Here is a 108,865-nt window from a genome sequence, read left to right as displayed (position 1 = left end):
CAGACAGCCATCCAGCTTTTTTCCCTGCTAAGTGCCCACTCCTCCAAGCCAAGCCATGAGCTGCTATGAGGTTTCATTGGTACTTCTCCTTGAGAGTTTATTCTACTTATGCCTCCACAGGCTGGCCTGGTTGGTTTTTAACCTTTTGTGCTGATTCAGCATATCAAAACCTGTCTTGTGAAAAAGCTTTGCAGCCTGAATGGTGTTTAAACCACAGAGGGTGCACCTGAAGTCACTGCTCTGTTTGATGTCATAGAATCATTGAATAATTACGTTTGGGAAAGACCTCTAAGATTACCAAGTCCAACCATCAACCCAACTCCACCATGCCCACTAAACCATGTCCCAAAGTGTCATGTCTACATAGTTTTTGAACACCTCCAGGGATGATGACTCCACCACCTCCCTGCACAGTCTGACCAATGGTCAAGGGAGTGCATCTTCACTCCTTAACCACTGCTGTCCAGTTTCTCCCTTCTCCCTTTTGAAGTTAAAACCACGTAAGAAGATCATTCTCTTAGCAAAGGTTTGCATCTTTGGGGCTTTTTTCATCCAAGCTGTAACATTTCTTCTTATTTCACCCAAGCTATGACTTTACATGTGCAACAACAGTGAGAGCACAAGCTTTCAGCAGGGGATCCAATGTGCCCACAGAAGCATGATTTGAGGAAGTTTAAGGCTCTCAGTCCTAAACTAGTCCTGTAATTGCTTCATGAAATCCCCTGCATTGCCAGAAGTGCTGAAGGTTCACTGTCATCACTAAGAACACAGAGGGCCAGGCCATGTCATCTCATCCTAGAGTCTGAGAACTGCCATGCAGGACAGAACATCACTCCCATCCTTCACCAGTTGCTACAACTTCAGTAAGATGGGTTCAAAGTGTGGCTGCTAACCCATGTCTAGTCTTGTACATATTCCCAAAGGATCTATCTTGGTGACAATAATGTAAGAGATATGAATACTCTTGGTGGAAGTTTAGAGTTTTTCCAGTAATTTCCTATTTAATCTTAGGAATCTTCACTACATAAAGAAAGAAACACATAATGGCTTGAGTTGGAAGGACCTTAAAGATCATCTGGTTCTAACCCCCCTACCATGGGCAGGGACACCTCCTGCTGGATCAGGTTGCTCAGAGCCTCATCTGCCCTGGCCTTAAACACTTCCAAAGATGAGGTGTTCATAACTTCTCTGGACAACCTGTTCCAGTGCCTCACCTCTGTCATAGCAAATAACTTGTTCCTAATGTCAAATCTAATTCTAATCTACTCTTGCTTAAAACCGTTGCCACTGTTGGAGCGAGTCCAGAGGAGGGCCACAAAGGTGATCAGAGGGCTGCAGCACCTCTCCTGTGAGGACAGGCTATGAGAGTTGGGGCTCTTCAGCCTGCAGAAGAGAAGGCTTCAAGGACACCTTGTAGTGGTCTTCCAGTATCTGAAGAGGGCCTACAGGAAGGCTGGGGAGGGACTATTTACAAGGTCTTGTAATGACAGGACAAGGGGTAATGTGTTTAAACTGGAAGAGGGGAGATTTAAACTGGATGTTAGAAAGAAATTCTTTCCAGTAAGGATGGTGAGACACTGGAACAGGTTGCCCAGGGAGGCTGTGGATGCTCCCTCCCTGGAGGTGTTCAAGGCCAGGTTGGATGAGAGCTTGAGTGACCTGTTTTAGTGGGAGGTGTCTCTGCCTATGGTGGGGGATTGGAACTGGATGAACTTTGAGGTCTTTTCCAGCCTAAACCATTCTATGATTCTATAATTGCCACTACTAGCCCATATAAAAAGTTCCTCCCCAGCTTTCCTGTAGGCCACCTTCAGATACAGGAAGAAGGCCACTATAAGGTGTCCCCAGAGCCTTCTCTTCTTCAGGCTGAGCATACTCCCTCAGCCTGTCTTCATAGGAGAAGTGCTCCAGCTCTCTGATCATCTTTGTGCCCCTCCTCTGTACCCTATCTGACAGATCCATGTCCCTGTGTTGGGGACTCCAGGGATGCCTGTGGCACAGTCCTTGCCTGGTGTGTCTCCTGCAGCACTCATGACTGGTCACCAGTTTCACTTGTCGCTGGGTCTATAGCAGCCTCAGAGCCAGCAGAGGCACATGAGCCCTGGCTGAGGACACAGTCAGTCACTGCCAGCAAACAGTGGCCCGTTGTGTAGATGTTTTCCTTTCCTCTAGGAAGTGGCTCTGTCCTGTCCCTGTTGAACTGTTCACTGCTCTCTTTGCTACAGCTCATTCATTTTTACAGCAAAGCTGCTCTTTCCTTCCAAACTGGCTGTAGGGCCCAGCCTCAACTCCAGCTGCCTAAATGTAAACAATTGATACTGGGAGGCTGTTAATACTTCGTTATGGTTGAAAAGTAGCAGGACAGAACAAGAGCCCAGATCTGAACAAGTCTGAGATCCCTTTGTTCCAGCCAGTAGTTCCCAGTGGCCTGATGGGCACCACTGTTACTTACAGTCCTGTGAAAACAAAGGAGACACACAACAGTGAGGTGTTTCTGAAGACCAGTCTTTAAGAACCACATGTTCTAGGAGAAGCTAAAGGTGGTGTGGACAACTGCTTTGCAGCACCTGGTGGCAGTGTACCCTGATTTCCATAATGATGCTCCTCCCCACATGTTATGCAAGCTAGGTAGCCAGTGGAGAGTGGTTGCACTTTTGCCTTTGAGGTTGGAGAGAGGTAGGTGTTGATCTCTTCTGCCGAGCAACAAGTGATAGGACAAGAGGAAATGGCCTCAGCTTGCACCGCGGGAGGTTTATATTGGCTACTAGAAGCCCAGTGGAAGGGCTCTCAAACACTGGCACAGACTGCCCAAGGAGGTGGCTGAATCCCCATGTGTGGAGGTGTTTAAAAGAGGCAGAGATGTGGTGCTGTGGGACATGGCTTAGCTCCAGACTTGGTCAAGTTAGAGAATAATTGAACTCAATGATCTTAAAGGCCTTTTTCAGGCAGAACAAGTCTCTTATTCTATAGCCTCTAGCTAGCAGCACTACTGTCTGTAATTTTTGAGGTAGGAGACAAGAACCAAAGGTTTCTCTCCACTGCACTTTGTTGTGATAAATACTGTTTGTTGTATAGGGGAGATAAAAGCATGGGTGAAGTGCTGTTGCTATTCAGCCTGCTGAGCGAGGTTGTGGAACTGTCCTTCCTTCACAGCATTCACAGAATGTTAGGGGTTGGGAGGGACCTCCAAAGATCATCCACTCCAAGCCCCCTGCCGGAGCAGCATCACCTGGGGCAGGTCACACAAGAACATATCCAGGTGGGTTTGGAATGTCTCCAGAGAAAGAATCTCCACAACCTCTCTGGGCATCCTGCTCCAGGGCTCTGCCACCCTCACAGTGAAGTTTTCTTCTTATGTTCCCATGGAAGCTCCTCTGCTCCAGCCTGCACCCATTGCCCCTTGTCCTGTCACTAGACATCCTGAGCAGAGCCTGGCTCTGTCCTCCTCACACTGCCCTGCACATCTTGATAAACATGAATGAGGTCACCCCTCAGTTGAAAGAAAGGAAGAGAGAAAGGGAAAGGGGGAAAGGGAAAGGCTGAAAAAGAAAGGGAGAAACAGAAAGGGAGAAAGAGGGAAAGAAAGTGAAAAGGAAAGAAAGAGGGAAGGAAGGAAAGAAGGAAGGAAGGAAGGAAGGAAGGAAGGAAGGAAGGAAGGAAGGAAGGAAGGAAGGAAGGAAGGAAGGAAGGAAGGAAGGAAGGAAGGAAGGAAGGAAGGAAGGAAGGAAGGAAGGAAGGAAGGAAGGAAGGAAAAGAAAGAAAGATAGATTTGATGCAAAGGGGAAAATGAAGACTTTTTAAACTTCCCTTTTTATTGCAGATCTTAGGGGGGAAGGGCAATAAAAAAGTGGTGTGATTCTGGTCGCCAGTTGTGTAAATGCTGTGTTGCTGCTTTGCCAGGCAGGCTTGGTGCTCTGTGGAGCAGGGCTGCCATCTCCTGTCCGACGCTTGCGCAGCTCAGGCGCCGCAGGCAGGCAGGGGCAGGGGGGTGGCCGCGGAACGGCGTGTTCCCTGGAAACGACCGGGAAGTCTTCCAGGAGGTTTCTGGGCTTGCTAGTGCTCGACGCATGTTCCAGGATCTCTGCTTGCTTCAGACCTTTGCCGTGGAGTAAACAAGAGCCTTCCAGGAAATGTTCTGCAGCTTGGTGAAGAATGGAGGCCAGAATGTGACTTTGCAGAGCAGCTGATGTGGCTCCAGGAGGTGTTCCACAAGCAGTTGTGGCTGTAATTTCAGGAGTGCAGCACAGCAAAGAGCCCTAACCTTCTATGTCTGTTTTTTATTGGTTCCATTCCATTTTCTCACTCATGAATGGTAGAGATAGGTAATGACTGGGCAGTTGAGAAGTCTGTAACCTAGGAAATCAATATATTTTGGATACAAAATTCTTGTAGCTGGACATCATTAAAGATGTTTTGGTTGTTCAGTTCAGCTTTATGCCATCCCTGAAGCTGTCTTATCAACCTTCTCTAGAATTCTCCATGACTGTAATCTCAGCAGCAGTTAGGCTCCTTAGCATATCTAGGGACCTGGTCCTTGTCCTCTTTATCTACGAGGGAAAAACATTCCCTGTATTTCACAGGGAAGCAGTTCAGAATTTTGAGGACAGTGAGACTTGGGGTACTCAGTAAGAAAAGCTACTTCAGAAAGGTGTTGATGTGTTCCCTGTGTATTCATATCAGTGAGAACATGTACATGCAGTTCATTCAGGGCTGCTGATTTCACTACAGAATCACAAAATGGTAGGGGTTGGAAGAGATCTCTTCTGATGCCTACCATTCTGTCATCCTGTGACCCCCAGGAACTTGAGCTGAGGGCAAACAGAGAAGACAGCATCTGCAGTCTCCCTGCAGGTCACTGGTCTGCAAAGTGGCTCAGCACCTGGAAACTGCTGCCTGGTTATGCCTGCAGAGGGTGATAGTAGTGGGGGGATGTGTGTGCAGGGGAAGCAGTGTGGATTATCTAAAGGAGGTATCAGAAGGAGCCACAGGATTATACTGGATCTGAAAGGATTTTAGTCCCTTTCTCATTAGACTACAGAGGTTAATCTAAAATTCCTAACCCTGCTCAGAGTAATTAGTTTCTGCATGTAACTCCTGGCTATTATTTGCCCTTCAGTAAGAGGCACTAGTGCCCAGCGGGGGCTGGTTGGACGTCCTTGCCCTCAGCAGACACCTGCGGCTTCTCCTCTGGCACTGGCTCCAGGTCTGGCACTTTCTGTCCTGTCTTCACCACGGTGAATCTGCTCATGTGCAGAGCTTCTTCATAGACCGGAGGGGTGTCTGCTGCTGAGAGGGGTGGTGCTCCCTGGACAGCATTGTGGGAATGTGCCACTGCTAATATCGTCCTGGCAGCAGGCCCAAGCACGGAATGGAGAGCTGGAAGGGAGGAAACCAAAGTCCTTCTTCTCATCCTGACAGCACCACCCGATCAGAGGAGCCCAAGTGTATCTGTAGTGCACAGGCTTTGCTATCCCCACAGCCTGAATGGTTTTCTTTTCCTGTCCCTTCTTCCCTGAAAGGAGCACACCTCCCCCACCCCCCAGCAGCAGCCCACAGTTACTCCTCAGAACTTCTCAGAGGCCTGTAGCTGCTCCCTTGCCACTCAAACATCTCACAGCTGATTCACCATCTGGCTGCATCTGCTGCAAGAAGCCTTAGTTCGTACAGATGCCCCTTTCTCTGCATCCTGCCAGGAACCCTGGGGTGCTGCAGTCTGGCCCTTCTCCGAGTGCACAGCACCACATGCCAGGCTGTGCTGTAGCACCAGGGTTCTGGTAAAGCCTACTTACAGGTAATGGTGTTCTGGAGGGTGCTGTCATGGTCAAAAGCAATGACGGTGACCTCATAGGGCTGAGGACCCGATTCCTCTCCTGTCTGATGGCAGTGCAAACAGCATCTCACACAGATGGAAACCAGACCACAAAGGAGCAGCAGCCCACCAATTCCCATCAGAAGCCTGGAAATTGAGGAGACTCAGAATTAGGACAGAAAGACTTTGTTTGCAGGTGGCCTTTTAAGGTCTCTTTGTCCCTGAGGTAGAGCTAACCTCAGAGGTATACATAGTCATGTAGAGCCTTGTCCAGCAGATTTTGGACAGATGGAAATCCTGTGTCCCCTCTGGACAGCTGTTCCAGTGCTGTATCACCCTTTGGGGCAGCACTTTTCCTTCTGTCTAATCAGAATTGCCCTGGGTGCAGGTTGGTTGGCCACCTCAGGTCCTTCTTCTGGGGACCTCTAAAAAGCCTGACTTTGTCTTCTCTCCAGATCCACTTTAGCTAGTGGAAAACTCTAACTAGGTTGCCCCCTTAGCCTCCTTCAGGCTGGACAAATCTGACCTTTCAGCCCCTCCTTGTACATCGTGTCCTGTGAACCTCTAACCATTTTATTGGTTCTGCTGTGGACTTGCTCCAGTTTGCCAGCATCTCTCTTGTTCTGAGGCACCAAGACTGGACTCAGACTGAAGTATATATTTCATAGGTGTCTTCAGGAATGATGAACAGAGAGGAAAAATAAAGTTTCTCAATCTATTGCTTGGACATCTACAAGGCTAATGCAGCCTTGTAGGTGTCCAACAACTTCTATCCTCTTTGATCTCATCCTGTTGAGGATGACAAAAGAATCAGACTGACTGAAATGACTTTTTAAATAGACCTTTTAAGAGGCATGTTGTGCTAGGAATGCTGTGGCAGTGTTAGCCTGGCTAAATCCATATGTGAAATACAAAAGGAGGCTGGCAAGTCAGCAGTTGTTACAGATGATGCAGTAGCTGTAGGGTTGCCTGGCTGCTGTAGTGCATGGGCATCCCAGAGGAAAGCAAGAGCTCCATCAGACTTGAGCAAGTCACATGTGATGCTACCTTTTGCTACTAGGGTTGTTTGGTGGTGCAGCTGTTTGAAGCAAATGTAGACCATCTTACCAGATATACCACAACCGGTCCCACTCCGTGCCTGAACAGCTGAGGACAAGAGGGTACAACACACAGTTAGCCACAGAATGCCAAATAGAGCCATAGAATCACAGAATCAGGGGATGGTTTGGGTTGGAAGGGACCTCCAAACATCATCCAGTCCAACCTCCCTGTAGTCAGCAGGGACATCCTCCACTAGATCACCTTGCTTACAGCCCAGTCCAGCCTCACCTTGAAGATCTCCACCTCTCTAGGCAGCCTGTTGCAGTGTTCCAACAACCCTCATGGTGCAGAACATGTTCCTAACAGCCAATCTAAATCTGCTCTTCTCTCATTTCAAAGCACTGCCCCTCAAAGATCACTGCCCCTCAAAGATCTCTACTATATTCTTCTCCAGCTTCCCTCACACTCCTTGATTACGCTTCGGCTCAACGATGACTCAACAATGAGAAACTAAGCATGCCTCGTGGAGAAGACAGTTGTCCCACCTTCATCCATCATCATTAGGTGAGTTTGACTTCTCTTTGCCTTTATCTCTTTGTTGTTACCCTGGTAGTTCACAGACTCATACAATCATTTCATCTGGAATAGCCTTCTGAGATCATTGAGTCCAACCATTCTCCAACTCAGCCAAGTCTGGTGCTAAATCATGTCCCTGAGAACCACATCTCTGACTCTTCTATGCACCTCCACTCACAGGGATTCAACAACCTCCCTGCAGAGCCTCTTACAGTGTTTCAGAACCCTTTCAATAAAAAGCTTTCTTCTAAAAGCCAAGCTAAACTTTCCCTGCTGCATCTTGAGACCATTTCCTCCAGAGAAGAAACCAACCCCACATGACTCCAACCTCCTTTCAGTGAGTTGTAGAGAGCAATGAGGTCTCCCCTCAGCCTCCTTTTGTCCAGACTAAACAACCCAAATTCCCTCTGCTCATTCTCGCCAGACCTGTCCTCCAGACCCTTCACCAGCTTCCTCACCTTTCTCTGGACCTACTCCAGCACTTTCATGTCATTCTTGGAGCGAAGGCCTACTCAGTTGTTTGCAAACCCTCCTTCCTTCCTAATCTCCAGTCTCAGTCTGCCCTACTCAAGCTTCAATCCATTCCTTCCATCCTATCACTCCAAGCTCTTGGAAAATGTCCCTTCCTGGCTTTCCTGTAGCCCCCTTCAGGTACTGGAAGGCTGCTCTAAGGTCTCCCTACAGCCTTCTCCTCTCCAGGCTGAAGGGCCCCAACTCTCAGCCTGTCCCCACAGGGCAAGTTGTTCAGGCCTATGATTGTATTTGTGGCCTCCTCTGGACCCTCTCCAGCAGCTCCATGTCCCTCTTATGCTGGGGGCACCAGAACTGGAGGCAGTGCTGCAGGTGGGGTCTCAGCAGAGCAGAGCAGAGTGGCAGAATCCCCTCCCTGTGCTGCTGCTCTCCCTGCTTTGGATGCAGCCCAGCACTCAGCTGCCTTCTGGGCTGCCAGTGACCATTGCTGGCTCCTGGTGAGTTTGTCACCAGCTGACACCCCCAAGTCCTTCTCCTCCAGACTTTTTGGATGCTGTTCTGTATGTTCCTTTATTTTTCATTAGTAGCTCTGCCCATGCATTTTTAAATGCTTCTTTTTTAGTAAAAAATAATTCTCCTCAGCAATTTTTCACTCTTGCTTTGTCTTGATTTCTGTTATTCTCACAAATGACATCACCAAGAAGAATATTCACTGAAATTATATTACATCAAATACATTTTCAAGGACAGGTCAATTCCAAATGTGTCATTACAATTACACCAGCAAGCTTTTCAGTGTTACAGGCACCCAGATAGGTAGCAGGGGCAGTATCACAGGGTCATGATGCTGAAAAAAATAGTAAATAATCTACTTCCCAATCAAAGAAACAGGAATTTTGTGGGAGTTTCATCAGTTGGAATTAAAGTAACTTTGTCTGGAAAATGTCAGGCACCATACCAGGACACTGTTGTCCTCTACAGCCTTTGTCCTTCATTGTCTTCTCAAAAGAGTGAGAGATCAACAAGTACTCACAGTTCGGTGTTGAGGCAGCCTTCCTCCCCTCTCACTTGAGGGAGCTACAGGGAGAAAGACAAGATACAGCTGGAGCAAGTTAAGTCTTTGTCATACACAACTTTTGTTTCTGTCACCTGGACTATTATCTGAATCTCCTACAGTGAGGACCAACTCTTACCAACTTTCCATTGTTTCCATCACATATTCTGCTGTAGGTTAGAAGTTATGGTGATATCAACTATCAACTGCATTGTTTCATACCTTAACTTCCCATACTCGTTCAAATCCCTCTTAGCACTGTTCCCAGCCCAGATACTGACTTAACCTTCTCTCTCACCACAAGTTTCTCTTCCCCCTCCACAAGCTGTGTCATGCTACAGATGTAGACCTTATTCCATGCTCAGATATTAATAACCCATATTCCTAATATACCCACAAGGACTTCAGTTCTGCTCTGTCCCTCCAGCACTCCTACCCTTCTCATCTCCTTTTTCTTGGGTACCTTAAGCTCTCTGTTACCATCCCTATGATAACAGCAAACATTCTTCTGCATGATTGCCTTTGGTATACCCAGGGAAATTATTGTGACTCCATCTTTCCAAGGAAACTCCAGAACTAAGCAGAGACCCCATAAAAAGGGATTTGAGATGTGACTTACCCATAAGGAACATCCTAAAACAAAGCAGATCATGACTGGGCTGTGCATCCCCCTAGGGTGGTTCTGTAGCCTCTTGGTGTCTCAAGCTGTTCTGTGTCTTCTTTCTAGCTTCAGTTCATCCTCACCCATCCACTGACCAGGAGAAAGGTGTGTTCAATCCAGTATCTTCTTCCTGCTCTACCTCTTTTGGTCCTCTTCTAGGTCTGTCCTTCTTTTCTGGACTTCAGAGTTTTGCTTTCTCTCTTTTCCTCTTTGTCTATAGAAATTCCTATTTGTTTCTGCCTGTCTCCTTTTGTTGTTTTCTTGACCTGCTTCTCTCCCTCTTTTGAAGAGATCCTAAAAGCCTTCCAGTTAGATCAGGACAAAAGCGGTGGCTACAAGTTCTTACTTTAGATGTTGAACTAGTTCAGTGAAGGGCATCATGAGATCTCTGCAGACCTGACCCTTTCCTTCAGTCAGCAGAAAGGGTCCAAGGTGGTTCATTCCAAATTATTCCTCTCCCCGCCCCTGCCCTGAGGGGAGTGGGTTGAAGGTCGTGTTATTGACCTGTTCAAATGCAATTCAGATTCCTCTCCCTCCTCCAGTACCTTTTCTGTCCCTGCACTCACATTGTCCTGCCTTGTGGATCCAATCTACTGGCTTTAGCTGTAAGATCAACATCCAGAATATGCTCCAAGTGTGGCACTGCTGCTGCAGTGAAAGGGATAGCAGTAGGATATAGAACAATTTATATGGCTGGTCATGTGCAGAGGTGTGTGGATGTTAGAGCAATATGTGTGTGTATAGAGATATGCATGTGCAACACAGCCACACAGTGTTAGGGGTTGGAAGGCACCTCCAAAGATCATCCAGCCCAAGCCCCCTGCCAGAGCAGCATCACCTAAGGCAGGTCATACAGATGCACATCCAGGTGGGTTTGGAATGTCTGCAGAGAAAGAATCCCCACAACCTCTCTGGGCAGCCTGCTCCAGGCCTCTGCCACCCTCACGGTGAAAAGTTTTCCTTATGGTCCTGTGGAACCTCCGCTGTTCCAGCCTGCACCCATTGCCCCTTGTCCTATCATTGTCAATCTCTGAGCAGAGCCTGGCTCTGTTCTCCTCACACTGCCCTGCACATCTTGATAACCATGACTGAGGTCACCCCTCAGGCTGCTCTGCTCCCAGCTCAAGAGCCCCAGCTCCCTCAGCCTGTCCTCAGCAGGAATATGTTCCTCTGCCTTCAGCATCTTTGTGGCTCTGTGCTGGATTCTTTCAAGCAGTTCCCTCACATCATTCTTGAATTGAGGGACCCAGAACTGGACACAATATTCCAGATGTGGCCTCACCAGGGCAGAGTAGGAGGGGATGAGAACCTCTCAATCTACTCACCAGAGCCCTTCTAATGCGCCCCAGGATGCCCTTGGCCTTCTTGGCCATAAGGGCACATTGCTGACTCATGGGCATCCTTCTGTCCTCCAGGATTCCCACCTCTTCAGTCTCCTATTTTAAGGCTGTGCCACCACTCCTCCTACCTGATAATCACTTTCTATGACAGTCTGCTCACTCCCAGTTCCCACTCCTGAGCTTCCTGCACAGCCAGCCATGTCCTCCCAAATACTTTGCATCACAGAAAGATCTGTTCGTTCTGCTATCCCAATTATCTCTTAGTCCTGCAACAGGTTACATTAGGAGGTTCCCTTCAACAGCCTCTTACTTTTTTTTCCTCTTGTAGAACTGCTTTAGACTTCTGTTACTGCTTGTGGCTATTCAGAATGTTATTACATGCATAAAACTGTTTTCACCTTTCTCTTTGGTAGAGCTGGGCTAAAATACACTCTTCAGTAATGTGTTACTGATTGTGTTTGGGAACTGTCTAAGACTGGTGACTAAATATATGTTAAGGGCAGGCTAGCAACTAGAGAAACTTGTTAGCCCATGTTGCAATCACTGCATCCACATCACACTGGTGAATGATTAGCCTTGGTCATGTGTATCAGAGTTGCAGAGCAGAACCAATGGATTCATGAACATTATGTATTCCTTCAAGGCAGGCTAAAAACCACTGACCAGTCTAATTGTGGAAGTAGTGGGGCAGGGTAATCATGCCTTAGCATGAGTTTAGCTATCTATCTATCTGCCTCTCTCTCTGTCTATCTGCCTGTCTGTCTGTTTGTCTATCTGTCTATCTATTTATCTATCCATCTATCTATCTATCTATCTTCTAGCTATCCATCTGTCATCTATCTGCCTATCTGTCTATCTATCTGTCTGTCTCTGTCTATCATCTGTCTATCTATCTCTCTGCCTGTCTATTTATCTATCCATCCATCTATCTTCTATCTATCCATCTATCCATCTTCTTCTATCTATCTATCTATCTATCTATCTATCTATCTATCTATCTATCTATCTACCTACCTACCTGCCTATCTGTCTGGCTATCATCTATCTATCTGTCTTCTATCTACCCATCTTCTATCTATCTATCTGCCTGTCTGTCTGCCTATCTATCTGTCTGGCTATCATCTATCTATCTACCTATTTATCTATCTATCTATCTTCTATCTATCCATCTATCTATCTTCTGTCTATCTATCTGCCTGTCTGTCTGCCTGTCTATCTGTCTGGCTATCATCTATCTATCTATCTATCTATCTATCTATCTATCTATCTATCTATCTATCTATCTATCTCCTATCTATCCATCTATCTGTCTTCTATCTATCTATCTGCCTGTTTATCTTCTATCTATCCATCTATCTATCTATCTATCCATCTTCTATCTATCTGCCTGTCTATCCATCCATCTATCCATCTTCTATCTATCCATCTATCCATCTTCTACCTATCTGTTTATCTGTCTGTCTATCTGTCTGTCTGTCTATCCACTCATACATACACACATGCATACATAAAATCATAGAATCACAGAAGTGTTTGGGTTGAAAAAGACCTTTAAGGTCATCAGATTCAGCCATTCTCTAACTTGACTAAGGCTGGTGCTAAAACTGTGGCCCTCAGCACCATATCTCTGCCTCTTTTAAACACCTCCAAATATGGAGATCCAACCAGCTCCCTGGGGAGCCACTTCCAGTATTTCAGAACCCTTTCACTGAAGAAGTTTATTCTAAGAACTAACCTAAACCTCCCCTGCTACAACCTAAGGACATTTCCTCTTGTTCTATCACTTGATACCAGGGAGAAGAGGCCAGCCCCCATCTGGCTCCAACCTCCTTTCAGGGAGTTGTAGAGAGCCAGAAGGTCTCCCCTCAGCCTCCTTTTCTCCAGATGAAACTACCCCAGCTCCCCTAGCTGCTCCTCACCAGACCTGTTCTCCAGACAATTCACCTCCACTGTTGGCCTTCTCTGGACCCACTCCAGCACCTCAGTGTCCAAAACTGAACCCAGTCTTCAAGATGTGACCTCCCCAGTGCTGAGTGCAGGGGGACATCCCTGCTCTTCTCCTGCTGGTCACACCATTGCTGATCCAGGCCAGGACTCCATTGGCTTTCTTGGCCACCTGGGCACACCCTGCCTCATCTTCAGCTGGATGTTGACCAACACCCCCAGGTCCTTCTCTGCTGGGCAGCTTTCCAGCCACTCTGCCCCAGGCCTGGAGCATTAGCGGGATTGTTGTGAGCCACGTACAGGACTCAGCAGTTGTCACTTAGTCTTGTTGAAAAGCTGCACAAGTAGCTAATTTCTCAACAAAGCTCAGAGGTGAAACCTTGCACAGAGTGCCACAGCTTTACATTTTCATTTTCTCTCTCTGCATTTTTGTGCTCTTTGTCCTTGGTGGCAGCCAGGCAGTTAACCACCTGCATCAGAAAAGCTTAAACAAATCCAAGTGGGACAAATACTCTTGCAACAACATTCTAATATTAATAATGAGTAGAGAAAGTAGATGAAGCCCTGATCTCATGTGCAAACAGTAGGTGCTGTCTTTACACTTCAGACCTTGCTCTGCTGTCATATCAGCACACACAAAATGCATTCTGATCACCTCTGCTAAGCACTGCTGAGGGGCAAAGGCAGCTCAAAAGGCAGCACAGTTCTTTGCTGAATGTATCACAGTAGATGCAGCTGCATGTTGAGTGCATGTAGTGAAATACCAAAGTCTTCTGAGCTTTTCAGTCTTGTATAAAATGAGTGTTCATGTCCTAGACCTAAAATCAAAGTCAAAGCCATGAATCACAGAATCATAGAATCAAGCAGGTTGGAAGAGACCTCCAAGATCATCCAGTCCAACCCAGCACCCAGCCCTAGCCAGTCAACCAGACCATGGCACTAAGTGCCCCATCCAGGCTTTTCTTGAACACCGCCAGGGACGGTGACTCCACCACCTCCCTGGGCAGCCCATTCCAATGCCAATCACTCTCTCTGGCAAGAACTTCCTCCTAACATCCAGCCTAGACCTCCTCTGGCACAACTTGAGACTGTGTCCCCTTGTTCTGTTGCTGGTTGGCCTGGGAGAAGAGACCAACCCCCACCTGGCTACAGCCTCCCTTCAGGTAGTTGTAGACAGCAATGAGGTCTCTCCTGAGCCTCCTCCAGGCTGCACACCCCCAGCTCCCTCAGCCTCTCCTCACAGGGCTGTGCTCCAGGCCCCTCACCAGCTTCATTGCCCTTCTCTGGACACCTTCCAGCACCTCAACATCTCTCTTGAATTGAGGAGCCCAGAACTGGACACAGCACTCAAGGTGTGGCCTGACCAGTGCTGAGTACAGGGGCAGAATAACCTCCCTAGTCCTACTGGCCACACTGTTCCTGATGCAGGCCAGGATGCCATTGGCTCTCTTGGCCACCTGGGCACACTGCTGGCTCATCTTCAGCTACTATCTACCAGTACCTCCAGGTCCCTTTCCTCCTGGTTGCTCTCCAGCCACTCTATCCCCAGCCTGTAGTGCTGCTTGGGGTTGTTGTAGCCAAAGTGCAGAATCCTGCACTTGGCCTTGTTAAATCTCATCCCATTGGCCTCTGCCCACCCATCCAGCCTGTCTAGGTCCTTCTGCAGGGCTCTCCTACATCCAGCAGATTGACACCTACTCCTAACTTGGTGTCTGTCATCTGCAAACTTACTGATGCTGGACTCAATCCCCTCATCCAGATAAATAAAGACACTGAACAGGACTGGGCCCAGCACTGATCCCTGGGGGACACCACTAGTGACAGCTGCCAACTGGATGTGGCACCATTCACCACCACTCTCTGGTCCCACCCCTCCAGACAGTTCTTGACCCATATCAGAGTGTATCTGTCCAAGCCATGAGCTGCCAGCTTTGCCAGGAGCTTGTTGTGGCAGACAATGTCAAAGGCTTTGCTGAAGTCCAGGCAGACTACATCCACAGCCTGCCCCACATTCACCAGGCAGGTAACCTGATCATGAGAGATGGTAAAGAGAGTTTTTATAGAATCATAGAATTGTTCTGTTTGGAAAAGACCTCCAAGATCATTGAGTCCAACCATTGACCCAACACCACCATGGCTATTAGTCCACAGCCTTTCCCTCGTGCACTGAGCACATCACCTTGTTCAAGCCTGGGCCTGATGCCCTGGCAGCCCTGCACATGCTGTGAAATGGCACTCATGATGACCTGCTCCATGACCTGCCCCAGCACCAAGGTCTGACTGCCTGGCCCTCCCCAGGTCCTACTCCTTGAGCATCACAGTTGCCAATCTCCAGTCAGCTGGGACCTCCTCTGTTTGCCAGGACCACTGGTAAATAATGGACAGTGGCTTCCAGCTGCTCCCTCAGTATCCTTGGGTGTTTGCCATCAGACCCCTATAGACTTGTGTGTGTCTAAGTGGTGCAACAGGTCACTGACCATCTCCTCTTGGACTGTGGGGGCTTCATTCTGTCCCCATCTCTGCCTTCCAGCTAAGGCAGTTGAGTATCCAGTGAACAATTGGTCTGACTTCTAACGACTGAAGCAAAGTGGGGATTGAGTCCCTCAGCCTTCTCCTCATCCCTGCCCATTCTGTTCCCCCTGCATCAAGCAAAGGACAGAGACTCTCCTCAGTACTCCTTTGGTTGCCAGTGTTATTTATAGAAGCATTTCCTGTTCTCTTTAACAGCTGAAGACAAATTCATTTCCACTTGGGCTTTGGCCCTTCTCATTTTCTGATTATCTGTGCAGAGTCATGATTCTGGAAGCCTGCTTTTAAACCTGTGCATTCAAGCTTGTTTAGTCTAATCTTTTGCCCACTCTCCAATCTTTCATTCTCTTTCCACCACCATCTCACCCCTAACACTCTCAGAGAAAAGATCAGTTTTAATACTAAAAACTAGTAAAAATGGAAATGTTGCTCAGCTTCCAGTCAGAATTCACTGAATTAAGTTTCCATTCTGGAAATATGGTTAAAAACAGCTTGTGATTTTACATTTGCCAACTAAAATCCAGATCTTGTCTAAAGGCTTTCAGAGAAACCTCTTTCTGCTTCAGAAATTCAGAAGCAGTGAGTTGCAGCTACGCTGTCCTGAAAACTTAGCTACCTTCCCTGCTCCCTTCTGGAGGCCCAGTTCTGAACTAGGAGACTAATATCTCATCAATGAGACTAATCTCAACAGTGAGACTAACATCTCATCTCTGGTTTGGAGATATTTACCAGGTTCCCAGAATGGTGGGGTTGCAAAGCACCCCCAGAGATCATCTAGACCAGCCCCCATGCTAAAGCAGGTCCTCCCAGATGAGGTTGCACATGAATATGTCCAGGGAGTTTTGAAAGTCTTCAGAGAAGGAGACAAACACTCTGAGCATCCTGGTCCAGTGCTCTGACACCAAAAAAAACCTAAAAAAAGCTTTCCCTTATGTAAGAGGAACCTCCTGTGTCTAGTCTGTGCCTGTTGCATTGGGTAACATTGAAAAGAGCCCAGCCCCATCCTCCTGACCTCCACCCTTTAGATATTTACATGCCTATGTAGGATCCCCTCTCTCCTCCATGCTAAACAGCCTCAGGCCTCCCAGCCTCTCCTCATAAGAGGTACTCCAGTCCTCTCAGCATCTTTGTGGGTTGTCATTGGATTCTTTCTCTTGAATTGGTGAGCCCAGAATTGGACACAATACCCCAGGTGTGGCTTCACCAGAGAAGAGTAGAGTGAGAGAAGAACCTCCCTCAACCTGTTGGACACTCTTCTTAATGCACCCCAAATACCATTGGTCTTCTTGGCCACAAGAGCACATTTTTCAGCCCTCACTGCAAGAAGGACATGGACCTGATGGAGTGGATCCAGAAGAGACCATGACAATAATCAGGAGTCTGTGTCACCTCTGCTATGAGGACAGGCTGAAGGAGCTGGGGTTGTTCAGCCTGAAGAAGAGAAGGCTCCAGGCAGACCTAATAGCAGCCTGCCAGGAGCTGAAGTGGGCTATAAGAAGACTGCAGAGGGACTGTTTGCAAAGGCCTGCAGAGACAGGACAAGGGGCAATGGTTTGAAATGAGAGAAGAGCAGATTTAGATTGGATGTTAGAAACAAGTTCTGCACCACAAGGGTGCTGCAACACTGCAAGAGGTTGCCTAGGGAGTAGTTGAGGCCTCATCCCTGGAGATATTCAGGGTCAGACTTGACAAGACTCAGCCCCTTGCTGACTGCAAGGGGTGGACTGGATGACCTTTGAAGGTCCCTTCCAACCCAAACCATTCTATGATTCCTGGTTCGACATTTGTTACTGCTGTTCCTTTTCATCCACAAAGGGTTTCTCTCTCTTTTCCATGTTTGCATTTGTGTGACTGTGTCAGGAAGAAAGGACAGGCTTTGCTCTGAGTTTGCATTAAACATTATTATCCACTTCTTTGAAAGGTCTGACAACAAAATCTTCTTCATACTCTTCAGATTCTTTTCCTGCTGATGCAGTTTCTAAGTTAGCTGAACTGCTGCCTTCTCACAGATCCAGGGATATTTCTCCAAACAATCCCCACTGTAAACCCTTGCCTTATGATAGTGCAGGTATGCACAGTTTTGCTTGGAGGACAAAGTGATCCTAGGGGGAAAAAACAAAACAAACGAAAAAACAACCAACCAAACAACAGAAAACAAAGAGCATCTGGTTAACAACTTTAATGTAGAAACTTCAAACCGAACCCAGGAAGTCTTCCTAGTCTATCATGCATCACTGCAAAATTGCAGGGCAGAGTCATTTTAAGGTTTATAAAGATTTAGATAAAATGTTGGAAGAACATTCACAGCTCTCAGAATTCAAGGCTGAAGGATCATTCTCTGACCCTGAGCCAGCCAGCCTGGGTGGCCAAGAAACCCACTAGACCATGTTGATCAAGGCTTCATCCAACCTGGCCTTATTGCTGTCTACAACTACCTGAGGGGTGGTTGTGGCCAGGAGGAGGTTGCTCTCTTCTCTCAGGTGGCCAGCACCAGAACAAGAGGACACAGCCTCAGGCTGCACCAGGGGAGATTTAGGCTGGAGGTGAGGAGAAAGTTCTTCACTGAGAGAGTCATTGGACACTGGAATGGGCTGCCCGGGGAGGTGGTGGAGTCGCCGTCCCTGGGGCAGTTCAAGGCAGGATTGGATGTGGCACTTGGTGCCATGGTCTGGCCTTGAGCTCTGTGGTAAAGGGTTGGACTTGATGATCTGTGAGGTCTCTTCCAACCCTGATGATACTGTGATACTGTGAATACCTCCAGGGAGGGGGCTTCCTGTAGAGTCAAGAGATCAGGGGGCTGGAGCACCTCTGCTATGAGGACAGGCTGAGGAAGCTGGGCTTGTTGAGCCTGGAGAAGAGAACACTTCAGGCAGACCTAACAGCAGCCTGCCAGTACCTGAAGGAGGTACAAGGAGGCTGCAGAGGGATTGTTTGCAAAGACCTGCAGGGACAGGATCAGGGACAATGGTTGGAAATGAGAGAAGAGCAGATTTAGATTGGATGTTAGGAACAAGTTTGGCACCATGAGGGTGCTGCAACACTGCAACAGGTTGCCCAGGGAAGTGGTTGTGGCCCCATCCCTGGAGATCTTCAAGGTCAGGCAGGAGAAGGCTGTAAGCAAGCTGCTCTAGCAGAGGATGCCCCTGCTGACTGCAGGGGGATTGGAGTAGATAACCTTTGGAGGTCCCTTTCAACCCAGAGCATTCCATGATTCTATGTTTCATAAAGTAAATGGTTTTAAACAGTGAGTCACCAGCAGCCACTGGTTGCGTTTGTTTGTTGATTCCATCTCCTCACCTTTCAGAGCCTTTTTAACTTTTGAGGATTCCACACCTAAAGGAGGGCTTTAACTCCAAATTCATCTGTGCCTTGGTTCTACCTTGAAACTTTGCCATTAATGGGATTTTGATTTCCTCCTCCTTCAGTGCACAGAGAGGATATTGTGCAAGAAATGACTAAAACCCACCAAGTGCTTAAGGTCAGGAAACTTACCAGTCCATTCTCTTCGTAGAAAGTTTGGTACCATCTGTCCAAGACCAGCCATCATCTCCATAGGATAATCCAATCCAGTAAGAGAACTTGGCTAACATTTGAGCTATGCTAGCCTATAAAAACAAATGCACAACATTTATCATCAAGAACTTTGTGGGCTGTTGGGTTTTTTTCTGTACCTAAAGAACTACTGCTGAGAGAGGAGCTGATCAAGAAAGAACCAAAGGAGTTAATTTGACTCTCTGGATTTTTCATCACACTTTCCAAGAGGAAACATCTTTGTTAAGAGTTAGATGATGTTTGGACTCAATGACCTTAAGTGTCTTTTCCAACCAAAACAGTTTTATGATCCTAAGGAAACAGACATAGTTTGTGTCTGGCATCTCTACTACAGGTAAGACCAAGGCAATATTTTATTGTTTAGAGGCCTGCCTCTGAATATTCAAAGAGACTTCCTGATTGAAAGACTCCATGCTTCTAGTTTCCACCGGATCCAGGACACTCATGTCCAGTGTTTGGCTGAGCAATATCCTGTGTTGCTGGTTACCTCACAATTGCACATTTGTGGTTGAGTGTTCTGCAGTCTGCATTGCCTCAGGCCCTGGAGTCAGTGTCTCTTTTACTATGTAACATCAAGAAGTACTGGTTGCCTGGTGAGGAGCTCTGAAGAGTTGATACCCGTGCAAAAGAACATTAGTATGAGAAGAACCATACCAACTTGGTTTTCTTCTTCAGCATAAGAAGGGTGGCATTCTGGGAGAAGCAATAGTATTCACTTTCCTGCCATGTAGCCACCTCTTTTGAAAAGTAGAAACAGGTGTCACCTCCAACCCATTTCCAGTTTACAGGGCAGAGTAAACATCTGGGGCCTGGAAGAGAAAGAACCCATCAGTCCCTTGCAAACAGCCAAAGGAAGGGTAGAGGATTTCTATGCCCTCCATAGGCCTGGCAAGTCAAAGTTATTCAGAGCTGAAACCTGTCACACTTCATGGGGCACATCTACACTCACTTTGTTAAAAGATTCATTCTTTAACTGGTACAGCACGTAACAGCCTAGTTCAGTCTGGAATAAGACTTCTGTGTGAACAGAAGTTCTACTTACTGTTTGCATCACCCATCAAGCACAGCCTCTCTTTCAGTCCTTGCAAGTTTTCACTCTGTCCCACAGGTGCCTTTGAACCTCTGAGACCTGAAGTTTAGAGAGATATTCCTAATAAGACAACAAAGCTGTGATGCTGCTGCTGCATGATACTTGCTTCATCATGTCTTGCATATTCCCTCTGAGTAACACATGCCTTGTATTGTGAGAAGATGACAAAATGATGGACAAAGAGATTTCCAAATTTTCAGTGCAGTTTAATCACAAGGCCATTGCAGGTAACCTGAAAAAAGACTAAAATAATGCCAAAAAACCTTGCTTAAGAAGGGCTATCTTGACCTAATCATGTTGATCTTGCCATCCAGAGGGCCTTGGACAGGATGGAGAGGTAAGCCCAAGCCAACCTCATCAAGTTCAACAAGGCCAAGTGCAAGGTCCTGCACCTGTGTCAGGGCAATCCCAAGCACACATCCAGGCTGGCCAAAGATTGGATCAAGAGCAGCCTTGTGGAGAAGGGCTTCAGGGTGTCAGCTGGTGACAAGCTCACCAGGAGCCAGCAATGGTCACTGTCAGCCCAAAAGGCAGCTGTGTGCTGGGCTGCATCCAAAGCAGGGAGAGCAGCAGCACAGGGAGGGGATTCTGCCCCTCTGCTCTGCTGAGACCCCACCTGCAGCACTGCCCCCAGCATAAGAGGGACATGGAGCTGCTGGAGCAAGTCCAGAGGAGGCCACCAAGATGATCAGGGGTCTGGAGAATCTCCCCTATGGGGACAGGCTGAGAGAATTGGGGCTGTTCAGCCTGGAGAAGAGAATGCTCTGGGGAGACCTTAGAGCAGCCTTCCAGTACCTGAAGGGAGCTACAGGAGAGCTGGGAAGGGACTTTTTCCCAGGTTTTGTTGTGACAGGATGAGAGGGAATGGTTTGAAGCTTGAGGAGGGCAGATTGAGACTGGAGATCAGGAAGAAATTCTTTGCAGCGAGGGTGGTGACACTGGCACAGGTTGCCCAGGGAGGTTGTTGCCCCTTCCCTGGACATGTTCATGGCCTCGTGGGATGAGGCCTTGAGCAACCTGTTCTAATGGGAGGAGGCAGGAGGCCTCCCATGGCAGGAGGGTTGGATCTGGATGATGTTTAAGGTCCCTTCAGGAGTTAGTATTAAGGAATTAAGATGACCAAAGCAACAGAGCACACTTCAGCACTTACCTAGGACTGTCATTCCTACAGTGAGGGCCAGGCAGAGCAGAAACAAAGTGAAGACAACTGGACACCATGCAGCAAAGGGAAGGGAGTACCCTGGGAGAAACCAGCAATTGATCTGAGGCAGGCACCCTGTTCAGCAGCACTCCCAACCCTCCAATGAGATCCAGCTGGTGACTCTCAAAAGAGTTCCCATTCCAGGCTGTATTATAAGAATCAACTCAAAGGCAACTTGAGAAGAAGCTGTGGAACCTCTGTTAAAGACATCTGCTTGAAAAGAGACAGTGGATGTGGGTCAAATTGAACTTACCTGTGGTAAATGATAAAACTCTGAAACATTGTAGTGATCCTCTGACCTAGAAGGATCTAAGGAGGTTTTTGGCAGCACTTGTCCTCTGCTCTATCAGAGTGCAGTAAGGAAGGATTTGCATACCATACAAATCTTTCCTGCACAAGCTGCATGCCAGCCCAGCTCCAGCCTGAAGCCCAGTTCAGGAAAATTCTGGAGTCCAAAATATCCACAGAGATTTCCCTGGTTCAAAAGCTACAGGGAGTTACCATGCTCATGGCAGTGCAGTATGATGGACCTTTCAGATGAAGAAATATTGAACTCAGGACTGGATCACAGGATCATAGAATCACAGAATCAGGAAGGTTGAAAAAGACCCCTGAGTTCATCAAGTCCAACTCTCAGCCCACCACCACCATACTCACTAAAGCTGTGCTCTCTTAAAATACATAGTTTAGCCCAAGCAGAGCTTTGGGACTTGAAGAAGGGAAATTACATGATCTGTGCATTTAGGTCCAGTGCTGTCTTATCCCTTCTGGCCTTAAAGGTCATGAAACTTCAGCATTGTCTTTAAAATGTAGATCCAGAGGGCAAACCATGAAGTTTTTTCTTCTAAAGCCAGATTTTCCTGTCTCTACAGTCACTTCTTGTAAGAATAAGTAAAACTACCCACATCAAAGATGATTCCTCAATCCCATAGCTTGATCCTAAAGCCACCTGCCACCTTTTACTGAGAATTAGGGCAAGTAATGGCAATAGCTCCACTCTCAGCATTTCCACAGTCATGCATGCTGGGCTTTGTCAGACAGAACAACACAAACAGTGCATTGAACCTGAACATCAAACACTTAAGGACATCTTTCTCTTATTTCCTGAGCTGGGCTAGACTCTTTCTATTACTGTCTGCCACAGCACAGAAAGTTCAAAGGACAAGTGTCAGCCATACCTCGGTTGATGTTCAGAGACACGTAGCTCCTGGCTGGATGAGGTGGCAGGTGATTTAAACTAGAGTATCCATCCTCTTCCTCTGTATTCCTGTACATTGTCATTGCTCAGTGACAATCCTCTTAAAAGACAGTCAAGGATTACGGAAGAAGCAAAAAGAAAAGCAGAAGAGAGAGGGAAGAGGAGAATGAGTCACACTTCAAACACCCTAAGGCAAGATGTGTGTTCATGTGTCACTAGGACTCCTCCTTTTCTTTCCTGGAGGAGTCACAGAATCAGAATCCTTTCAGCTGGAAAAGTACTTGAAGACCATCTTTAAGAGTCAAATCATCCTCTAACCCTACCAAGGGTGGTGCTAAACCACATTCCTCAGCTCCATATCTCTGCCTCTTTTTAATACCTCCAGGCACGGAGATTCAGCCACATCCCTGGGCAACCTGTGGCAATGTTTGAGAACCCTTTCAGTCACAAAGTGTATTCTAATTTCCAATCTAGACCTCTGCTGGTGTAACTTGAGGCCATTTCTTCTTGCTTCCTTCTCATTTCCTTCAAGCTAAAGATCCTCAGCTCCCTCAGCCCATCCTCAGCTCCCTCAGCCCATCCTCAGCAGGGAGATGTTCCACTGCCTTCAGCATCTTTGTGCCTCTTTCAATCTGTTTCCTGAAGTCATTTTGCACTCTTTGTGCTGGACTCTGTGCTCTTTGTGCAGGAGTCTTTCAAGCAGTTTCCTGAAGTCTTCTTTAACTGAGGGGCCCAGAACTGGACTCAGTATTCCAGATGTGGCCTCACCAGGGCAGAGTAGGAGAACCTACTCAGAGGGACAAGAACCTCTCTCAGTCTACTCACCACAGCCCTCCTAATCCACCTCAGGATGCCCTTGGCCTTCTTGGCCACCAAAGCACATTGCTGGCTCATGGGCATCTTTCTGCCCACCAGGACACCCATGTCCCTCTCCCCACAGCTGCTCTCCAACAGGTCAGTCCCCAGCCTATCCCTATCCATGGGGTTGAGCTTTCTGGATTTAACTATTGTTGCTCTTCAACCCAGAGGCCAACATTTGTTTTCTCAATGCAGCCACATCAAAGGTCTGTAGCAGATGGCTGGGGAAAATAAATTAGTAAAATCAGGTGTGAAATTATGGGAAGAAAAGAGGATAAAATGAGAACTAAGTGGAGTTATTCAGTTCACAGATTTCAGCACATCAGAAACAGGGGTTCAGGGGGTTTAGCCAAGAAGCTGCTTCAGTCTTTGCTAAAGAAATAATGGATATTAAAGACACATTGTTGTTGTCACAGTTTTCATTTATTTTAAGGGAAGTGTTCAAATGTCCAAGCAAACAACACACAGATAAAATATGTGGATGCACAAAGGATGTATGAGTGTGGAAGACAAAACAGAGGCTGACATAAAAATTGCATAGAACTCCAGAGAAGTGGAACCATCATTTTCTTTCAAGAAGTATTCCCCCTGCACTCAGCACTGATGAGGCCACACCTTGAAGACCAGGCTCAGTTTTGGGTCCCTCTGAGAAGGACATTGAGGGGCTGGAGCAGGTAGAGAGAAGGCCAACAAAGCTGATGAAGGGTCTGGAGAACAGGTCTGGTGAGGAGCAGCTGAGGGAGTTGGAGTTGTGTAGTCGGGAGAAAAGGAGGTTGAGGGGAGACCTCATTGTTCTCTAGAACTACCTGCAAGGAGATTGGAGGCATATGGGGGTTGTTCTCTTCTCCCTAGGATCAGGTGATAGAACAAAACATTGTGGCCCAAAATGGTGCCTGGGAAGGTTTAGGTTGGAAATTAGGAAAAGTTTCTTTCCTGGTGATAGAACAAAACATTGTGGCCCAAAAGTATGCCAGGGGAGGATATTTTGGATTATGGCTATTAGGCAATTATGGATATTAGGAAAAGTTTCTTTTCTGCAGGAGTGGTCAGGTGCTGGAACAGTCTGCCCAGAGAGGTGGTGGGGGTCACCATCCCAAAAGGTGTTCAGTAAACAAGGGGACATGGCACTTGGAGACAAAGCTAATGGCCATGGGTGTTGGGTTGACAGTTGGACTTGAGAGGTCTTTTCCAACCAAAACAATCCTATGATTCTATGTTTCTATGAGAAGAACTGTGTGGCTAGAGCCTGGGATTATTTCTGTATCCTGTACCTCAGTGTAACAGCTGGGCAAACAGATCTAGGAAAGAAGGGCTGCTGAGGCAAGCTGCTTTAGAAGAGGATTATGGGTGGCTGGTCTGGGAGGGAAAACACAGACAAAAGAAGATTTAGCCTCCAGAGGTCTGTCCATTTGAATCACCATTCTGACAAAACTGCATGATAAACAAACAGAAAGAAAAACTTTTGCTCCCAAAAGCTGGTATCTGGCAGTGGCAGCTCCCACACCTCTTCCTTGCAGGGCTTCTTCAGGGGAACTCAACAGCCACTTTCTCACAGATCCACAACTGCTTTGTCAAGCAGGAGTTGCTGCCATAGATAATTTGGCCATAAATGGAGGCACAGAAGATGTTGTCATAGAGAACAACCCTAGGAAATTAAAAGATATGGCTTAGTGATGTCCTGGTGGCATCATATCATCAGTATTTGGAACGTGAGTAAATCCTTCTGAATTGCCATTGGAAGGTAGAGTTATTGTCCCCTTGGAGCTGTGTGATCCTTTTGGATCTGGTGTATGTGATCAAGCTGTACTTTGCCAACCACTGTTCCTTGTACAGGATCTGAATTACAGATGACATGAATGAGCAGGAGTGTTGACCTGCTTGAGAATAGGAAGGCTCTGCAGAGGGACCTGAAGAGCCTGGATCAATGGTCTGAGACCAACTGTATGAGATTCATCAAGGCCCAGTGCTGGGTCCTGCATTTGAGTCGTAACAGCCCCATGCAAAGCTCCCAGCTTGGGGAAGAGTGGCTGGCAACTGTCCAGCAGAGACAGCCCTGAGAGTGTTGATCAACAGGTGACTGAAGATAAGCCAGCGTGTGCCCAGGTGGCCATGAAGACTGGCAGCACCCTGGCTAGGACTGGCAATAGTGTGACCAGCAGGACCGGGGCAGTGATTGTCCCTCCGTACTCATCACTGGGGAGGCCACACCTTGAGGACTGGGTGCAGTTGTGGGGCCCTCACTCCCAGGACAACATTGATGTGCTGGGGCAGGTGCAGAGAAAGGCAACCAAAGCGATTCCACGATTCTACAATTCCATGACTTTGGAGTTCCATAGCAGATACAGTGGTCTCCACGATCCTTCATCATTGCACAGGTGACACACAGGGGAAGCAAGAGGAAGCAGAAATCCCACAGGATTTGCTGGAGCCCACTGGGTGTAACCACAATGCTCCTAAGCCACAAGGCCTTACCAGTTTGTCTCTTGTTTGGAAAATGCTGTTCCATCTTCCCAGTACCAGCCATTCTTTTCAGACATGTGTGACAATCCAACCCAGTAGAACTGGGAATCCTTTGGCAGAGAAACCTGCAAGTGTGAGACAATCATCACAACAGTGTTTGAAATCTAAGACCTAAGCTCCTGTGTCCTCCAGCTCTGAAGGTTCAGCACCCAATGAAGGTAATGCTTAATAAGGGAGCAACCTCTCATCCATGCTTGTTTGCCATGAGGCACTGCTGTCTGCTCATTCAGATACCAGTGTTTATTGAACTGCCACCAGATGAGTGTCCCCTGGGTCTGCACAAAGGGCCTTCTTAAAAGAAAGAAAAACAAACCAAAAAACCTCAAGCAAACCAAGAGCAGCTTTATTCAGTCTGCCTTTAGGGTATCTACGCTGCCTTTAGGTGTCTGCAGTTTAGATGTAGATATGGTAACGCTGTTTATGCTCCAATGAAGAGTCAGCAGAGATCTAGCCAAGAGATCTAATGGAGCCTGGGAAGTGATTCATCTCACTGGGGTTGCTACTGAATAATGACTGTGTTGGCCAGATCCCCCAGCAGCTGTGATGGAGCTTGAGGAAAGAGCTCTAAAATTGCAGGCTGCTTGCATTGTAGAAGCCTGAAGTTAGGGGAGAAGAGCCTCAAGCCCGAGCAGAGCCTGTTGCCCTGAATATAGACCTCTAGCACCTTTGGAGTCCTCCAGCTTGTCTGACAGACACAACTCAGAACCTGTGGGAGAACTGTGCCTTGCTGAGGCATTATCTGGAGATCAGAGAGAATAGACCCAGTGTCTCATACTGCCCTAGAAACCTATGCTTATACTCTTGGAATTGTTTCCAAAGTGCTAAGAGATTCCTCAGCACCATAGCCTGTCCAGATCACCCAGACACTCTTTTTCTGCTTACTAACATCTTTATGGACTCATCCATCTAAAATCCACAGCTGGCTTAAACTGGTCCAGCCTCAATTTGCCTGCAGCTGTGTGGCAAATGTGGAAGGAGAAGCAAATGCTCAGACGTCTGGAACTGAAATAGATTTACAGAGCACACCAAAATCATCTCTCACTTTCAGGTGTTGTCCACAGGTGTCTCCCAACATTGTGAATCACAGTTCTGACCCTTGGATCCTGCTAAACTCAATAATAAACAATTTTCCACTTTCCATTTTGTCTCTTCCCATCTGATTTTCACTTTAAACAAATAAAATCCAATCAGATTGAGCTGAGAACCCCATCTGAAACCAAGTCCAGCTGGAGAAAGGAGAGAGATTTCCAGCGAAGCTTCTTTGATGTAGCAAAAGGAAAGGAAGAATGTTTGGGGTTTGGGTAAGCTTCCTATTTCACAGTGTCACAGTATTATCAGGGTTGGAAGAGACCTCATAGATCATCAAGTCCAACCCTTTACCACAGAGCTCAAGGCCAGACCATGGCACCAAGTGCCATGTCCAATCCTGCCTTGAACAGCTCCAGGGACGGCGACTCCACCACCTCCCCAGGTTGTTGGGAAAGAGGCTCCCAGATGTGTTTGCCCATAAGTTTGGTGGCAGTCAAAACCTGTGATAGAAAGGAATGCATGAGATTCCATCCCTACCATCTTTGCTCTGTCTTTGAGCACAAGAAGAGTGGCGTTTCTTGAGGAACAGAATTCCTGGCTTTCCTTCCATGTTTTCTTCTGCTTTGAAATGTAGAAGCAGTTGTCACCTCCATCACTTTGCCAGCTCACTGGGCAGACAACACATTTTGTTTCTAGAAATCAGAGAGAGTATTATAGAATTGTTTTGGTTGGCAAAACCCTCTAAGACCATTTCGTCCAACCACTGTCTGACTCGACCAGCTCTGGAGCTAAACCATGTCCCTCAGCATCACATCTCTGCTCTTTTAAACACCTCCAGGCATGGGGATCCAACCACCTCCTTGAGAAGCCTGTTCCAGTCTTTGAGAACCTTTTCAGTCAAGAAGTTTCTTCTAATGACCAACCTAAACCTCCCCTGGTGCAACTTGAGGCCATTTGCTTTTGTCCTGTCACTTGTTACTAGAGAGAAGAGGCCGACCCCCACCTGGCTCCAACCTCCTTTCAGGGAGTTGTGGAGAGCAGTGAGGTCTCTTCTCAGCCTCCTTTTCTCTACACTAAACAACCCCTGTCCCACTCATCAGCCCTGTTCTCCAGACCTTGCTCCAGCTTTGTTGCCCTCCTCTGGGCCTGCTCCAGCCCCTCAATGTCCTCATAGAGAATGGCCCCAAAACATATCCCAGCCCTCAAGGTGTGGCCTCCCCAGTGCTGAGTGCAGGGTGACAGTCCCTACCCTGGTCCTGCTGATAACACTTTTGCTGATCCAGGCCAGGATGCTGTTGGCTTTCTTGGCCACCTGGGCACAAGCTAGCCAGCTGTTGACCAGCACCCTCAGGTCTCTCTCTGCTGGGCAGCTTTCCAGCCACTCTTCCCCATGCCTGGAGCATTATGCAGACTGGGAGCAGCAGAGGGGCTTTAGCTATGGCTTGGCTGAGAAGATATTAAGAGTAGCCCTGAATCAGCTGAGCTCTTGAGGGCCCAGAGACAATTTGTTTTGCAAGCTGGTGGACATGTAGCCACATCTCAAATCCCACCACAGTTCAAAGCAGATCCTGCCCCAGCAGCCAGGTGTTTTTTACTGTGATTTTGCTTTCTCAGTCCATGGGGGGCTCTGAAAAAGGGTTGAGTGTGTTTATTTACATAACAACCACATTTACCATGTTTCTCCTTCACTTCAAAACACAAGGCTTTTCTCATCTCCTGCAGCTTCTTCCCTTCCTCAGGATCCTTGGAAGCCTGAAAAACTAAATGGCAAGAAAGTGCTTATCAAAGATTGGTTTGAGGATCTGTGGCTTCAAATGTAGCTTTAATTTGTAGGGGTTTGTGTGTCCACCATCATGTGTAATTCCTGTGCATTTTTTCTTCACCAGGAGGGTTGTGCAGCACTAAAAGTGACCTAGGAAGGTGGGAGCATCTTTGTCCTTGAAGATTTTCAGATGTCATCTGGACAAAGCTACAGATGGAGCTAGAGGAGATTTAGATTGGATGCTAGGAAAATGTTTGGCACCATGAAGGTGCTGGAACACTGCAACAGGTTGCCCAGGCTCTGTCCCTGGAGATATTTAAAGTCAGACTGGAGAAGGCTGTGAGCAAGCTGATCTGGAGGAGGATGTCCTTGCTGACTACAGAGGGGTTTGACTGGAGGACCTTTAGAGGTTCCTTCCAACTCAAACCATTTTATGACTCTATGAGCTTGTCTGAGCTTAGGGGGAAGGAATGGGTTGCCTCTGACCTAACACTGTTGTGATGCCATGGCCCCATCAAATATTAGGTCTGGGCACTTAAAACTGCTTTCCTCCTGCCAGAGAGAAGGTGGTGGCTCTCTGTCTCTTTTTCCAGCTGTAATGTGACATCACCTTTGGGTGTGAGCTGAATTAGTTCTGTGGAAAATCTGCTGCAATCATTGGGCAAATGCAGCAGTCACAATGCTGTGATGATGCCCAGTCACAATGCTGTGATGCCAGGATTGCCTTCCCTGCTAGGAGGTTAGGATTAGGTTTAGAGTCATTTTGATTATAAAGTTCATGGTTAGGGGTGAGGGGTTAGAGTTAGGTTTAGGGTTAGTTGGTGGTTAGGATAGGGCCAGAGTTAGATTTTAGGCTAAGGGTTGGAGTTAGGGTTATGTTTGGTTTATGGTTTAGGAGGAGGGTTGGGGTTATGCTTAGGGGTATAGGTTAGGATTAGGTTTAGATGTTAATGGTTAGGGTTATGTTTGGTTTATGGTTTAGGAGGAGGATTGGGGTTATGCTTAGGGGTATAGGTTAGGATTAGGTTTAGATGTTAATGGTTAGGGTTATGTTTGGTTTATGGTTTAGGAGGAGGGTTTGGGTTATGCTTAGGGCTATAGGTTAGGATTAGGTTTAGATGTTAGTGGTTAGGGTTATGTTTGGTTTATGGTTTAGGAGGAGGGTTGGGGTTATGCTTAGGGCTCTAGGTTAGGATTAGGTTTAGATGTTAATGGTTAGGGTTATGTTTGGTTTATGGTTTAGGAGGAGGATTGGGGTTATGCTTAGGGCTATAGGTTAGGATTAGGTTTAGATGTTAGTGGTTAGGGTTATGTTTGGTTTATGGTTTAGGAGGGTTGGGGTTATGCTTAGGGGTATAGGTTAGGGTTAGAATTAGGTTTAGATGTTAATGGTTAGGGTTATGTTTGGTTTATGGTTTAGGAGGAGGGTTGGGGTTATGCTTAGGGGTATAGGTTAGGATTAGGTTTAGATGTTAATGGTTAGGGTTATGTTTGGTTTATGGTTTAGGAGGAGGGTTTGGGTTATGCTTAGGGGTATAGGTTAGGATTAGAATTAGGTTTAGATATTAGTGGTTAGGGTTATGTTTGGTTTATTGTTTAGGAGGAGAGTTGGAGTTATGCTTAGGGCTATAGGTTAGGGTGAGGATTAAGTTTAGATGTTAGTGGTTAGGGTTATGTTTAGTTTATGGTTTAGGAGGAGGGTTGGGGTTAGGTTTAGGTGTTAGATTTAAGCTTGGGGATTGGTTTAGATTTATGAATAGAGATAGGTTAGATTTATGCTTAGGGGTTAATTTTAATGTTAGGTTCATTAAGGTTAGGATTAAGATTAAGGGTTTAGGGTTAATTAAGTTTAGCTCTTGAATTATGATTAGTGTCACATAAGGTAAGTGCAGATGTTAGTATTCACAAGTGACCTGTGCCAGCTATGGGGATACTTCTGTGGCAGAGTTCTGCTGGCACTCTCCTTGCCATACTATTTCCACTAGGGGAGCAGGGTCACCAGGGACAGCCTGCAGGGGCAGAAGAAGCAGATGTACATCAGGAGTTCACTCCCACAGCAGCAGCTCAGGACACCCCAGTACTTACACAGGGCTAGCAGGGCTACTAGCCCCAGCAGCAGCACCAGGCACAGAGCAAGGAAAACGAAAGCCACTAGCTTCCAGATGGAAGAGGAGGCAGAGGTTCCTGGAACAGAAAGAAACCCAGTCAGCAACAAACATCAGCAGCTCTGCTATTATGAGAGCTTACATTCACTACTGAAGCTAATAAGCAGGGCACCTTTCTGTTCCTCATAGCTGGGGAAATTTACAAGGCACTATCTGAAAAAGCTACTGTGCCTTCCTCTCTTGTAGTGCTCTGCTCTAAGAAATGTGTCCTTCCAAAAAGGAAAAAAAAAAGAATCCATGGAAAGGTGGAAATTGTATTCTGTGTTGAAGTAAGTGGAAAAGACAATTGGAGTAAAGATAAGTGTCAGGAAAAAAAATATTGTCTGTGATCATGACCACACAAGATTCACAGAATCACAGAATGTCAGAGGTTGGAGGGGACCTTTAGTCAAACCCCCCTGCCAAAGTAGGATCACCTAGGGCAGGAAGGCATCCAGGTGGGTTTTGAAGCTCTCCAGAGAGGAGACTCCACAGCCTCTCTGGGCAGCCTGCTACAGGGCTCTGTCACCTTCACCACACTGAAGTGTCTCCTCATGCTGAGGTGGAACCTCCTGTGTTCCACCTTGTACCTGTTGTTCCTTGTCCTATCATTGGGCACCACCAAAAAGAGCCTGGCCCCTTCATCTTGACACCCACCCCTCATATTTATAGACATTGATAAGGCACTCTCTCAGCCTTCTCTTCTCCAGACTAAACAGCCCCAGGGCTCAGTCTTTCTTCAAAACAGAGATGTCCAAGTCATTCTCCTAGCCTCTGCTGGACTCTCCCAGCAGATCTCTGTCTCTCTCAAACTGGGGAGCTCAAGAGAGGAAGGCACAGTAGTTTTGCAGATGTGGTCTCACCAGGGCAGAGTAGAGGGGGAGGAGAACCTCCCTAGACCTGCTAGGCACAGTTGCCTTGATGCCCTCCAGGATGCCAATATTCTTCTTTTGCTGTTACTGGGAACATTTATCTTAGACTGTAAGTTTAGAAGGACCCAAAGCGAGCAATGTGAACATGCAAATTGTAGGTGGATTTAGGTGGGGAAGTTAATTCCCATCTGTACTTACTGTCTACTGTAACACATCTGGCTGGAGCCTCAAATCCAGAATATTTGTTGCTGCTTGAATATCTGGGAGTAAGGACTGAAGCTGGGGGTCGTAAATTTAAAGTGGTGTAGCCTTCCTCATCCTCCATCTCCAGCTCATCCCACTTCTTTCCTTCAGCAGCAGTTCTTTGGGATTAGGGGCACGGTTGCAGCAAGACTGATGGCCAGGATATGAGAAGGGTCCAAGTTCCAGCATTGCAGTGAAACCACAGAGGAAGCTGGCTCTGTCCTGATTACTGTGCCACAGTGAAGTGTAACAAACAGAAAACACATCAGGGAGCTAAAGTGGCACTGTCAGAGATGGGTATTTCTTTGCTGAATGTGAAGATGGGGAGTTTTGGTTCCTGGCTGGAACCTAGGAATGTCCATTTAACTACCTACCTAATCTGACTCTGTAAATGCAGCACACACCAGGGGTTTCCACCTCCTTGAAATAAGATGCTCCAGATAGAGTAGCTCTTTTGAGTACGAGAGCTGTCTGGTCAGGTGGCAAGGCAGAAGTGCACCAGCGGTGTGGAACGCAGTGGGCTGTGTTTCCTTGCACTACTGGAAAATAAACAACACCCAACTTATTTTACAAACATTCACTGATGTAAATGCTAGAAGGGGAAAAGTTGAGCTGAAAGGATGGTGAGGCCAGGAGCTTGGCAGGAGTCATGCAACTGCTCAGCAGAGAAAACCAGACTACACTGAGGATGTCTCTGCTGTTGCACTGTATGCCAAAGTCACTGTGCAGAAGAGGCTCATCCATCCTCATTCTCCATCTCTAGCTCCCTGCAGTGTCTTGGTCCAGTGCTGAGCTGGAGATCCTGAATATCTTCAGAAACCAACTCTTAGCAGAGCACTTGCCTGGACATGATGAGTCACATCATGGTGACAGAAGAAAACTGCAAAAGAGGAATTTCTGTGGTAGCTGTTCCTGCTCTTTTATTGAAAGTCCAGCCCCACTGTTCCTGCTCTTTTATTGAAATCCAGCATCTCCCATCTACAAAATAATGCCAACAGACTGGAAGTACTCTACAATGACTGGGCTGTTCTTCTTTTCTTGCTGTGCAGGTGATAGAATTTTTGCAGCAGAAATACCTTGTAGCAGAGGTGCTCCAGCCCTTGGATCATCTTCATGGCTCTCCTCTGGACCAGCTCCACCAGGTCCATGTCCTTCCTGTGTTGAGGGCTTCAGAGCTGGATGCTGTACTCTAGGTGAGGTCTTACCAGAGCAGAATTAAGTGGCAGAATCAGCTCTCTGAACTTGCTGGCCACAAAAATGACTGGGGAGCTGGAGCACCTCTGTTCTGAGGACAGGCTGAGGCAGATGGGGTTGTTCAGCCTGGAGAAAAGGCTGCTCCAGGGAGACCTAATAGCAGCCTTGCAGTACCTGAAAGGGACCACAAGAAGGCTGCAGAGAAACTGCGAAGGCCTGCAGTGATAGAACAAGGGGCAGTGTTTTGAAATGAGAGAAGAGTAGATTTAGATTAGAGGATAGGAACAAATTCAAGTACCATGAGGGTGCTGGAACACTGCAACAGGTTGCCGAGGGAGGAATTTGAGGCCCCATCCCTGGAGATCTTCAAGATCAGGCTGGACAAGGCTGTGAGCAAGCTGATCTAGTGGAGGATGTCCCTGCTGACTGCAGGGGAGTTGGAGTAAATGACATTTGAAGGTCCCTTCCAACCCAAACCATTCTGTGGTTCTATGTCTGAACTATGAAAAGGGAGATGGCAAAGGTGCATAATGCCTTCTGCTCTGCCTTTCAAGAAGGTTGTGGTGGGAAGTGTTCTCTCAAGTTATTTGGCTATAAAATGTGGCTTTTCTCATAAAATAACTAGAATCTGTAGATTATTTTTTCTTCTTAAATGTTTAATTCCATGTGGGTTCCCTTTTTGATGGCATTATTTCTGTCTTATATTCCAGAGTACAAAAGGCTACTGTCACCAGAGCACAACTGCAAAGTAGAACCAACGTGAAAGCACTGAAGTGTGAGTAACTAAAGAGGGCACTTGGAGAATTACATGAGGCAGTGTCGAAATGGAGGTAAATATAAACTCCATTGTCCTAATATTAGCTCTAATAAAGGTCCAGGTGCACAGCAGTGGGCATCTGTGTACCTACCAATCAACCCACTGCTGTGCTGGGTACTTAGCTGGGCTTTGAGGGTGACTGGACCCAACCCCGTGATCTCTGTTGGCTGGGGAGCAGCAGGTGTCAGAATAAAAACTGGTTTGAGGTGGTTGCATCTGCCTCCAAATTCCAGCAACAAGCAGGACAGCTCACAGAAGGGGTGGGGACACAGTCCTGGGGAGTCAGGTGGTTGTGATAATAGCTATATTGTTAGGGCTGGAATAAGAGAAGTAAAGATTCCATCTGGGGAGAGCAGAGAAGTGTGGGGGGAAACCTCAAGGAGGCTCCATCTTGATCACACCACAGGACAAAACAAAGAGAGAACTCCCAGTTCTGAGAGGGATCCAGTCCTGCAGCCTTTCTTGTTTCAGCTTGAGCAGCACACAGCCTCCAGGTGGGCAACGGTCTCAGCTTATTTACACCAGCAGGTGGGAGCTTTCATCTGGCCAATTACTGCAGTCGATCCAACTAAAACAAGAGCAGACTGAGGTCAGTAACTGAGCAGCTGATGATCATCCTGAGGGCTGGAGAACCTCTTCTGTGAGCTGTTTCATCCCAGAGAAGAGAAGGCTCTGGGGATACCTTAGAGCAGCTTTGCAGCCAGCCTACAGTAAAGCCAGGAAGGGACTTTTGACAAGGGCTTGTAATGACAGGATGAGAGGGAAAGGATTGAATCTTAAGATTTAGACTGGAAAGTATGAAGAAACTCTTTCCAGTGAGAGTGGTGAGACACTGGAACAGATTGCCCAGGGATGTCATGGATGCCCCCTCTCTGGAGGTGTTCATGGCCAGGTTGGATGAGGCATTGAATGACCTGGTCTAGTGGAAGGTGACCCTTGCCATTCCTGTCAAGGAGATTTGAACTGAATGATCTTCAGGGTTACTTCCAACCTACACCATTCTGCAAATCTATGTTATAGTATCACTGGCCATTGTTGAGACAGACACCACTGCTGCCTGGCCATGTTCCAGCAGCAGCAAGGGAAGAAGGTTTGAAGATTTCTGATGGCTATTTAATGATAACCTTATTTAGAGGTGTCAGGGTCCAGAAAATCCCAGTACCCAGAGATCCTTATGATTGCTCCAGTAGGAATTAAGATACAAAGAAGGCTATGTATCAGCTGGGAAAGCTCTGAGACTTTGTTAAAGAGAGTGAGAAAAAGGAGGAAAGACAGAACAGGAGGAATTAGTGGAGATAATTAATCAAGGAGAGACGAAAGGAGACACCTTGAGCAACCAAGTCTACTTGAGAGCCTTCTCCGCCTGTGGCAGGGGGGTTGGAGTAGATTATCTCTAAGGTCCAACATAGGACTTCAGCAAAGCCTTTAACACTGTCTGCCACAAGAAGCTCCTAGCCAAGCTGGCAGCTCATGGTTTGGACAGATTCACTCTGTGCTGGATCAAGAACTGGCTGGATGGCAGAGCCCAGAGAGTGGTGGTGAATGGTGCCACATCCAGTTGGCAGCTGTCACTAGTGGTGTTCCCCAGGGATCAGTGCTGGGCCCAGTCCTGTTCAATATCTTTATTGATGATCTGGACGAGGGGATTGAGTCCAGCATCAGTAAGTTTGCAGATGACACCAAGCTGGGAGCAGGTGTTGAACTGTTGGAAGGTAGGAGAGCCCTGCAGAGGGACCTGGACAGGCTGGATGGGTGGGCAGAGGCCAATGGGATGAGATTTAACAAGGCCAAGGGCAGGGTTCTGCACTTTGGCCACAACAACCCCAAGCAGCACTACAGGCTGAGGACTGAGTGGCTGGAGAGCAGCCAGGAGGAAAGGGACCTGGGGGTGCTGGTAGATAGTAGCTGAAGATGAGCCAGCAGTGTGCCCAGGTGGCCAACAGAGCCAATGGCATCCTGGCCTGCATCAGGAACAGTGTGGCCAGTAGGACAAGGGAGATTATTCTTCCCCTGTACTCAGCACTGGTCAGGCCACACCTTGAGTACTGTGTCCAGTTCTGGGCCCCTCAAGTTAAGAGAGATGTTGAGGTGCTGGAATGTGTCCAGAGAAGGGTGACAAAGCTGGTGAGGGCCCTGGAGCACAAACCCTATGAGGAGAGGTTGAGGGAGCTGGGGGTGTTTAGCCTGGAGAAGAGGAGGCTCAGGGGTGATCTTATTACTGTCTACAACTACCTGAAGGGGCATTGTAGCCAGGTGGGGGGTGGCCTCTTCTCCCAGGTAACCAGCAATAGAACAAGGGGACACAGTCTCAAGTTGTGCCAGGGTAGGTACAGGCTGGATGTTAGGAAGAAGTTCTTCACAGAGAGAGTGATTGGCATTGGAATGGGCTGCCCAGGGAGGTGGTGGAGGCACCGTCCCTGGGGGTCTTCAAGAAAAGCCTGGATGAGGCATTTAATGCCATGGTCTGGTTGATTGGCTAGGGCTGGGTGCTAGGTTGGACTGGATGATCTTGGAGGTCTCTTCCAACCTGGTTGATTCTATGATTCTATGATTCTGTCGGCCACTCTAGGATTCTATGAGAGGGAAGAGAGAGAGAGAGCAAGCACCATGCTTTAGTGTAGCCCTGTCTTGCAGGACCCATGCAGATGGTGGTAGGTGCAGATCCACTGAGGTCTTCCTTGGTAGATGCAGACTGATCAAAATATGGAGTAGGCATAGTCACACAGTGAAGAAAGGGACTCGGGAAAAAACACACAACTTATCTCTTCCCATTGCTCTTAACTTCCTTAAGGAGCAGACCTCACCTCAGGCCAGGGGGGGCAGGGTCTTTGCTGCATGCCACACTTACCCCCTCCAGGCAGACCATTCTCACTCCACACCCTAGGTTACAATGTTATCACCACACAGTTTTGAGACACTAAATCCTTCTAGGAGGAGACAGAGTCCTACAAGAGGTCACTACCTCTGCCTCTAGGGAGTGCGTGAACGAGGGGATAAGTAACTTGCTGCTGAAGAGCAGCAGCAGTACAAAGTGTAGCCTCACATCTACCCATCTTTGTCAGACATTTCGCTGGTGCCTTTTTGGGTAAACTAGCGCCATCCATGCTGATTTTCCTTGACTGTTTGGGCTGCTGGTTTTAAATCATCTGCAGCTAATCCAGGAATAATCACTGGCTTCTGTCTGGCAGCAGAGGGAAAACCTGATTGCATGAATGGGCATACAAAAGAACTCAAATGGTCAGAAGTCTCTCAAGTAGTTCAAAATCATGCCTCGTTTGTTGCACTTGGATTCCACACCAGACCAGGAAACACTTAGGTGTTTCTTTCCCACCACGGTAGCAGTGCACTACAGTTCATTATCACATTCCTGCTTGGGCAGATAATAGGCATGGCTGGTAAAGAAGCATTTCGGATTTGATGCCATAAACGGTGATTCATGTTTACTCAGGGTTGTTCAGTAGCAGTAAAAACCAATCATGCATTCAGCTTGCACAGATATAACACACAGAAGGACTGCTCAAAACAACAGGGTGCTTCCCGTTGCAAAACAGGAGGACCTAGTAACAAGCACCCCATGGAAAATGGTCTTGCCAGCAACTTGGACTCAGAACGTTGTTAGAGGTGAAGTAAACTAATCTAGTGGAGGATGTCCCTGCTGACTGCAGGGGGGTTGGACTATATAACCTTTGGAAGTCCCTTCCAGCCCAAACCATTCTATGATGCTGTAATTCTAAGGTTGTGGCTGTAGGTTTGTAACAAGCAGCCGTGACAAGGTTGCTGCTCTCACACCATCTTTTAAGTGCTGGCCCCAAACATCTCCTGTTTGCCCTTGTCAAGGGTGGTGTTTTGCAATACGAAGAGGGACAAGTGGCCGTGTGTTTTGCGTCACTAACCAAACCACTGTAACTCAAATACAGGATCAGAATTCAGTGACAGGTGACTCTGAACCAGGACTGACAGGAAGGAGGCATTCCTAAGACAAAAGAAGTGAAAACCCCAGGGAGAGCTAGGTCGAGAGAAAATTGTTTGGAGAAAGGATTGGGAAAGAGATTCCACTCTTACAGTGGCAAGGGGGTGTTAGGGACTCCTGGTAACATTTGTCTGTGGCTGTGAGGAGGAGCTGCAAGGCTTTGGGTAATGAAGGCTTTGATTTCCCAGGCACAGAGCAGTGAAATGTGCTTCCACACATGGCAGAGCCAGGTATTTCTGGAGATGGAAGATTTCTTTAGTTAATGAGCCAACAGAAGTGATGCTATCTCAAGTGTATCCCTGAGTCACCACCAGCTTTCTCTGTCTCAGAAAAACTCACCCAAACTTTGCCATCTGCCTCACCTTTTGCCCTTGAAAAGCAGTTTGTGGATTAAAGCCTCACAGAAACGCTCACCGCCGAGTGTGTGCACCCAGTCCATGGCCCTGGCAGGCGAGACCCCTGCCAGTCTCCAGCTGCTCCTGAGATAGGACAGGAGGAAGTCACAGGATGTCAGGGGTCGAAAGGGACCGCAGAGTTGCACCAGGGGAGGTTTAGATTCGGTATTAGCTAAAGGGTTCTCAACCACTGGCACAGGCTGCCCAGGGAGGCGGTGGAATCCCCATGCCTGGCGGTGTTGAGAAGCGCAGAGATGTGGTGCTGAGGGACGTGGTTCAGCACCAGCCTTGAGCCGAGTTAGAGAACGGTTTGACTTGCCCATCTTAGGAGGTCTTTTCCACCCAAAACTATCGATTCCGTGACTCCAGGAGCCGCCGACTTTCCTTGCGCATCGCCTCTGCTGGCTGGGAGCTGCGTCCCCGCGGGGGTGGAGGGGAGGGAGGAGGAGAAGGAGGGACAGGCTGTTCCGCAGCCCTACCTGCCTGGGGCAGGGCTCTCCTCGGGGAGGAGCGGACTGGGGCCTGCTGCCCGCCGGGAGGCAGGCGGCCGCGCCGTGACCCCCCGCCGGCACCGCCGAGTCACCGCAGCGGCCCCGGCCCTCGGCCTCCGCTGCCCGGCCGCGCTCGCTGCGGAGGTGGAGGAGGGTTTGCATCCCTGAGAGCAGCGCCCGGGGGAAGAGGCAGGAGAAGGAAGCAGGGGCGAGGCTGACAGGGCAGGGCAGGATCCGGCCGAGGTGCTGGTTCGAACTGGAAAGGAACCGGTCCCAGTCCAGTCGGGGAGGCAGCAGCAGAGCCGGCGACGCTCGGGCAGAGCACACCGGCCCCGGGCCGAGCAGCCACCGCCCGCCATGGGCACGGAGCCTGGGGTCCGCCCCGCGGCCGCGGCCGGGAGAGGGAGGGGGCTGTGGGCCCGGGGATGCAGCTTGTGGAAGGGCAGCGGGGGCCATTCGGGGGGGAGCGACCTGCCGAGTCCCTCCCGTCGGCACTAGTGGGAGAGGAGGAGTGGGAGAGGAGGGAGCGCTGCGTGGTTGGCTGGGGGTCTGCCCCCCGAGGTGAGGAGTCGGGGAGGAGGAAGAGGAGGTGGAAGTAACAGGGATTTGGGAAGATGGTGATGTGGGAGCCTGGTTTTGCACCGAGGAGGGCTTCTCTGAGCTGGAATTTCGCAGAGCTGCTCCCTAATTCTGAGTTTGTGTTGTAGAGTGGGTCTGTGAAGATGCCAGAAGGGGAAAAAACGAGGCAATGGAAGCAAGAAGAGGAGCAGCAGCAGAAAGAGGAGCAGGAGGGTCTGATCGAATTCTACAGCTCCTACCAGGAGCTCTTCCAGTTCTTCTGCAGCAACACAACCATCCACGGGGCCATCCGCCTGGTGTGTTCCAAAAAGAATAAGATGAAGACAGCCTTCTGGTCCGTCCTCTTCTTTCTCACCTTCGGCTTAATGTACTGGCAGTTTGGAATCCTCTACAGAGAGTACTTCAGCTACCCTGTCAACCTCAACCTCAACCTCAACTCTGACAGGCTGGCTTTCCCAGCTGTGACTCTCTGCACCCTCAATCCATACAGGTAAGAAATAGACTCCCAGAACTAGAATCATAGAATCATTTAGGCTGGAAAAGACCTTTAAGATCATCGAGTCCAAGCATTCTCTAACTCGGTTTCCATTTGTCCTATCACTTGTTACTTAGGAGAAGAGGCCAATTACCACCCCTCTTTTAGGTAGCCTTGCAGAGGGAGAGGGTTTCCTTATAGAACAAGGGGACACAGTCTCAAGTTGTGCCAGGGTAGGTCTAGGCTGGATATTAGGAAGAAGTTCTTCACAGAGAGAGTGATTTCCCATTGGAATGGGCTGCCCAGGGAGGTGGTGGAGGCACTGTCCCTGGGGGTCTTCAAGAAAAGCCTGGATGAGGCACTTAGTGCCATGGTGTAGTTGATTGGATAGGGCAGGGTGCTAGGTTGGACTGGATGATCTTGGAGGTCTCTTCCAACCTGGTTGATTCTATGATTCTATGATTCTCAGCTGTTGGCCACTGATGCAACAGGGCATTCAGAGCAAGGCAGGTTAGGTTTGCAGCAGTTCTTGGTGGTGTGTGTTAGCAGGCTGCACTGCAGATGGGTTTACTTTTCTCCTACAAGGATTGTGGCCTCCAGCAAGTGGTTGGATTTGTCAGCTGGCAGCAGGAATCACCCCAGAAAACTTCTTTTCCTTTTTCTTGTCCACATCTCTGAGCTGTTTATGTGCTTCCAGCCCTAAACCTTCTCCTTGTACAGGTACAGTGCCATCCGGAAGAAGCTGGATGAGCTGGACCAAATCACCCATCAGACGCTGCTGGACCTTTATGGCTACAACATGTCTCTGTCACGAAGCGACTGGTCTGTGCCAGGCACACAGAAGCGCAGCTCCAGGAGCCTGCTCCATCAGGTGCAGCGCCATCCGCTGCGGAGGCAGAAGAGGGATAACTTGGTCAACCTGCCAGAAAACAGCCCCTCGGTGGACAAGAATGACTGGAAGATTGGCTTTGTTCTGGTGAGATCCCTAGATATCTTGGCTCCTATCCACTCTGGTCTCTGCCTAGCTACTTTTGCCTTATTGGACCTCTGGCATGCCTTTTTCTGCATCGAACTCTGAGTAATCTGCCCTGGCTTTTTCTAATGACAGATGAAGGTAGAGCTGAAGCCTTTACCCAATGTAATCTTACTCCCCAAGTCCTGTCCCTTGACACGTGGGCCCCAGGAGATTCATCCACATCAGTGGCTATGTTTTCCTAAGTAGCATTGGGAAACTTTGTTCTTCCTGAAGGCTACTGTCAGCCTCGCATTTGCCTTTGGAGAGCCATTTATTAGCATTAACCACAGTGTTGCTCAATAACAGCAGAGGGGAAAGTATTGGATGACTGTGGGCCATGTGAAAAGTGATTATGGCCGCATTTGCTCCTAGGTTGCAGCTTCTTTGCCTGAGGGTATGTGTGTCAGCAGTTGAAAAGGCTGAAAGACTGAAGCTAATGGCTTGCCAGTTAACTGGAGTTCCCACGGGGCCACAAAAGGTGTGGAATTTTCATGTGGTAGATTACCCTGCACACCACTTCTGCCCTCCTGGGTTTTACTCATCACCTGCTCGTTCATGTGGTGTTTTCCATTCTCGGAGAGCTCCACTGTTGTTTTTTTCCCATCTTGTGGTAGATCACAGGAGCCCTGTGAAGCTCTCAAATCCCTGGGGTTCATCTGTGCCCATTCTGAGGGAGCACAGCTGATGCGCGGCCACACCCTCACCTCCCAGAGGTGACTTCGCTGACACGGGTTTCTCCTTCCCTTAACAGTGCAGTGAAAACAACAAGGATTGCTTCCACCAGGCGTACTCCTCGGGGGTGGATGCCGTGCGGGAGTGGTACAGCTTCCACTACATCAATATCCTGGCACAGATACCTGATGCAAAAGCCCTGGATGAGTCTGACTTTGAGAATTTCATTTACTCCTGCCGCTTCAACGAAGCAACCTGTGATAAGGCGTAAGTGGTGGAAAGGTCCTACTGAGTCTGTATGAAAACAACCCTGGTTTGTGCCTGGGCCCAAGAAACCCACATTAGAGAGCACCCCAACCTTGGATCATTCCTTGTTTAGTTCCCATTTTCTCAGATTGTTTCTTGAGGCTTTCATAGAATGAGTTGGATTGGAAGGGACCTCCAGAGGTCATCCAGTCCAACCCCCCTGCAGTCAGCAGGGACAGCCTCCACTAGAGCAGCTTGCTCACAGTCTTGTCCAGTCTGACCTTGAATATCTCCAGGGATGTGGCCTCAACCTCGCTGGGCAATCTATTCCAGTGTTCCACCACCCTTGCGGTGCAGAAGTTGTTCTTAACAAATCCTGTGGGTTCTGCTCACCCAGGTCACAGTTTCTGTGACCTGAAGCTGTGAACCTTGGAGAATTGTTCCTCCTTTCCTTGTGTTTCACATAAATGTAGTAGTTATATTGCTGCAAACCCAAGAGTGGGTGCTGATGTGCTGATGTACAGTGCACAGTCTGTTCTCTGAGGTGGTGAACTGGTACAGACCAGCTCACATACAGCAGGAGGAGGAGAGGGTTGTTACAAAAATAGAGTTGAAAGACACAATCTCACTCCTGCCACTATTAGTCGGAAAGCCTCAAAGAGGTAGTGGAGTGAAACCATTCAACACGGGAGGAAAAGGGGTAGGAAGAGCTAAGAGTTTGCAAGTACTGCTGAAACCCGTTTGGGTTCTCCAGATTAAGCACTATGAAAAACCTGACATCAAAGCCTGTCCAGCTCCAGGACAGTTTTTCACAGCACATTGTAATTTTCCCTACTTGGACAAATTGACACAACAAAAGCTGCCCACCTGCTGTAAGTCCCTCTCTCTGCAAGTGGAGAACGGAGTTGCCTCCTTTCAGAGAGCCTTCCCCTTGGTCTCCCAGCCGTTCACACCCCATCTGAATGTTTCTATCTCCCTCTCAGGAATTATACCCACTTCCACCACCCTTTGTATGGGAACTGCTACACGTTTAATGACAACAGCAGCAGTCTGTGGACATCTTCACTGCCGGGGATCAATAATGGTAGGTGAGAAGTACTCCTTGGTGAGTAAGGACAATAGCTCAGCTGTTTTCTCCAGGAGATTGGGCATCCTGCTGTGCCTAGTACTTGTAGCATCAGATTGCAGCCCTCCTCTATCTCAACCAAGCTCCGTTTTCACCCATGTGGAGATGGGTTGTCTTATGAATGGGGCTGTCCATCACTGCTACCCCACTGAGCTCTCTCATCTGTGCCTGATCCTTATGTCCACTGCTCCCTCTGGACCTGTGCTGGCCCTTTCCTGACATCCACTACTGAGCTGTAGTGCTGTGCTCCTTAGAGCCTGGACTTCGTGTCCTCCTTCTCTGTTTTCCTGTTTCCAGCATCTGACCTCTTTGTGTTCACAATACCCACTGAGACCTCTTTAGGGCTTTGGGCTTTTTTCCCATCTGTGTCTCTGTTCCCAGTTCTGCTTTTTCTAAACCATAGTGAAGTATTCCAACTTTCTTTCTCCTTTTCTGGAGCCTCGAGCTTTGCCCAGGCCTGCCTTTGGCCACCCTCCAGTGCTGCCTACTTTTGGTGAGCCCTAGTTGATATTTCTCTGCCTTTATCCCTTAGGGACTTGTTTGTGACCATTCTGCTGTCTCCTGTGTAACAGCTCCCTTGCTCTCCGACGTTTCCTCAGGGCTGTCGCTGGTGGTGCGGACTGAACAGAACGATTTCATCCCTCTGCTGTCCACTGTGACAGGAGCCAGGGTCATGGTCCACGATCAGAACGAGCCAGCATTCATGGATGATGGGGGCTTCAACGTGCGCCCGGGCATCGAGACCTCCATCAGCATGAGAAAGGTGAGGAAGCAGCCCGAGGAGAGCTGTGGAGGTGGAGGTGAGGTTGTGGGGGAGGTTTAACTTGATGGGTGGATTGATACATCCATCCAATGTGTGAGGCAGCCCAGTGTGTGTCTAAGGGAGGGGATTAATGCCATAGAGTGAAGGGAGGGGAGGAAGAGCAATTTACTGGGGTTTGACTGCAACTTATCAGTGACCAATGAGATGAGGGGAAGCAGAGGGAGCTGATGTCCTGATGAAGGCAAGTCCTGCTGGACAAGTGATGTGTGTGGCCTGGAAAGGTGGAAAGAGAGCAGTACAGTGCCAGTTGCTCTGTGTTACAGGAGATGACCGTGCGCATGGGGGGCAGCTACAGCGACTGCACTGAGGATGGCAGCGATGTACCAGTGCAGAACCTCTTCTCGTCCCGATACACCGAGCAGGTCTTTCATTATCAGCTTGTGGCCCTTCTTTTTCCTTTCAGCTCCCTAGCAGCCCTGCTTGTCCATGGGCTCCATTAACAGTACCTTGTGATGCAGGCTGCAGAGGGCTCGATTCCCTTGTTCAACCTTTTCCATACCCTTTGCCTCCCAGGTGTGCATTCGTTCCTGCTTTCAGCTCAACATGGTAGAGCGCTGCGGCTGTGCTTATTACTTCTACCCCTTACCTGCTGGGGCACGGTACTGTGACTACACAAAGCATGTAGCCTGGGGTAAGTCCTGGGGTAAGCTCTCGGAGGGCTGGAGCATCTCTCCTATGGAGAGAAGGCTGCAGGGAGACCTTAGAGCTGCATTTCAGTCTCTGAAAGAGATCTACAGGAAAGCTGGAGAGGGACTATTTAGAAGTGCTTGGAGTGATAGAATGAGGGGCAGCAATTTGAAACTGGAGCAGGGTAGATTTAGGCTGGACATCTCAGGAAGTTCTTTACTATGAAAGTGGTGAAATAATAGATCAGGCTGCCCAGGGCTGTGGCTGAGGCCTCATCCCTGGAGACATTCAAGATCAGACTTGATGTGGCCCTGGGCAGCCACATCATCTAGTTGGAGGCATCCCTGCTGAGTGCAGGGGGGTTGGACAAGGTGATCTTTGAGGGTCCCTTCCAACTCAATGCAGTCTGTGAATCTGTGACATGAGCAGGGAGAATAATAAAGCTTATGCCCACCTGAACCTCTTTGGTCCAACTCATGTCTCAATACATGTCCTCCTTGTCTTCAATGAGCTTCCTGGTGTGAGACATCAGAAAGACATTCTTGGCTTGGCTGGTTAGTCCCTCTGAGCTTGTGGAAGGAGACCTCTGGATTCCTCATCACATCACCTTTTGTATGCAGTCACCATGAGCTTACCTGAATTTCCTTTCCCTGCTGCCCAGGCTACTGCTATTACAAGCTCCTGGCTGAATTCAAAGCTGATGTGCTGCGCTGTTTCCACAAATGCAGGAAGCCTTGCAAGTAAGTTTGGGCATCAGTCAAGTCAAGCAGGCTGGAAACTATTCCTAGAGGTGTTGCAAAGCATTCACTGCTTGGGAGACCTAACCTTGTGCCTCCTACAGCTTTCACAGCTAACATGGCCTTTTGTCTTCCAGAATGACACAATACCAGCTATCAGCTGGGTATTCTCGCTGGCCTTCTGCTGTCTCAGAGGTAAGGAAAGGGTATCCTGGCTGCCCCAGCAGTGCTTTGGCCTCCCATTTGGTCCTTTCTGAACCAATCCTAAACTTACAGGAGGCAGCTGTGATCATGTAACACAACTTACCACACTCTCATTTCAGGACTGGGTTTTTCATGTGCTTTCAAAACAGAACAAATACAACATCACATCCAAGAGGTGAGAGCCTTTAAACAGAGCTGATGTCCAAACTGGGAACCATCCCAATGGAATGGGTGTGTCTGGGGGATCAGAGTTAAGATTAACAGAATAGGAAGGAGAAGCACACTTTTGTACCTAGCCATAGAAGGAGACATTCAAAACCCACCTGAATGTGTTCCTGTGTGACCTGCTCTAGGTGATCCTGCTGGGACAGGGAGTTGGGCTGGATGATCTTTCAAGGTGCCTTCCAGCCTCTCAACATTCTGTGGTTCTGTGATTTGGTTTCACAGAGCAGTCTTGGAAGTGCACTGTAAGGACTGAAGAGTGTGTTAAGTGCAGAATGAGGGACCTGTGGAGATGGAGAAAGGCCTCTGGATGGTGTATGAGGGAAGAGGGCAAAAGAGGTCAGAGAAGGCAATTACACATGGTGAAGAAATGCAGGGATTGAGAATTTGGGGTTCCTGAGCCCATCTTCCATTTACAGGAATGGAGTTGCCAAAGTGAATATCTTTTTTGAGGAGTGGAACTACAAGACCAATGGGGAGTCTCCAGCCTTCACGGTACACATTTTACTGTCATGTCCTCTTCAGTCAGCCACTTGACCATGAAAGAGTTTTAAAGGTTGGGAAAGACCTGTATGGTCATCAGGTCCAGCTGTCAACACCTCACTGCCAAGCCCATCACTAAAAGCCCTCCCTACTGGCAGGTGCATGTTCCAGCATCGTCAGCTATCAACTCTCTTTTGCTGTGTGAGGGTGGAAGGAACCCCCCAGCACCATGCACTGCTGCTGGGAGCAGGCAGGGTGGCAGAAGGCTCGGACAAGGGCTGTCCTCACTGCCCTTTCTGCATCTCTTGCAGGTAGTGACTTTGCTGTCCCAGCTAGGCAACCAGTGGAGTCTGTGGTTCGGATCTTCTGTGCTGTCTGTGATGGAGCTCGCAGAACTGATTCTGGATGTCATCGCCATCACCTTTATCTTGGGCTTGCGCTGGTTCCGTTCTCGGCAGCAGCTCTCTGCCCTGGGACCAGCCCCGGCCGCCCAGGGTAACGCCGCCGGCCACGCCGAGGCGCCGCCTCTCGGTACGCCCCCCCACCGCTTCTCTGTCGAGGCTGTGGTGACCACGCTGCCCTCCTACAACAGCCTGGACCCACGTGGGGCAAGCAGGGAGGGTGGGGTGGCACACGAGTGAGGCACCGAGCTATTCTGCAGCTCAGCTGGGTGGCAGCGGGAGCAGAGGTTCGCCTTCCGTGCGGGACCTGCATTTTCTTTCTGGGGCATTCTGCATGGACCATAGCAAAAGGCTGCACTATGGTTTGCTTGAGTTTTTTGCTTTTACTACCATAGATGAATCCTTTGGTCTCATAAAATGCTATTGCTTTGGGGATCATCAGGGATGAGCTATAGAATCAGAGAAAATTATGGTTGGAGGAAGACCTTGCACCCAACTGTTGTCTAAGTCTACCGCATCTATTGTACAGAGGAGGGAGATGCCCACTTGGTTCCTTATCCTCCTTAGAGGGGCACACCCACAACTGCACACATGCCCTTCCCCCCACCCCTTGCTACCACAATTCTGGTCTGACCTTAATTAAAGGTTTGGCAGGTGTGTCATGGATGAGTGTTTTTGATGACTTAAAGAACTTGTGTGATGCAGAGTTCACTGGCAAAGGTCACTATTGCTGATTGCATGGGGAAATGAGACAAGGAAAACATCAAGTTATAATTGATTTGGAATCATTTACGTGGAGACTGGAGTTGTGGAAAGGTAAAGGAGACCTTTTTAATGAGTCATGAGGTTCAGAATAGACTCCCTTGGCTTTATAAACACTTTATGAGAGGCATCCAGGTGTGACTGGATCCATTCCTAGTTCCAGCTGTACTTAGGTCTACAGGAGTCCATGTTGAGAGCTAAGGAATGTGTTTATGGGCAAAGGACCATGTGTGTTCACTCCATCCTTTAGATCATCAAGATTTCACAGTTTTACAGCATTTTTATTCCCCATTCACTGACCTTCTGTCCAGGGGTACTGAACTCCTCAGCTCTAATCCCATAGGCATCTCACACAGGGAGCCTCTGGAAAGGGTTCCCAGATGAACAAAAAGCCATGGGCAGTGCTACCCTGGCCACTCATCCTCACCTGACATGACAGCTGGGTTCAATAATAACATCTGGGATCTAGGGTCTTCTTGGTCCTCATTAGGCCTGAGACTATCCTCCCCCTCTACTCCACCCTTGTGACACCACACCTGGAATACTGTGTCCAGCTTTGGGCTCCCTAGTTCAAGACAAGGATCTGCTGGAGAGAGTCCAAAGGAGAGCTGTGGGGATGACTGGGGGGTCTGGAACATCTCTGCTGTGCAGAAAGACTGAGAGCCCTTGGGCTGTTTAGGCTGGAGAAGAAAAGGCTGAGCAAAACAAGGGGACACACTAAGGGTATTTTAGAGCACGGCTGGAATAAATCTGTCAACAGCATCCTACCTTCAAGGGCTTCATTTGGATCCTAAACATGTATACCAACACCTCTGGAGAATTACTTACTGGGTTTATCTCAGGATAGCTTACTGAACCCCAAAGGCAGCACAGCCTGAGACTACAGCTACCAGTAACATAACCTTCCCAGGGACTGCCTCTCCATGCATTGCACAGTAGTTGGAAGTAGAGTCGGCTTGGGCAGCCTTTTCCCCCAGAGCTGCTGATTCTTACTTGTTACAGATTTAGCAGCCAGCCAATCCAGAAGGGTGCTGCAGTGCAGCTGCAACCATCACTGCAGTGGAAGACCAGCCACTGTTTTGAACTGTCAGAACTTGAGCTGTGTGTACAGCATGGAAGTGCCAGAGACAAAAAAACAGATACTCCAAACCAAGTTTGGTGTCCCAACCCCTCCCCAGCCACTGACAGACCAGACAGACTCCATAAGGTGGTGAATGGTGTTTCTTAGGGACCATTTAAAGTACAAGAGCTGTAACATGCCAGGAGATAACAGCTGTGTTTATAGAGGGAGGAAATAAACTGCATGAGTGGCTGTAATGTTGTGGACAACAGAGCCCCTTGGTGATTTTGCCCATGCATAAAGACACAAATAAGGGGAAAGGAAACAGAAAAGGTGACATACAACATCTAAGAAAGAAATGGAAGAGTTAGCCTAGCAGGACCTCTGTCCCCAGAAGAACAGGAGTAATGGTGGACCAAAGGCTTGTTTAGAAGAGTTCAAGAGAATTGCTGGTCTGGGGGCCTCAAGCTTGCATGCCCACCCCCTAAAATGACAGCAAGAAGTAGAACAAGCAGGCCCTGGCTCCTCTTCAGTAGATGCATTTCTGACCATCCATCACATCTCAGTTCCACAAGGAATTAGGGAAGTGCTCAGGGAACGAGTGCTGCTTCACTCCAAATCTTCACCTCTGCCCTCACCCAAGGTGGAGAGGGATGGAATTGCAGGGAGATGAACTCAGCGCAAATGAAATGCTAGGGCATGGAGGTCAGCATGCAAAACCTAGCCCCCCCCCAAGATGCCCCGAGGGGGCATTCCCCAGCAAACCCAGTGAAACAAAAAGCATCTGTTCCTCTCAGCTTTACTACTTCGCTCCCACCTGTGATGGTCTCCCCTGCCTCCCCACATCCTCTTAAGCCTAGACAGATGTTAGTGTATTCTAGAACCAGGAGTTTTCCAAATAAAAAGGAGTGCCCTCTTGACAGTCTATGTACAGGCTACAGCTCAGCTTGTGGGAAAAACCCCACACACAACCAAACACACAAAACCCACTACCCCTCCTCCCCCAAGAGGCACATTCCTCAAACTGATGAGCAGGGCAGCTCATTTAGCCTCATGTAAGACACCACATTCAAGCAACTGATAACTTGTTATTTTAGACAGAGAAGAACAGGGGGCTTGCTTACAGAGAGCCACAGCATTCCATACTGCAAGTTTCTTTCCAGTGAGGACCATCAAACTCAAGAGAACCCCTGGCAAATAGGAGATTGCAGTTTGATAGGCAAGATCTGTAGAGATCTGAACTGCTGACCTGGAACATCTGCTGTCACTTCGCAATACCCACCCCCAGAGCAGCATTTCTGAATCCCTAGCTAACCATTCCAAGTGTGTTCTAGCTCCTGCTGAAAGTTAGGGCTTTGTGGCAGAAGAAACAGGAAAGGTAGTCTTGAAACTGACCAAGCCACTCACTGAGATGTCTGTAGTACCTCCAAACTCCTTCATCTGCATCTGCTATGTAGTAGAACTTCCTTTCTCATTCAACCCAGTAACACAAAACCAAAGCATCCATTCCAAATTCCACCACTACCCACAACGACTTGGAAAAAGCTACAGGACAGTAAAAAGCCACAGGATCCTGGCTGGCGTCTGCATAGATGAAAGGGATACAAGACCCCTGCCCCCACCACATTCCTTACTGTTGGTCTTTCGTTCCTTCTAGTAGGAGGTTTCACTCCCAACACTGCCTTTTAGACAGCAACAAAACTCCTTTCACTTCACTGTGTTTAGTCTGTTGCACCTGACTGAGGTAATCATGTAGGTTCTCCTTTAAAATAACCAAAGTGGCCACGTTCAGACAGCAGGTGCTCTGGAGATCAGGACAAGGCAGAATACATAACTGAAGTGCTCATGACTAGAGGAATCTACATCAGTACATCCAGCTTAGTCGGAAGGCTCACAGCAGCTGAGCAGCACAAACCTGCCTTTGTTTTTCAGCAGCTCAGTGAAAAGCTCAAGCCATGCTTACCACTCCTTTGAGGCAGGATACTAAAGGATCTCACATGCTGAAGTCCTTCACTCCCAAAGGCACTGTGTTAAGGCATCCGGATTTTCCTAGAACTCGCCCAAGCACTATTTGACAAGCTCCTATGAAATTAAACTGCAAGGATTCTCTGCAGAAAAGCAGGAGCAATACCTGCCTGCTCATCCTCTACTTCCCTCTCCTCTAAACTCAGATGACCCTGCCTAAAGCTGCAGCAGCTGTTGAAGAATCTAACCATGTTTAGTAGAGTGCTTCAGAGTTCTAGACAAATTAAACAGAAAGAAATGAAGAAGCTAGGTGAAAGGGAAAGAAAGATCTGGGGCAAAAGGAAACAGGCAAGGTGACAGGCAGATTGAAGGAGCTACCTTCAAGTAAAAAAGTAGACTGGAGACAAAGCAATAGGAAAAAAGGAAAGAACAAAAGGCCAAGTTACAAAGGTCTCTGAGCCCTCCAAACCCCCCAGCAGGTAACAGGCTTGCCAACCCACCCACTCAAAGGTAAATGCCCCTCATACTTACGGGTTTGACCTGACAGACAAATCGCTTATTTCCACAATGATGGCCACCCCCAACTCCTTCTGTCAGTATGCAAAGCACACCATGGCCACAGTAAGTGTGGGAGTTCCAGCCACTACCTCCACCTCCCTTCCCCAAAGACTGAAGTTAACCAAGACCCTCCAAGATCTCAAACCAAAAAGGAAGAGCTTAAAGTAGTTAGTGCTTCTTCACCCTTGATCCTGGGCTTTTCAATACTTACTTGCAATCACCATAACCACAATGGCACAAATCACTCCCATCATGATCATCATCTGGAAAGAGATTGTCGAGCAGTAGTACTTTGAACAGACTGACAAGTTCACAACTTCCCAGCCAGAACCCAACAGGCAGGACAGCCAAAGCCTCAAAGTCCTTCCACAGTGAAAGAATCCTAAGCATTTGAAATCACTGAGACCCAACTACCCTCTCCAAGTCCTACAGCAGAGGAGAAGTTCAGTTACCTCCCGGTGAAGGAGGTTATGACACCAGGGACTCACCTTGCAGTTCTTCCACCAATACTTCCTTTTGAGTTTTGCTGCGCTACTTTCAAACTGCGAAGCCCCAGCCTGAAGAGCATCAGCCCGGTCATCCAGCTCCGACAGCTTCTCGTCTCGTTCCAGCACCTTGTCTACATTCACACGCATTAAATCAACCACCTGCAGAAAGGAGGGCAGCAGCAACAGTGGTACTGAGGGGTGAAAAAAGGAGAAGAGGTAACTTGGCCGCTAACTACCACTGAGATACTGACCTTAGAAACAAAAGGTCAGGACAAGAAACAGCTTTCAAGTGGGGGAGAAAAAAAAATCCTAGACTTGAAGCTAGTTTTAAAAGCTCTCCAACAAGCCTAAGGCACCGCTGCCGGTGAGACAAATGCTCACTCCTGGAGGAGCAGGGCAGTAACTCGGAGCGTTGCTGCCTCGGCGAGGCACAGCCGCGGCACTGCACGGCAGCAGCCACACCGCGGCCGCTGGCAAGCCAGCAAGGGTGGCCCGCACCGCGCTGCGCACACACTGCGCCCTTGAAGCTGCAGGCAGGGATTAAGAGGCGCATAAGCTTGTTTCCTTAAGTCTTATTAAATAGATTAATAGAATGGTTTAGGCTGGAAGGGACCTTGAAGATCATCTACTCCAGCCTCCCTGCCATGTGCAAGGACACCTCCCACTAGAACAGGTTGCCCAAGGCCTCATGCAGCCAGGCCTTAAACACCTCCAGGGAAGGAGCATCCACAGCCTCCCCGGGCAACCTGTTTCAGTGTCTCTTTACTCTCACTGGAAAGAATTTCCTTCTGATCTCCAGTCTCAATCTGCCCTCCTCAAGCATCAATCCATTCCTTTTCTTCCTATCACTACAAGCCCTTGACAAAAGTTCCTTCCTGACTTTCCTGGAGGTGTTTCAGGTACTGGAAAGGCTGTTCTAAGCAGCCTTGGAGCCTTCTCTTCTCCAGTCTTAACAGCCCCAACTGTTAGCCTGTCCCCCCAGGGGAGGTTCTCCAGCCCTATGATGATCTTGGTGGCCTCCTCTGGACCCCCTCCAACAGCTCTATGCTGGAGACACCAGAACTGGAGGCAGTGCTGCAGGTGGGGGCTCAGCAGAGCAGAGGGGCAGAATCCCTTCCCTGTGCTGCTGCTCTCCCTGCTTTGGATGCAGCCCAGCACACAGCTGCCTTCTGGGCTGCCAGTGACCACTGCTGGCTCCTGGTGAGTTTGTCACCAACTGACACCTTCAAGTCCTCCTTGAGCTGTCTGCTGTACAAGATGCACAATATGAAGTTCTGAAAATCTGACAGGCCTGCTTCTTATAAAATCATATCTACAATTAAGCAGCTTTTAAACACAAAGCAATCTCTATGGCCTCCTTTTACAGGTCTGCCACCACATTTTGTTAATTGAGTATTAAATGTATTCCTGGCACTGGCACGCCAAGAATATCCACCCTCAGCAACAGAGGTGTGCCAAGAACAATGCTGCTGCAGAGCAGGAGAACAGTCCAGGCAGCCTAAAGCAAGCCAGCATGGCTGGCAGAATTACCAACCTCCTGCACTTGAGCCTCTGTCTGCTGCAGCCGACGATTGCTGGTCAGATTAGGGGGTGGCTCAGGGGGACCCCCACCAGGGGCTTCCCCTTCAGGGGCTGTAGAAGCAGGTTGCTGAGCTGGGTCAGACCTAAGGAAACACACATACAAGCAAAGAGGAAAAACAGCTATTCAAGGGAGAGCAGCTACACACACGCTGCCCACCTCCCCGAATCCACCTGAACCTTAGTGCCCCTAGGCTGGGGCAGTGCTGGCAACAGGCCTAAGAGCCTCGACCGCCCCTGTATGCCCCCCGGACCGGGAGCAGGCGAACTCTGGGAAAATCCAGGAACAAGCGCAGCAGAGGATAAGAGCAAGGGAAGGCAGACACAAAGCAGGGGAAGGGGTTTCAAGTGCGGTAGCGCCCGACCTCCGGAAGGTCGGGGAGGAGGGTGACAGCTGCCTGGCAGCACATAGGTAAACCACAGGAGATGGTTTGCCGCAAGGCCCCGGAGGACGGAAGGGGACGGGGCACCGAGAGAAGGCAGCGCAGCGGGAGCCCCGGAGGAGAGAGCCGTCGGGCGGCACACCACCCACTCTCACACCGTGAGCTCTGCGGAACCTCGGCAGGGCACAGCCTAGGCAACGGAGATGTCCTGGGCAGCGGTGCGGGAAGCAGCGCCTGCGGCTACTGCAATGCAGCCTTCAGCTCCAACCCCAGCCCACTCCCTCCCGTTTCCCATAGCCCCACAGCAGGGTGGACACTCACATAGCAGAGCTGGGACAGGAGCGGCCGAACACACCACAACTAACAACTCCTCCTCGCTGCCCGCAACTCCCGAGAGACACACGCCGGGGGCTCGGCTCTCCTAGGACTCGAGGTCCCGCCCCTGGAGCAAACCGGCTAATCAGAAGTGGCCGCAGGCGGGACTTGAAGGGAGCAGCAAATCAGCACCGCTCCTGGGTTCTTCTGAGGGCCAATCAGCGCTCCAGAGCCCCGCCAGAGGGAGGTGCCCTGTGGAGACGGGCAGGGCCCTGCGCTCTGCACTGGCTGCGGCCCGCACCGCGTCTCTGCCAGGCTGTAGCGGCTGCGGGGACGCTGCCGCCGGACCGGCCGCGCTCCGTTCGGGCCAGGCAGGGCCGGAGCACCGTTACCTGCCTTGCTTCCGGTTTTCCGTCATGAAGCACAGGCCGTGCCCGTGCCGTACCGTGGGGCTGGGCAGCTACCTCCTGGCTCCCGTGCCTGTAAGTGCGTTTGTCGGCGCTGTCCCCGCAATGAAGACACGGCGCTGCTGGCTCGCTTCCATCATGCAGCACGGTGTCAAAGGGGACCTCCACAGGTCCCTGAAGCAGCTGCGTTCAGGCTTCTGCCGGGGGAAATCAGGGTCCATCATCCCCTTAAACAGCTACACGTTTATGGGCTTCCCCTCTGAAGAGGTTGAGAAATCAGCTGGATCAGAAGGGAGAATCCTGCAGGACAAAACGAGTGTCAGGAGCATACTGGAACAAGAAGCCTCTCTGTGGCAATTGTGGTGAGTAGGGGGACAAGCAATTGGTTCACACCTTTTCCTTTCATAAGTGTCACATCTTCAAGATCATGGATCTCAACAAGGGCAAGTGTAGAGTCTCACACTGGGGAGAAATAAGCTCACGCACCAGCACAGGTTAGGGATTGACCTTCTCTGAAGCAGCTCTGTGGAGAAGGACCTTGGAGTCCTGGTGAACAAGTTCATCATGAGCCAAAAGTGTGCCCTTATGGCCAAGAAGAACAACAGTATCCTGGGGCGCATTAAGAAGAGTGTGACCAGCAGATGAGAGGAGGTTCTCCTCCTCTGTTCTGCCCTGGTGAGACTATAACTGGAGTACTGTCCAGCTTTGGGATCTCCAGTTCAAGAGAGACAGGGAATTACTAAAGAGGGTCCATCAGAGTACCACAAAGATGATGAAGGTATGAGAGCATCTCTGACAAGGCAATGCTGAGAGACCCCTCCTGCTGAGAGGGGCTCTTCACAGTGCTTATCAATATCTAAAGGGTGAAGGATGAAGCTTTTAAGTGGAGCCCAGCAACAGGGCAAGGAACAGTTGGCACAATCTAGAATGCAGGTTTCATTGGAACTAGCTTCCCAGAGAGGTTGTAGTCTCCTTCTCTGGAGACTTTCAAAACCCACCTGGCCATGTTCATGTGCAACCTTATCTAGCAGAGGGGTTGAACCAGATATCCCCAGAGGTCAATTCCAACCCCTGGCATTCTATGACCTGGCAGATTATTAGCTACACAAAACAGGTACATTATAAATTACAGCCTGGGAGCTAAAAGATTGTGGCTATAAGGAAGATGAAGACTTAACATGGGGGTGTGACTGCAGATAGGGCTATCAAGGGTTAAGAAGGTACCTAGCACTAAACTCAGTGGAACTCGAAGGGGTTTTAAGCTGTGCCTTCAGACAAGTTGGTGAAGGAACAAGTCCTAGGAAGATGCTTGTCTGTAGCTTGTCAACCTTCCCACCACAGTTTGAAAGCCATTCTGATAACTAACAGAAGATGGAGCTTATGGAACTGCTGCCCACAGGCCCCTTGCCAAGTTGGTGCTTAGGGACCAAGAGGTGACAACTGCAAGATGCTTTTCTCTATCACTTTTTCAGTTTCCATCATACTTACATACAACTCCCAGCCACTCTTCAAGGTACTTGCTCTATCTTCACTTGGATCTGTGCACATTTGCTGAATCCATAGCATCTTTTGGCAAGAGGTCTGCCACCTGTTCCTGAGAACATGGACTTTATCTGCTTAAACAGAGATTGGCTTCACCTTCCTAGACCTGAAGGTTTTTGCATTCCTTGCTGCTTCCAACCAAATGCTTTGGAAGACAGAGTAGCATTACTGTGTAACAAGATACATCAAGTCAGCAGGTAACTCCTAAGCTGGAGCATACTGAAATTGATGATAGTGGGACTTGAACATTTTTGCTATGAAGAAATACTGAGGGGCCTGGGGATGTTTAGTTTGGAGAAGGCAAGCCTGAGAGGAGACCTTAACAATGGCTATAAATATCTGAGGGGTGGGTGTCAAGATGAAGGGGCCAGGCTCTTTTCAGTGGTGTCCAGCAATTAGACCAGGAACAACAGGTACAAACTGGAACACAGGAGGTTCCAACTCAACATGACAAGGCACTTCTGTGTGGTGAGGGTGACAGAGCCCTGGAGAAGGCTGCCCAGTGAGGTTGTGAAGTCTCCTTCTCTGGACCCTTAAAGCCTGCCTGGATGTGTTCCTGTATGGCCTGTCCTAGACGATCTTGCTTTGGCAGTGGAGTTGGACTCAAGTGATCTTCGGAGGTCCCTTCCAACCCCTAATATTCTGTGATGTATGTCAGAACCTGGGGCACAGACACAGAAAGGACGCTAAAAGCTTGGACAAGAAAAAAAAAAGGAGTACAAGATTACTCTTGTGTGAAGTTCAGGGATGCAGGTTGTTAAATGTGGACAGGCCAGACATGGTTGAGGGGACAGAATGTGCAGAGACAACAGTCTTGGGAGCAGCAGCAGGACCATGGGGCTGGGCCAGAAATGCAGAGCACAGGTTTCAGAAAGCACTAGGAACTCGAGCACATGAAAGCTGGCTTTATTTTGACCCTGCTGCCATGCACCTATGTTCTACATGCCTAGTAGAGAGTCGCCCCTTAGCGGTGCTTGCCAGTGCGATTGAAGCGCCTGTACAAGAACCGGATCCTCTTGTTGAGGTTGTGGTAGTCGTCTGCAAACATCCGATCTCCCACCACCTGCTTCTTGCGGATACATCTCTGCAGCTCATTACCCCGCCAGCCTCGCAGCCACGCAGGACCTACAATGAGGCTCTTCGGGTGGATCCGGAAACCGCCTAGGAACAAAGAAGCAAGGCAGACAGGTCGAAGCCAGGCCACAGAGGCTATTCCCCACACACCTGGCTCCAGCACCCCCCCACACCTTCTTGCTGCTGCAGGAGCCGCTTGCCCGCAGATGGGTCCAGTCTGCCTCGCCTCCTTCCCTGGCAGCGAGTAGGGGACTCTTACCCAGTATCCCTATATTATCGTAGACCCCGAACATGGCCCGTTTTTCCGTCCACCGATCCACCTGCTTACGCTTCGGGGGCTCCTTGATGCGGAAGGGCCGAGTGAGCCCTGCCAGGGGCGAGGAAAGGGGCACGGGGAGACCAGGCCGCACAGGCTCCCAGCGCGCCCCGCTACCGCTGATGCTTCGCTTGGGCTGGAGCAGGGACGCTGCCGGGGCTAGCGCGGCTCGTACCGCCGCCCGCACCAGCGCCGCCATGGGGGTGCCGCCGCGGGGCGCCCAGCTGCGCCCGGGGGCTGCAGGACGGTACCGCTGCGGCCCCGCCCCGTGACTGCGGCTGCAGCCACGCCCCTGCCGATCGCGGGGGCCGCCGGGAAGCGGGGGCGCGCGGCAGTGGCGTCACGGCTAACGGCCGAACGGGGAGCGGCGATTGGGCGAGGCGCGGCAGTGGCGTCACGGCTAACGGCCGAACGGGGAGCGGCGATTGGGCGAGGCGCGGCCGCGTCAGAGCTGTGCTGGGCGCTGATAGGCCGGGCGGGGGCGAGCGCTGCCCCGCGCTGGTTTGAGCGCCGAGGCCTTTCCTGAGGCGGCAGCTTCGGCTTTGTGCCGTGCCGGCGGCGATGGCCTGGGAGTTCTGCGTGCCCCTCGCTCCCGCTGACCTGCTGCGGTGCAGCGGCTCTGGGCGCTATGTCGTGCAGGAGGTGGTGTCCGTCCGCGATCTGCCGCCCGCTATCACAGGTGAGCCCCTTCACCTCCTCCCCTGCGCTCGCAGGCCTGGCCTGGCGCGGCCAGGTCCTATCGACGGCTCATGTCCGTGACTGGCTCCTCTCCTTCCTTCTCTGTTCGTAGCCTTCCAGGACGCTTTTCGAGCGCAGGGCGCGTTGGCAGTGCTGCAGCATTTCGATTCCATCTACAGCTTGCTTCAGTGAGTACAGCCGCGGCGGGCGCGGAGCGTGAGGGCAGCGGCAGCGGGAGCGGAGCAGAGCCGGGCGGAGGAGGAGGGCTGTGGATAGATTGGTGTGCCTGGGCGCTCATGCAGCTCGCAGAGGTTCACTCGCAGCCCTCGCACACTGTCTTTGCCTTGCAGCCACTTCCAAGCTGTAGAATCCGTTATCAAGGAAGACGCCGTGGAGCTGATGATGAAAGGTGGGTGTCGGCTGCAGCAGAAATAATAGGTTACACTACTTTGGCAGCAAAATGATGATATAAAGGCTAATGTGACTCAACCAGCTGGGTTGGACCCTCAGTCCATTCCAGTAATACAGGTCTGTAATCTTGGTGGGCAATGCTGAGCTGTGCATGTTCGCTGTAAGGGCAGGCCAACAGAAAATCCACTTCCTCGTGTCCCTGGAAAATACATCTTCAGGAAACATCAGCTCTGAGTGAGTGTTGCTTTGAGCTGACAGGAGGCTGTGGGAATAGGATAGGACAGCATATCCAAGGTTTGGGTTGCAGGGGCCAACCCACAGTAAAGCTGGTGAGATGTGAGCACAAGTCTTTGGTAATCTGATGGCTGCTCTGAGTCTCCAAAGGGGAGGAATGGTTCAGAGGCTTAGCGACGAGTGCTCATGACTTTCTGCCTCTTTTCAGTGGTGACCCATCATTCCAACGAGCTTCCTACCATCCTGTCTGACTCTGGGCTGAGCCATGCAGACCGCACTGCTCACCTTAATGCTCTCAAGATGAACTGCTACTTGCTGACTGGTCTAGTGGATGCCTTTGAAATGGAAATTTACAAGTGTGGTTTGCCGGAAACCGATCCCGCTGGGAAGGTAAGTGAGGGGACTGGGGTGAACCCAAGATGATTAAAGTAGGACAAATGTAAGCTTGCTGAGCTTTGTGGCGTCTACCAGATGTTATAGCTGGGTTTATTTAAACCACCAAGAGCAGTGCTGTTATTTCTGTGAAACTGTATGTGGAAAACAGTCAAAGTGATGTCATGGTTTAACCCCAAGCAGCAACTAAACACCACACAGCCCCTTGTTTATTCGCTCTTTCCAGTGGAATGAGGAAGAGAATCTGGGAAATAAAACCCACCTCCTGAGTTCTGATAAGAACAATAGCTAAAAGCAGTAATAGTGTAATAATAAAGGAATATAGGTAAAAGAGGGAGAAATCAAAAAAGACAAGTGCTGTGTAATACAGTTTCTCACCACCCATGCTGTGATCCACACCTCCCTCAAGGCCAAATCTTCAGTTTATGTATTGTACATGATGTTCTGTGGTCTGGAATATCCCTCTGGCTATTTTGGGTCAGCTGTCCTGGCCCTGCTCCCTCCCAGCTTCTTGTGCACTGCAGGGGAAATTGAGAAGATCTTGAAGCTGGGCGTGAACCAGTAATGAGCATTTCCAGCTCAGAAGGCCAATGGCACCCTAGGCCTGGAGGTATTTAAGAGGAGGCTACATGAGGCACTTAGTGCCATGGTTTAGTTAATTAGAAGGCTTAGGTGATAGGTTGGACTCGATGATCCTAGAGTTCTTTTCCAGCCTGGTTGATTCTATGAAAAGCAGTGTGGCCAGCAGGCTGAGAGGTGATTCTGCCCATCTGCTCTGTTGTCTCCAGGTGCTCCAGCCCTCCTCTGGACCACTTCTCTCTTGTGTTGGGGACCTCAGAGCTGGACATAGCACTGCAGGTGAGGTCTCACCAGAGCAGAGAGGCAGAATCACCTCTTTCCATCTCTGGCCATGCTGCTTTTGATGCAGCCCAGGCTGCCATTGGCCTTCAAGCTAGGAGCAGGTGTTGATCTGTTGGAGGGTAGCAGAGCCCTGCAGAGGAACCTTGACAGGCCAGATGGATGGGCAGAGGCCAATGGGATGAGATTGAACAAGGCCAAGTGCAGGGTTCTACACTTTGGCCACAACAACCCCAAGCAGCACTATAGGCTGGGGACAGAGTGTCTGGAGAGCAGCCAGGAAGAAAGGGACCTGGAGATACTGGTAGATAGTAGCTGCAGATGAGCCAGCAGTGTGCCCAGGTGGCCAAGAGAGCCAATGGCTTCCTGGCCTGCATCAGGAACAGTGTGGCCAGTAGGACAAGGGAGGTCATTCTTCCCCTGTACTCAGCACTGGTCAGGCCACACCTTGAGTACTGTGTCCAGTTCTGGGCCCCTCAATTCAAGAGAGATGTTGAGGTGCTGGAAGGTGTCCAGAGAAGGGCAACAAAGCTGGTGAGGGGCCTGGAACACAAACCCTATGAGGAGAGGCTGAGGGAGTTGGGGGTGTGCAGCCTGGAGAAGAGGAGGCTTAGGGGTGACCTCATTGCTGTCTACATCTACCTGAAGGGAGGCTGTAGCCAGGTGGGATTGGTCTCTTCTCCCAGGCAACCAACAACAGAACAAGGGGACACAGTCTCAGGTTGTGCTGGGGGAGGTCTAGGCTGGATGTTAGGAGGAAGTTGTTGGCAGAGAGAGTGCTTGGCATTGGAATGGGCTGCCCAGGGAGGTGGTGGAGTTGTTGTCCTTGGAGGTGTTCAAGCAAAGCCTGGATGAGGCACTTAGTGCCATGGTCTAGTTGACTGGACAGGGCTGGGTGATATAGGTTGGACTGGATGATCTTGGAGGTGTCTTCCAACCTGGTTGATTCTATGATTCTGAGCCGCAAGTGCTCATTGATGGCTTGTGTTCAGCTTCTGACCCAGCAGCACCCCCAAGTCCTTTTCTGCAGGGCTGCTCTCATCATCCCCCAGCCTGGATTCTTATCTAGTGTTGCTCTGACCTAGATCCAGGAGCTTGCACTTTGCCTTCTTCAACCTCATGGGATCCTCCTCATCCCAACTCTCCAGCCTTTCCAGGTCCTGGATGCCATCCCATCCTTCAGTCATGCAAACCACACCACTCAGCTTGGTTTCATGAGCAAACTTGCTGAGGGTGCCTCAATCCCACTGTCTCTCACTGATGAAGACATTGAACAGCACTGGTCCCAACACAGACTACTGAGGGGCTCCACTTGTCACCAGTCTCTATCTGGACATTGAGCTGCTGACCACTACCCTTTGGATGCCATCATCCAGTTAATTCCTTATCCACTGCACAGCCCACCCATCCAATCCATATCTCTCCATCTTAGAGAGAAGGATGTTGTAGGGGACTGTCAAAGGCATCACAGACCTCCAGCTGGGTGACATCTGTTTGGCTTCCCTTGTGCTGTGGAATTTAACAGTGATTTTCTATTTTGAAGGGAGCAAGGTGGTGATGGTGTGTTTTATGTGAAGCTGCTGCTGTATCTTGTGTAATCTCTTTTCTAGAATAAGAAGAAAAGTGCCAAGACCTCTGAATTCTTGTGGGAAGAGGAGAGAGTGTCTCTTTTACGGCTGCTCTTGCAGCTGCTGCAGCTGGATCTACGTCAGCTTTGGAGTGGTTTGGTGATAGAAGAAGAGTTTGTCAGGTATGGAATGGAGTGTATGGCGAAGTGTGGTGAGTGACAGTGGTGTACTGGAGGGAAAGGTTAAATATTAAATTTGCTAGTGAGGTATAGTCATGTAGGGTGCAGATTGCTGGGAAACTGAGGAAACCATCTTAAGGCAGAAAAGAGGTATTATGGAACTCCTTTCACAGTATCACCAAGGTTGGAAGAGACCTCATAGATCATCAAGTCCAACCCTTTACCACAGAGCTCAAGGCCAGACCATGGCACCAAGTGCCACGTCCAATCCTGCCTTGAACAGCTCCAGGGACGGCGACTCCACCACCACCCCGGGCAGCCCATTCCAGTGTCCAATGACTCTCTCAGTGAAGAACTTTCTCCTCACCTCAAGCCAAAATTTCCCCTGGCGTAGCATGAGGCTGTGTCCTCTTGTTCTGGTGTTGGCCATGTAGGCCTTGAGAATTCAGATATTGTTTGCTCAGGCTTTTTTAGGGTACTGGAGAATCTCCCTTGAGAGATACATTTGTTTAGTGCAGTGTGCTAGAATCATGGTGGTCTAAGTTGTGACTGTGAGCTTTACTATCTTTTCTTCTGTGACTTTAGCTTGATAACAGGAAGCTGCTACCGTATCCTGGAGAATCCAAGTATAGGTCTTCAGAGGCACCGGGCCACACGGGAGGCCATAACTCATCTGCTTGCTGTAGCTCTGGGTCACTACACTCGCACGTTCAGTGAGTTCCCTCTCAGTTTAGTCTTCTAAACTTCTTAGTTCAGTCTTCTTCCTGGAGCCACTCACAATTACTTTCTCTGACCTCTTCCTTCTCTTGTGTGAAAGGTACCACTGTGAAGATCACACAGATGCTGCACCACTTTGAACATGTAGCCCCAGTGTTTGCACAGGCTGTTAGCCTCTGGGCTACAGAATATGGTCTGAAAAGTCTGGTGGGGGAATTGCTAAGGTGAGTTAAAAATATCCTGAAGCTTGTCCTTCTATTGGTAGCAACTTGAGGCACCCTATTCCATGTTTAATCTTTCTGTACAGGGAAATTGGACAGAAAGGTCCCCAGGATCTGTCCCGTGATGCTTCTGGAGTCAAGGGTTATGCTGTCTTTATAACTGAGCTGGCAGAACGGACTCCAGCTCTGGTGCTCTCCAACATGAGTGTTCTCCTGCCTCACTTGGATGGGGAGGTAAATTCCCACAGTATTACCTGTCTGGAGGCTGGTGGGAGGTGGAAGTGCTGCTATCCAGTTTTTCCTTTGAAGGCAGATCTTGGAACTTATTTCACAGAGAGCAAGAAGCCAAAACCTGCACTGAAATTCAGCAGGTTCTGATACAAAGGAAGCAGAAAGCATATCCACTGTCTATCACTCTCACATGTCAGAGTACAGGAGACTGCTCACTGATCTGAGATCCCAGCTGTTGTCCTTGTTCTTCAGTACTTAAGGACTTTGTCATTGTGTTGCCTTTTAAGCTGCTCTGAAAAGCCAGAAGAGTTTCTTTTATCCATTCTTGGCTTCTGGCTGGCTAGCAGGGTTGGATTACTCTAGCTTGCAGGCATAGCCATGCTCACCCAATATTAACACAGAGTCCATAATGGAGAAAATCTCTGAAGGCTGGAGCCTGGGACTCAGAGGGCCCAAATGCTGTTGGCACAGGGAGTCCAATCTTTGCCTGTTCCTGGCTCAAGAGCTCTTCTCTTTGCAGAGCTATGTGCTGCGCAACGCCATTCTGTCAGCTGCGGCCGAGGTGCTGGTGCAGATGCTGAACGGTGACCAGCTGGAGGAGGCTGCCCGTGACGCTCGGGACCAGTTCCTGGCGATCCTGCAGACCCACGTCTGTGATGTGAACAGCTTTGTGCGCAGCCGCGTGCTGCAGCTCTTCACTCGCATCGTGCAGTGCAGGGTAAGCCGCTGCCGCGCTCAGCCCTGCCACTCCGGTTCCCCGGGGAATCCCCTGCTCTTTGAATGCAGAGACTCAAGTTCAGCAGACAAAGGGATTATCTGTGTGTACTGGGGTTCTTTTGCAGTTCTTTCTTTCCAAGAGCAAGGTTTCTAGGGGTGAGGGAATCTGGGAACAGAAATTGAACGCTGCTTTTCATTCCTGGAACAGACTAGAGGGAAGGAGCACAGTATGCAAGTTCTTTTTGGACGTTGCTGGGGGAAAAGATCACCCTTGCTAGATACACTTGAGGTTCAACTCAGTAGGACCCTGGATAACTAACCCGAGTCCTTGCTTTCAGCAGAGGTTGGGCCAGAAGATACAACTCTCTAACTCTATCCTATCCTTTTAGTTTGTTAAGGTGTCTGCAGCAAAAGACTTTTTCTTGCGTTTCAATCCTGTTGCTGTCTTTGTGCTCTGGTTGTGTGTTAGGCCCTGCCTTTGACTCTGTTCCGCTCCCTGGTGCCGCTGGTTGTCGAGCGTCTGAAAGACAAAGCTGTGGCTGTGGTTAAAAATGCCATCCAGCTCCTGGCTGCCTTCCTGTCCAACAATCCGTTCTACGGCAAGGTAATCCCATGTCCAACCCCAGGGATGGATCTGCTAGGTGCCTTTGCAGGCTGAACAGCTGCTGCAGAATATAGCCAGGGCAGCAGCTTTCTCTGTGTTGAGGGAAGGACTACATGGCCTTTGAATCTGCAGGTGGATGCTTTCTGGGTTGCCTAGGTTCAGATCTTGCTTTCTCTGGCTCTTTCCTCACTTGATGTAGTTGCTACCAGCAGCTGAAGGCCAGGAGGGATGTGTCTGGGAAAAAACCCTGGAGCAGTCTGATTTTAATCCACTGTGGGATCTCTTTACTTAGAATCAAAATTAGTCTTTTAGACTATTCTGCACAGAGCTGCAGCTTTCTATGTTTGGCTGCACGTTCTGAGCCCCAGACTGGCAGTTTACAACAGTTCCCATTCCAGGCTGAAGGCCAGTCTACTATTCCAGTATCCAAAACCAAGGTTATCTGAGGGAATTGACAGCTTAAAACAGGGAGTGGCAGAAGAGTGTTCAAAAAAAGACTGGATGAGGCACTCAGTGCCGTGGCCTAGTTGATTGGACAGGGCTGGGTGCTAGGTTGGACTGGATGATCTTGGAGGTCTCTTCCAACCTGGCTGATTCTAACAACAACAGGGATACAACAAAAAGGGAAGAGAATTGTAGATTTCAGAAAAAGGAGAATTAAATGACGTACTTCTTTTCTCCCTGGCATCTTCAGCTGAACTGTGCTGACTTGGCTGAGCCACTGAAGAAAGAGATGCAGAAATTGCAAGAAATGAAAGACCGTAGCAGAACCACAGCAGGTAATTTCCCTTATTCCTCTTTCCCCTTCCCAGGGCTACCAGGGTTTTGTTTTTTCCTCAAATTTCCTTCCAGGTTGTGCTGGCTTTCATCTCAGATCTTAACTCATGTGAGACAGTGAGGCTAAGGAACTGGAATTAAAGTCAGGACAGGTTTTCATCCAGTGGTGTTACAAAAATAGCATCTCAATATCCATATCTACCTCAACAGTCCATTCAGCTAAAAGAACCTGCTAACACCTCTCACATTTTCACTTTCATCCATTCAAGGACTGTTTGAGCTGTGATTTTTGGTCAGGTGTTAATTTAAACTTGCTTAGCCTTGGACCTGGTCCTGTCTACAAAGCACTAAATATTAAATGATGGTTCAGCAGTTTTGGAGGTTGTGGGTTTTTTTGGTTGGGTTGATTTTTTTTGTTGTTGTTGTTGGGGCTGGTTTGTTTGTTGTTTTGGGGAGGGGAGTGTGTGTGTTTTGTGTGGGGGCAGTGCCAAAGAGTTCTTTTCTATTCTTACTGCTATCTGTGTGGGATCAGCAATAGGATTAGTGCCTGCCTGTGGGGAAAAAAAACAAGAAAAACCCCTAGATTTCCAAAGTTCCAAGAGAATTTCTCTCCCCATTTAGGCTCTCATTTGAGTCTCTGTATTCTTGATTCCCTCTTTTTCTTAACAGAACCAGTGATCATTCCAGAGGAAGAGTGGGAGGCAATGCTGCCAGAAGTTAGTGCTGCCACACAGCAGGTCTTTCAACCGCTGCTGGAAGAGGAAGAGGTGGAAGTTGGAGAAACAGTGGAGAGTACATTGGAGCAAATCACTGCACTGCTAAGGAAGCTGAGTTACAAGTAAGAAGGTTCTCTAGTTTGTGGGAGTGTTTGTGCCAAGGGATGTCCCACTCTCTTATTCTCTGTTTGAGGTCCAGGTTAGAGGGATGATTTCCAGTAACCTAACTCTGTAGGAAGAGATTCCCAGCAGCACTCAGCACGAGATACTGGCAGGAGACACTTTCCCAGGCATTTGGGGCAGGGTTGGATTATTTCCCTTGTGTCCTGCCCTGACGGGTTGCTGATGCTCTCTTGGGTGATGTCGTTGTCCAGGCGTGCAGCCCGCCTCACGCAGAAGGCCTTGAGCTGCTTCCAGGGGCAGGAGCCCTTCACTGGCCCCACAGAGGAAAATGAGGAGGCAACAATCCTGGGTATTCTGAAGAGACTTTATATAGGTAACTAATTTAGCTGCCTCTGTCTCTTCCCTAAGTCCAGGCTGATGCCAGAGCTAGACCAAAACCCTCTGGAATACCGTGTTTCATCTTCCGACCTGTGGGACTTGCTCTGTGTACTTGACAGCTCATAATGCTGCACCATCTCTGAATAATTTCCTTGTCTAGTGGCCTGGCATTTTGGCTAGATCATCTTGGTCCTAGTTATTTCTGGCTGGAACAGTTGCATGTTCTCAGTAAAAGTGCACTTCTGTTGCCTTCACATGGGTAATTCATGGCCTTCTGTCCTGTCTGAATTGATCAGGAGTTCTTCCTGAGCAGGTGGTGGGACATGTTTATCCTGAACTGCCTTCGGGCAGTGTTTGGGCTTACCTGGGGCTCAAGTCTCAGACTTCACATGCTTTGCCTTTGGTAATGTGTTTCAGAAGAAGGTTTCCTGAGCTCATTTCTATCAAAAGTCTGCCATCTAAAAAGCACCTTAATTTCATAAACTCTCCACATTTGTACAAGCTTTGATAGGGAGAAGTAGTGTTTGGCTTTTCCCTACTCTGCCCTGATTTCCATTCAGGACCTCATCCACGTATGGGGAGCTGTCAAGTTCAAGTTAACCCCTTCAGCATTTTAATGGAGTTTATCCCAAATGGGCCATGCCTTTCTCCACTCCTCTACTGACCTGGCCTTTCTGCAGTGTAGTAATGAAACTTGCTTTACAGCATGCCAAGGTTTCATCTTTGTCTCCTGGCTCTTGGAAGGTATCACAATGAGGTGGAAAAAGAAGGGTTAAAATACCCTGAACTGTGTCTGTCTCTTGTGTCTTCAGTATTGCTCTCAAACAAGTATCCATGCTGTACAGGTTCACACCCACATGAGAACCATGAGGATCCTCCACATGGCAACAGTAGTCCTAACAGTGGAGAAGTTGTCCTGGAAGGGCAGCCTCAGATGGAGCTGCTCAAACAGCAGATGTTGGTGCAGTACCTGAAAGATGCTTGCAGCTTCTCTGAAAAGATCACAGAAGCCATGGGCCTGATCAGCAAGATGATGTATGAGAACTCCATCTCAGGTGGGTGAAAGACCTGTGGGGATCCCTCTTCACCATTTCCCTTTGCTAGAGAGGAGATGTAGGAGTGGTGAAGAGGAAAAGGTTGGAGGAGCTGCCTTTCACTAAGCAGATGTCACAGGTGCTTCCAGGACAGCAGAAAAAGAAGCACCATCTAAATGAGTGTCATGAAGGGGCTATGTTAGGTTCTGAGTGAGCTCTCCAGGAACCTCATTGTAACTACCAAGGCTGAAAATGGGTTTAAAATCTGCTTGACCATAATTGCTTTATACTTGGAAGCTCCTGTGGAAGAGGATATATGTTCACCTCAGCCAAACTTCTCCCAAAGTAAGCATAGCCACTGAAGCTGGTTTCTGTAACCTGCTTGGTGTCCTAATGCAGCTTCAGGTGTTATTCCAGCTCTGAGCAGCTTTTCTTATCTACCTCACCTCTCCTTAAACTATTCTTTAGATAAAAGTGATTCATAGACTGGCTTAGGTTCCTGGAAGGGACCTTGAAGATCATCCAGTTCCAACCCTCTGCAATCATCTACTACAACCTCCCTGCCATGGGCAGGGACACTGCCTCCTAGAACAGGTTGCTCAAGGCCTCATCCAACCTGGCCTTGGACATTTCCAGGGAAGGGGTATCCATGACCTCTCTGGGCAACTTGTTCCAGTGTCTTGCCACCTTCACTGCCAAGAATTTCTTCCTAAACTCCAGTCTCAATCTGCCTTCCTCAAGCTTCAATCCATTTTGTCTTGTTCTATCACTACAAGGGTCCTATGGCCTGGTCTTTCTCTGTGCTGTAGTGAAAGGTGGTGGTGAGCAGACTGAGTTAATTCAGCTGTTCTTGTCTAACATCAGAATTACTGTAACCAGTTAGACCTTTAAAAGTATTTATTAGGAATCAGCACCCCAAGGGGGCTGAAGCGGAGAGGAGTCACAGCTTCTGCCTCTCCACTGTCCAGGCACATCTACTGGGGCTACTTGCACAGTTCTGGGGTACAGATGGATCTGGGCAATCCAGTACTCTAGTTTCATGCAGGCATTTCTGAATCTCCTTTGTACCAAGGACTCATCTGTTACTCATGTTCAGTGTGTGCTGCTTTCCCCGCAAGGTTTGGATATCATCAGCTGCACACACAACACAAACATGAACTCCTAAGTTCTGTGTCTACAGGTCCTTCGAAGTTGAAGGCTGCCTGTTATCTTGTACATAAACACCTGGGTTTGGGGTGTTGGTTGGTTTTCTGTCGTGGAGTGGTTTTCTTATGGCTGTGCAGATTAATTTTCCACCTCTGCACTGTCCTGTGCTGTAGCCTGCAGTGCTGGGTGCAGCTCTGCAGCCCTCAACACAGGAAGGACATGGACCCGATGGAGGAGGAGCGTGAAGATGATCAGGGGGCTGGAGCACCTCTGCTGAAAGGACAGGCTGAAGGAGCTGGGGTTGTTCAGCCTGGAGAAGAGAAGGCTCCAGGCAGACCTAACAGCAGCCTACCAGTACCTGAAGGGGGCTGCAAGAAGACTGCAGAGTGATTGTTTGCAAAGGCCTACAGGGACAGGACGAGGGACAATGGTTGGAAATGAGAGAAGAGCAGATTTAGATTGGATGTTAGGAACAAATTCTTCACCATGAGGGTGCTGCAACACTGCAACAGGTTGCCCAGGGAGATGATTGAAACCCTGTCCCTGGAGATGCTCAAGGTCAGAATTGACAGGGCTGTGAGCAAGCTGCTCTATTCGAGGATGTCTCTGCTGACTGCAGGGGGGTTGGACTGGACCTTTGGAGGTCCTTTCCAACCCAAACCATTCTGTGATTCTGTGAAGGCAAGTTGAGTGGGCAGCTGAAATGCTGTTTGCTTCTGGAGTGAGGGAGTAGTGCTAAGGGTTGTGTCTGCTCAGATTAAGGTTTTAGAATTAAAACTCTAAAGATTTTGGTTTCTTTCTTTCTTCTGGTGTCACTGGGAGCAGGGGAAGTGCATGGTTCCTCTAGTCATTACTGTGGCTCTTGTGAATGTTCTTATAGAGTGGTTTGGGTTGAAAGGCATATCCCAAGGTCATCCAGTCCAAGTCCCCTGCAGTCAGCAGAGACATCCTCCACTAAATCAGCTTGCTCATAGCCTTGTCCAGCTTTACCTTGAATATCTCCAGGGATGGGGCCTCAACTACCTCCTTGGGCAACCTGTTGCAATGTTAAAACACCCTCATGGTGCAGAACTTGTTCCTAACATCCAATCTAAATCTCAGATGCTTGCTGTGAGGGCAATGCACTTACACATTAGTTTTAATGCCCCTCTAATAGGGGTTAGAAGAGAGCTGCACTAACACAAGTGTTCATCTCCCTACAGTGGTGCAGGAAGCCATTGAGTTCTTTGTGAAAGTCTCGCAGTTTGAGGTGCCCCAGGCACTGCTCGGAGTCCGCAGGATGCTGCCCCTCATCTGGTCAAAGGAGCCTGGCATCAAGGAGGCTGTCCTGAACGCCTACAGGCAGCTCTACCTGAGTCCCAGCAAGGAATCGCAGAGGTGCCGCTCTCCTTTTGGGCTTTGCTCTCTTTCCTGCTCCTTACTCGCACCTTTCTTCTTTTTGGGGGACTCTTGGGGATGGGGTATGGACAGGAAGGGACAAGCAAGCTGCCATGTTTCCTGCTGAGCTGAAACGTGAGGTTATGTGCCAACAGCATCCTAGCCTGGCTCACCAGTAGTGTGACCAGCAGGACCAGAGCAGTCACTGTCCCCCTGTACACAGCACTGGAGAAGCCATGCCTGGAAGACTGGGTTCAGTTTTGGGCCCCTAACTACAGGCATTGAGGTGCTGTAGTGGGTCCAGAGCAGGGCAACAAAGCTGGTGAATGGTCTGAAGAACAGTTCTGGTGAGGAGCAGCTAAGGAAAGTGGCATTGTTTAGTCTGGAGTAAAGGAGGCTGGGGGGAGACTTTCTCATTCTCTACATCTCTGAGAAAGGAGATTGGCACGAGGTGGGTCTTGGTCTCTTATCCGTAGTAAAAAAGATTGCTCTTAAGGAGTGAGGGGAAATGGCCTCAAGTTGCACCTAGGAAGGTCTAGATTGTTGTGAAAGGGTTCTCAAGGACTGGCATAGGCTCCCCAGGAAGGTAGTTGAATCCTCATGCCTGGAGGTGTTTAAAAGAGGCAGAGATGTGGTGCTGAGGCACATGGTTTAGCATTCAGTTTTATCAAGTTGGATAATGGTTGGACTCAATAATCTGAAAGGTGTTTTCCAACTGAAGTTACTCTGTGATTCAATATCTGACTGTTCCAGTCTTCCTGTGGGACCTGCCACTGACCTTCTCTCTGGGTTTGTCGGGGTGTTCACACGTATGAAATTCACCCAGCAAAAATCCATCTGAGACCTTATGGAAGGAGACTCAGACCTATTTTCTCAGTAGTTATGTCTGTTAGCAAGCACTCCTGCTCAGCATTCTGATAAACTTCACTCTCATGCAAAGGCCAGGACAGTGTGCCCAGAAGATCTGCAGAGGGCCTGTGGGTGTCAAGAAACTTGCAGTATCAGTTCTGAGTGCTTGTGTTGTTGGCAGCCTTCTTGATTTGCCACAGTGAATGGATTTTCAAAAATGTTATTGTTAATATTTATTGTCCTCCTTGAGAGTTAACTGTTCCCATGGGGTCATCCTATGTCTAAGATCACAGCATGTTAGGGGTTGGAAGAGACCTCCAAAAATCAACCACTCCAACCCCTCTGCCAGAGCAGCATCGCCCAGAGCAGGTCACACAAGAATGCATCCAAGTGGGTTTAGAATGTCTCCAGAGAAGGAGATTCCACAACCTCTCTGGGCAGCCTGCTCCAGGCCTCTGCCATCCTCACAGTGAAGAAAGTTTCTCCTTGTGTTCAAAGGGAACCCCCTCTGCTCCAGCTTGCACCCATTGCCCCTTGTCCTGTGCTACAATTTGTGTTCATTGCCCCTTGTCCTGTCACTGGACACCACTGAGAAGGGTCTATTCAAGGCCAGGTTGGATGAGGCCTTGAGCAACCTGATCTCGTGGAATGTGTCCCTGCCCATGGCAACAGGGTTGGAACTAGCTGACCTTCAAGGTCCTTTCCAACCTAAACCATTCTGTGAATACAGTTTCTTCTGTGCTGGGGAGTAGTACTTTGAGTTCTGATTGAGGGCCAGCTGGGACATGGCTGGTAGACATCTCTCGTTGGGTCTTTGAGCACCAGGAGGAGCAGCAGTGCACACGGCAGCGAAACTTAGAGCCTGTGTTGTGCTTGCTGGCACTTGAGCTGGAGCACTCCAGCTTGTGAAAGGAGGGAAGTTTTCCTGTCCCCGTGGATCAGCTCTGTTATTTAATAGATGTCCTCAGAGTAATTGCAACAGTTCTTTATTTTGAAATGTTATTCTTCCCTTTCCAAAGGGCTGGGGCCCAGAGGCTGGTGCAATCTCTGTCTCTCATCATGGTGGATGCATCACAAGGAGCAATAGACTGCTTAGAAGAAATAGTGAGTACATGGGTTTGGGTTGTGTTTGTGATCTTGGATGTCTGCCTTATAATGGCAGTTGTTGCACTCATTGTCATTGTTGCTGTGACGTCCATCCTCCTGCCTCTCTCTCCTTGTTTATTGCGTTTCCTTTGCAGGTCTCAGAGTTTGTGCAGAAAGATGAAATCAATCCTGCTGTGATCCAGCTGCTTTGGGAGCGATTCACAGGGAAGTCTCAGTGCTCCCCTCAAGAGCGTCGTGCTGCTGTGATGCTGCTGGGGATGATGGCACGGTGAGCACAGGGTTGAATTCTGTGGCTGGGAGGATCTATTGGGAGCTGAGAGGTTTGGTGGTGGTTGAAGAACTGCATCTTCAAAAATAGTAGCCAACCACCTCACAGGGTAATGAAGCCTGGAATTACAGAATCACAGAATTAACCAGGCTGAAAAAGACCTTTGAGATCACTGAGTCCAGCTTACCACCCAGCACCTTCTAATTAACTAACCCATGGCAATGAGTGCCTCATCCAACCTCCTCTTAAACACCTCCAGAGATGGTGACTCCACCACCTCCCCAGGTGGCCCATTCCAATGCCAATCACTCTTGCTGTGAGGAACTTCTTCCTAACAACTAGCCTAAACCTGCCCTGGTGCAGCTTGAGGCTGTGTCCTCTTGTTCTGTCACTGGGTGCCTGGCAGCAGAGATCAACCCCACCTGGCTGCAATCTCCTTTCAGATAATTGTAGAGAGCAATAAGGTTTGTCCTGAGTCTCCTCCAGGCTGAACAACCCCAGCCCCCTCAGCCTCTCCTCACAGGGCTGTGCTCCAGCCCCCTCACCAGCCTTGGTGCCCTTCTCTGGACATGTTCAAGCACCTCAACATCTTTCTTAAATTGAGGGGCCCAGAACTGGACACCATACTCAAGGTGTGGTCTAACCAGTGCTGAGTACAGGGGCAGAATGACACCTCTGGTCCTGCTGGCCACACTATTCCTGATACAGGCCAGGATGCTGTTGGCCTTCTTGCTGGATCCTTGTTGTACTGGGTCCCAGCAGCATAGTGGCTGTGTGAGTATGATGACTGCTTTGTGTTTAGAATGTCCTTCCCTTCTCAGAGCTTGCTGTGTTCTTTATCCATGTGTGGGTGACAACAATGAGAAACTGCTGAGTAGAGAGGTCTGGAACCTTTAGCATGGATGAATCTGCTTTGCTTTCTGGAGGCCAGAAGACTGTAACTGTACCCCATGGCTTTCATTGCCTCAATTTCCTAGCCCACCAACCCTTTGGTACTTCCCTTAGCTGCAAGATTTATTCTTAATCTTCCTACTTCAGTCCTTTATCAGTCAAAAATAGGCCTGCATAATGATGAGCTTAAAGTTCCTAGCTTTAGAGCTGGGACCATTTCTGGAGCTTCCAGGCAGTTCTGCACTGTGCCTGTTAGATCTTCTTTCCAAGGTTCTGCCAACCATAGAATTGTAGTGCCTTCAGGTGTTGCGGAGGGCAGTAATAATTCGTGGCCGAGTCGAGAATTTATCAAAAATAGATATTTTTTATTTTTACAAAACCCGCCCCCACAACTATATATGCAAAGATTAATTTCGTTTGATAAACAGGTTCAGTTGCATGAGAATTCTACGAGGATACCATTAATAATCTGACTATATATATTTGGAAGTCAGTTTTTGGAAAAGGAGTCTGCTATTAATTAATAGCGGTTTCTTACTAAATTAAGCTAAGCCAAATAACTCACTCAGGCTGGCTCGTGCAGTCGGTCTTCCTCCTCCAGCGGCTACAGGAGTCGTTAAGGGTCGTTAAGGGTCGTTAGGCAGACAAAGGTGTGCCTAACACCAAGGCAAGTCCTTTGGTCTCTCTGCAGTGCAGGCACAGGAGAGTGAGCGAACTCGTCCAGGCACAGGCAAAATCCAAAGCGGGAACCCCAAAGGCGGGAAGACCCCCAATATTTATAGCCTTCGCTAGACAAAGGGCAGAGTTACCACACTTTAGGCGCGAAAGCGCACGGCCAATCCCAGCCTGGCTCCAGCGCGGGAACTCACGGGGCAGTCGCCGCCCCCTTCTCGGCTGCAGGGCAGGCGAGGGGGGGGGAAACCAGGCGGCTTTTCCCCTTTCCCCCCGAAGTCCGGGCAGGAGAGGAATTTAGGGGTACAGGACTCCAGGACATCCCACCCCGGTGGTAATGAGCATCTTTGTCTAGAACTTGAGTGAGAAGTGATCCCCCTTCAATTTAGGAACCTATTAATATATATATATATGGCTTAGCCTTTTCCAACATTAACAATATGTAACACATTAATCGCCCCAACAATATTTAACAATACTTAACAAGGCTTAACAATAGCCCAAACAGTATTAAATAAAGCTACACAGTCAATTTGAAGATTGCTCTGTTCCTGGTAGAGCAACCAAGTTCATGGCAGAGCCTTAGATGCTCTGAGTCCATGGCTGGAGGTCACAGTCCGTGGGTCCTGAAGCCATCATCCACTGGCCACCCCGGTGATATGACTCCATCTCTCATGTAGCTGGTTCTCCCTTTCCCAGGTGCTGGTCAGGTGGTCAGGAACTGGTCCTCTGCCTCGGCCTTAACCTGTAAGGAGACAAAATCTGCCTCGGCCTATAAAGGCCAGGCTTGACAATTAATAGTTGGGGACGATCCACCGTGTACTGATCCGGTGGCCTTTTCCATTTGCATCTAGGGCTTCCCAGGCATATAAGCCTCTGGGTTTACCCCATGCCATTGGCACTACCCCTATAGGTTGGCCTTTTGTACTGGGGCAGGTGGTCAGTGACCACGTGGCTCACCTAGGCAGCAGGTCTTTGTTCTGGGGGCTTCTGTAGCTCTCCCCGTGACTGCTGACCATTAAAAGCTGCCGAGCCACTATTACGGTAATTCAGTGTTTTGCCTCCCGTGTGGGAGACGAGAAAGGGTTAACCTTTCTGTCTGGGGACGAGCTGCAGTTCCCAGCGCGGGGGCTGCCGCTTCTGGGCGAGCCGCTCTGGGAGCCACCGCTGGGCTTCTCGCGGCTGCCTCTGGGTTTTGCAGCCGATTTCTGAAGGCACCGCACTAGATCCTTCAGCTGCCAGTCTGCCAGCTGCCTTAAAACAGTTTTTGGTACCCCTAAAGTCAGGGCTTGTCTATACCAACTGTTCTTTTCTCTGGGTCTCCAGTCACTCTGTGGGTCTCTGCCCCTTTTCCTCGGGGAGAAGCCTGAAGGACCGGTCCCCCTGGGGGGGCAGTCCTGCACTGGCCGGACCTGCCTGCGCAGAGTCCTGGGATTTTCTGGGGGAGAAGCACGAGACTGTCTCTCCCCAGCCCCTTTTCCTTCAGGAGACCCAAACCCAAACTGCAGCCCGTGGGCATTCAAGTCAGTTAACAGTTCAGCCCAAGTCATTACGTGCTCTTTAGCACCATCGTTCTCTGCATTTTCTCCAAGCACACGTTCAATTTTCTCAACGTTCTTCATTACTTGGATTTGCAGAGTTGCTGGCAAACCCTTCATAATAGGGTGCAGTCTCTCCGGGTCCACAGGGGCATAAAACGGGCAATCATAATGTCCCTTATCATAGATAGCCTGGACACAGGCAAGTCTGCGGAGAGCAGTGATGAGCTCAGAGGAGCTGGTGACCTTTAGTTCCGTCGGCTCCCCCCGGTAGGCTGGACGGACACTGCTTGCCCAGTAGGCTATCCGGGCGGTGAGGCTGTGTGTCCCCTCGGGTTCACGTGTCAGGAACACATCGTCCCCCCAGTCTCCAGCAGCTTCCTGCGAGTCTAGAAGGACCCGGTCCCCACCGGCTCGGGACACTCGATACACATAGTCAGCGACTGAGTCCCCAGGATCTCTCGCATATTTGACTTGTAAGTCACTGAGCTGTGCATCTGTGAACTGTTTTTTGATCACGGTGGTCCCTGCACCGCCTTTTCTGCCCTTCACGGACTCAATCCTAATCACAGGCAACACGTGCCTCTGCACCGTGGCGCCCTCCTCACCGGAGCTCTCTTCTCCGCTAGCTACGGGAGAGTCCGGTCGGGACCTGCGCTTTCTGCGTGGCTTTGAGGCTTTCTGCCGCGCAGAGGCATGTGCAGAGGAATTCTCTGAGTCTCTGGCAGAGTCTTTTGTGCCTGGTTGCGGGGAACTCCTCTCCCCCGAAGAGCCCCTCGGGGCATTCTCTGCCTTTCTCCCCGATTCCCGCGAATCACTCCATTCAAATTCAGACACGGAGACCGAAGAGGTGGTGTCTGCAGGCGTTACAAGCCTTTCTTTCATCCGGGCAGTCAGTGCCGCGGTCAGGCTCTTTGTCTGCGCCAGCATGCTTTCCCAGATAATTTGGCATTTAGCTTTTTCTGCTAATAAATCCTTTTCCAAGGCCTGAATTCTTTTTTCATAATTTTCAAATTCGGCCAGAGTCTGGGTCACGACTGACCCCAGAACAACAGAGAAATGCTCCGTTGGAGACTCAGAAATCACAGGGTCTGAGCGCTCAGCTAATTTCTCCAGGATTTTCTCCGGATTTTTACAATTTTTCTGAGCCCAAATTAAATCAAGACCTGTGATTAGGCATCCCTTTTCTTGTAGAAATTCTATGATTGAACTACCCTGCATACACTGCGCCATAATGTTGCGGAGGGCAGTAATAATTCGTGGCCGAGTCGAGAATTTATCAAAAATAGATATTTTTTATTTTTACAAAACCCGCCCCCACAACTATATATGCAAAGATTAATTTCGTTTGATAAACAGGTTCAGTTGCATGAGAATTCTACGAGGATACCATTAATAATCTGACTATATATATTTGGAAGTCAGTTTTTGGAAAAGGAGTCTGCTATTAATTAATAGCGGTTTCTTACTAAATTAAGCTAAGCCAAATAACTCACTCAGGCTGGCTCGTGCAGTCGGTCTTCCTCCTCCAGCGGCTACAGGAGTCGTTAAGGGTCGTTAAGGGTCGTTAGGCAGACAAAGGTGTGCCTAACACCAAGGCAAGTCCTTTGGTCTCTCTGCAGTGCAGGCACAGGAGAGTGAGCGAACTCGTCCAGGCACAGGCAAAATCCAAAGCGGGAACCCCAAAGGCGGGAAGACCCCCAATATTTATAGCCTTCGCTAGACAAAGGGCAGAGTTACCACACTTTAGGCGCGAAAGCGCACGGCCAATCCCAGCCTGGCTCCAGCGCGGGAACTCACGGGGCAGTCGCCGCCCCCTTCTCGGCTGCAGGGCAGGCGAGGGGGGGGGAAACCAGGCGGCTTTTCCCCTTTCCCCCCGAAGTCCGGGCAGGAGAGGAATTTAGGGGTACAGGACTCCAGGACATCCCACCCCGGTGGTAATGAGCATCTTTGTCTAGAACTTGAGTGAGAAGTGATCCCCCTTCAATTTAGGAACCTATTAATATATATATATATGGCTTAGCCTTTTCCAACATTAACAATATGTAACACATTAATCGCCCCAACAATATTTAACAATACTTAACAAGGCTTAACAATAGCCCAAACAGTATTAAATAAAGCTACACAGTCAATTTGAAGATTGCTCTGTTCCTGGTAGAGCAACCAAGTTCATGGCAGAGCCTTAGATGCTCTGAGTCCATGGCTGGAGGTCACAGTCCGTGGGTCCTGAAGCCATCATCCACTGGCCACCCCGGTGATATGACTCCATCTCTCATGTAGCTGGTTCTCCCTTTCCCAGGTGCTGGTCAGGTGGTCAGGAACTGGTCCTCTGCCTCGGCCTTAACCTGTAAGGAGACAAAATCTGCCTCGGCCTATAAAGGCCAGGCTTGACAATTAATAGTTGGGGACGATCCACCGTGTACTGATCCGGTGGCCTTTTCCATTTGCATCTAGGGCTTCCCAGGCATATAAGCCTCTGGGTTTACCCCATGCCATTGGCACTACCCCTATAGGTTGGCCTTTTGTACTGGGGCAGGTGGTCAGTGACCACGTGGCTCACCTAGGCAGCAGGTCTTTGTTCTGGGGGCTTCTGTAGCTCTCCCCGTGACTGCTGACCATTAAAAGCTGCCGAGCCACTATTACGGTAATTCAGTGTTTTGCCTCCCGTGTGGGAGACGAGAAAGGGTTAACCTTTCTGTCTGGGGACGAGCTGCAGTTCCCAGCGCGGGGGCTGCCGCTTCTGGGCGAGCCGCTCTGGGAGCCACCGCTGGGCTTCTCGCGGCTGCCTCTGGGTTTTGCAGCCGATTTCTGAAGGCACCGCACTAGATCCTTCAGCTGCCAGTCTGCCAGCTGCCTTAAAACAGTTTTTGGTACCCCTAAAGTCAGGGCTTGTCTATACCAACTGTTCTTTTCTCTGGGTCTCCAGTCACTCTGTGGGTCTCTGCCCCTTTTCCTCGGGGAGAAGCCTGAAGGACCGGTCCCCCTGGGGGGGCAGTCCTGCACTGGCCGGACCTGCCTGCGCAGAGTCCTGGGATTTTCTGGGGGAGAAGCACGAGACTGTCTCTCCCCAGCCCCTTTTCCTTCAGGAGACCCAAACCCAAACTGCAGCCCGTGGGCATTCAAGTCAGTTAACAGTTCAGCCCAAGTCATTACGTGCTCTTTAGCACCATCGTTCTCTGCATTTTCTCCAAGCACACGTTCAATTTTCTCAACGTTCTTCATTACTTGGATTTGCAGAGTTGCTGGCAAACCCTTCATAATAGGGTGCAGTCTCTCCGGGTCCACAGGGGCATAAAACGGGCAATCATAATGTCCCTTATCATAGATAGCCTGGACACAGGCAAGTCTGCGGAGAGCAGTGATGAGCTCAGAGGAGCTGGTGACCTTTAGTTCCGTCGGCTCCCCCCGGTAGGCTGGACGGACACTGCTTGCCCAGTAGGCTATCCGGGCGGTGAGGCTGTGTGTCCCCTCGGGTTCACGTGTCAGGAACACATCGTCCCCCCAGTCTCCAGCAGCTTCCTGCGAGTCTAGAAGGACCCGGTCCCCACCGGCTCGGGACACTCGATACACATAGTCAGCGACTGAGTCCCCAGGATCTCTCGCATATTTGACTTGTAAGTCACTGAGCTGTGCATCTGTGAACTGTTTTTTGATCACGGTGGTCCCTGCACCGCCTTTTCTGCCCTTCACGGACTCAATCCTAATCACAGGCAACACGTGCCTCTGCACCGTGGCGCCCTCCTCACCGGAGCTCTCTTCTCCGCTAGCTACGGGAGAGTCCGGTCGGGACCTGCGCTTTCTGCGTGGCTTTGAGGCTTTCTGCCGCGCAGAGGCATGTGCAGAGGAATTCTCTGAGTCTCTGGCAGAGTCTTTTGTGCCTGGTTGCGGGGAACTCCTCTCCCCCGAAGAGCCCCTCGGGGCATTCTCTGCCTTTCTCCCCGATTCCCGCGAATCACTCCATTCAAATTCAGACACGGAGACCGAAGAGGTGGTGTCTGCAGGCGTTACAAGCCTTTCTTTCATCCGGGCAGTCAGTGCCGCGGTCAGGCTCTTTGTCTGCGCCAGCATGCTTTCCCAGATAATTTGGCATTTAGCTTTTTCTGCTAATAAATCCTTTTCCAAGGCCTGAATTCTTTTTTCATAATTTTCAAATTCGGCCAGAGTCTGGGTCACGACTGACCCCAGAACAACAGAGAAATGCTCCGTTGGAGACTCAGAAATCACAGGGTCTGAGCGCTCAGCTAATTTCTCCAGGATTTTCTCCGGATTTTTACAATTTTTCTGAGCCCAAATTAAATCAAGACCTGTGATTAGGCATCCCTTTTCTTGTAGAAATTCTATGATTGAACTACCCTGCATACACTGCGCCATAATGTTGCGGAGGGCAGTAATAATTCGTGGCCGAGTCGAGAATTTATCAAAAATAGATATTTTTTATTTTTACAAAACCCGCCCCCACAACTATATATGCAAAGATTAATTTCGTTTGATAAACAGGTTCAGTTGCATGAGAATTCTACGAGGATACCATTAATAATCTGACTATATATATTTGGAAGTCAGTTTTTGGAAAAGGAGTCTGCTATTAATTAATAGCGGTTTCTTACTAAATTAAGCTAAGCCAAATAACTCACTCAGGCTGGCTCGTGCAGTCGGTCTTCCTCCTCCAGCGGCTACAGGAGTCGTTAAGGGTCGTTAAGGGTCGTTAGGCAGACAAAGGTGTGCCTAACACCAAGGCAAGTCCTTTGGTCTCTCTGCAGTGCAGGCACAGGAGAGTGAGCGAACTCGTCCAGGCACAGGCAAAATCCAAAGCGGGAACCCCAAAGGCGGGAAGACCCCCAATATTTATAGCCTTCGCTAGACAAAGGGCAGAGTTACCACACTTTAGGCGCGAAAGCGCACGGCCAATCCCAGCCTGGCTCCAGCGCGGGAACTCACGGGGCAGTCGCCGCCCCCTTCTCGGCTGCAGGGCAGGCGAGGGGGGGGGAAACCAGGCGGCTTTTCCCCTTTCCCCCCGAAGTCCGGGCAGGAGAGGAATTTAGGGGTACAGGACTCCAGGACATCAGGTACTGGAAGGCCACTATTGAGTCTCCTTGGAGCATTCTCCTCTCCAGGCTGAACAACCCCAGTTTCTTCAGCCTGTCCTCCTAGCAGAGATGCTCTACCCCCTGCTCATTTTTGTGGACCTCCGGGACCTGCTATATCAGGTTCATGTCATTCCTGTGCTGAGGGCTCCAGAGCTTGATGCAGATGAAGTCTCACCAGAGCAGAGGTGATTTACTTTTGTTCTAGAGGTGTCCACTGGAAACTTTTCAAGGTTTTATTTTGAAATGCATCAGGTTCTTCACCCAGGTAATTCTGTATTCCTCAGATCAGAGCTGAGCATAAGGAACTTAGAATTCTGCCTTTCACAGTTAGAAAGAGTTTGGCTGTTTGAGTTTGCTTTTTCTGTTGTGGTTGTGTTGTTTCTTGCAATAAGGGAAGAAGCAGCAAGTGCAGATGTGGTGCATGGGGATAGGTCCCAGTGGTGGACTTGGCAGAGCAAAGAGCAGGGTTAATGGCTGGATTTGATGATTCTGAAGGTCTTTTCCAACCTAAATGGTTGAATGATTCTAGTTGTCACCAGTCCTGAGCTGATGGATATTTCTATTTTGCTTCTTTCTGATAAGAAAGAGGAGTCCAAAAATCTTTCTTTCAAAGAGACAGTGTGTTCAGTGTCGTTCAGGCTTGAGAAGCTCATCTTTGTGGAGTGGGGAATTTACTGGCTTCTGTGGAATATCGCTCGCTACTCGTGTAGCTGTATCTTGAGCAATTGGGTTGATATCCCCTCTTACTCAAACCACTGCTTTCTGCAAGGAAGGAGTATTTCTATTCATTATCCATACACGCAGAGGAAAGGGTCCTCAGGGTCCTGGTGCACAACAGGATGCCCAGGAGCCAGCAATGTGCCCTGGTGGCCAAGAAGACCAAGTGCATCCTGGGGTAGGGTAGAAGGGCTGTGGTGAGTAGGTCAAGAGAGGTTCTCCTCCTGTTCTGATCTGCCTTGGTGAGACCACATCTGGAATATTGTGTCTAGTTTTGAGCCCATCAGTTCAAAAAGGACCTCAGGGAGCTGCTTGAGAGAGTCCAGAACAGAGCCACAAAGATGTTGAAGGCAGTGGAACATCTCCCTGCTGAGGTCAGGCTGAGGGAGCTGGGGCTCTTTAGCTTGGAGCAGAGCAGCCTGAGGGGTGACCTCAGTCACCTCTATCAAGATGTGCAGTGTGAGGAGGACAGAGCCAGGCTGTTGCAAATTATGCAAAATTCATAATCTGTATTAATTTTGATAACTGAAAACTGCTTTATGAACATCAAATCTCACCAGAAAACTTATTCACAAGGTTCGAAATGCGTGGTTTGGGAATTTATACACACAGGGAGCAGGTGGTTTTTGCAGTTAATTATACCACTCATCCACTAGATGTGCACAGGAAGCTCCTTTCTGCTTCTGGCAGAAGGCAATTAGTGAATTACAAGAGGCTTTAATTATTTACTCACAAAATAGTATCAGACAATACCCAAAGCACGTGGAGGGGTTGCTGTTGGTGGTCTCAAAGCCATTAGAGGCTTTGGAGTTTCCCAGGCTCTCTTCTTGGGAAGCTGGGAGTCTAGCATAGTCTCTGCCCTGGTTCCTTTTGATTCCTGATTCAGCAGAAGCCTTGCAGAGGAGCAGGCAGGATGCAATGCCATGTGCAGTCTTGGCACAATGTCACACTGGCTAGGCAGGCTGATCACATGCAGGCATTTAGAGCTTGTTCCTGGTGACCTCAAGGCAGTGGAGTTTCCAGGCAGTTCAGGGTGCAATGAGGCATCAGCACACACCATGCTACCTGCTCATCCCTTTTCATCAATACAGCCCAAGACTAATGGGCCTTTGGACTTAGATTAGCCAATGAGAATGGCACTTTGCCAAGCTTGACCATATTAGGTGAAGCCAGGGCTTTTGTTTTGCTTTCTTATGGTTGCTTGCCCAAGCACAGAAGGAGGGGGAGCAGGAGAACATGTCTGGACAAGCCAGAGTCCTTTGACACAATGGCTTCAGGTTCTTTGTCTTCTTTCCCACGGTTGCTTCTTCCCAAAGCAGAAGGGGTGGGGAGAGCAGAAAAACATGCCTGGGCAAGCCAGCACATGGACAAGCCCATTTTTTGCCTATTTAAGCCTAGCATGACATAGGCTCTGCTCAGGGATTTTCAATGATAGGACAAGGGGCAATGGGTGCAAGCTGGAGCAGAGGAGGTCCCACAGGAACATAAACAAAAAACCTTTTCACTGTGAGGGTGGCAGAGGCCTGGAGCAGGCTGCACAGAGAGGTTGTGGAGTCTCCTTCCCTGGATACATTCCAAACCCTTCTGAATGTGTTTCTGTGTGACCTGTTCTAGCAGGACTGGATGATCTTTGGAGATGCCTTTCAACTCCTAACATTGGGTGGGTCTGTGATCTAATACCCTTATCCCTTCCACTCTGCAGAGGGAAGCCAGAGATCATAGGTAGCAACTTGGATGTCCTGGTGACAGTAGGGCTGTCTGAAAAGGCAGGTGAGGACTACCGCCTGGCTGAAGAAGTGTGCCGTGCAATCTCCAAACTTGGCTGTGACCCAAAGGTGAGACTTTTAGGCTGCTTGTGAGGACACCTGGAAACCAGTAACTGGGGAGAAACTGTATTGAAAAGAGGGAGAAGTGATTAGATTCTTAACAATTGTGAGATTAAGTGGGTTGAGACCATTGAGCAGCACTGCCTGGAAAGCTTAACACACATCAGTGAGCCTGTAAGGAAACCATTGTCAGTAGGCAGCAGGCTAAATTCAGTTAGTGAAGAGTTCAGTGCACAAGAAAATCTCTTTTCTTTTCAGTGCTCTTCCTCAGACTCCCAGTGCTAAAGTGATTTGTGTTCCCTCAAGCATAAAGACTTCTCCTCTGCTGTTGTTTCTGGTGGTGTGATTCCTTTCTCTATTAATTTATATTTGGGAGTTGTCGATCTGTACAGCTGAATCTAAAACATGAAAGTGTTTCAAACCTGTAGTGACATGGTGCTTGATGGCTTCTCTGTCTGGGGAACCATTCATACTTTCTTTTGTCTGGAGCATTTAGGGTGTTTTGGTTCAGAAGTTCCAATATGAAAAGCAGCAGTTCTTCACGTAGAACATTTCTTCTGTGTTTGCCCCTTCCAGTGGGGATACTTCTGCAGGACTTCAATGAATTAATGTGTATGACAACATTCTTAAATGGGTTTATTGAATGATTTGGGTTGGAAGGGACCTCCAAAGGTCACCTAGTCCCCCCCCACCCCCTGCAGTCAGCAGGGACGTTCTGTATTGAGTCCACCATCAGTAAGTTTGCAGGTGACACCAAGTTGGAAGCATGTGTTGATCTGTTAGAGGGCAGGAGGGCTCTGCAGAGGTACCTGGACAGGCTAGATGGATGGGCACAGTCCAGTGCCATGAATTTTAATAAGGCCAAGTGCCAGGTTCTGTACTTTGGCCACAACAACCCCATGCAGGGCTACAGGCTGGGGACAGGCTGGAGAGCAGCCAGGCAGAGAGGGGCCTGGGGGTACTGGTCAACAGCAACTGACCGTGAGCCAGCAGTGTGCCCAGGTGGCCAAGAAGGCTAATGGAATCCTGCCCTGGATCAGGAATGGTGTGGCCAGCAGGATCAGAGGTGTCATTCTGCCCCTGTACTCAGCACTGGTTAGGCCACACCTTGAGTATGTGTCCAGTTCTGGGCCCCTCAATTTAAGAAAGATGTTGAGGTGCTGGAACATGTCCAGAGAAGGGCACCAAGGCTGGTGAGCAGGCTGGAGCACAGCTCTGTGAGGAGCAGCTGAGGGAGCTGGGGTTGTTCAGCCTGGAGGAAACTCAGGGTAGATCTCATTGCTGTCTACCTCCTAGCAGAGGTGCTCCAGCCCCTGGTCATTGTGATGGCCTCCTCTGGATGCTCTCCATCAGGTCTGTGCCCTTGCTGCGTCGATGGCACCAGAGCTGGACACAGCATACCAAGTGAGGTCTCCCCAGGGCAGAGAGGCAGAATCATCTCACTCCATCTCTGGCCATTCTGCTTTTGATGCACCCTAGGCTGCCACTGGCCTTCTGGGCTGCAAGTTCTCACTCTGAAGATGTTTGTAATTAAGTTTTAGGTTGACTTAACTGCAGTTCAGTCCCTTCTCGCATGAAATTGCACTGTAGGTACTCAAATGACTGGTAGCTCTTTTCCTTCTCCCCATCCCCAGTCACAAATCCAGCACAGACAGTAGGATTGCAGTAAACTGAGCAGCTTTGTTTGCAGTTACCGAAAGCTAAATCCTCAAGCATTTGCTTGATTTGGTCAAGTCTAGCTGGATCAGTCAGATACTGATATGTCTGGGAAGGCCTCACCTAGAGCTCTGTAAGATGAGGGGAGTACAGGGATTAAATCCCTGCCCTGCTCCTGCTGGGCACACTCTGGCTCATCTTCAGCCAGATTTTGACCAACAGCCCCAGGTCTTTCTCTGCTGGGCAGTTTTCCTGCCACTACCCTAAGCCTGGGGTATTCCTGGCATCTTTGTGACGCAGGTGCAGGACCTGGCACTTGGCCTTATTCAGTATCATTCCACTGTCCCTGGCCCATTGATCCAGCACGTCCAGGTCCCTCTGCAGAGCCTTCCTACCCTCAAGCAGATCAACACTCCCTCCCAGCTCAGTGTCAGCTGCAAACTTACTGAGAGTGTCTGGATCCCTTTGTCCAGTTCACTGATGAAGACATTAAAGAGAAATGGCCGCAGTACTGTCTCTGTTTAGTTGCAGAGCAGTGCTCTGTGGTATGGGTTTGATGAGCACTGTGCACCCAGCAAGCTTATGCAGCTGAAAGGGCATGAAGGAACCTCTTCTATGGCAAGAATAACTCCTCTGTTCTATCTGCAGCCAGCACTGGGCAAGGACACTGCACCTTTTCGACTGCCACAGAACCACATGCTCTTTGGTTGCCTGAGTGAGACACTGAGCCAAGGTAAGCTCAGGCAGCAGCAGGGTTAGAGGGGATGAAGCTGAGCTGTGTGACATCCTGTGTGGTCACTAGGATAGGTGGTACATTTCTCTTTTCTATCAGGCTTTGCCCAGCCAAGTAGTGGCTGGATCCCCTTCATGGAGGCAGCAGTTACCCTGATCTACCAGCGGGCAGAAGGTGCAGAGGAGATCTGTGCTCACATCCTGCAGAAGTGCACTCAGCAAGTGCTCGAGAGGCTGCAGGAGGACGATGGGCAGAAGGCTGGTGAGGAAAAAGCTGGTGAAGGAAATCTGTACCCTTGGTGTCTAGTGCTGCCATTGCATGGACTAGAGTAAGCCCAGAGCTGAGATGCTCATGGAGGTGTTGGCATGGAAGGGTGTGAGTGCTGTGAAAGGAGTTTGTTGAGCACAAAGCTGGGTTGCACAGTGAGAGCTGGCAGACGCTGATGAGGAAAGAGGCCAAATCAACACTGAGACGCAGTCATTTATCTTTTCTAGATCCAGGGGGTTCTCCCAGCAGAGCCTCTGAAGGTGGCAGCAGTCTCTCCACGTTCCTGCTGACTCACCTGGTGTCCCTAGTGGGACAGGTGGCATTTCGGCAGGTGGTGCATTTGGAGGTGGCAGTGAGCGCAGAGCTGCGCAGGCGCCGCACCCTCAGAGAGGAGAAGATCAAGAAACGTTCCATTGGCAGCACGAGGAAGCAGAGACCCCAGGTGAGAACTGAGGTGTTTGGTTTTCTCCTGTGGGCAGCTCCTCCAGTGTCCCACCTACTGCTACAGCAAGCTTATGCAAAGTGCATTCCTGAGGATGCACAAGGTCCAGGGTAATGCATGCTTTGGAAGCAGAGATGGCCCTGTCGTGGCCAGGGTGGACAGGCAGAGCTGAGGTCCTTGAGAACTCTCACTAGCCTTGGATTTTGAAGAGGTGGAGGAGAGGGGAGGAACAGTGATACCCATGCTTAACTCCTGCTTCAGGTAGCCACCTCCTTCCAACTCATCACCTCCTTTCTTACCAGTGCAGTCTTCTGCAATGTGTGCCAGTGGTGCCAGGAGTTTTGGAACATTGGTCTGCTAGAGTTTGAGGCTTCTGTCCTCTCTCAGGTGGTAGTGACACAAGTGTGAATAGCAACTTTCTTACTGGGATCTGTGTGGTACCAATACCCTGGCTGCTTAGGTCTGCCCCAGAACACTTTGGAAGATGTGGTGAAGCTGACTTTGGTGGGTGAGAAGAGAGCAAAATGTTGTATCCCTAGCTATCAAGTCTGGGCATAGGCCCAGAGAAATCTGTAGCTCATTTTGTCACCCACCCTGCTTATCAGTGTCACAACAAGAGGAGGTTGCTCTCACTTTTTCCAAGAAGCAGCAGCTGGATGCAGGTTTGGTCCCTGTGCAAGATCTCTGCCTGGCTATAGAGTTTCCCCTAATCCTGCTCACAAGGCCAGCAATTCACAGGCTGCTTTGAACTTCTTGCTTTTAGGCTTGGCATGTCCCGTAAGTTGTGCCAGACTTGAGCACTGATGCCAGATGTGTCCTATGTCTGTCTTAGCTTAATAGCTTCAGTAGCTTCGACTGACTTGCTGAATCCTGAGCTACCGTACACAGCTCCATGCACTTCTCAAGGAAAAGTGGGTTACCAGACTCTGGATCTGGCATGCTGCTGGTAACATGCAGGTCTGGCCTGAGAGGAGAATGTTCTGTGAAGGAAGGGGCTATTGTTGCCTGTCATCTTTTTCAAAGTTTTCTTTTCTGCACAGGGCTCAGGAAATGAGAGCACTATGGAAGAGGAGCTCCTTATGGGAGCCTCTGCTGACGACACAGAGGCTGAGCTCATTCGCAGTATCTCTGAGACAGAGCTTCTAGAGGGTAAGTGTGGCTGCTGCCAAGGAGCTCCCTCAGTCCCTGGGAGAAAACATGGACAGTGGGTTACTCATCCAGGAGGAGGAAGGCTCACACCTCAAATACTGTGTTCAGTTTGGGGCCCCTCGCCACAAGAAGGACAATGAGATGCTGAGCAGGTCTAGAGAAGGCCAACAAAGCTGCTGAAGGGTCAGCTGAGGGACCTGGGGTTACGTAGTGTAGAGAAAAGGAGGCTGAGGGGAGACCTCATTGCTCTCTACAACTCCCTAAAGGGCTGGACTGAAGTGGGTGTTGTTCTCTTCTCCCAAGTCACTGGTAATAGAAGGTGAGGGGGGTCTTCCAGCTAGGAGCTGTGGTCTCCAGGGTCTCTGACAGTCTTCAGAAGAAGAGCCTTTCTTGAACTGTTTAAACCTTTTCATTCCTTCTCCTTGTGTGGTCACAAGATCACTGTGTTATTTGCCAGGTCCTGGACTGTGTTAATTGGTTTTGTTTGGTTTTGAAGGACACTTCATTAGGTAAGAACAGGTCTATGTAGAGGATTCAGTGGAAAGGATGCAAAGACTAACAAGGGTTAGTTGCAGACAGTAAGGATGTAGTTAGTGCTGAGCTAGCACAAGCTGCCCAAGCTAATTAACATTTGCAAGTGTTTTCCACCACGTCCATGCCTGTAGGTGTTTAAAAGAGAGATGTGCTGAGGGACATGTTTAGCACCATGTAGGTAACATAATGGCTGGGCATGATGATCTTAAAGGTCTTTCCCAACTTTAATGATGCTATGATTCTGTTCCCCATGAGGCTATTTCATAGAATCATTTCAGTTGGAGAAGACATTTTATGATTAAGTCAAACCATTCTCTAACTTGACCAAGCCTAGTGCTAAACCATGTTCCTCAGCACTGCATCTCTGCCTCTCTTAAACACCTCCAGCCATGGGGATTCAACCAGCTCCTGGAAAGCCTGTTCCAGTGCTTGAGATACCTTTCAGTGAAGAAGCTTCCTTCAGAATGACACCGAAACTGCTGTCGGTTTCTCTGTAGCCTTTCTTTACTTTGCCTCTCTAGAGGTGTTTTCCAATGGGGAAACCAAGTCAACCAGTTCCTAAATTGCAGGAGTTTTGAGATCTTTATCCCTGCTCTCTAGAGACCCATCTCTTGTCTGCCTTTGTTCCACTGGTGCTCAAGATCTGCAACAACCCAGGGCTCTACAGCGATCCGTCACTCTTGGCTGCTGCAGCCCTAGCCCTTGGCAAGCTCTGCATGATCAGGTAATGCCCAGCTATGCCAGGCTCCCTTCCTGGTTCTAAAGGACAAACAAACCTTGCAACTCCTTGCAACCCAAAGCCACGTTTGCAGCCAGCAGTGTACAGCCAAGAGTGTGGCCTGTAGCCCAGAAGGCAAATGGCAGCCTGGGCTGCATCAAAAGCAGAATGGCCAGAGATGGAGAGAGATGATTCTGCCTCTCTGCTCTTGGAAGACCTCACCTGGTATGCTGTGTCCAGCTCTGGTGCCATCAACACAGCAAGGGCATGGACCTGATTGAGAACATCCAGGGGAGGTCACCAAGATGATATGGGGCTGCAGCACCTCTGCTAAGAGGACAGGCTGAGAGAGCTGGGGTGGTTCAGCCTGGAGAAGAGAAGGCTCCAGGAAGGAGGGAGCTGGGGTGGTTCAGCCTAGAGAAGAGAAGGCTCCAGGCAGACCTAACAGCAACCTGCCAGTACCTGAAGGGGGCTACAAGGAAGCTGGCAGAGGGACTGTTTGCAAAGGCCTGCAGCGACAGGACGAGGGACAATGGTTTGAAATGAGAGAAGAGCAGATTTAGATCGGATGTGAGGAACAAGTTCTGCACCACGAGGGTGCTGCAACACTGCAACATGTGGCCCAGGGAGTGGTTGTGGCCCCATCCCTGGAGACCTTGAAGGTTAGGCTGGATAAGGCTGTGAGCAAGCTGCTCTAGTGGAGGATGTTGCTGCTGACTGCAGGGGTGTTGGACTGGATGACCTTTGGAGATCACTTCCAACCCAAACCATTGTGTGATTCTGTTGTTTGGTTCTTTATTTCCTGTCTCCTTGCTCTGAGGTGAGATTTTGGCACCTGTGCCTTCTTTTTTGTGTGCTGTCTCATCAGCTCTGAGTTCTGTGACTTCCACTTGTGCCTGCTGTTCACTATGATGGAGAAGTCAACACTGCCTAGCGTGAGGTCCAACCTCATTATTGCAGCAGGAGATCTGGCCATCCGTTTCCCCAACCTGGTGGAGCCTTGGACATCACATCTCTATGCCAGGTAGTGCTGATAGAGGACAGGTGATGAGAGCTCTGTGGAAGTATGACGCAGGAAACCAAATTTGAAGGTGTCAGTGGCAGGGAGATGACAGACCTGGGGTGTGGGATAGGCTGTCATGGGTATCAGTAACTTAGAGATACTCAGTTGGGCACACTGAGGTCCTGGAGAAGGTCCAGAGACGGGTAGTGAAGCTGGTGAGGGGTCTGGTGAGGTGTAGCTGGGGGAACTAGGGTTGCTTAATGTGGAGAAGAGAAGGCTGAGGAGAGACCTCATTGTTCCCTACAGCTACCTTACAATAAATATTGCCATGAGGTGTATCTGAAGGTAGCTGTAGAGAGCAATGAAGTCTCCCCTCCTTTCAAAGACATTGGAGTGAGGTGAGGCTTGGTCTCTTCCTATCTCTTGTTACCAAGGAGAAGAGGAAATGGCCTCAAGTGGCAACAGGGAAGTTTTAGTTTGGTCTAAAGGGGTTCTCAAACACTGGCACCCAGGGAGTTGGTTGAATCTCCACTCCTAGAGGCATTTAAAGACGTGAACATGTAGTTGCTTGGCACCAACCTTGGCCAAGCTGGAGAATGGTTGGGTTCAGTTACCATAAAGGCCTTTTCCAACAGAAAGGAACTCCATGATTCCATGACTCTAACTGCTTGCTTGTGTCAGGCTGCGGGACCCCTGCCCCAACGTGAGGCAGACAGCTGGGCTGGTGATGACTCACCTCATCCTCAAAGACATGGTCAAGGTGAAGGGCCAAGTGAGCGAGATGGCTGCTCTGCTTCTAGACCCAGAGGAGGAGATCATGGGAATGGCTCAGAGCTTCTTCAGTGAACTCTCCAGTAAGGCAAGTTGGTGCTGGGGAACCTTAGTTCACAGCAGCAGGGAAGGGCTGGTGGAGGCTTGGTCAAGGAGAAGGTGCATTAGCTGTGCGGAGCAGCTGTCTGTCCCTGTGTGTCATCTAAATGATGGTAGACAAGAAAGCTGAGCAACACAAGTTTTGTTTCAACCCCATTGTTGCTGAATTTGACCTTTCAAAGTTGCTCTTAGCTGTGTGACATTGAGACACTTAAGCAGTAAAGAGTCATAGCCCCAGCAGATAATAACAGCAGAAGCACCACCCCTTGTACACTGTTCATTCAATGTGAAGGGTGTGCTAGGCCCTTCAGAGTCTGAGATGTATTGAGAAGCTGCAGTGACACTGAGGCTTTACTGTCTTGCTCTGTTCAGAGCAGAGCTAGCCACCTGCCTGCACCATCTCCGCAGTGTCCATGCCACAACCATGTAAAGCAGTGAGAAGGGAACCTGGACCTGAGCCCTTTTGGGCAAGATGGGAGGCAGTTCCTTGAGCTAAACTGCAGCAGAAGGTTCCTTTATCAGAAGCAGGGTATTTTGTTGGGTTGTGACAAGGTTTGAAGCAAAGAAAACCTACTGAAGTCTGTCAAAGAGCAGAGCTGTTGCAAACCAAGGGCTGCAGTTGTTGGTTGGTGTCCTGCATTCCTCTTCCCTTTATCTTCAGATAGCTCTAAACAAAAAGCTGAATTCAGGTAGCAGATGTGCAGTGGGGAGAAAGGGCTTCATTTGAAGTGGGCTGCTGATCTGGCTTGACTTGAGCTGTCCTTCATGACTGTGTCTCATGTGGAACCTTGCATTCTGCACAGGACAATGCCATCTACAACCTGCTCCCAGACATCATCAGTCGCCTCTCGGACCCCAGCTGTGGCACAGAGGAGAAGGCCTTCCACACCATCATGAGGTATCTGAGGCTAAAGGAAGAGAGTTGGGTGTAATGCAAGGGAAGATCAAGAGAGGTGATTCTGCCACTTTGCTCTGGTGAGACTTCACCTGGAGTTCTTCACCCCACTCTGGGGCCCCCAACATAGGAAGGACATGGACCTGATGGAGCAGGTCCAGAAGAGGACCTGTAGGGGGCTACAAGAAGGCTGCAGAGAGATTGTTTGCAAAGGCCTGCAGGGACAGGACGAGGTACAATGGTTTGAAATGAGGGGAGAGCAGATTCAGATTGGATGTTAGGAACATGTTCTGCACCATGAGGGTGCTGCAACACTGCAACAGGTTGCCTAGGATGTAGTTGAGGCCCCATGAATTGAGATATTCAAGGTCAGGCTTGACAGGTTGGACTGGATGATCTTTGGAGCTCTCTGCCAACCCCTAACACACTCTGATCCCAGATGTGATACCAGACTGCCAGCACAGCTTGGGAACTGAGGAGTTTTCTGGATGTGTTCTATGCTCTTAAAGTAGATCAGAAAACAGCGTTCCATGTTTGTGAGCATCCCCCCTGCCAGTAGGTGTTGCCCTTAGCACTGCAGCCTGCAGGGTTCCTGCTCTCGCTGGACTCCTTAGTGTGATCCCAGGCAGTGCTGTTATTGGAAGGTGCAGTTTTCACTGTGTCACAGCAGCTGTCCCCTCAACAGGGACTATGATTACTCTTTGAAACTGATGCTTGCAGCTTCTCCTGATCCAAGCCTGACACACAGAGAGCGGTCTTGGTTTTCTGGAGGCCCACCAACCTGACTGCTGGATAGGATAGCTGATAGCACCCCGTGGTGTAGGCAGGAGTGGGGGTTCCTTCTGGGCTCTGAGCTTTCCACGCTTCCTTGCAGACATATCTTCTCCTACATCACCAAAGACAAACAGACCGAGAGCCTGGTGGAGAAGCTGTGCCAGCGGTTCCGGATTGCCAGGTGGGTTTGGACTTCTCATCTTCCTGACAGACAAAGCTGCTTGTCAGCAATGGTGAGAAGAAAGCAGCTGGTATATGGTAGGTCTAGGAGGTTCCTACCGTATTCTTCATGTGACAGATGGTAACACAAGCTGGATGAGGTCCTTCTGCTTTTCCTCAATGTTCCTCCTGAAAATACATGAATAAAAAGATAAAAATTAAGGCTTCTGGCCTCAAGTTGCACTAGAGGAGGCTGAATGTTAGAAGAAACTTCTTGACTGAAAAGTTTCTCAAACACTGGAACAGGCTGCTCAGGAAGGTGGTTGAATCCCCATCCTCAGAGGTGTATAAAAGAGGCAGAGATGTGGTCCTGAGGGACATGGTTTAGCACCAGCCTTGGCGTAAAGTTAGAGAATGGTTGGACTTGATGACCTTGGAGGTCTTTCCCAACTCTGATTTTGTGGTTATTACAGACTGACCCCTCTGCCTTTCCTCCTTTCTTAGGGAAAAGACATCTTAGGTCTGCATTATAGCTGAGCAAGGAGACTAATCCCACATGCAGGTTTTATGCATCCTTGTGCTGTTTCTCCACAGGCAGTGATGTGAAATGAGAGGAGAACAGACTTGGATTGGATGTTAGGAGCAAGTTCTGCACCATGAGGGTGCTGCAACACTGCAACAGGTTGCTCAGGGAGGGAGTTGAGGCCCCATCCCTGGAGATATTTGAGGTCAGGCTGGACAAGGCCGTGAGTGAACTGATCTAGTGGATGATGTCCCTGCTGACTGCAGAGGGGTTGGATGTTTGGAAGTCCCTCCCAACCTAAACCATTTTATGATTCTTGTTTTCTGGGGCTTGGGGTTTTGTTGCTCATTTCCCCTGCTCAAGCTGTAACTTCACTGACCCAGACATAAACCTCTGCTGTCTTTGTTTTTGGGGAAAAAAGAAAGAAAAGAATGTATCTCCCTCTCTGGCATGAACCGAAAGCAATAACTTCATTTTACCTTCCATTGCCTTCTGTTCAAGGCCAGGTTGGATGAGGGCTTGAGCAACCTGTTCTAGTGGGAGGGGGGCAGGGGGTTGGAACTGGACAATCTTCAAGGTTCCTTCCAACCCAAACCATTCTGTGATTCCTGTAGTTTTCCTTTGCTATCTTTCTGGCTCTGTTCTTAGGGTTTAAGCTGTGTCTGCTTATCTTGGCCATTCCCACGCAGTGCCTGGGCATGTACCCAGCTCAGATGCCTCAGGGAGTTGTGTATTCCCCAGAAATATTTGGATTTTGTTTCCTGAGCTGGAGTGGAGAGTGGCCCTTCTCTCTGAAACTGCCTCCTGGGAACAATGGTGAGCTCTTTGCAGAGCATATATGAAGAAGTTGAAGAAGTGTCTGGTGTGAGCCATGTCCAACCTTGGCTAAAATCACAGAATGGTAGAGATGGAAGGGACCTTGGAAGCTAATCCAGTCCAACGTGCTCCTCTCTGTGCCACAAAGATGAGCAGAACGCCAGCAGTAATGCCAGAGCAAGACTTTCCTACCAGCCTAAACCAGGAGCTTATCAGATCAGATTTTGCAGCCACCATCATCTTCTGTAGCAGTTCTGGAACTTCAGACGCAGCAAAATGCCAAGAGTCCAGATGTGGAGACACCTGTGTGTGTTTCAGCTTTGTTTTCCCTCTGATCCAGCAGCTATTCCTTCAGTTTATATCTTCATGAAAATGACCTTTATGCAACTGTCCAGGAAATGGGGAACAAAAATCAGAGCTGCTGCTTGAGGCTGTTCCAAACACACAGAAATGAGCAGCCAGGGTTTTTTATTTCCTCAGCTGAAACAGGACCCCGTAAGAGGATCCTCACTCGGAGTGCTTTATTGTTTTTGTGTTTGTTTGGTTCTTGTAGCCAGCAGTAACTTCTGCCACTTTTTAATCTAGTGGCTGTGTTCTTTAACAGGGAAGCCTTCAGTTCTGTTTCAGGCAGACCCTAAGGCAATGTCTTTTGATGGCACCTAGTGAGCATTCCATGGCATTCTGTCACTGACTTGCCACAGAACAACCTGAGGAGCCTCAGAAGCACCTGCAGCGATGTTTTGTGCTGGTGTGTTGCAGCTGTAGGTAGGATGTGCTCAGCCTTACACAGCCCTGTCCGTGAGAGCCAATGGCTTTCTCTGTCTCTCCCAGAACTGAACGCCAGTATCAGGACCTGGCCTTCTGCCTTACTCTGCTTCCCCTCTCGGAACGAGGCCTTCGCAAGCTGCACGACAACTTTGACTGCTTTGCAGACAAGCTCCAAGACCCAACTGTCTACAGCTGTTTCCAAAAAGTGCTGGGTGGATTCCTCAGAGGCAGCAAACCTGAGATTAAAGTAAGTATGTGGACAGGTGACAATGACTGCCCTTTCCACACACTGACTGGCAGCCCTGCTTTCCTCCAGTTCAAGCAGCCTCCTTCTCACCCCTAACCGTTTACCAATTGTGTGATGGCAGTTGATAACAATTCTGCTCGAGATGGAATACTGCTCCCTCCTCACCATCTCTCTTTTCCTTCTTTTTTCCTCTCACTGTGCTACATCTCCATCAGGCTTTGGCTGAAGAGCTGCAGCAGAAGATGTTTGTCTCCCATAACCAAGGGTTGGATTCAGAAGAGCCATGCCAGGAAGGTAGCAGAACACCAATGCCACAGCCAGCCAAGCAGAAACGAGTGGCAAGTATGTTCCTTTGGGAGCCTGCACCCTTGCACCTGACCCTGATTTGGAATTAGAGGAGAGATTTAGCTTGGATGTTAGGAACAAGTTCTGCACCATAAGGGTGCTGCAACACTGCAACAGGTTGCCCAGGGAGGTAGTTGAGGCCCTATCCCTGGAGATATTGAAGGTCAGGCTGGACAAGGCTGTGAGCAAGCTGGATGATGTCTCTGCTGACTGCAGGGGGCTTGGACTGGATGACCTTTGGAGGTCCCTTCCAGCCCAAACCATTCTCTGATCCTGCAGTCCAGCAGAGAGCCCTAGGGACTCTCCTCACCTTTATAGGCAGCCTGGCTGCAACCTCTCTGTCTTTGTTTTGTTTGGCAGATTCACGCCGCCAGCCCCTGAGCCCTGCCAACAGGGATGAAGATTTTGTTACACCCCCAACTCGCCGCCTCCGCAACCAGAAGAGTACCAAAAAGCACCTGCCACGTAAAAAAGCTCTTATTGCCTTCTCCAGTGATGAGGAGAACAGCTCTGAGGATGGTAAGGCACTGCATAGTATGCTCAAAGAGAAAATCACAGAATGTTGGAGGTTGGAAGGCACCTTTCAAGGTCATTGAGTCCAACCCTCTGCCAGAGCAGTAACACCTAGGCAGGTGAAACAGGGACACATCCAGGGGGATTTGGAATGTGGAATGTTTCCAGAGAAGACTCCATAACCTCTCTGGGCAGCCTGCTCCAGGGCTCTGCCACCTTCACAGTGAAAAACTTCCTCCTTCTGTTCCCATGGAACCCCCTCTGTTCCAGCTTGCACCCACTGCCCCTTGTCCTGTCATTGTACATACCTGAGCAGAGCCTGGCTCTGTCCTCCTGACACTGCCCTGCACATCTTGATAACCATGACTGAGGTCACCCCTCAGGCTGCTCTGTTCAGGGAACCCCAGCTCCCTCAGCCTGTCCACAGCAGGGAGATGTTCCTCTGCCTTCAACAACTTTGTGGCTCTGTGCTGGACTCTGAAGCAGTTCCCTAAGGTCCTTCTTGAACTGAGTGGCCCAGAACTGGACACAGTATTCCACATGTGGCCTCACCTGGGCAGAGCAGAGGGGCAGGAAACCTCTCTTGACTTACCTCAGCCCTTCTAATCCACCCCAGGATGCGCTTGTCCTTCTTGGCCACCAGGGCACATTGCTGGCTTATGGGCATCCTTCTGTCCACCAGGACTCCCAGGTCCCTTTTTCCTAGAGCTGCTCTCCAACAAGTCAGTCCCTAAGCTCTGCTGGTCCATGGGGAAGGCTCATAGTGGGAAGATAATAGGTTTGGCCCAACAGGGACATGATTTGGCAATGGGCAGCAGGTGTGCAGGGCTCAGAGCACTGCCTAGGCTGGATGTCACTCTCTATTCCAGGCACTGCAGTGCTCGTTCTTAACATACTTTGCTTTCTTCAGAGCTGTTGGCAGAACTAAGACCAGAAGAAACTCCCACCAAAACGACTCCCATCACCAGATCTTCAGCCCGCAGGCAGCGCTGAGGGAACATCTGCCGCTGTCCTCCCCTAAAAATAAAGCTCTTCTACTGCAGCAGGCACCTTCTCCTGTCTGAGCTGTGCCGTGACCTGTCAGTGCTTGAAACGAGGACCAGATGGGAGCTACACCCCAGAAGAAAGCAAATCAGAGCATCACAGTATGTTTGGGGTGGAAGGAACCTTTCAAGGTCATCCACTCGCACCCCTTTGCAGCTGGCAGGAACCTCTGCAATTGGAGCAGGACCTTCAGAGCCACAAACTACCTGACCTGGAATGTTTCTAGGGTTGGGACATCTACCAGCTCTCTGGGCAACCTGGGCCAGGGTCTTGCCACACTCAGCGGGAAAAAAATCTATTCCACTCTCAAGTCTAAATCTCCTTTTTTTAGCCTCAGCCCAGCACCCCTTGTCCTGTCACTACAGGTCTTGCTCTAAGTCTGGCCCCAGCTTTCTTACAGACCCCTTCTGAGTAGTGGAAGGCCACAAGAAGTTCTCCCCCAAGTCTTCTCTCTAGGCTGAACAACCTCAACTCTGTCAGCTTGGCCTCACCATGGAAGTGTTCCACCTCTCCACTCGTGTTTGTGGCCTGCTCTGGACCTTGCATTCTGGACACAATATGACAGGAATAATGGGAGGAAAAAAGTCCCCTTCCTAAAGGTGTGTGAATGGCTCCAGCCTGGCATTCCCATGCACAAATTTCTCCTCTGCTAGGAGAAAGTTGGGTTGTGCAATCTAGAAAACACAAATCCCACTTTTCTGTCCCAGGGCAGCACAGCTTGACTCTAGAACCTCTTACACTAAAGATGTGCCCCCAGGGGAAGGTCCCAATCAGATCTTTTGGTATCTCCACCAATAAAGGCTGTGATGGATGTAGCTGCTGCAGATGAAAATAAATACCTCTGGAAGAAAGTCACTCCAGGAGCTATGCTAACTGCTGAGCACAGCCTGCTCCTCCCCTCCTGCACATAGGTGTAAGGCTTGCCCATTTCTCTTGGCACGGGCCCAAAAGGAGTTTGCTGGGTTGAGACTCTTTTATCTTTGACTCTTTCCTGAAGGATCATGCCCTGCAAAGCCCAGCAGAGCTATGAGCCTAAGTTACCTCAAAGTGGTGAGGGTTTGGGGGATAGGAGAGGCAGGAAGGCTGACTGGGCTGGCACTTCAGCTTTTTCCATCCAGCACTACCACATCCTCTTGGGCAGGTCCTGACACCCCTTGGCCATGTGATCATGAGGTGCCCTCCATGTGAATTTGTTAAATCACATAAACAACCTTTAACCTGCTGTCCCAAAGGCATGTTGGCCTTTGGCCCAGAGCTGTTAGTGCAGGTTTATTTGCTCTTACCTGGCAGCTGCCTACAGAGCAGGCACAGATCTAGCTGGGCACGCATCAGAAAGGTCTTCCTGCCTTGGAATGGCTTCGGTTTGAATGGACCTTGGAGATCACAGAATGTCAGGGCTTGGAAGGGACCTCCAAAGATCATCCAGTCCAACCCATCCTGCCAGAGCAGCATCACCTAGGGCAGGTTGCACAGTATTGCATCCAAGTAGCCTTAGAATATCCCCAGAGAAGGAGACTCCACAACCTCCCTGGGCAGCCTGTTCCAGGGCTCTGCCACCCTCACAGTGAAAAAAATTTCCCTCACGTTTACATGGAACTTCTATGCCTCAACCTGCACCCCTTGGGCATCACCGAGCAGAGCCTGGCCCCATCCTCCTGGCACTCACCCTTTGCACCTTTATAAACAAATGAGGTCACCCCTCAGGCTGCTCTGCTCCCAGCTCAAAAGCCCCAACTTCCTCAGTCTGTCCTCAGCAGGGAGATGTTCCACTGCCTTCAGCACCTTTGTGACTCTGTGCTGGACTTTGTCAAGCGGTTCCCTGAGGTCCTTCTTGAACTGAACAGCCCAAAACTGGACACAGTATTCCAGATGTGGCCTCACCAGAGCAAAGTAGAGGGGCAGGAGAACCTCTCTTGACCTACTCACCACAGCATTTCTAACACACCCTGGGATGCCCTTGGCCTTCATGGCCACAAGGGCACATTGCTGGTACATGGTCACTCTTCCATCCACTAGGACTTTCAGGTTCCTTTCCCCAGAGTGCCTCTCCAGCAAGTCTGTCCCCAGCCTATACTGGTCCATGAGGTTGTTCTTCCCCAGGCTCAAGACTACACTTGGCTTTACTAAATTTCATTGCATTTCTTCCTGCCCAACTCTCCAGCCTAAATCTTGTAGAGATCATCTACTCCAACCTCCCTGCCATGGGCAGGGACACCTCCCACTAGAACAGGTTGCTCAAGGCCTCATCCAGCCTGGCCTTCAACACCTCCAGGCAGGGGGCATCCACAACCTCCCTGGGTAACCTGTTCCAGTGTCTCACCACCCTCACTGCAAAGAATTTCTTCCTAGTGTCCAGTCTCAATATGACCTCCTTAACCTTCAATCTATTCTCTCTTGTCCCATCACTACAAGCCCTTGTCAGAAGTCCCTTCCCAGCTCTGCTGTAGCCCCTTTCAGGTACTGGAAGCCTGCTCTGAGGTCTCCTGTGATGGTTTGGGAGTTACCTGCTCCCCACACTTATGAAATCACTCAGACTAGACTCAGCTGGCTAAGAAATGAAGCTTTGTATTAACAGCTTAGCACAATATACAAGCAGATATTTACAATGTGTCACAAATATATACAGAACTATACGAGTCAAAAGGTAATACAGAAACACAACAGCCCTCCCAGAAACCAGAGTCCCCAGGAGGGGCTCCCAACTACCCTTCCACCCTTTTACCTTGTCCTAAAGTATGCCTCACATGCAAGGTGAGTTTGGAGGATCAGCAAGGGGGGTTAGAAGCAGAATTAGTTGGGTTACACAGCCAAAGCCCAGAGAGAAAAGCACGACACAGTCTCTCTTATCTGTTTGTGTCCTTGTTTTTTTAATACATCTCAGCAAGCCTATGAGTGAAGTAGATGTCATCACTGTTTTCACAGCCTATAATCTGATTTTTCTCACTAAAATATTCCAATTGGCCTCAAACCAGCACAATCCACCCTTGTCTATTTCACTCAGAGTTTTGCTGAGAACTCTCTAAAACAATATTTACAGTAATGAATATCACTCTGAATTTAAGCTCTCTTAGCTAAGGTTAGACTTCTCTGTGGAATACACTGAATTTCACCATTCTCCTGCATTACCCAGTAGGTGTGACCAGGACCTTCAGCAGACACCACTCCATGGACAGGTTTCCCTTCGCCTGAAGGATAAAATACCCAAACAGTTTCCTCTAACAGATTCTTTTCATGTACAACAGGAACTTTATCACCATCCACTTTGTGTACCAAATCTGAACCCCTATTATTTACCAACCAATGAGTGCCATTATCTGACTCGATTCTCTCTGGAGTTCCATGTCTCCACAAGATCTGTCTCTCCAAGCCGAGAATGGTGTTACGTGCAGTAGCATGTGGAACTGGATAGGTTTCCAGCCATCCAGTGCTGGCTTCTACCATCGTCAGCACATACTGCTTGCCAGAACGAGATCAAGGTAAAGTGATGTAGCCAATCTGCCAGGCTTCACCATACTTGTACTTTGACCATCTCTCTCCATACCATAAGGGCTTTATTCACTTAGCCTGCTTAATAGCAGCACAAATGTCACAGTCATGGATGACTTGGGTGATAGCGTCCATGGACAAGTCAATTGGCCTACTGCCTGCCCATCAGTAGGTTGCATCTCTGCCTTGATGTCCAGACGAATCATGGGCCCACCGAGCTAGGAACAGATCACCTCGGTGTTTCCAGTCAAGGTTCAAGATCAGAGTTTGTATCAACTTGAGAAATCTTAGCAGCTTGATCTGCCTGCCTGGTTGTATTGGTGCTCCTCAGTGGCTCTGCTCTTAGGCATGTGTGTGTAGCCAAAGCTCTTTGGGGTTAGCTACCATCCATGAGTCGGTGTAGAGGTAAAGGATAGGCAAATTTTCACGTTCAGCCACATCAAGAGCAAGTTGAACAGCTTTTACCTCAGCAAACTGACTGGATTCACCTTCTCATCTCTTGTTTCAGTAACTCTCCTGGTAGGACTCCAGACTGCTGACTTCCATCTTTGCTTGTTCTCAACAAGACAACAGGAACCATCTGTGAACAAAGCATAGTTCTTTTCCTGATCAGAGAGATCACCATAGGGAGGAGCTTCCTCAGCACGAGTTATTTTCTCCTCTGGAGGTTTGGTACAGTCTGTGCCTTCCGGCCAGTTGGTGATCACCTCCACCAGACCAGGGCAATCAAGATTACCCATTCGTGCTTGTTGGGTTATCAAAGCCATCCATTTAGACCAGGTTGCAGCTGTGGCATGATGTGGCGATGAACCTTTGCCTGTGAACGTCCAGTTTAGAACTGGCAATTTAGGAGCTAAAAGCAATTGTGACTCAGTTCCAATCACTTCGGAAGCTGCTTTCACTCCTTCATAGGCTGCTAGCGTTTCTTTGTTGGGGTGTAATTTGGCTCCAAACCTCTGTAGCTATGACCCCAGAAACCAAGTGGACGACCACGTGTCTCATTTGGAGCTCTCTGCCAAAGGCTCCAAGTTGGACATTGTCACTGGCAGCCATGTACAGAATGTTCTTAGTGTCCGGACCAGATCTCACAGGTCCCAAGCCCACTGCATGGACTACTTCTCGCTTGATCTGATCAAAGGCTGCTTACTGTTCAGGTCCCCACTCGAAATTGTTTCTCTTATGAGTCACATCGTGCAGAGGTTTGACAATCTGACTGAAACCAGGAATGTGTAGTCTACAAAATCCCACCGCACCCAAGAAAGAGAGAGTGTCCTTTTTATTGGTGGGAACTGCCATGGTAGAGACTTTGTTGGTCGCATGCTGTGAAATGTGGTGGCGCCCATCCTGCCACCGCACTCCCAGAAACTGAATTTCTCTGGCAGGTCCTTTGACCTTGTCTCTCTTAATGGCAAAACCTGCTTGCAACAGAATGTCAATGATTTTGTTACCTTTCTCAAAGACTTCCTCAGCAGTTTGGCCCCACACAATGATGTCATTGATGAAATGTTTGTGCTCTGGAGCTTTACCTTTCCCCAGTGCATTGTGGATCACTGAGTGACAGATGTGTTGTGTTGCAAATGGTTGAACTGGAACTAGATTCTTCTCCAAGTGAAGGCAAACTGAGGCCTGCACTCCTTTGCTGTGGGAATAGAGAAGAAAGCATTAGCAATGTGTATGGTTCCATACCATTTGGTCTGCTTCGATTCCAGCTCGTACTGGAGTTCCAGCATGTCTGGCACAGCTGCGCTCATGGGTGGAGTCACCTTATTGAGGGCACAAAAATCAACTGTCAGCCTCCAGTCTCCATTAGGTTTGTGCACAGGCCAGATAGGACTGTTGAAAGGTGAATGAGCTTTCTCAATGACAGCCTGACTCTCCAGTTGACGAATCAGCTGATGAATGGGCAAGCCTATGAGTGAAGTAGACATCATCACTGTTTTTCTTTTCACAACCTATAATCTGTTTTTTCTCACTAAAAAAATCCAATTAGCATCAAACCACCACAGTCTCCCTAAAGCCTTCTCTTCTCTAGGCTGAACGGCCCTGACTCTGTCTGCCCCATAAGGGAAGTTCTCCAGCTCTCTGATCATCTTGGTGGCCTCTTCTGAACCCTCTCCAGCAGCTCCATGTCCCTCTTATGCTGGAGACACCAGAACTGGAGGCAGTGCTGCAGGTAGGGTCTCAGCAGAGCAGAGGGGCTGAACCCCTCCCTGTGCTGCTGCTCTCCCTGCTTTGGATGCAGCCCAGCACACAGCTGCCTTCTGAGCTGCCAGTGACCATTGCTGGTGCCTGGTGAGTTTGTCACCAACTGACATCCCCAAGCCCTTCTCCTCAAGGCTGCTCTTGAGCTACTCCTTGGCCAGCCTGGATCTGTGCTTGGGATTGCCCTGATTCAGGTACAGGAACTTGCACTTGGCCTTGTTGAACTTGATGGGACTTAGGCCCCCTGGGTGTCCCTCTGAATGGATCGCTTCCCTCCAGAGTGCCAACCACACCACATAGCTCAGTCTCATCTGTGTTCTACCCAGGCTCCAGGCTTCCCAAGTCCATGCAGCTAAGTTGTCTGTACAACATGGTTTAAAAACAGCAGTCAGGGAGATATGAGTAGGTGGGTGCAGGAAGCAAGGTGGCCACAAACCTCTAAGCACTGGTTTCCCTTCAGGACCTACTTTTCCTTCAAGAGAGCCACACAGCTGCCCTTTTGGAAAGCAAAGTGGGTTTGGCAGTCGATGGCAGGACTCACACTGTGACTCCTTCACCACTTTGCAGTCTGTTTCTTGCTCTTTCCTAGTCAAGTGGGAGTAGAAGATGAGCAGGACTTCCTGTTGGTCCTTTTCTGTAAGCTGTGCAGGTGGAGCCTCTCCTGGCTCTGAGGGAATTTGCAATCCTGCATCCTGGATAAGGAAAGGCCTGCAGAAAGATGAAGCAAAAAGCAAGCCAGGTTTGGAAGCTATGCTGTGGTTCCTGTCCTGCTTCTCACAAGCAGCTATTTCAGTGGCTGCCATGGTGCCCAGGAAGTGCTACAGAAGGAGTAGTCCCATTCCCTCCCTTCTGAGACAGGGAGACTGCTGAATGCCAAGATGAGTGGTGTTCCCTTTCTCTGAGGGGCTTCTGACCACAGTGGGTTCCAAACATCTACATGTGCTACCACCAGAATGATGTGAATGACATTTGTGCTTCTGGAGGCTGTGGCAACCGCTCATGGTTGAAGGGCAGAATGGTTGAAGGGCCCTCTAAAGCTCTGGTTCAACATCCCTGCCAGATGACCTACAGTGAATCACACAGCAACACATCCAGGTGGGGTTTGAAAGTCTGCAGAGACAGAGACTTCACAACCTCTCCAGGCAGCCTGCTCACATCCTGCCACCCTCAAAGGGAAGAATTTTCCCCTTAAGTTCACATGGAAGCTCCTGGGTTCCAGTTTGTGTCCACTGCCCCTTGTCCTGTCACTGGACACCACTGAGAAAAGTCTGGCTCCCAGAACTGGACACAATATTCCAGATGAAGTCTCACCAGGGCAGACTAGAGGGGGAACCTCTCTTGCCCATCAGCCCTTTCCATCACCACAAGCAAGACAGGTTCCCCAAGGTGTACTTCAACCAGTTCCTACTCCTCCCACTCTCTTCCCTTTATAACCAGCTTTCATAAGGCTGATTGTGATTCAGCAGGAGAGCACTTTTCTGGTGGGCTTACAGGGTCTAGAGTCGGTGCTGAACATCAGAGGGGGAAGGGAATTTACAGAGAAAAACTATTAGTGCCAGACAGAAAAGGACAACAACCTCTTGGAGCCTGGGGAAACTGGGCCAACCGGGGACTCGTCTGCCAAAGCTTTTTCACTTCACAATCGCTGCCAGGACACATCAGAGCAACTATTCAGCCCTGCTGCAGCCCCAGCAAGGATCTGGGACACAGAGCAGCGCAGCCACAACTCTATGGCACCTGAGACAGTGAGCACCTGCAACCTATCCAGGCCTTGCTGGATTTCTGAATCTGCAAGAAAATTGGGAAATTATCCCCAGTCTCCGAAGTTTCTTTCTTTGTATGGGACAGTGATAGCAACTCCCTCCCTGCCTTTGATGGACCCAAGGGAGACCCATCACAGAATGTTAGGGATTGGAAGTGACCTCCAAAGATTAAGTCCAACCTCCCTACAAGAGCAGAATCACCTAGGAGAAAAATGGAGACCTAGGGCAGGTCACACAGGAACACATCCAGAGGGGTTTGGAATGTCTCCAGAGGAGACTCCACAGCTTCCCTGGGTAGCCTGCTCCAGGCCTCTGCCACCTTCACAGTGAAAAACTTTCTCCTTCTGTTCACGTGGAAGCTCCTCTGCTCCAGCTTGCACCCAGTGCCCCTTGTCCTGTCACTGCACATCCCTGAGCAGAGCCTGGCTCTATCCTCCTCACACTGCCCTGCACATCCTGATAACCATGACTGAGGTCACCCCTCAGGCTGCTCTGCTCCCAGCTCAAGAGCCCCAGCTCCCTCAGCCTGTCCTCAGCAGGGAGATGTTCCACTGCCTTCAGCATCTTTGTGCCTCTGTACTGGACTCTCAAGCAGTTCCCTGAGATCCATCTTGAACTGAGTGGCCCAGAACTGGACACAATATTCCAGATGTGGCCTCACAAGGGCAGAGCTGAGGGGCAGGAGAATCTCTCCTGACTTATTCACCACAGCCCTTCTAATGCACCCCAGGATGCCTTCCCCTGAGATTTCAGAGCCTGCAGGCCTCGGGCTTTGTGCAAGTGTGCTGAAATTTGGAGTATTTCTGATACTCTTCTTGAAGTGTGTGAGCCACCAGATGACACCATCACTGCATTTCACACCAAAGCCAAAGCACTCTTTGCTTCCATGATTTTGTTTTTTTTTTCCTCAGGAAAAGCTTGACTCCTGGAACCATTTAACCTGAGCTGCATCTCCCTGCAGCCACCTTGCCAGCAGCTTGAATGCTCCAGTAGGCTGACACAGCTGCTTCTGGTTGGTCAGGAGTGACTACGAGGTACAGAACATCCTCAGAGACATCCTGCATGTAGGATGAACTCATGCTCGCTTCTTGGCTGCTTTCCTCCCTCACCCCTCTGAAGCTTTCACACCTCAGAGCTCCACACCCCACCACACCCAGGAGGCAGAGGCTGGCTCTGTGCACATCCTTGTGCATAGGCAAGGAGCTGACAGGATCACCAAAACATTCTCTGGCACCAGTGCCACCCACGAGTGACAGTTATCAGGTGGAGATAACACACTTTGATGTCCCTCCCTGTGCAAAAGCCTCTCCTGCTTTCCAGTGTCAGTATCATAGAATCACAGAATCTGCCTGGGTTGGAAGTGACCACAAGGATCATCCAGTTCCAACTCCCCTGCCATGAGCAGGGACACCCTACCCTAGATCAGGCTGGCCAGAGCCTCACCCAGCCTGGCCTCAACCACCTCCCTGGGCAACCCATTCTAGGCTCTCACCCCTCTCATGCTGAACAACTTCCTCCTCACATCCAGGCTCAATCTCCCTATCTCCAGCTTTGCTCCATTCCCCCCAGTCCTGTCACTGCCTGAGAGCCTAAAAAGTCCCTCCCCAGCTTTTTTGTAGGCCGCCTTCAGTACTGGAAGGCCACAAGAAGGTCACCTGGGAGCCTCCTCTCCTCCAGACTGAACAGCCCCAACTCTTTCAATCTATCCTCACAGCAGAGCTGCTGCAGCCCTCTGAGCATCCTCTTGGCCCTTCTCTGGACATGCTCCAGCATCTCCACATCCCTCTTGTAATAGAGGCTCCAGAGCTGGATGCAGTACTCCAGGTAGGGTCTCACCAGAGCAGAGTAGAGGGGGAGAATCACCTCCCTCGACCTGCTGGCCACACTTCTGATGCAGCCCAGGCTCTGGTTGGCCCTGCAGGCTGCAAGTGCACACTGCTGGCTCATGTTGAGCTTCTCATCCACCAGCACCACCAAGTCCCTCTCCTCAGGCTTGCTCTCCAGCCAGTCACTGCCCAGCCTGGATTGGTGCTTGGCATTGCCTCCACCCAGCTGCAGGACCTTGCACTTGGTCTTGTTGAACCTCCTGAGCTTGGCTTGTGCCCACCTCTCCAGCCTGTCCAGGTCCCTCTGGATGGCATCCCTGCCCTCCAGCCTGTCTGCTGCACCACACAGCTTGGTGTTATCAGCAAACTTGCTGAGGCTGTCCTCAATGCCTCTGTCCATGGCACCAACAAAGATGTTGAACAAGACTGGTCCCAGAACTGATCCCTGAGGGACTCTGCTTTTCACTGGCCTCCACTTGGACATGGAGCCATTCACAGCCACTCTTTGGGTGTGGCCATCAAGCCAGTTCTTTATCCATCTGGTGGTCCACCCATCAAACCCATGTGTCACCAGCTTGGAGACCAGGACGTGGTGCAGGACAGCGTCAAAGGCCTTGCTCAGGTCCAGGTAAATGCCATCAGTTGCTCGCCCCTCATCTATTAATGTTGTGACCTGTTCACAGAAGGCCACCAGGTTTGTCAGGCAGGATTTGCCCTTGGTGAAGCCATGCTGATTGTAGCCAATCACCTCTTCAGTCTTCTCCTGTCTCAGTAGCGCCTTCAGGAGGATCTGCTCCATGATCTCACTGGGCACGGAGGTGAGACTGCCTGGCCTGGAGTTCCCTGGCTCCTCCTTCCTACCCTTTCTGAAAACAAGAGTTCTGTTTCCTCTTTTCCAGTCAGTGAGGACTTCACCAGACTGCCAGGACTTTTGGAATAGAATAGAGAGGGGTTTAGCAACCTCATCTGGCAGTTCCCTCAGCACCCTCAGCACCCGTGGGTGTATCTTCAGGTAATCACTAACATGATCTCCACTTATGTCGGGCAGCTCTTCCTTCCAGTCCCTGCCATTACCTTCCGTGACTCCAGGAGTGTGGCTGGAGGCCTTTGCAGTGAAAACTGAGATAAAGAAGTCATTGAGAACCTCAGCCTTTTCCATGTCACTGGTGACCATTTCACCTGTTTTCTTTCTGAGGGGGCCCACACCTTTCCCTAGGCTTCTTTTTACCATTAATATACCTGTGGAAATTCTTGCTGTTCCCTCTGACCTCCCTGGCTAGATTCAATTCAAACTGGGCCCTGGCTTTCCTAACCAGATCTCTAGCTGCTCGGGCAGCTTCCTTATAGCCCCCCAGTTCCAGCTGTCCTCCCACTCCCTGCAGTTTCTTTTTGTGTGACAGCGTGTCCAGGAGCTCCTTGCTCAGCCAGGCAGGCCTCCTAACATTCTTCCCTGCTTTTCTCTTTTTGCTATGCATTGCTTCTGGAATATGTTGTATCCCAGACTTACTTTTCACCGACTCGAATACTCCTTGGGTAGGGAAGAAAGGGACCCACAAATCCATCTGCCAGTGCAAAATGCTGGGAAGGAGGGGGAAAAAAGGAGAGCAAAAGCCATGACCTCTGTTATCTCTGCAAAATATTGATTATAGTTGTCTTCTTAAAAACAGAACAAACCAGCAGGCAGCAGAACACTGCCTGGCAAGTTCTGACCCAGTTGCTTTGTGCTATAGTACTGGAGAAAGGGAAGCTTATGGTGTTATTAAACTCACCCAGCACACCCATGGCTAATCCTGTGCTGGGGTACAGCCTCTCCCCCAGTCCTGTCCTGTGAAAAACTTTTGTGATTAGTTTCTGTCTTCACACTCAGGCTGACTTCTGCACCCTGATTTCCAAACAGTGACCTCATTGCCTGGTTCAGCTGGTGAGAAACTACAGTAAAATGGGAGAGGTAAACAAAGAGGGGGCGGGGGAAACGACGGCCAGAAGATTTAGGAGGCAAGAATCTGCTCCTTGCCGTCCTGATCCCATTGTGAGCCTGAGCTTGAGAAAGTGCAAGCTGAGGCTGGACAAGTTCTTTTCTGTGCCCGTTCCTCTGGAGACTCAGCCCAGCCCTCCAGACGGTGGCTCGGGACAACCAGCCTGCAGGTTTCGTGCCCACTGGTACTAGACTCATGCTTCTGCCACTGCTGTCAACCCTGCAGAGCTGGTGCTGGGATTCACACACCTTCTGCAGCAAAAGCTCTTCACTCCCAGGCCAACAGGCTCACCCAGACGAAAATACTAAACCCCGACGCCTGTGCTGCCACAGAGTTGAACTTGTGCCAGCTCCATGCAGCCAGCAGCCTGCCTACCACGGGGTGAGCTGTGGAGCTCATGTCCACACTGATTAGTGACAGAACATTAACAGCACTCTAGCTACAAGGAGTATGCTCCATAGCACTGCACGGTGCAGCCTCCACTATCTTCCCTTGGAGATGTGTTTCAAAATCTCACCCCATTCCTGACCCTGGCAGACACCTCCAGGTCCTAGCCAGCAGCAGCTCAACTCACATTTGTCTTCCCAGACACTCAGTAAACACCTTTGTGTCCCTTTTCTTTAGGGGAAGGGGTCTCGCTGAGCTCACCCTGAAATATATCACTCTGGATAAAAGGGCTGAAAGGTTAAGGAGCTCCAGGGGGCATTCGCAGAGAGCTGGGGGCCAGGCGCCTGCCAGAACCAAAGCTATAAAGGCAAAGAGGGGCCAGGGGCTGCATCGGGCACGGTAAGGAAATGCCGGGGCCTTGCTCGCTGCTCCTCCTCCTGCTCCTGGCTCTGCTCTCCACCAGCGGTCACACTGGGTCTTTGCCAAGACGGAGACTACAGGTAGGAAGGACTGGGAGGGTGCTGAGGGAGGCTTCAGGAGTGGAGGGGCAGTTTGCAGAGGTCATGTTTGAGCCTGGAACAAGTGCTGGTCCCAAATTCCATCTGTCAGGGGCTGCTGTCTGCCTGCTCCCTCCCCTTCAGTCCAGCAATGACTGTTTGTAATCCAGCTCCTAAACAGCCCCAGCATGACATGAGAGCAGGTGGACAAAGGCTGAATGTTAGTGGTCTCCGGACTAAGGCTGCCTGCAGGACTCCCCACGTTGCCTATGAGGGTTTTTAAGATACCTCTGATCCTGCCTTGCTCTGCCCTGTGTCAGCAGACACCAGAAATCAGAGTCATGCCTCTCATCATGTCCAGTGCCTGGTTCTGCTGCTTCAGAGAGAATGTGAATCCTATTGGGCCAGGGACTCCTAAACTCAGTGCTACCCTCCAGCAGCCCCTCTTTAAGGCCAACAGCTCTGGCCAGGATGCCAGCTAAAGACTTCTTCATTTGCATAAAACTTTTATCTTCAGCAATTACAGCAATAACGATTTTGGTTTGTGAATCTACCCAGCTCCCAAACCCAAACCTGAGCCCAACACCTTTCCTTCATGCTGCTCTGAGACAGCTACAGGGAAGCAGTTGGGATGTGAACTGAGATCACAAGACTGATGCTGCTATGACTCACCACTTTCACTCCTCACTTAGGGATGCCTACGTCTGCTTCAATTAACTCACACCAAAAAGAGCTGCACAAAGTCATCTTCAGCCTTAGCTCAGCAGCCACACGAGGGACAGATGTGGAACAGCTACTGCAGGATGGGCAGCTATGCTATGCTACAGGGCAGCCATGCCTTTCCTCCAGTGCACCTAACACTCTCAGCCCTTGTGCCTCTACAGCTGGAGGCTGCTGGCAGTGCCAAGGGCTTATGACCAGCGCATGCCTGTCAGCACAGATAACCTAGAGTGTCCCAAACAAATGTGGTGTTCTCCCTTCCTCACACCTGCTCTGCTCCTGCCTCCCCCTCAACAGTTACTTGGGGCATGTCTATCCTCCCCAGCTGCCCTTTGGAAGAAAAAACCCTAAATGTCACATATCAGCCTGAGGACATGAAGGTGAACAGCATCGGCAAAAGGAGCAAGGGCTGA

At 49.6% G+C, this 108,865-nt stretch overlaps 6 protein-coding genes and 1 non-coding gene across 8 annotated transcripts; 3 read left to right on the top strand and 4 right to left on the bottom strand.

Annotated features, from left to right (window-relative positions):
• Positions 1-5,092: 5,092 nt before the first annotated feature.
• Positions 5,093-9,603, bottom strand: LOC135182112 (transmembrane protein 52B-like). The gene is made up of 5 exons (XM_064155916.1): positions 9,571-9,603; positions 8,931-8,974; positions 6,917-6,955; positions 5,790-5,956; positions 5,093-5,376 (listed from the first exon to the last, which is right to left on the bottom strand). The coding sequence occupies exons 1-5, from the start codon at positions 9,601-9,603 to the stop codon at positions 5,126-5,128; spliced, it is 534 nt and encodes a 177-aa protein (XP_064011986.1). The 3' UTR covers positions 5,093-5,125.
• Positions 7,339-47,033, top strand: SCNN1A (sodium channel epithelial 1 subunit alpha). 2 transcript variants are annotated; one of them, XM_064155915.1, is made up of 14 exons: positions 7,339-7,414; positions 33,799-33,918; positions 39,469-39,830; positions 40,536-40,791; positions 41,582-41,769; positions 42,732-42,832; positions 43,474-43,637; positions 43,961-44,059; positions 44,211-44,328; positions 44,986-45,064; positions 45,199-45,256; positions 45,385-45,440; positions 45,907-45,982; positions 46,282-47,033. In XM_064155915.1, the coding sequence occupies exons 2-14, from the start codon at positions 33,913-33,915 to the stop codon at positions 46,609-46,611; spliced, it is 1,893 nt and encodes a 630-aa protein (XP_064011985.1). In that variant the 5' UTR covers positions 7,339-7,414; positions 33,799-33,912; the 3' UTR covers positions 46,612-47,033. The 2 variants fall into 2 exon arrangements, with proteins under 2 accessions (XP_064011985.1, XP_064011983.1); XM_064155913.1 differs by lacking the exons at positions 7,339-7,414; positions 33,799-33,918 and adding an exon at positions 38,890-39,136.
• Positions 24,849-31,976, bottom strand: LOC135182145 (natural killer cells antigen CD94-like). Its single transcript, XM_064156011.1, has 6 exons — positions 31,850-31,976; positions 30,721-30,819; positions 28,547-28,633; positions 27,411-27,565; positions 25,797-25,909; positions 24,849-24,969 (listed from the first exon to the last, which is right to left on the bottom strand). Exons 1-6 carry the CDS (start codon positions 31,974-31,976, stop codon positions 24,849-24,851), a joined length of 702 nt encoding a protein of 233 aa, XP_064012081.1.
• A 2,165-nt stretch (positions 47,034-49,198) lies between the features above and the next one.
• On the bottom strand, positions 49,199-53,678 carry VAMP1 (vesicle associated membrane protein 1). Its single transcript, XM_064155917.1, has 5 exons — positions 53,487-53,678; positions 52,739-52,868; positions 51,205-51,363; positions 50,928-50,979; positions 49,199-50,555 (listed from the first exon to the last, which is right to left on the bottom strand). Coding segments are annotated over exons 1-5 (360 nt in total). The 5' UTR covers positions 53,489-53,678; the 3' UTR covers positions 49,199-50,538.
• Positions 53,679-56,314: 2,636 nt separating this feature from the next.
• Positions 56,315-57,108, bottom strand: MRPL51 (mitochondrial ribosomal protein L51). The gene is made up of 2 exons (XM_064155912.1): positions 56,763-57,108; positions 56,315-56,590 (listed from the first exon to the last, which is right to left on the bottom strand). Exons 1-2 carry the CDS (start codon positions 57,016-57,018, stop codon positions 56,394-56,396), a joined length of 453 nt encoding a protein of 150 aa, XP_064011982.1. The 5' UTR covers positions 57,019-57,108; the 3' UTR covers positions 56,315-56,393.
• A 19-nt stretch (positions 57,109-57,127) lies between these two features.
• On the top strand, positions 57,128-95,593 carry NCAPD2 (non-SMC condensin I complex subunit D2). The gene is made up of 31 exons (XM_064155911.1): positions 57,128-57,498; positions 57,610-57,685; positions 57,848-57,906; positions 58,351-58,532; positions 61,004-61,143; positions 61,726-61,853; positions 61,958-62,081; positions 62,165-62,312; positions 62,830-63,027; positions 63,496-63,630; positions 64,325-64,409; positions 65,077-65,245; positions 65,498-65,619; positions 66,470-66,679; positions 69,007-69,181; positions 71,050-71,134; positions 71,272-71,405; positions 82,016-82,148; positions 84,444-84,528; positions 84,628-84,789; positions 85,023-85,237; positions 86,278-86,386; positions 87,521-87,644; positions 88,507-88,662; positions 89,323-89,500; positions 90,315-90,409; positions 91,281-91,361; positions 93,510-93,693; positions 93,909-94,035; positions 94,399-94,557; positions 95,462-95,593. Exons 1-31 carry the CDS (start codon positions 57,381-57,383, stop codon positions 95,542-95,544), a joined length of 4,179 nt encoding a protein of 1,392 aa, XP_064011981.1. The 5' UTR covers positions 57,128-57,380; the 3' UTR covers positions 95,545-95,593.
• Positions 57,953-58,275, top strand: LOC135182156 (small nucleolar RNA U85). The gene has a single exon (XR_010305069.1). It is a non-coding gene; the product is annotated as a small nucleolar RNA U85 (small nucleolar RNA).
• Positions 95,594-108,865: the final 13,272 nt, after the last annotated feature.

Source organism: Pogoniulus pusillus, chromosome 15, assembly GCF_015220805.1.
Source record: "Pogoniulus pusillus isolate bPogPus1 chromosome 15, bPogPus1.pri, whole genome shotgun sequence".
Taxonomy (NCBI): domain Eukaryota; kingdom Metazoa; phylum Chordata; class Aves; order Piciformes; family Lybiidae; genus Pogoniulus; species Pogoniulus pusillus.
This window is presented reverse-complemented; position numbering and strand designations above follow the sequence as displayed.

What these genes read in the sequence shown, in the direction of transcription:
- LOC135182145 (XM_064156011.1), bottom strand. Translation starts at nt 31,976, where the DNA reads ATGGAGGATGAGGAAGGCTACACCACTTTAAATTTACGACCCCCAGCT. An exon ending in TCAAAGACAGAGCAAAGATG is followed by an intron (nt 25,910 to 27,410) that starts GTAGGGATGGAA and finishes TCACACTTGCAG; the next exon opens with GTTTCTCTGCCAAAGGATTC. An exon ending in TCCAAACAAGAGACAAACTG is followed by an intron (nt 24,970 to 25,796) that starts GTAAGGCCTTGT and finishes TTAATTTCCTAG; the next exon opens with GGTTGTTCTCTATGACAACA.
- LOC135182112 (XM_064155916.1), bottom strand. Translation starts at nt 9,603, where the DNA reads ATGATCTGCTTTGTTTTAGGATGTTCCTTATGG. An exon ending in GGCTGCCTCAACACCGAACT is followed by an intron (nt 6,956 to 8,930) that starts GTGAGTACTTGT and finishes TCTTGTCCTCAG; the next exon opens with CTGTTCAGGCACGGAGTGGG. An exon ending in CCTCCAGAACACCATTACCT is followed by an intron (nt 5,377 to 5,789) that starts GTAAGTAGGCTT and finishes CCTCCCTTCCAG; the next exon opens with CTCTCCATTCCGTGCTTGGG.
- SCNN1A (XM_064155913.1), top strand. An exon ending in GAAGCAACCTGTGATAAGGC is followed by an intron (nt 41,770 to 42,731) that starts GTAAGTGGTGGA and finishes TCTCCCTCTCAG; the next exon opens with GAATTATACCCACTTCCACC. An exon ending in GGGAGTCTCCAGCCTTCACG is followed by an intron (nt 45,983 to 46,281) that starts GTACACATTTTA and finishes CATCTCTTGCAG; the next exon opens with GTAGTGACTTTGCTGTCCCA.
- NCAPD2 (XM_064155911.1), top strand. Translation starts at nt 57,381, where the DNA reads ATGGCCTGGGAGTTCTGCGTGCCCCTCGCTCCCGCTGACCTGCTGCGG. An exon ending in GTATGAGAACTCCATCTCAG is followed by an intron (nt 66,680 to 69,006) that starts GTGGGTGAAAGA and finishes ATCTCCCTACAG; the next exon opens with TGGTGCAGGAAGCCATTGAG. An exon ending in CGAGGAAGCAGAGACCCCAG is followed by an intron (nt 85,238 to 86,277) that starts GTGAGAACTGAG and finishes TTTTCTGCACAG; the next exon opens with GGCTCAGGAAATGAGAGCAC.
- VAMP1 (XM_064155917.1), bottom strand. An exon ending in CAGAGGCTCAAGTGCAGGAG is followed by an intron (nt 51,364 to 52,738) that starts GTTGGTAATTCT and finishes TCCTTTCTGCAG; the next exon opens with GTGGTTGATTTAATGCGTGT. An exon ending in ATTGGTGGAAGAACTGCAAG is followed by an intron (nt 50,980 to 51,204) that starts GTGAGTCCCTGG and finishes ATCTCTTTCCAG; the next exon opens with ATGATGATCATGATGGGAGT.
- MRPL51 (XM_064155912.1), bottom strand. Translation starts at nt 57,018, where the DNA reads ATGGCGGCGCTGGTGCGGGCGGCGGTACGAGCCGCGCTAGCCCCGGCA. An exon ending in CGATAATATAGGGATACTGG is followed by an intron (nt 56,591 to 56,762) that starts GTAAGAGTCCCC and finishes CTTTGTTCCTAG; the next exon opens with GCGGTTTCCGGATCCACCCG.